Source organism: Carya illinoinensis, chromosome 11 (genome assembly GCF_018687715.1).
Source record: "Carya illinoinensis cultivar Pawnee chromosome 11, C.illinoinensisPawnee_v1, whole genome shotgun sequence".
Lineage (NCBI taxonomy): Eukaryota > Viridiplantae > Streptophyta > Magnoliopsida > Fagales > Juglandaceae > Carya > Carya illinoinensis.
In genome coordinates this window covers 43,350,734-43,452,299 of record NC_056762.1, presented here as the reverse complement: position 1 = coordinate 43,452,299, position 101,566 = coordinate 43,350,734, and the positions used below count along the sequence as shown (strand labels likewise).

Genomic DNA, 101,566 nt, shown 5'->3' with positions numbered 1-101,566 from the left:
GCACTCCTCTTCGTCTTTGTCATCACCATCTCATTCTCTTCATGTTTAGGCAAGGGAATGGGGCCTCGAGGCTTCTTTACGGTGATAGTGTCGTTTATGGTCAAGTCCAATTCAAGCCTCGTCCTACATGCATATAATAAATACATAAACAACTGAATATATGTATTATATCTCTCTATGGCTTTCGTAGAGAAAATTAAAGTAACGGGATTTTATATCTCGAGACATCATATGAGCAATGTTGGTGATGGCCCAAATTGGGGTTATGGGAATCTATATTACCATTTTTTCGCATGGTTAACTATTTAATAGATAATGCGTACATCATGTTGAGAGTATACACCTCATAAAATGGTGTTTGTGGGCTCATTTTATTTTATTTTATTATTTATTTAATGGTACCTGATTGGCTATTTCATGGGAGAATGTGTATATTGTGCAGTGTGGACCTCATAAATGGTGTTTGAGGGCAGTTTAATTTTACGGTTTTTTGAAACTTAATGAACTTATAACTTTAACCGGTTCTCTCTCTCATTGTACACAGTCATCTTTTGTTTTCAATCACACTATCTCTTTAATTTATTGTTCTATCCATACTAAAAACGCTATAGGGATTCTGGTTTGAAGTTTTTGGCTTGTTTCTTTGTTCCAATGTCAGGTTTTAGTGTTGATTTAATAAATATAATCTCTTTGTCAATCATGCAACCATGAACAAATACATGGGCAAGAGCAGAGAATGCCATAAATGAGATCGAGATTTTGTTGGAAGAAATACTGCACAATGATATACTGCTCATAAAGCTCGCTGGTGTGGTTGGTCTCAGAGATCATGAAGTAGAGAGGGTAGTGGTTTCGTTGGTAGTAGAAGGGGCAGATCCAGATCTTGAGGTCGGCAACACACTGTTGTAAGTTTGGGTATAATTTGGGTACTGAATTTCTGAGTTTTAAAAACCTGGACCACTTGGGATACTGGCCTAGGTTCTTACCCGAATTAATCTGAGCCGATACCTGAACTGCATTTGACAATCTGAGTCCAGTCCTAGTAAACACGGGTATGTGGGTCCTCGCCCGAACAAACATTCTTACCCTTAGTTTTCATATTTTTGTGTTTCCAAAAGATATTTTGTTTTAAATATATATATTTTTTAAATTTTTTTAAGAAAAATACTATATGTATAAAGAAATTATATAAAAATAATTTTACAAACTGACGTGATTTCATATAATTTATTAAATTTATTTTATAATAAAAATAATTTATGCTACATTAGTTTATAGGATTACTTTTATCTAATTTTTTTATGACTAAAATATTTTTTTTTTTCAATAAGCCATATAATAATACATTGAAGACAAATAGACTGATATAAATTTATAGTGTAGTGCCACCGCCACGGTAGCATTCCTTTGACAAATCTTCAGCTCACTTGTAAATCCCAACGCATATCAGCATATGTTCAAAGTGTGGCCCCGTGATTTTTATTTTTAAAAAGTAAAGATAGGACACAAAATACACTAAGGCGGTGCTTATGCTGGAGTTGGGGCACTCTAATCTGTTTAGTGAGAGTATATGATTTTGTCATCCAGTTGTTGATAATTCTGTCGTAGAGTTATATTATCTCTCTTAGATTTAAATCTTAAAAGATTTTCCATTTGAACTAGATTATATCAATCACAGAATTGTGCTTTAACATTTGTAACAAGTTTGTTTTTAAATTAATTTTATATATTCTCTTTAATGAATTGGAATTTGATCCGTTATTTTATATATATATATATATATATATATATATAAAAGTGTGGCCCGTGGAAGGCCTATGTAATTGGATCCCTGGCCCAAGTACTCTACTCATTCGGTAACGCTCAAAAGTCGAAACTGTACTTCACAAAGCGTAAAAAAAGGGTCCAAACTGAACTCCCATTCTGAAACACCGAGAGAAGGATTTGAGCGCCAAAGATGGAGGAAATGGACGAAACCGAAGCGGTACCTCAGGTCGAGTTCCGCCACTCTCTCCTCTCATCCATTGCGTTTCTTGCTTTCGGTTTGCTTGCGAAGAAAACTAAGGAAGATAGAATAAAACAAAGTTTCGAGTCGGTTCTGGGATTTTCTGGTGGTTCTAGTTTTAAAATGCGAACGAACAAACTGAACATTTGGACTGAGGAAAACAGCTCTATCAGGTTAAATTTGGAGAAAGAGGCTTTGGTTTTTCTTGTCCTAATTAACGAAATGTATACGATTCAGCAATTAGAACTCTTCTGTTTGGTTGCCGAGAAAATCTTAGAGAAGAGGAGAAAATACAGTTCTCTCTACAATGCATCATGCTGTTCTCGTTTCCGAAATACTGTAAACTGAACCTACTCGACCAAGTCAACTGTCCGTCCGGGCTTAGTTGAGTGAGCTATTTGCATTTTATTTAGTTATTTTTTATTTATCTTCGGTCAACTGGCGCAGATAAAAATTATGGAAAATTATTTGTTTATGTTTATATCTTCTGATGAAATCCATGTAAAGAAACAGGAAGGAGGAGGAGGAGAAGGAGAAACGTGATTCTACAATGCTATATTCTATAACAAGAAGCACATACAATGCTATATTCTTTGTCAATTTATTTTTTCAAGGACGTATTTACATCAGTATCTAAATTTCCTGTATACGTAGACTGAGAGGAAATCGAGTGCTTAACTATATTATAAGTTAAATATTACGTATAACACCGACCTTAAAAAATGTCAGGCGGATGTAAATTTATATTAAACATGATGAGGTTTGGGAATCTCCATATTCTATTACCTGCGCTAATGATTGCAGACAAAATAGTGAGAACTTGAATCAAAATTTAACGCTGGCGTCTTTATTCTCTTGTGGAGTGTATAATGTGAAGATCCTCAGATCTGTCATGTTAGCATGCAATCTTTCCAACTTATCTGGATTTTTTGGAATAAGTGCAGGTTTACATGGCATGCATTCAACACGGCCATCGGTGAGCTTCCTCTTACCATGCTCATCCTCTGTTCCCCGATCACTACATAGATTTGTTGCCACAACAACAGAAAATAAAAACTGGTGTCTAATTAAAGCTCATTTAAATAATTGGTTAATCAGGTTAATGTCAAGACTTGCATAGTATAGTCATATAGAAAAAATGCCAGTAACCATGTTGCATATTTGACTGAAGCAGCCTTGTACTTTCTGGTGTGCGGTTTAGAAAAATGCAGTTTGAGTCTGGTTTTTGCTGTTGATACTTCTCACAAGTGTTTTTCATATGAGGTTTTTGAGATTGCTTAAGCAAGTCTGGATTTGGATAAGTTTTCAAACTGAAAAAAATAAAGAAGGGGGAAATTTTCTAGAAGTATGGGATGTAGCACAGCAAGTATGGAGGAAGAAAGAGAAAGAAGAGAGAAAAGAAGAAGAAATATAGGAGGAGAAAGGGGGGAGAAAAGAAGAACAAAAACAAGCCACGGGAGTGAAGAGAGAGGGAAAAGGAAGTAGATGGAAAACTGCCTCAAAATTTTAAGCCATCAAAAGAAGTCTTTAATGCTGTTTACAGAGCAATTAAATATAATTAACTGGGCACTAGATGTGCTAATACTATTGGAGTTTTTATTTCAAATAAACTCCTAAGCAGATGGACTAATGAGGGGGATTAAGATAGACATGAAGAAAGCTTATGAAAAAATGGAATGACCCTTGATCCTGAGAAAAAATAGAATTCCTAGACTCCTAAGATTAATGGACTACAACGCATAGACAACTAAATACATCAAATTGTTCTGTATCTTTTGGAAGCAGAAACTGTAGAACCGAAAAAAATAGAAAATGAAGAACCAGATTGAACTAACGGTAATGAATGGTAAATGTAGGTCAAAGTCATGATTGTGCTTGATTGATACTTTTATGAGATTCACTAGGATTATAAGTCATAAAAACAGATATTATCTACAAACAATGACTGCAATTCTTTTGTTCCAGAGTTGGAGTTTCTTTTTATGATCCCAGTATTCGCCAACTTCATGTGCTTGAAGTTTGGGAAAGTGGTAGCACGGAATTTCCCTTGATTGATCTAGGTATGAGTTTCATGTTTCTTTGTTATGAATGGATTCTATTTCTTTAGTCCTATTCTTTTGGGACCCACCCGTGGGTAGCCCAAGTGGTAAGGGCGAACTTGTGTGCATGAGCCCCATGTTATAGGTTCGATACCTCCTATGATCAAACTGCAATTTAAGTGGGAGGCCATGGCGGTGGGCTGCTGTGCTAGTCTCCTAGGAGGTTTAGGTTCCATGGGTGAGTCCTAAGGGCTCTGCTATGGGCTGGTTCCTCCGTCATAAAAAAAAAAAAAAAAAAAAAATCTTTTCGTACTATGTTTCTTGATAATTAAATTAAAGAGCTTTGTTTTTGCCTCTTGCCACTCGAATTATTTCTATTCATCCATGTAATCTTTACTTATTTTCTTCGGTTGGAAATATTGTAACAATATACTTCATATGCCTTCTTTTGTTCACCTTGGCTGTATCACTTGTTCAGTAAAATATCAAGCAAAGCCGCTGATCATTTACACAAGCACTAAAAGTGAAGAATTCTTTTTGTGTGCTTTACAACGTAGTGGTATGCTGCTCTTCTCTTTGTTGATTTTATGAACTATGCTTGGGGACTTGTTTACTCTCTGAAGTGATGCAGATGGAACAACCGAGGCTCCCACTGTGAAGCTTGTGAAAAGTTCAATTTTCAGCTATGAGCAAGCATGGCACAGGTATAAAAGCATCAGCGAAATGTTCATTGTTGCTCTTGTTAATCTCAGTTGGAGATATCAAACTTGGGCTCAATTTAAGGAGACAAATAGAACTTCAGAGCATACGCAGACCAGTCTTTGTTAAATATATCTAAAGTAAATGGCTTATTATTTTTTTTAGATTTGGCAGCAGTGCTGTTGCTTTTTCTTTTGTAATGCTTAATGTTTCTGATACTAGTAGTTGAAAACTTCATATTGATGGGTCATATGCAACTCATTTAAACAAAAGAACTGGCTAAACATACTTACCATTTATTTGGATGTGGTGACATTACAGACTTCAACTCTATCAGCAAATCTTTTGATTATTTCAAACTTGTACGCCTGGTCATAAAACTGGATTTCATACCAAAATTCTTTATTGTATGGAGGAAATCAAGTCTATGAGGTTTCTATCTGACTATTTTCTGCCATAAAAACCTTCTATATAGGGTCATGTCTTTTGATAATTATTAGGCAATTTAAACTTCTTCACATCCTTTTCATTTCATTAGTTGGAATTGAATCAAGATGTTGACATTGCTTGTATATATTTGAAGTGCGATTCTGACAATGTTCTATGTGATGCTATTATTATTTTGAGGAATTGGATGCTCTCTCTCTCTCTCTCTCTCTCTCTCTCTCTCTCTCTCTCTCTATATATATATATATATATCCTGCTACTTACTTCCTCTTCTTCTTTCTTCGGATTTTATAGGTTGATATACCTTCGAGTGGCAGGAATGGATGATGGATTAAACATCAAAGAGAGGGTTTGTTATGTATGTCAAAATATACATATACTTTACCACGAGTTCTACTAATTTTTTCTTCTTGATTATATATTCTGATATTCTTAATTTGTATTCTTCATTGTGTGGATTCTATTTTTGATCCTTTGAAGTTGCAATAATATGTTTGGACATAATGAATATTGGGTTCTTTGTGCTTCTTGATTTTCTTTCTTTTGCTTCTTTCTCTTTTTCTCACGGCAGTGCTAGCAACTGCCAAACCCATCTCTGTGAAGCAAACGTTTCACTGGAGCATATAGGTTGTTTTAGTCCTTATTTCCACATTAAACTTCTTTTTTCCTTTCCAACACAGCTGAGTTCCATGATGGACATGGGAAGTGATGTTCAAGTTCGTGCAAGTGGGGGTCTTCTTGCGATATTGGAGAATGAAAGGATTGTGGATACCCTGGAACAAAAGGAATGTGGCAATGCATCAATCACAATTGATTCCGTGATAGAAATTTCGCTGTATCTATTTGTGTATTATTTTTACTAAAAAAAAAAAAAAATCTATTTGTGTATTATCATCAATGTGTAAAACTTTTTCAGCTTTTTCGAACATTATTCTTCTTTCTTCTGAAATGACTTATTCTGGAATGAAACTTGGACCATAATGTACTCCTTTACTAACAAAAATAGAAACAATTTTCTCAAACTCGATGCAGCAGCTCATGAGGCATTACAGATTTTCCAAATAGACAAACATCCTAGCCATATGGGCATTGGTAGAGCAAAAGAAGGGTAATTGATGAAAAACCCAGTATGTATTTCCTGGCAAAAGATCTCTAATATTTCATTTAATTGCAGGTTCTCTGTGTTTGGCGTGATGAATAAGGTTTGCAGAAGTTCTTTGGATTATAATCTTGTGTTATCTTTGCATATTGAACTGATTCGTTGGTCCTCAATGCAGTGCGTAACACCAATGGGTAGACGCCTCTTGAGGTAAATTTGAATAGAGAATCATTTTATGCTACTATGTTAGACAGAATTTATAACTCAATGACTTAGCCAAATGTTTTCTTGTATTAGAAGCTGGTTCCTGAGGCCTATACTAGACATTGAAAATTTAAACAGAAGGCTCAATGCGGTATCCTTTTTTTTTTTTTTTTGGCACCGAGTGTCCAGGAACCGTGTCCCAACTAATCCCGGGGATGCATAGGCTCTCAACAAGTAGTTTCCCACAAGTGCACCTCGGGTAATTCAAGGAGAAAATCTCCCAGTCTGATGGCCCCTAGAGATTGTTTGCACCCAAGGGGATTTCAACCTTAGACCTGGGGGGAGCATACCCCCAAGCCCAAGGCCTTTCATTGTGCAAACGTGTGAGGCCTATCTATGCCTAGTCAACCTGTATGGATTCAGGAAAGAACCAAGGGAAAATTAATTTGATCTGACAGCAAGGAATATTATTATGATCTACTAGCAATATAGCTTGAAGATTGTTTGGCTGCAGGTCTGTACCACCTAAGAACTGAAAACGAGCTCTTAAAACTATTGAAGTGAAGATGATTTTCCTAAAGAGTTCTGAACTTTATGCATCTATTAACCAAAACTAAAGCACACTCTCTTTAACGAGTGAAAGATATCTTTCTTTCTTTTATCTGAAGATCTGATGGCTTCTTTACGTGAAACTCTGAAGTCTGTAAAGGACATTCCCCACATACTCAAGGTACAAATAATGTCTGTCCTCTTTCTTAGTCCTTTGAAATAATTTTGTATTACTTCCCCGCCAAATAAAGATTTACGGTTCTATTATGTATATACAGTTACATCAGGGTCTGTTGATTGTTAAGTGCATAACAATCTATGAAACTTTATGAACCATTTGCTCAATTTTTTCGTTTCATACTTGATTATTAAACTTGATCCAATCTTGGAGGATTATCAAATCATTTATTTTCATTACTTTTCTCTGCCTCAAACTTTGAATACTTAGATGCTCGCTTGGCATATATGTCACTGTAATAAAATCTGTTGTTTAACCAACAATGTTTTAATATATGGTTGGAAATAATTATAATTCTGATTGTTCTATCTTTTTAGACAAATTTTTTTCATATAACTGTGTCTCAGTTGCCCCTGTATTCCCTTGAATTCTGAATATTTTGAAGCTTTTCTTTTTCTTTTCTTTTTTTTTCTTCCCCGAAGAAATTCAACTCTCCAAGCTCTAAATGCACATGCAGCGACTGGATAGCTTTTCTAAAGGTAAGTTTTTGTAATATCATATTCTCTCTTGTTTCAATCCTTTCTTAGTTAACAAAGATGTATAAGTTACTCATCTGGAGCTCTGAGATGTTGCAACTGTATTGTAGTTGCAGGACAGTATCCTTTATTGATGTTAGTATGTGGATAAAATGAAAACACAGAAATTTTCTTATTAAATGTCTTCCAGCACGGAAAAAAATAGCAATATTATTTGAGAAGTCCCCGTCCACTCAACTCAAGATGTGTAGTCATATCTGTTGAGCAGGGAAAAGATTGACATGAGCCACTGAGGCAAGGAATTTCCATGTCATTTTTGCTAAAATACGCAACCTTCTTATGGATGATTAGTCTTCAGAAAAATTTTAATGCTTTTACTTAAAAAAGGTAAAAAATTTTCTTTTTTTACTTCGGAACTCTCAAAGAATCCTGTTAGGCATGCCGTTTATCAAAGGAAAAAAATGAATATATAAACTCATTTCTTCCTTGTATGCGATTGTCTGGAGAGTTTTTTTCATACTTCATTTGCTTTACTGAATTGAAAAAAATGGAGGGATCTTGGAGAAAAATTGAAACTGTATTGTTTCTTAATGAGTTACTTTGTGTCCCTACATGTAACTTTCAGTTGGTGGTTTGATTCTACACAGAACAAGTGTGTTGTTGAGGATGCAAAGAGCTATTTATTCCCATTCACTGATTGAATGCTCCTAATTTTTTACCCTAAAGCAGCACTATATTTATGGATACATTAAATATTCATATGAATTGCTGATAGTTTTTTTTCTTTTTTTTGGTGTTTAAGCGGAATGTTCTTTTAATAGAAATTCTAAATGGAACTCTTTGAATAATTCTGTGATAGAAAATCTTATAATATGTTTGTTGTGTGTGTATATTCTCTTTTAGAGTGTTAGCTCACTATTGCATATGAGCAAGATATTTGAAGTGGGGATTTCTGAAAGTCTTAGAGAGCATGTGAAGCATTTCAACTTGGACATTGTTGAGGAGGTAAATAAACTAGTTCGTTCAACAGAAATTTTTGTTAGTTATATGTTGAGTGAATTTATGCAGTTTAATGATGATTTCTTTTCTTTTTTGTAATTAATTTGTGTATGTACATGTATAACTTTATTACAGGCTGCTTCATACATTCCAACAGAGCTAGCTTACATCTATGAATTGGTTAGTCTATATCACATCCTCAACATTCTGTTAGGTTTGTTATGCTTACCTGCTACATTCAGATACAATTGGTGTTATTGTTTGGCAATGTGTTTTATAGGTAATTGGCGTTCTTGATGTCAATAGAGGTAAAGAAAAGGGTTATGAAACCATCGTGAAAGAGTGTTTTTGTGGTGAGGTTGGACATAAATTTCCCATCCCTATCTTCTCCTAGTATTTGCATCTTCAATATTGAACTATTCAATATTAATTTTAAGAAATGAAAAGTAAAAACTCATTGATCTACTCACCTTGTCAAATTAAAATGAAATGTGAAAATCCAATATAGATCTGAAACATTTAACCAAATTAAGAAAGCAAGCAACCACAATTAACAAAAGCTATAAGTATTGAAAGCAATAAAAATAAAGATTTGAGACACGAGATTTTTGTTGATAAAAGTGGAAACTTTTGACGGGCTCTTCAAAAGAAAAAACCAATGCGAGTTCTTGGGCAGCGCTTTAAAATCCCACTATAGACGAGTTCATTACAACCAATTCAGAAACTCACAAAAACTGTCTAGACACTAAACTTGGCCGTGCAATCCATGAATGACACACTCAATCTCTCCACCTCGATAATTCTGGAACTTTGGACTCCTATATAGCATCAAACCATGAACAAACTCTTCCAACAAAGTAGAAATCCAGCAAGATCTCAATTGAAGGACAAATAATAGAACATATAAGTGATGACTTGTGTATAAGGAGGGGAGATCTTTTTGCTTAATGATTATATCGTTAGAGCTCAAATTTGATTTAAAACAGGACTCAAAATCCTCGTGGATTTCTGAATCAGGCACATTCACTTGAGCTAAAGTTGACCATGTATCACCAAAATTTCCCAATAAAGAAACACCAGTTTTCACTCAAGCATTTGCCATAGTATACAGCAGCAAAACAACTCCATCAATTACATAAAATAGAATGATTTTATAAAAAAATTTTCTTGTATGGCTAATTTGATAAAGATTGCTACCTATATAATTTTGCGACGATGAAGATTATTTATTTATTTTATCTGGTAAAATTTCATGCTTCACATCAAATGGTTTTCATTTATCTTTATCTCACTAACATCTGAAATCAGGTTATGACTGTCATGACAAATCATACAATTTTGTTGTCATATAGTTGGATGAGCTGAGGCAAATATATGAGGAACTACCAGAATTTCTGGAGGAGGTGCCTGTTGGCAATATTCTGTACATCTAATGAGAGTAAGAGGAATCCTAATCCACTGGTAAATTTGTTTTTCTCAATAGCATTGTTTTGCAGTTGTCATCATTGGAACGGGCACAACTTCCTCATCTATGTAAAGACAAGCTTGTTCCTTGTATTGTTTATATACAGCAAATAGGTTAGTCTGCTTTTTGAAGCAACTTCATGCAATATTTCTTCATGAGTGATACACATTCTATGTATGTTTTCCTCTGACAGAATTTTGTTTATCAGACTCAATGATAAATTTTTAAGTTATTTCTAACATTGTTATTTGATATTCTTTTTCTCATGTCTCAAATAGTCAGCAGATGATGAAGCTATAGTTTGTGTTGATTTACTGTCTGTCATCTTAGTTGCAAAACAATGAGACTTTACCTGTGATGTTCATTGTTGCATTACTACATAAAAACTCCTGTTGATACTTCACGGAAATTTAGGGTAATGTAAGAATGATAGGAGAATAAGTTTTTACAAAACATTGAAATCAACATTGATACTACTGTCAACGTACAACAGTCCACATTATATTTGTAATATTTGTAATACTATACAGTTGTAGTATTTTAGATTGTATATAGGTAGGCTAGTCAACGCTGCTAAATAGAGGGAGGCTACACATGGTGCTGCTAAACATCAGGCGTAATTGAGGGGGTATGTTCTATATAAGGAGGGTAAAATCCTTTGAAAGGATCATCGAATCCATTTAACAACTACACTACAGTCCAATGCAGCAGCACAGAACTAGAATTCTAGATGAATATGTCAGCCTCTAAGGTCTACTTATTTTCTTTAGAAATGGTATCTATATTAATACTAAAAAACCAACAATGATCCAAAATATTTCTTTTGTGATAATGTAATTTCAAATGGTGCTACAACTATACATGCATATATATATACACACATGTACCAAAATAGAAATTATTCATTGCCCATAATGTTAAATGTAAATTTCACCTTCTCAAGGTTTTTTGCATTCCAAAGCCTAAAAGAAATATAAGCTATTCTTTTATTTTTTATTTTTTATTTTTTTATAAGCGAAATATGAACTCCTTTTGTTGGAAAAAGGCAACAAGATTTAGAGTCACTAGTAAAATAATATGCAAGTTTGTGCCATGATATTTATCTTGGTTCTGAGCTACTTTTTTTTTTTTATCTTGCATAATGCCAATTTGAATTTGTCAATTTGAAAACAATGTGATTTATCTATTAGCTTTAAGCTAGTTTACTACATCTTAGCCATGCCTGCTGATTTTTATGGGTTAATATTTAGGATACTTGATGTGCTTTTTTGAAGAAAACCTTGATGAAGCCACACTGGTGGAACTTCAAGATTTTGTGTTTGCTGTAAGTAAATGCTTCATTTAAATCAAATGAATACCCTATATTATTAGTGTGGATTTTTCTAAAGAAAATACATAGCTGTCAAACATAGTTCTCTGATGTGGATGGGGAGACAAAAAGATTTTTTTACCGCACCCCAAAGACAAGAGAACTGGATGACCTGCTTGGAGATATCTATCATAAAATCCTAGGTATGCAGTATAAGTTTCTCCCGTTTTGTATTTTCTTTTGGAGATGTTCTTAGTTTTACTTGTTTACTAGCATATATATAGGAAAAGTCTGGTGTTTAATATTTTGAACCCATTTAGTTCCATAAACTGTGTACTCTACCCCACTCTCTGGCTGCTTATTGATATCTAGAATAGACACTAAGGATAACAACAGAGACTCTATCTTATTAGTTCTAAGTGTAATGCTTTGATTATAGACGGCACTAAGAAAGATGAGTGACAGTGGTACAAAATTAAATGGATTCATGATCTGTTACATCTACCCATCCCGTGATTCCGAATCAACAGACCCCACCAAGATATGGCAACTTTTTTTGAAAGAAATAGTCAGCATAATTGTATCGAATACATTTTCTATAAATATTCTCTTACCTAATTCATTGTTGAAGTTAAGAAGAAAGTACAAGTTTCTAATGATCTACAATCAGACCACAAGTGTAGTAATGGAGCTGTTGTTTCTAGCTTTAAGTGCAATGATATGACCTATTTTACATTGGTTTAATCTGAATTCATTATTTGAAGATATGGAGAGGGCAATTACTAGAGATTTGGTGTCACATATTCTTCTATTCTCAACCCATTTGCTCAAGGCCATCAATTTTGCAGCCGAACTTGATTGGTGAGAATTATTTTGGACAATAAGTTCTTCTTTTGCTCTCTCATGAGAATCCCCATTTGTTGATTCTCTCTCTCTCTCTCTCTCTCTCTCTCTCTCTCTAACTTATTATTAGCTGTTTTATTTCAGCCTTTTGTCATTAGCACTTGTTGCTCGTCAAAACAATTATGTAAGGCCTACTTTGACTACAGAAAGCTTGCTCAATATTCAAAATGGAAGGTGAGAGGTGTCTGGCTTATATCCCTGTGTTCTGATGCTTAAGAAATTTGAGATTTATGCACGGGTTAGTAACAAGTACTACATACCATTTTCAGGCATATTTTGCAGGAAATGACAGTAGATACATTTATTCCAAATGACACCAAGATACTTGATGATGGTAAATGGAAGATACACTCAATCATAGTACATCGCATGAATCTCAGCTTAACTAAGTTTCAACAAATCCTAACACCATCTTACCATACTCTTGTTAAATTTTCATGATTGTGTTGTTTCAGGAAGAATTCAAATAATCACTGGTCCTAATTATTCGGGGAAAAGTATCTATGTAAAGCAGGTCAGTTATTCTTTCTTCCTTTCAAGAGACGACCATACCCTTCATTATGTATCATATTTTCACTGATAACTAAATGGATTTTGTTCTATCTACCTGGTTTTCTCAATCCTCCTGATATATGTTACACACACTCCATCCTTTTTGCACATAACACACCAATCAGAAATAAACAGTCCTCTCCTTCTAAGATTATCAGTTGTCAAAACTTTGCCCAAAGAAGCCACCCAACAGAAAAAAGCAACCTTGGGAGGAGCTTTCACTTTCCAAATACTTTTCCATGGGAAAACACAACTACCATGACTTGACATAACTCTATAGTAAGAAGAAACTGAAAACTTAGCATTACCAGCAGAAGACCATGCCATACTATCCTCCCTTTCTGTTACCAGCTTTATACTGTAAAGTTTAACCAACAAAGCCTGAACTTCATCCGCTTCCCAATCATTAATATCCCTTTTGAAAATAACATTCCAAACAACCTTATTATTGCTGCCACAGTAGGAATCAAAAACAGCAGCATTTTGATCCCTTGCAATTCTGAACAGGGCAGGAAAGTCCAGCTTGAGAGCAGCATCCCCACACCTCAAATCATGCCAAAAGAGGACTCTTTTACCATTTCCAACCTTCAATCTAAAATTATTAGAGAAAAAATCCCATCCTTTTCTAATAAATTTCCACAAACTCACCCCATATGCTCCACTAGAGGCTTTTGAACACCAACCTCCCCTCAAACTTCCATACTTTACTTCTATCACATTTTTCCATAGGGCTTCACTTTCCAGATGATATCTCCAAAGCCATTTGCCTAGTAAAGCTTTATTGAAGACCTTCAAATCTTTAATCCCCAAACCACCACCATCCAATGGTTGACAAACTTTCTTCCAACTAACCAAGTGAAACTTCTTTTCCTCACCAACACCACCCCATAAAAAATTCCGAAATAAACTCCCAATTCTCTTTTCAACCCTTGCAGGAAGAGGAAAAAGAGAGAGGAAATATGTAGGCAGGTTAGACAAAGAACTTTTAATAAGAGTTAATCTTCCCCCCTTAGACAAATAAATCCTCTTCCAACCCGCTAACCTCCTTTCAATTTTTTCAATCACCCCATCCCAAATGTCCACAGCTTTAAAAGAAGCCCCCAAAGGAAGCCCAAGATATCTCAAAGGCAAAGAAGAGATCCTACACCCCAATAAATTTGCCAAATCTGATAAATTCTGAACAACACCCACAGGAACAATTTCAGATTTTGATAAATTAACTTTTAACCCCGAAACAGCTTCAAAACACAGTAACAGAGCTCTTAAAGCACGTAAATTATCAGAATCAGGCTCACTAAAAATCAGGGAATCATCAGCAAATAATAAATGAGAAATCTTCAGATTATTCCTATTCTCGTTACCCACCACAAAACTAGACAGAAAGTTACCCTCCACAGCCTTGTCAATCATTCTACTAAAAGCATCCATGATCATAACAAAGAGAAAGGGGGAAATGGGATCGCCTTGCCTCAAACCACGAGAACTACAAAAGAAACCAGCTGGTTCTCCATTCACCAAAACAGAAAATTTAGGAGTCGAAACACAGAACTTAATCCACGAACACCATTTAACTCCAAAACCATATCTCCTCAACAAATATTCAAGAAAATCCCAGCTTACATGATCATAAGCCTTTTCCATATCCAACTTGACGAGAATACCAGCCTTCCCCAATTTAAGTCTGCTTTCCAAACACTCATTAGCAATTAGAACAGAATCTAAAATCTGCCTTCCTCTCACAGAAGCATTTTGAGGTTGTAAAATTATCCTCTCCATCACCCTACTTAACCGATTAGCCAACACCTTAGAAACAATTTTATAAACACCATTCACCAAACTGATAGGCCTAAAATCTCTTATCTCCACAGCCCCAGCCTTTTTCAGAATTAGAGCAATGAAAGTCTCATTCAAACTCTTCTCAAACCTCATAAAGGAGTGAAACTCGGCAAACACCTTCATGACATCATCTCTAACAACATCCCAGCACTCTTGAAAAAAAGCCAAAGAGAACCCATCTGGACCTGGAGCCTTATCTTTTTCCATACCTTTTCCCACATCCAGAACTTCTTCTTCTTCAAACTCTCTTTCCAGCCACACAGCATCAGCCTGCACTATAGAATTAAAAACAAGGCTATCCAATTTTGGTCTCCACGAAAAATTTTCTGAAAACAACTTCTCGTAATAATTCACAATATTGGCCTTAATATCATCCTGATCCGAAAACAATCTGTCACCTTCATGAAGGACCTCAATCGCATTATATCTTCTATGAGAATTTGTCAATTGATGAAAAAACTCGGTACACCTATCGCCTTCCTTCAGCCATTACGCCCTTGATTTTTGCCTCCATGATATCTCATCCATTAAAGCTAAATTTTCCAGATCTGAAACCACCCCTAGTTTTCTGGATCTATCCTCTTCCGAAGACAACCCTTGCACCTCCTTCTCTTCCAAAATTCACAATTCCTCCATTAACCGCTTCTTTTTTGTAGCCAACAACCCAAATTCCTCCTTATTCCACTTCTTTAAATCATTCTTTAAAGATTTTAACTTACTAGCCAAAACAAAACTAGGAGTGCCTGAAAAAATGTAGGAATTCCACCAACATCTAACTTTATCCCCAAAACCTTCAACCTTTAACCACATGTTCTCGAACTTGAAATAACTTCTTCTACTCACAGATCCGCCACAATTCAACATAATACGGAAATGATCTGAACAAAGTCTCTGCAAAACTTTCTGCTTCAAACCAGAAAAATGGGCCTCCCAGGAAGGCGAAACTTATTAAAAAAAAAACATTTATTTTGGTGTACGAACTCTCCTATGCTGCAGAAAATCCAATTTTAGAGTAAATTTTCTTTTGTAATGGTATATATGAAGATTGTGCATGGTTTTGAGGGAATGAATCCATAATGCATCAAAAACATTCCTTCTTTCTTTTAAAGTTTTGACAGTCAAACATGTTGTGATCCCTTTAATTGCTAATCCTAGTCAAGCTAGTGCTATCAATGTAACAATATTTTCAATTACTAGCATCCTTATTCTTGTGTCCCAAACACCTGCATACAAAACTTATCATACACCATTTTGGGTGTTGAAAATTACTGTGCAACTTTGATTTGTTAACTTAGTGTAAGTGGATGTTGAATGTTAGCATCATCTCTCTCTGGGCACTTTATCATGATTGAAAATTTAATGTTGCAGGTAGCTTTAATCGTTTTCCTTTCCCACATTGGAAGTTTTGTTCCTGCAGATGCTGCAACTGTGGGTTTGACTGATAGGTGTGGCCTCAATATTTCCAACATCTTTCTTGGAACAGCCACTACTCAATAATATGCTATTGGCAATACCAACCAAATTGCCATGATAACAGGATATTCTGTGCAATGGGAAGCAAGTTTATGACTGCAGAACTGTCAACTTTCATGATTGATCTACATCAAGTAGGGATGATGCTAAGGTATACTAAATGAGTGTGAATAGATTAGCTTAAAACTACTAAATAAACAAATAGTTCTGGTTTACCGCATCTGTATCTCATGTTCCTTGGTGTTTGGACCCTTTCGAATTGTTTTATAATTGCTGGTAAATCTGGTTCCATAATATGAAGATCTATTCAGACTGAACTGAGTTATAATATTTGCTAAATGGTTCCATTATAGGAGTAGAATTTCACTAAAAGAACTGGAGTTTTATTCCTTTTTTGTTTCCATGTTATTGATGTTGAAAAACCCTACAGGCATGCAACTTCACGATCTTTGTGTCTACTGGATGAGTTTGGTAAAGGTACTCTTACAGAAGGTTAGTCTCTACCAGACAAATGGACTTTTATGTTTGGAAGTGCTATGTCTATAGAACTGGAATATTGCAGATGTTTTATATGAATTTATTATCTCAATATGTTTCAGATGGCATCGGGCTGCTTGGTGGAACCATAACTCACTTTGCCACATGTGATGACCCCCCAAAGGTTGGAGGTTCTGTACTTCCTGCTATAGTAATTAATAGCATGCTATTAATAATTGGTTCTGTTTCTTTTCTTCAAAATAGGAAGCCTTTTGTTGAGATTAATTTCGTCTCAACATTACTGGCTAGACCTTTTTTAAACAGGACAGCCATTTGAGCATGATTTGGTGATTGTTGAGATATTATTTTTCATGCATTCTTGTTCTCTCAAACAATGGAATCAATTTACCCTACAAGAATGGTTAAAGTGGTAAATATTTATCGACAAAATCGAGCAGAAACTAGTACTAGCTTCAATTCAACTGTGCTTTATTATCTTGCAGGTTCTTGTGTGTACTCATTTGACTGAGATATTTGATAAGAGTTGCCTACCAAAGGTTATGACCTGATCGATTCATTCCTTCAGTTATGCACTCTTTCATGGTTGGGCACATTGGAAGTGTTGATATTTATGTATTCTTTTGATGATCTCAGTCTGAGATGATCAACTTTTACACCATGAGTGTGCTGAGGCCTGACAACAATTCTACGAATATCGAAGACATCGTGTTTCTATATCGGTATATTTCTGCTTGCTCTCTACATTACTCTACTGCCAAGAAATACTGTCATGTGACCATTATATAGTGGTAATCGTCATAGAATTGACTTGGTGGGGGTTCGCTATTTGTTTCCTTCAAAGTGATTTCTATAAAATATATGAATGCTTTCCACTTTCTTTGCCCGAAATATCTCTAGAAACCATTATTGTTGTCCCTTGGGATATTTTCATGAAAATAATTGTCATTTGAACAGATGCAGCGAGAAAACATCTTAACATATTCAGTTATTCCAACAAAGTGTTCTATAATGTTGTCTGGCTGCTCAGCATGCATCCATACATAGCGATTTACTCAGGAGTAGTAATGTGCAGTTGTGGATAGCATCATCTAGTTGTTCTAGGTTTAAGGCAGATAGGTCATAATGGTTCCTCAGTCATATGAATTTTAGTTTCAATCCCCATAAGGATGTATGAATCATGGTTTCAGCTGGCAGTCTCTGTGACCTCACCTTCTTTGAACAATGCGCAAGTTATTATTTCTCATTGCATTGCATGTAATGTGCTAGAATTCTGTGATCTCTCTCTCTTTTTTTAATTGCTTGCAGGCTTGTTCCCGGACATGCACTTCTAAGCTATGGTTAGTATATAATTGCATTTCTAAGTTGAGGATTCCAATATGAAATTATTACCAGCAATTGTTCATGCCAATTTGCGTCCTTCAGGGCTGCATTGTGCACAACTTGCAGGTACATCTGAACTAAAATCTAGCTTTACTGAAACTAGAATGCTTGAACACGGGATATAATAGTATTAACAACCTCATTGAGATAAGATCGATTAATCTATATAAGCATAATCCCTCTTGGTGTGAAAAGTGAGGCCCAGGATGAAGCCATAAAACTAAGGTCTTCTAGGGGCTGTTTCTATGACTGCCACCGATTTTCTAATGGAATTGATTGCATTGCTTATGTAGGTGTCCCTGGGGAAGTCATAAAGCGAGCTGCATTTGTATTGGATGCTATCGGGAATAATAAGCATGTTGAGCGATTGTGCAATAAGAATATATCAGCTCAAGATCAGCAATACAAGGTCTTAATTGAGCGATAAATCTCACATATGACTCGTGGGATTCTGATTCTTACATATGTGGTTTTTTTCTTTTGGAGCTAAATGCAGGATGCAGCGGACAAGATTTTGGCGTTTGATGTTTTCAAGGGGGACCTCAGCCTTTTCTTTCAGGATATATTTCCATCTTAATCGTGAAGATAATGAAGGTGTCCTCTCCTTCAATTACATTCTCCGAAGGAACACGATCTGTTTTATCGCAGGTATATTGGCTTGGCTTGACTCTCGTCAGGGATTTTTTCAGGTTTTGTTTACAGAGATACAGTAAATCTGTAACATTTGGGTAACATATTCGGGCCTCATCTGGTTAACTGTCAAGTTTTAACTACATATCATTGCGGTTTGTGTGTTTTTTAAAACTGCTACCAGGCTACCTCATTCTTACCTCTCGTTCTTACAGCTTGATGTGGCCATGCCACGTGGTTGAAGTGATAAAAAACAAAAGCAAAAATGAAAAGCTAGAGAAATGGAAGCCCTCGTCCCCGAGCTACCGAAACAGGACAATCTGTCCAAAATCAATCCACTTTTCCAGCCATTGCTGCTGGTGAACTTGGCATCACTATGAGATCAAGCAAATGGCTTACTGCGGCGAAAAAAGTGTTCGTAGTTTACATGTGGGGTTCTGTTGTTTCGATACTCCCTTATTTCATCTGTTAAATACCCCATTGCACTCCAACAATCAGCTTTCTAGTCTGGTTTTGCTCTCAAGCTTCAGCCTCCTAATCTTGTGTTTGATTTTGGGTTCTTCATTTTACTACGTCAATGCCTCTTAGACTCAAAAACGAGATTGGGCTCTCATTAATTTTGCTACAGCTGAAATTGGAGCTTTGCTAACGGTCCCAATGTGTTTGATGGCTCAACACATTGATGACTCAAATAGATGCTTGATGTTAGATCTACAACTTTGCAGAAAATTTCACGGCTGGCTTGTAATCAAGATCTGGGTTGGGTTTACGCTGGCTGCCTTTTTAATGTTGAGAGGCGTACCTACTTGGAGGTTAAGGTGGTGCTACTGTTGGTGACATATGGAATTTCTGTGTTTGTCCTCTTAACTAATCTCACGTGGTTTGGTTGGTTTGAAATGTCATGTTTAGTTAGTTCCGGGACGAAGGCTTCCATTTCTCGGAACTTTATTTTTTAATTTTAGCTATTCAACCATGTGGCCGCTGTAAGAGGAGCGGTAAAAATGAGGCGGTTCAGTAGCTTTTTCCTATTTTTTGGGTGGGAGGGAGGGAGTGACTGACAGATATTGCAAATAATTGATTAATTAAAAGTTAAGACAAAAAAATAGATGGTTGAAATAAAAATCCTAATCCAAACTTTTATTTGTGAAATTTATTTTTTTCCTTCAACTAGTTAGTCTACTGCCTAATATGGGGTAGGTATCGCCCATCCCACTTTCTAGCAGTTATTGCTACGCACAGAAACAGGGTACAACGACGAATTTTGTGTTGCTGCTGACAGCTGTGATGATTCAGGCCCTGCATTATGAAGGCGTAGCAGTTCACAGGGGCTGTGCAATACCGAGTCTACAAAGCAATTAGCTGCCGCACATTCACGGGAAATGTGTATTTTGAAGCATCGTCAACAATGTAGTCTACAAGGATGCGCTGAGCTTTCTCTGTAGGATGGAATGGGTCCCAGAAGAGGTAGTTGCTTCTGTTGGAACAATAGGGCGAAGTTCGCATGCAAGTAAGTTTACCACGATAGTTCCCTTGTCCACAACATGCAACTTTAGACTCACCAAATCCTGAAATGAAATAGGACAATAATAGGTTCATAACAGTTCCAATAATAAAACTTAACCGGAAAAGGAGCAAAGGTATATATATATTTTTTTTAAAAAGAAAAATTATTAACGTGGACAAAAAACTTCCTTGTTTCGATACTAAAAAGTTTTCAATTTCCATAAAAAAAAAAGTCAAATTCTGATAAGTATTTTAGGATGCTTGATAAATGAGATGATATAAGAATTTTGTGAATAGTAATAAGATAATTTGTGAATAGTAGTGAGATTGTTTGATTTAAATATTTATTAGGTTTTGAAAAAAGAGAGAAAATTTTAAATAAAAAATATTATAAATTTAAAATATTGTTAGAATATAATTTTTAATATTATTTTTTATTTTGAAATTTAAAAAAGTTGAATTATTTTTTATTTGAAAGTTTGGAAAAATTGTAATGATTAGTTTAAAAAAATTGTAATGATTAATTTGAAAGTGTTTGTACTTGAATAATATTTAAGATGGTAAGATATGAGACGAGATTAAATTTTTTTCCAAACATCCCCTTAAATCAGACCTCAAAAAATACTTAAAAAAGAAAAAAAAAATATTGCAGGGTTGAGTAGACTTTTCCATCAGTGAAAATAAATAAAATAACACTGTACCATAAAGTTCTGCGTTCTCGATTAAGTTTTGCAAGATAGCGTACGAATCGCAGTAAGAGTATCTCATATCCTTGGCTTCTGATTTCAATTTCCGCAACCTCAACTGAAGGCCTTCGTTGTACGTTACAATCAGGGAGTTCGAAACTTCGTTGCATCCTCCTGTGAACTCCCAAGCCCTACCAAACGGGCAGCACCCGAGTTTGGAGACCCCCGTAACCACAAACTTACGTGCACCGTAATCGTATAATTGCTGTCCAGATAAAATTCAAAACACAAAACATGGTGATCTAATGATTTAAAAGTACTTTAAACTCATTGTCTCCGTGTACTTGCACACAGTATTGTACGTATTTATTGCCTTTGTTTCTTTCGTATCATATGATCATTTTTGCAATACGAAAGAGAACCCAAGCATTTGCATCTGTGCATGATAATTCGGTTTGGAATGAAATAAACAAATAAAAACAGAAAATTCGACTCTTTTGTTATATTTTCAGATCCGAAAAAGAACTTGAAAATTTAAAAAAAAAAAATTTGGGGCCCTATTATATACATATATATATATATATATTACCCTTAATTGATCTTTTAGTGTATCAAGTGCGAAATCCATGCGCTGCTGTTGGGTGTTGTACTTGCCGTTGGGATCAGGATACGGCACGTAATAGATGATATCGTTGGTTCCAGTCACAATCACGAAGAGAGATTTAGCAAAAAGCTTCGGCGCAGCTGAGGGTCCTAGCTGTTGCTTCAACTCTTCATATACCGTTGCAAAGTAGCCTACTTGTGTCGCCATAGGTATTAACTCTCCCTGGGAAAAACCCCAAACAAACAGCACCAGTCGAGAGCGTTAGCCAGTTGGTGTGTGAGGGTAGATTGAATGTCTGAAGTTCGCGTGAATCAAAGGAAAACGGTGATCAGCTAATGTCCTCTTTCTCCCTTTCTCTTCTTCTTCTTTTTTTTTTGTTTTTTTTTTTGACACAGGTATTTTTCAGTCCCGTAATCTTCAAAACAATCCCTAAGATTTTGTCACGATAAAATATATCACTTCTACGTACCAACATTCAAATTTTACTGATATAGACTTAGGTGCCATTTGGTTAGCCAATCCAATTTAACTCAATTCAACTCATCTAATCATTACAACTTTTCCAACTTCTAACACAAAATATAATAAACAATTCAACTTTTTTAAATCTCAATTCAACATTTTCAAATCTCAAAATGATAAGAATATTAAAAAATAATATTTTAAACTTTTATCTTAACTCATCTTAACTCAACCCACTATCCAAACCGGGCAATGTTTTCTAAAATTTTAATATAGAATAATTAATGTTGATGCAATAATGCAGAATGGGTGCACAAAAGAATTAAAAATGGTGCGCTAGTGCAGTGCATGCACCACGAGAAAAGGGAAAATTGTACTAATTAAATATAATTTGTCGCTTCACTAACATAAAGTGATATTCCTGTAGTGTTAAGGATGCCAGCAGCTGCGGAGGCGAAGTTTGCACCAGTTAGCAACGACGTCGCGTTGTTGATTTTGCCAGGCCTGGATACCAAGGAGAGATATGGTGGTGAAGAAGGCAAGCCCACTCTCTCAGCTGCCCAACAATTCCATCCAATTTCAAATTTTAGGTCGTGAAAACCAGACAATATCAGTGTATACTAATATGCAGTACTTCCTGATCTGCTACTGTATATTAATTATAAAAAATGAAATCTAGCTAACTTCTGAATTCTGCATGATATTCATGTCTGGTCTCCAGATGCATGCAGTAAATTATTAATTCTAGGTTAAAGCTTTTACCACATGGAAAAGCGAAAACAGCTGTAATGATCGAAGTTAGTGCAGATAGAATTAATGAAATCACATAAACAGTAAATCTAATTTTTCCAGATTTCGAAAGGTCAAAGCACTATATATAATGGAGCATGCATGGCTATTGTCTAATATTGATCATGATCAGATGAGCTTTATCAAGTGAAGTGCTACTGTTGCTGAAGGTATATAATTAACTCTGTATATATACCAGTGAAGTCTGCAACATTCTTGCCGTTGCAAAACCTCCCGGTAGGTTTCCTGCCAGGATAGTCGATTCCGTGCGGGAGGAAATTTCCTTTGACAATTGTCTTCTTCAGGTAGTTGTTGTTGCCCACGTCTACTAGAGAATCTCCAAATATAAATACGGCCGGGGCCAACTGAGCCTCCGAGAAATTCAAGCTCGAGAGAACTATTAGGAGGAAATTGAGTAGCAAAACATTGGAATTAGCCATTGTTGGAGTGTCAGACAACTCTGATATTGATCTATACGTATATATCTTTCAAAATCTGGTGGGTGGTTTATATATATGTGTGTATATATAAATATATATATGCAGGGGAAGCCAGCGGTACTTCTGTACGTTGGGTTTTATATATGGAGAGGGTCGCTATATATATATATATATCTTCATGTAGACGCATAATATTCAATATTTATTTTTATTTTTTTTAAATAAACAAGTTTAATTGGCCGCAAATATTTATATAGAGTATATATGCTCTTTGGAATCAATAAATTCTCGCATCTAGCGCTATATATTGATCATGTTTAGGTGTATCGTGTAAATTCTTTGGAATGAAAAAACCAAAAAAATTCACCCTAGTTGCCAGCTACGTACGTTCTCATCAAATATGCCCTTGCTATTTAGCTAATTAGGGCACGCATGCAGCTTTCTTGAACCATATCGCTTGCCTAAGTTCAGATAAAAGTCCTAAAAAAATCATTGAAAAACTCGGTGGTCATATAAGCATAAAGATCTAGTAATGTTATATGTACTTATAATTTTATATACAATATTTATTTTATTAGTTTTCTTTATAATTTTCAGCATATCAATAACTAGCACGTAAATAAATAGATTTTTTATAAGTTTTTTTAAAAAAATAAAAATACAGTTAAGCATTGTTCAAGTACCAAACAAGAGGCAAGCCTGAAGAGTATTAGTAGTTGACTCAACAAAATTAAAATTTAACCAAAGTTTAACTAAATTACATAAAAGAAGGAGCTGTAGTGGTCTCAATAAAACTACAGTATTTTTAACTTTCATCAATTTTACTAATCAAATTTATTAAGCACTAGTTGTTGATCAAAATATTATTTTGGTATAATATATTCCCTCTCCCCATGTGTGTGCATATGAGCAAGAGATGCTCATGCTCGAATGTATTTATTTTTAGTGTTAAATTGTTAGAATAAATTATTTGTCAGTACACCACATTGGTTGGTGAATCTGTTTGTCAAATCACGGCATGACTTGTTATTTACCATTCATGGCTCAGTTGGAAGTTCTAATGGAATGCTCATTGTTGGAAAAAAAATCCATTTTGTATATAACTTTTAAGCATTTTAATTTATTGGGTTACAAAAGAGTGCTAGAAAATTAATGTGTAATTTCATCCGTTAGCATAATAAGACCATTAGAAAATTAATTACATTTTTTAATAATGAATACATATTCAAATTACAATTAAAATTAAAATAAATCTAAATGTTAAAATTAATATATTAATAAAATAGTGATAGATTTGTTTAATCCATTATTTGATGCTATTGAAAAGTAGCTAATTAAATTTATAAAAATAAATTTTTTAATTAAATTTTAATCTAACTTTATCGAGTCCTTTTATCTAAACTTTAAAGTTTAAAGTGAGAAAATATTGAAAAATCTTTTCCATTTAAGAATCTTAAATATTAGCCCAACAAGAAAAGTAGTGTGGCGCTGTAATACAAGATTTGGTATACTTATTACTAGTTATTAGTATTGAATATTAAATCCACTTTCCGCGATGTGCGGGTACACCATAGCTAGCAGCGGTCTATTTTGCCAAGAGACTGCTAGAGCTACCGTTGGCAGGTCTCTTTAGGTTTAGAATATATATATATATATATATATATATATATATATTTTCACATTATTTTTTAATATTTAAAAAAATAAAAAATTTACAATAATATTAAATAATTTTTTCTTAATCATTAAAAAAATAATAATAAAAAAAATGAAGAAGATGTGAGCGGCTCCAGCGGGAGATCTAGCATTATTCATTTTGCTAAACAAGAGCATAGTTTCAATCAAAATAATATCAAGAATAATAACGAAAGGGGATGGAGACTTAAGAAAATTGAAATCTGTTATTTTGTTCAAACTACATTTCCTTCGAACGGAGATCGATGCAAGCATGCCCAATAATCAATAATCTGTTTGGCACTGGCATCTCCACCCCGCGCGCAGACATTCGATTCAAGAACCAACATTTTCGAATCCAATCCAAACAGCAATTCCTGCAAAACTGATTAAGATCCAAAAAGAAAAGGAAGAACAAGAACCACAAACTATTGAGGAATGCAGTTGTCTAATCCAAAAACCTTCAGAAATTGCCACCAAAATTAATAACAAAACCAATATTGAACAAGAAACGAAACGCTCCGTTAGAAATTATGCTTTCTTGCTGGAAGATTTTCTTGGGAGCCAAACAAGCAGGTAATAATAGATTGAGCAGCAGAAAATGAATGAGAATCACCAGCTGAAAAGGAGCGAGCATGAAATTCTAGTATTTGCAGAAAACGAGAAACAAGAGCATTCTCATTGAAATATCTAAACATCAAAAACCATATTCAAATGGTTAATAAGACATAAAAAAGAGTTTTGCTATATACAAGTACAGTTGCGTATTAATCTGTATACTAATACTGATTTATTCATACTTAAAATTTAAATTAATACTGTTTTCAATAAAATCTACTTTTTGACTAATCACATCACATTGGTGCACAGATTAGTACACAATTATACTTACAACTATATTTTTTCCATAAAAAAACCATCCCATTAGATTAATCAAATCTTAGATTCAGTAGTTTTTAGCTACAATAAATCTAAATCTAAAATCAAATTTGATACTGTTCACACATCAACTATTTATTTTATAATTTTTTTATAACTCTATTATCTTCTCTCTATCTATTTCCACAATATTTACATGAGTTTCTTTAAATTAAATAGTAAAATATGATAAAATAAAACAAATTAATAATTAAAATATGATCAAATTAAATAAATTAATAATTAAAAAATTATATATTTTATAAATTATTAATTAATTATTTCTATATAATAAATAAATAGATAATTCAATGTGGAGATTTGATATGAATAGTCAAAATCAAATTTATTTTATATTATTTTATTGTTATATAATGAAAACTATTTATTTTAACGTAGAAATTTAAATAAATGAAATAATTAATATCTAAATTTATTTTATATTCAACAAAATTATTGTTTACATATACATAATTTATTAATAATATTCTAAAAAATCAAAATTTTAGAAAATGAGAGAGGCGGGTCCGGAAGGAAGAGACTTGCCAGATTTCATTTTTTTTTATATATATATATATATGGAAAAATGCCACGTGGCTAGAGCCACGTTAGTCGGATCCAACCTCGGGAGGGAAGGGCGGTGGCTCTAGCATTTTTTAATATCTGTAGTCTATAGAAGATCTCTAGAAAAAGTACGGTACCGATCGAGACGAATGCGGCGTCGTACAATGTAATCTATTATGGTGCATTAAACAATATATTGTAATTACGAGTTTTAATTATGGCAATTTTAATGACTTAGATCCTAATAGAACGGCGAACTCATGCATATGCATGATCATAAAGGCGCACGGCATTCACATTGATAGCCATATTGTGACGAGTGTAGACTGTAGAGTCTAGACTGCAACTAGCTGCCTCACATTCAACGGGAATGTGAATTGCGGAAGACAAATATTAAACATGTTGTCTGCGACAAGGCGATGAGCGCGCAGCCTCCGTTGGATAGTATGGATCCATGAAAGGTGATCTCTTCTGTTGGAGCAATTGGCAACCAACTGGAGAATCCCCATTTGATCTCTCTCTCTCTCTCTCTCTCTCTCTCTCTCTCTCTCTCTCTCTCTCTAACTTGTTATTAGCTGTTTTATTTCAGCCTTTTGTCATTAGCACTTGTTGCTAACAATTATGTAAGGCCTAGTTAGACTATAACTCTCTAAACCTATTTCTATTTTATTAAAATATTGATAGATTTACACCTATCATGGGGGCTCTCACTAGGTAGAACAAAATATTTTTTTTTTAAAATTTTTTTACCATCATTTTTTAACTTTTAAATATTTTTTTTTTTTTAAATTCACAATATTATTAAATAATATTTTCTTAATCACTAAGTAAAAAAAAAAAAAAAAGAAATTTTAGACGAAGCTCCCAGCGAAATCCCTAACTTTTACCTTAAAATATTGATTTTCACCTTTCCATTTATTTTAATTCTAATCATAATTTAGAGCACTTCCAACGGATTTTGTAAAACTTAACTTTTTGTAAAATTTAAAGGTGATAGCTCAAAATACGCATACAATGGATTATGTATTTCAAAGTTATTATTGAGTTTATTACAATAACGCCTCTACATTTAGTGGACGTTGTAGGCAAATGTATAAATTTTTTATTCATTTTTTTTCTCTATGCTTTCTACTTCTTTCTTCCCCACAGAAGATTCTTTCGTTTAAGCCCCAATATATTTCGTGCGCCATCTTCACTTCCTCTCAAGACTGGTTCTGCTCTTCAACTCAAAAGAAGGCAACGATTGCAAAGTGCCAAAAAACAACACAGCTCAAGCATCTAATTCCTAGGGTAAATTCTTGAGCTCAAGGTTCTCCCTTTTCGATTGGTTTTTTCTTGGGCAGATTTGTGGATGGTCTAATTCTTGGTTTTGTCCTCGTTTGTATACATTTGTATATTTGTTATGAGATTCATTGTCAGTATATGTAGTTTGTTTTTCTCCTGCTACCATTTTTCTATTTCGCATGTATATCTACTATTTGTATAATGTAAATCTGCTGTAATTTCATTTTTTAAAAAATAATACCAATTGGTTTTTTTCCTGTATTTCATCATGTTTCATTCTTAAGCAAATGAGTTGAAATCTTGGGCACATGTTTTAATCTGAGCATCTCAACTGGAAACTTGCTGTCAGTTACGGGGAGATATTGTAAATATCAAAAGATATGAAGATATTATTGGTAGTTAGAGAAAATATTTGAAATAAATAAAAAATATTAAAAAATATAATATTTAAATTATATAAAAAATAGATAAGGTGATGTATGACGTATTATAAAAGTCAATATGTAAAATAGAAAAAGTAAGTTTTGATGATGTATTTTAAAGGATAGGATAAAGAAGCCATTGAGAGTGCTCTTACTTTAATTCTAAATGAGTTCAAGTTGGGTGATAAAGAATTAAATTAAATACACAAGTCCATGGAAAAAGATTATGACGAATCAAAAGAAAAACAAGATCTTCCATTATTATTCGTTTCAATTTTCTAGGCAAACAGACTTGATGTAGTCGATGGAGACAACTTTGATGAACAAGACGGAGCTGCGAAACAATTAGAGCTACTTGAATCCAGGGAAGGAGTCATCAAAACAGATCATACTAAAACCACCATTTAAAGCAGAGTCTAGAAAAGAGGTGAGATCGTGAAATTTGGGTGAAATAAGATTGTGCTTTTGAGAATAAGATTAATTTTCTGGAGTTGTGGATAGCACCAAATGAATAGCATGTGGGAACTTGAGTTTTTTTTATGTCAAAATAATATTTGGCCAGCAACTTGGATTGGCCAAATTTGGCTAGTGAAAATGATCAAAGTTAAAAGTATATTGTATATTTGCTAGGTCCATTACAGTGAGTTTTTATACAACCTACTAAAACTTTGGCTAAAATATAGCTAAGTTGATTCCAGTACTGCTAGTGCTATTAGAAACAAGCTGTACTAGATACCAATATTTTCAGGCATATTTTGCAAGAAATGACAATAGATACATTTATTCCAAATGACAAAAAGATACTTGATGATGGTAAATGGAAGATACACTCAATCATAGTACTCACATGAATCTCAGCTTAACTTATAAGTTTCAACAAATGCTACCACCATCTTAGCATACTCTTGTTAAATTTTCATGATTGTATTGTTTCAGGAAGAATTCAAATCATCATTGGTACTAATTATTTGGAAAAAAGTATCTATGTAAGAGCATTGGCAATGGCCGAACTATTGTTAAGTCTAAAATTTAATTAGAATCTCATATTTTGGCCATAACATCAATTTTTAGCTAAATAAGTCCACATTAGACTAGTCATCTTAAATGTAAAATAATAATATAATATTATATATTTTAATAATATTTGATTAATTTTTTTTATATTTTACAAATACACTTAATTCATATATTAATTTATAATTTTATTAAAAAATAAAATGTGGTAATTTATTTCAATGTAGTACTTATATGATTTATTTCAATGTGGTAATTTATTTCAATGTGATAAAGAGAGATGGAGAAGTTGATGAAAAGAATAAAATAATTGGATAGAGTTGAATAGTAACTCTCCAACAATAGAGAGCTCTCTTAATTTACTGTAGTTCAAGTGTTGAGTTTTGGACTTTTGATTAGTCTAATGTGAAAGTTTTTTCTCACATCTAGATAAAATTTAAATTTATATTGGCATTTAGCTAGGCTATTGCCAATCCTCTAAAGCAGGTCAGTCATTCCTACTTCCTTTCAAGAGACGAACATGCCCTTCATTATCTATCATATTTTCATTGCTAATTAAGTACGTAAATGGATTTTGCTCTATCTACCTGATTTTCTCAATCCTCCTGATAATAGTTACATATATGTCACACACATTTATTTTGGTGTATGAAGTACTCTCCTATATATGCTTCAGACAATCCTATTTTAATTTGAAATAAATTTTCTGCTTCAGACAATCCTATTTTAATTTGAAATAAATTTTCTAACTTTTGTAATGGTATATATTATGAAGATTGTGCGCGCATGGCTTCGAGTGAATGAATCCACAACGCTTCAAAAACATTGCTCCTCCTTTCTTTTGAAGTTTTGACAGTCAAGCATGTTGTGATCCCTTTAATCGATAATCCTAGTCAAGCTAGCTAGTGCCGTCGATGTAATAAGATTCAAATACTAGCATCCTTATTAATCTTGTGTCCCAAACACCTCCATACAAAATGTTGGTATCGTTTGAATTTTTCATTTCATTGTAATTTTTTATTTTATTAGTGTATTTCATTAACACAATGATAGAACATAGATTAAAGAGAAGAGTTTTGTAATTCTATTAATTTCCCCACCATACCATTTTACAGTGTGTGAGGTCAGTATATATTGACTTGAGTATAGCTACAAGGAAAGAATAAAAGGAATTAAACTATTACAGTTCAGTTAAACTAGCTGCCAAGGAATAACAGACTATAGAATCATCGGTGATATTCTTGAAGCTTCTGCTGAGATGGATTTTTCCACGTCACTGTCCGGCCAGCTTGGTAATTGAGTCATTTTGCTTGGATGATACACTTGTGTTGACACAAAAAATCTTACACCTGCATTTTGGGTGTTGATAATTAGTATGTAACTTAGATTTGTTAAACTAGGCTCTTGCGTAGGTGGATGTTGAATGTTAGCATTTTCTCTCTCTAGGCACTTTGAAAACTTTGTATGCGGGATAGTTGCATTGGCGCATGATGCGTACAAAATACTGGTGGAGTCTACATGGAAACAAATATGGTGCGTTTAAGAATTTTTTACCATGCATTTCATCCCAATTTTCCAGTTTCTGAAACCCATCTCCTACTCCACTTCCCAGTTTCCTCCCTCTCCTCCTCCATCTTCACCCTCCTTCATCTCCCTCCTCTGTCCCCTCTGTGTCGAGCCCCGTGATGGGTTTTTGAACCCAAACTCCTGCTATCTCCTTCCTCTATCTCCTCCATGTCGTGACTCGATATGCTTTCTGAACCCTAACGAGAGATGTAAGGCTAGCTATGGCTGCCGAAGCATATATGTTCTCATAATATGATTTAGGAGCCTATATTTTAAAAGTTTTGGTGATCTTACTGATTTTAATAGAGATTCTGACAAGAAAATATTCGAGCGTATACAAAAAAGGATTTGAAGTTGTTCGTGCTTCTCAAACTGAAGGGATAGTTGGTCAATAGAACTCCCTAGATTCGAGAAGAAAAAGTAATCCTTGAATGGAATGGACATTTAGCTTCTTTGACTAAGGACAAGGGCTCTGCTTTTTCTTTTTTCCCAATCCTGATTCACGAAGCCTATTTACCAACTTTTGATGCATTGCAACTTGGAACTTAAAACTTGAGCCAACAGAGAGGCATTTTAGGACGAAAGTTAATGGAAAATGCTTAAGAATGATATTAGTTTTATCTTGTCCTTGAAAATGGGAGAAATGAACCCACTTAACACAGATGATGACAAAAAAATAGTGGAGGTGAAGTGTTCAAAGCTGCCAGGGGAGTGGGTCGTGGAGGTGAAGGTGGTCGCGATGGAGAACTGAATGAAAGCTTCGTTTCATTCTCTGTTTTCTTTTCTATCTTTAATTATGATTCATTTCCCTTCTTTCATTTTACTTTTTAATTCTTTAATTCAAGATTTTTACTACATACAAGTAAAGTCGCGTATTAATCTGTATATCTTAAAAGTTGCTAATTCTTTAATTCAAAATTTTTTCATACTTAAAAGTTAAATTAACACTATTTTTAATAAAATTTATTTTTTAATCAATTACAATAAATTAATACACATATTAATGCACAAATGTACTTGCAACTAAATTTTACTTAATTCAATCATGCTGATATGGCAGGTGTGCGCAAGTCACCTGCGCCGAGTCTCCTGCCTGCATGTAGCGGGATTAAAGGGGGGAATAGTTGATAAAGTACATAAGACAAATAAAAAAAAAAAAGAAAAAAAAATTGAGATGGTGAAATGGAAATACAAATCCAAAATTGAAAATAATTTTTTCCTTCAACTAGTCTAGTACTTCCTGATATGAGGGTAGGGTTTCACCAACCCCAAATTCAACCGCCTCAGCCCACAATCTAGCAGTAATTAATATATATGCACAAAAACAACAGTAGAATAACGAAGACGGGCACTTCATGGAGGCTAGTTGTGTAATATTGCGAGTTTACAAAATAGATGTGATAATATGTGATATGATCTGTTAATCTAACACGAACACGATACGATAATAGTAAGTTTGAGTTTAGTTTTAACAGGTTTGGATCAAAACGGGTTGACCTGTTAAGATACAATTATTTAATGGGTTGATAACGCGTCAACTCGTTTTGACACGTTAAAACCCATTATGACCTATTAAGAAAATTAAAGTTACAATTATACATTATACTTAAAAGTAACATTTTTAGAATTTTAATTTCAATATTTTTATTATTTGGGTTGTAATTTTGGACTCGTGGTTATATTAGTTTTATAATTTTTATAAATATTGTGATTTTAACATTTATATAAAATTATACTAAATTTAATCAGGTCAAATTAGTTAATTTCGAGTCTATTCAATCCATTTACATAAACTAGTTGAAACGGATTGATACGACACGACTTATTATGTTAATGGGTTGTGATAGGACTTGATATTTTAACACGACAAGTTTAACGAGTAGAATTCGGATTTACTCATATAGTATAATATACATGTCTTAACATGACATGAACACAATCCTGTTAACATAATTTGACGAAATGGTTTCGCAGGATTCGATCAATTGTCTTGATTGTGGGATATCATTGAGAAATAAGAATCCGTGTTATCAAAAGATTTTCTGCGATTATTTCTAATATGGAATGAGTCAATCATCCACCACTTTGATATTTTATTGAACAAAAATGGCGATATTGTTCCTCCATTGATAAAAAATTTTGATTTCTAGAAAGTATCATGATCATCCAATTGACATCCTACAAAGCAATTAGCTGATGCACACTAAACGGAAATGTGTATTTTGAAGGACCGTCGAAAAAGATGTCTATAAGGATGCGCTGAGCGGCCTCTGTAGGATGGAATGGGTCCCAGAAGAGGTGGTCGCTTCTGTTGGAGCAACGAGGCGAAATTTGGAAGCAAGTAGGTATACCACGATAGTTCCCTTGTCCACAACATGCAGCTTTAAACTCATCAAATCCTGAAATACCACAATCATAGGTAATTCATAAAAAATACGACAATCATAACTTTAAACTCGTCCTTGTCTTTTTCAATAAATTACTACTATACCATAATGTTTTGCGTTCTGGATTAAGTTTTGCAAGACACCGTAAGAATCGTAATAAGTGTAGCTCATATCCTTGATTTCTGATTTCAATTTCCGCAACATCGGCGTAACGCCTTCATTGTACATTATACTCAGGGAGTTCACTACTTCATTGCATTCTCCTCCTTTTTCCCAAGCCCTCAGAAACGGGCAGCACCCGACTGCAGAGGCCCCTATAACCAGAAACTTACGTGCACCGTAATCGTATAGACGCTATCCAAAAAAAATTCAAAACACAAACACATGGTGAGCTAATGATTTAAAACTTAAAACTCAATGTCTCTATGCACATATATAATTTGTATGTAGCGTATTTCTTGCCTTTGTTTCTTTTGTATCATATGATTTATGTAATACAAATTAAAGAGAACCAAATTAAGCATTATTAATTTGCTTCTGTGATAATTCGGTTTGGAATGAAATAAACAAACAAAAACTGAAAATAGCTGTCTTTTGTTATATTTTCAGATCCGAATTAAAAAAACATTGGAAATTTTGTTACATACCCTTAATTGTTCTTCTAGTGTAGCAAGTATCAAATCCATGCGCTGCTGTGGGGTCTTGTTCTTGATGCTGGGATCAGCAAGAAGCGCTAGCGTGGAAAACATGACATCGTTGTTTCCAATCGCCATCATGAAGATAGATTTAGCAAAAAGCTTCTGCGCAGCAGATGGTCCTAGCTGTTGCTTCAACTCTTCAGATACCGTTGCAAAATAGTCTATTTGTGTCCACAAAGGTATTACCTCTCCCTGGGATGAAAAAAAAAAAAGAACGGCACCGACCGATCGCGCGTTAGCCAGTTGGTGGTGGGAGTAGACTAAAAGTCTGCAGTTCGCGTGAGTCAAATTAAGGAAAATGGTGAGCGAACATCCTCTAAAATTCCGGCCGGTTTGGATTGAAAGTGCAGATCAGATGTTTTCATCTGCGTACACTTTATTCCTTTATCCAAATATATTATATTTTATTTCTAAATTTTAAAAATATTAACTTAAATAAGCAGTAATAAAGAGTATGTAAACAATAAAATCTGATAGTGAACAGTTTATAAACAGTACATAGTGTATAAACAGTGTACAACTGAAAATTTAAATAGTGGGACTCATACATTTTTTAAATTTAAAAAATTAAAAACTATCTCATCTCATTTTATTAAGCAAATATATTTTTTTTTACAAACTATTTCATCTCATTTTAACTAAAAAATTTACTACTATTTAAAATATCTCTTTTCATCTAAATTGTGTATTTAAATGAGATTTTAATTTCTTGTCATTTGAATTTTTTTTATCATATAGTAATTTTCATAAAATAAGTTAAATATATTTAAATATTTAAATATATAAAATAAATATTTAAATATATATTTTCATAAATTTTCATATAAAATAAAATAAATAATTTAAATTTTTTGAAAATAAAATAATTTTCAATTCAACTCATATGCAAAAACAATTAAAGCCTTTTTGGTTTCGAAAATTTTACTCTACTCATGTGGCAAACCGACCCGTGTTGATGCAATGATGCAGAATATATTGGTGCATAACAGAATTAAAAATGGTGCCGTACGTAGTGCAGTGCACCACGAACAAAAACAAAGAAGGGAAAAGTAGTACTAAAGTTGTCGTTTTCACTAACAAAAATAAATCCTGTACTGTTAAGGATTCCGGCAGCTGCGGAGGCGAAGTTTGCACCAGTTAGGAACGACGTCGCGTTATTGATCTTTCCGGGCCTGGATACCAAGGAGAGATATGGTGGTGAAGAAGGCAAGCCCACTCTCTCAGCTGCCCAAAAATTCCATCCAATTTCAAATTTTAGGTCGTGAAAACCAGGCAATATCAGTGTATACTAATATGCAGTACTTCCTGATCTGCTACTATATATTAATGATCAAAAATGAAATCTAGCTAACTTCTGAATGCTGCATGATATTCATGTCTGGTCTCCAGATGCATGCAGTAAATTATTGATTCTAGGTTAAAGCTTTTACTGCAGTACTTCCTGATCTGCTACTATATATTAATGATCAAAAATGAAATCTAGCTAACTTCTGAATGCTGCATGATATTCATGTCTGGTCTCCAGATGCATGCAGTAAATTATTGATTCTAGGTTAAAGCTTTTACCTAATGAAAAAGCAAAAACAGTTGTACCTACTGTGTATCATGTCTATTTGTAGAGAGAATTAATGTAATCACATAAACAGTAAATCTAATTTGATCTCTTGCTGTACTATAACAATGGTGCATGCATGCATGGCTATTGCCTAATATTGATCTCTTGAGAGAGGCTTTTATCATGTGAAGTAGTACTGTTGCTGAAGGTATATATATAATTCTATATATAATACCAACGAAGTCTGCAACGTTCTTGCCGTTGCAAAACCTCCCGGTAGGTATCATGCCAGGAAAGTCGATTCCGTTGGGTGTGAAATTTGCTTTGGCAAATGTATTTTTCAGGTAGTTGTTGTTGCCCACGTCTGTTATAGAATCTCCAAATATAAATACGGCCGGGACCAACTGAGCCTCCAAGAAATTCAATCTCGAGAGAAAGATGACGAGGAAACTGAGTAGCAAAATATTCGAATTAGCCATTGTTGGAGTCTCAGACAACTCTGATGATCTATAACGTATCTTTCAAAATATTGTGTGTGGTATATATATATATTTGCAGGGAAGCCATTGGTTGATCTGTTGGGTTCTATATAAGTACCGACGATTTATGTCGTAAACAGTGGATCGAGTAAAAGAACAGCAACAACAACATGCAAGTACTATTTAAGTTTACGTACGTGTAGACGCATATATAATCTTCAACATCGATTCTAAAATAGACGTACGCATACTTTTGACCATCAGCTTGTAGGCGCATACCATTCAACTATTCAGTATACGTAAGAGTCGATCTTAGTACTGTTCAATATTAAACCCACTTTCCGCGATGTGTGGGTACACAACAGTAGCGGTGTCTTTTGCATGCTATGAATTATCATTATTAATATTCATGCGTATAGCTTCCGTCGAAACTGCAGGAAAAAAAAAAAAGTTTAGTTTCCGCCTAAAGAATATATATCAACAATAAAATTAATGAAAGTCGATGCAAAGTAATTAGGGTTTGTTTGGGAAGACAATTGTTCTCAAATACTTTTGTACTACTTTCTTACTATTTACAAACTATATATTCACAAATTATTTATTACTATTTTTATTATTATTCACATATAATTTGAGATACTCTTGATATCCAAAATGAGTCTTAAGATTTGTGTGTAGTTAAGTTTGGCACAATCCCCTAGACAAGATGATATTGTCTAAGAAAAATTATATTATCAAGTTAAAATACACTTACAAAAGTGCTTATACGACGTAACTTGATCGATTTTGAAAATAAATTTTAAAATTTAAATTTTATATATTCAAATCTTACCATTTAAGTAATGTAGATAATCTGTTTTATACACGGACTAGAATAAATCCATTGTCCAATATAAAACCCATTGTCTACTAATTTATTCCATATCCATAATATGTTTGGTTTTCATTTTTTGTGGTGTTAATGTCGTGTTTTGTACGTATTTGGATTAGGTTCCAAGTGACTTGGGTCTTTGATCTTGAACCTGCACACTCAGAGAAAACACATAGAGTCAGGGGTCTTAGTGGAGGCTAGAGAGTCTCTGATGCTTAAGTTATTATCACTTTAATAGTTCGAGTGAGAGAGTAGAAATTAGATCAGAGAGCCCAAAGAGAGTTCTTGCATTCGTCTTCATGTCTTCTCGAGGTCGTTATCGTTTGATTTCCTCTTTTTTCGGAAGGGTCAACCATTTCACTTTCTGGTTCTTCCACTTGTCAGGTCTTTCGACTCCCCTGCTTGGTCTTTTCATCATTTCATTCGACATGCGACGGTTCCCTTCCTTACCTTATGGGCACTTTTTCTGATGGTTGAATTTCGGTGCTTGATTGTGTCCATTCTGTCTTTTCTGCATTGATGGTATCAGGTGGCTCCCCTTCACTCTCCATCTTGCCGCTTGCTTAACAGGATTTGAACCATTCCATATCCCACATGCAGCACATGTGAGCGGAAATCCAATCGTCACTTCCCTTTATAAGTTCGACCCTGCCTTTCTTCCCCCCTTTACCATATTTGCATTCTCATCTCTTTGTGCCCTAACCTTTTTGCTTTCCCTTTCGACTCATTTCTTCTTCCGTACTCATTTTAACCCCACTCTCAATGGCTTCCCAGAAGGTTGTTCAATCCAAGATTCCCAGGAGTTAGATCACCCTGAGGTTCGCACTACGAAACAAACTTTTGCTATTTATCACTGGCGCTTGAAGGCTACCCCAGAATTCTTGTCGTTGGTGATTTCCACCTATCATGTTTTGGAAAAGGTGCATTTTTAGGTCCCTGGACCACGAGAAGGGCCAATCGATGCTGAGGGTTACGTCTCTCATGTTGCACTCTTCCCTAGCATGTTCTCTTGCGGGTTGAGGTTACCATTTCCTCACCCTATCCGTGACGTACTAGATTGTCATGGATTAGCCATCTCTCAGCTTCACCCAAATGTTTGGAGGATTTTGATGTACTATTGCATTCTATGGCAGCGTGCCTTGTTAAAGTCTAATTCGGAGCACGCTGACCTTACTGGTCGTGAATTCTTTTTGACCCACAACCTCATAAAGTGTGAAAGGAACCTTTACAGTTTCAGGGCGATGCACTGGATTCGTGCTATTGCAAGGTCAAAGACTGGACCAACAAATTCTTTTTCGAGGAGCTGGAAATTTTCAATTGGATAGGTAACTCATGGGGAGTTCCATGTCCGAGCTATGTGGGGGGTTATCCCTGATGAAAAAGCAATACAACAATCGGCTTCTCTCGAGGAGCTACGTCGTATCGCCCTCGTTAAGGAGTGGCTAAAGAATCACCGGGATGTTATCCTCTTATAAGCCCTTCTCGGGGAGGAGAATATAGTGGTGCATCTGCATCCTCTAAGCCACACCATCTTTGGTGACCGCACTATCCCCATACGGTTGCAAGCCACCCATGCGACGAAGCATTCCTCTAGCCCTCCTCCAGTAGCCAAAGGAAAGAAACCCTCCAAGGAAAAGGCTAGGGCTGGCCACTTCCCGTGATGCCTACCCCGTAGCCAACTCTCTCTGTCCATCCTTCAAATCCTCTGCAGAGGCCAGAGGGAGTGAAACCCGCCATCCATAATGCGTCAGTTGCTCCTCTTTCCATTGTTGCCTTAGTCACAGAGCCTATGATAATTGAGACTCCAATGGCACTAGCCGCTTTCGCGGGCCTATGTAGGCTGTTCCAGAGGGCCAAAATAATCTCGATGCACTTTTATGGGGGCCTCCTAGAACCAGATCCCAGGCTGTCAACCTTGGTAGAGCCTCTTCCCGAGGTGAACGTATAGATGATCCCTTATTCTCTATCCACTGCGTAATCTGCAATTGGGGATCAAGTCTTTGAGGGCGCTTCTAAAGATCACACAAAATGGCCCAACCCAAATGCATAAAGGGTGCCTTCACCTGAGTGCCCTTGTTCCCACACCTCAAAAGAGGGTCTTGCTCCTGCCCTTGTCGTCGTCGAGCACATGGCGGCTTCTGCTGAAAAGCTAGTTGAGAGAACTCTTGGGGGAGAAGATGAGTTAAACTTGGTCACGATCTCTGACCACGCAGTCGAGGCATCAATTACTCTAATCTCTTTATCGCCCATCATTGACTCGCCAGCTATCGAAATAGAGGTGATTGTGGAAACAAGGGCCGAGAAAGGAGATCTGGGCTCTTCTAGCGAAGGGAGGGAACACTTAAATCTTTAGGAGGAGCATTCTTCAATCACTGAGGTCCCCTCTCATTCCCAGGTTGCCATCGGCCTTGCAGAGGGGGTTATGGGCACAACCGAAGGGGTGGAGTTTGTGATGCGGCCACCACTCAAAAAGTGCTAAATGGAGACTGTTCTCACTTCCACTTGGTCTGAGGCTGGTGGAGCTTGGGCAGAATCATTGAAACGGATGACTAAGTCCCTGATTGACTTCTTTTTAGAGGTCTTTTTCACTCGTCGATCTATCTCTTTTCCTATTTTCTCTCTTTCTTTCTTTTTTCTTTTACCATTTTGACCCTCTTAGTGTTTGCTTTCACTGATGGCAGGGAGCAACTCGATTGGCCGCCTTCATAATGAGCGGCTAGGAGGTAGTCATAGGGGAGAACAAGACCCTCCACTCTTTGGCACAACAAGCTCTTCAATTTCAACACGGGGAGAGAATGTTGAGTTGAGGGGCAGCTGAGGCTCAGCAACTCAAGCTGCTAGAGGAAGAACATTGGTCCCTCTCAGATGTCTACGATCTCCCTTCAGACCCTAATTCCCTTGAGCATGGCTATACCCTGGGTCGAGATATGATCCCTAACGCCTTCCCTCTTGATTTTGATGCTCCCGAGCCTAGTCCTGAGTGCCTGAGGTAGATCCAGACACTCTTGAGCCCTACCCCGATGTTCCTCTGCCTTAGTGTTTATTTATGTTTCCCATGATGTAAACTTCTTTGTAAAAATGTAAATGTTTCCCTTGTAAATAAATGTGCATTTTTCTTCATTGTCCTATTGTGCATATTAACTTATTGCATTTTCCTTGACTTTTTATTTATTTATCAGCCTGATGGGCCCATGATCTCATCCTCAGCCTAGTTCGTTGATACAAGGGTTGAGACAAGTCCATGGAGACATGGTACTTGGCTCCTCAATCTTCCCGTCAACCCTTTTTGAGTTCGTCTTCTTCGCTTTCCTTTGTTTGTACTTTGTATATACATTTTGCAAGCTTTAGGGGAGCGTATTGGGTGGGGGACAACGTCATTTGCCCTACGAAAAATTCTTAAGTGGAGTCGGCTCTTTTTACTTAGTCAAGTAACCTCAATTTGGTGGAACTCTTAAAGAGTTAAACTATGCCATGGAGAGACTGGACCCCCATTTTGTGGGAAGAAGCGTCAAGATGCCTTGGGCTAATTCCTCATCTTTGATATCCCGGAGGGCGAGATGTCATGCAGTCAGGAAATTTAACACATTGCTGGAGTTGTGTAGGATGTGGATTCGAACGCATAAAGCACGTGTGAAGGTGGTCGGGTAGGCAAGTGACTTGCGTACCTATTTGGGCATGTTTGAGGTCGGGCGGTCCCTAACCCCTCACGCTTGTTATAAAAATGGCAACAAGCCTGGCAATTTAAAGACTGGACCCACTTCTTTGGTGTGACGGAGGTCAAGCAGTTCGTTAAGGTTGAACTTACCCTAAGTCTTTAGAAGAGGTTGAGCAGTGCGTTCAGGATAGACTCATCTCGTTGACCCTTGTGCTTGGCAATGGGGGCCAAACAACACGTTAAGGCTGGACTTTCCCTAAGTTTTTAGAGAAGGTCAAGCAGCGCATTCAGGTTGAACTTGCTTCATTGACCCTTGCGCTTGGCATGGGAGGCCAAGCAGCTCGTTAAGGGCTGGACTTATGTTAAGTCTTTAGAAGAGGTTGAGCAACGCGTTTAGGCTAAACTCACGTCATTGACCCTTGTGTTTGGCGTGGGGAGCCGAGCAGCATGTTAAGGCTGGACTCGTTCTAAGCTTTTAAAGGCAATCGAGCATTGCATTCAGGCTGGACTCGCCTTGTGGACCCTTGCACTTGGCAAGGGGGGCTGAGTAGCATGTTAAGATTGGACTCGTCGAAAGTCTTTAGAGGAGGTCAAGAGACTAAACCCGTATTTCACCGTGAGGTAGACCAGGCCTACGGTCAGACTGACCTGTTGGCCCACAATGAAAACGTAAATAGGGGATGTTTGTTCATGCTTCGAAAGTCAAACGAGTCAATGTAAATAATCTCTGAAATTTGCAACCCTGAGCTGTCCTGCTAAAGTGTGGCTAAGGTCTAAGGAGCTACTTGTTTTTCATTCCATTGCAGGAGATGACGTTCCCAAGTAGCGTCGTGTAGTCGAAGGACTATGCCTGCACTATGTCTGCGGAGGGGTAAGGATACCTTAGGCTAATCCCATCCCTTTGGGGGAGGTAATTTGTCAGATGGATGAGAAGCTGGTTCGCACTTTGCAAAGATAGGGGCTGGGGTAAATTATTCGGGCTATCGAAAAGCTAGATCCGCTCTCTTCCGTGGGGAGGTTAGGCCACCGCAGGAGTTGGTCCTACCTATCGACCCTCGCGAAGAAATAGATTGTTCAAATTATTTAAGATTAGACCTGCTCCCGTCCATTGACACCACGTAAAAGGTAAGCCTTGGATCAAGTTATCATCGTGGTGGGGTAGGGATGTATTTTGCTATAAAATAAAGCATAGTTTTGGTCAAAATAACATCGAGAATGATAACGAAAGTGGACGCAGACTTAAGATATGCGTGCAGTCAAGTACGGCACAACTCCTTAGACAATTCGATTGTCCGAATCTAAAACCCAACGTCGAGTACTGATTTCTGCCCATCCATAAAAGGAAAATTTTAGTTGCAAGCACAATTGTGCACTAATATGTGCACCAATCTATTGTGATTGGTCAAAAAATAGATTTTATTGAAAACAGTGCTAATTAAAATTTTAAGTATGAAAGAATCAGTGTTGGTACGCAAATTAGTACGCGACTTTGCTTGTATGTAACAAAACTCTCCATAAAATGGTTGGTTTTTCCTTTTCGGTGGTTTGCTCTTAGAGCATCCATCCTTCACAGTGTAATATCCATTTTGTATTAATATTACTAGGTATAAATTTTAAATAAGTCTTTTTTTCTAGAAATATATGTCTCGTTGAGAAAGAATAGATTTTTGTATTCTTGATAGGAGAATTTATTTTCGACAAAAAGACTGTAAAATTTATCTATTTAACACTCATAAAAATTATTATTCAATATATATATGGGGTTGTACTTACCCTTCCCAAATTACGCGTTATCCACTTTTATTAATAAATCCTTATACTTTTTAAATGTAAAAGTAAAAGTTTGGAGGTCAGATCATAATAAAGGCGCACGACATTCACATTGATAGCTATATTGTGGCGAGTGTAGAGTCTAGACGGCAATTAGTTGTCTCACATTCAATGGGAATGTGAATTGCGAAAGACAAATATCAAACTTCTTGTATGCGATAAGGCGGTGAGCAGCCTTCATTGGATGGTATAGATCTAGATCCCAGGAAAGGTGATCTCTTCTGTTGGAGCAATTGGCAACCAACCTTGGGTTGCAAGAGAATCCCCATTTGTTCTCTCTCTCTCTCTCTCTCTCTCTCTCTCTCTCTCATTAGCTACCTGTTTTATTTCAGCCTTTTGTCATTAGCACTTGTTGCTCGTCAGAACAATTCTGTAAGGCCTACTAATTTTCTCGTCAACAAGTAAATTTTCTAACTTTTGTAATGGTATATTATGAAGCTTGTGCATGGTTTTGAGTGAATAAATTCATAACACTTCAAAAACATTCCTCCTCCCTTATTTTGAAGTTTTGACAGTCATACATGTTGTGATCCCTTACGGAGATTATTTAGGACTCCTCCTGGCATTACGAAGGCGGACACTTCATGAAGGCTAGCTGTGTTATGCCGAGTCAACAACGCAATTAGCTGCTTCACACTCAACGGAAATGTGTATTTTGAAGGACTAAAAAATGATGTCTATAAGGATGCGCTGAGCGGCCTCTGTAGGATGGAATGGGTCCCAGAAGAGATGGTCGCTTCTGTTGGAGCAACGGGGCGAAGTTTGGAAGCAAGTGGGTATACCACGATAGTTCCCTTGTCCACAGCATGCAGCTTTAAACTAAACAAATCCTGAAATATGACAATCATAGGTAATTCATAAAAAAATATATAAAACTTAACAGGAAAAGGAGCAAATTATGCATATTTGAATTAAAAATAATAATAAAATTATAAATATGAACTAAAAACTTCTTTGTTTCATCCAAATTAAACATTTTTCAATTTTCAGAAGAAATAATATTATATCCTTTCTCGTCCTTGTCTTTTTTAACAAATTAATAGTACTGTACCATAAAGTTTTGCATTCTGGATTAAGTTTTGCAAGACACCGTACGCATCGCAGTAAGTGTAGCTCATATCCTTGATTTCTGATTTCAATTTCTGCAACATCGGCTCAACGCCTTCATTGTACGTTATACACAGGGAGTTCACTACTTCGTTGCATTCTCCTCCTAAGTCCCAAGCCCTCAGAAACGGGCAGCAGCCTACTGCAGACGCCCCCATAACCGCAAACTTACGTGCACCGTAATCGTATAGACGCTGTCCAGAAAAAATCCAAAACACAAACATATGGTGAGCTAATGATTTAAAACGTAAAACTCAATATCTCTATGCACATAATTTGTAGGTAGCATATTGCTTGCCTTTGTTTCTTTCGTATCATATGATTTATGTCACAAATCCAAGAGAACCAAATTAAGTATTATTAATTTGCATCTGTAATAATTCGGTTTGGAATGAAATAAACAAACAAAAATTGGAAATCACTCTCTTTTGTTATATTTTCAGGAGAAAACCTGGAGACCAGCCGGACTGGTCTTCCAGTACCATAACTAGCCCTCCAATAGGAGTCCGGCATGTAAGCAGTTTATTTTAATTACCATGCCTCCCTCTTCTTTGTATTCCAACCCTCCAACAACCCACCTGTGCCTCCCCTCTTCTTCGTATTCCAAATTTCCAACCCATCCCCACCCTAGTCCATCCCAACCCAAACTCATCCCCACCCCACTCATCCCTGATGGGAGAGAACACGAAGGATCAGTTTGACAGACAGCAACTGCCTCTTGAAGGAGCTCGTGAGCTCGACGTCAGAGAACACGATGAGCTAGAGAAATGTCGACCCCTGAACTTTGACGGACAGCAACTACCAAAATCTCAACCCCTAAACCTCGATGGACGGCACTCGACGGACAGAGCTCGACCCTCACATCCCTCCCAGACAGAGCGCAGTCCCCTAGAAACATTGCCGTAGGTTCTCAACGAGGGGAAAGCTTTGCGGTAGGTTCTCAAAGAAAGGTCTTTGACATTTTTTATTTTATTTTTGTTGTAACAATGATTTCATAACAAAAGAATTTGAGGGTTTGTGACATTGTGTTAGGTACTATCTCGGACCCGAGTTTTTTTTATACAATTTTTCTTCTTTTGTGGTAAGATAGTGACACTGTCAAATAATGCTTCTTCGAATGATATTTATCAAAATTTATGCTTCTTTCAACGTTGTATTTTGGATTTTGATTGAGAGTTAAATTATTTTTTGATGGGTTTAGTTAGATGTGTTGTTGGGAGCTTTTTTTTTCTTACGTGTACCCACCTGATTGGAGGGTTGTTTTCACCCAAAAACAACTTGACTGTCCCAAAGCGGCCTAGTATTTTTAGATCTCAATTAAAAAAATATTGAAAATTTGATTACATACCCTTAATTGTTCTTCTAGTGTATCAAGTACCAAGTCCACGCGCTTAGAAAAAAATGCTGTCGGGTGTTGTTCTTGCTGCTCGGATCAGAAAGCAGCGCGGAATACATGATATCGTTGTTTCCAATCGCTATCACGAAGATAGATTTAGCAAAAAGCTTATGCGCAGCAGATGATCCTAGCCGCTGCTTCAACTCTTCAGATACGACTGAAAAATAGTCAATTTGTGTCGACAAACATGTTTCCTCTCCCTGGGATTAAAAGGTTAAAAAAAAAAAAAAAAAAGGCACCAATCGCGCATTAACCAGTTGGTGGGTGGGAGTAGACTGAAAGTCTGAAGTTCGCGTGAATCAAATTAAGGAAAATGGTGAGCCAATATCCTCTAAAAATAGTCTTAATTTCTTGTCATCTTAATTTTTTATCATATAATAATTTTCATAAAATAAAATTTAAATATATTTCAAATCATTGTAAAAGTGTCAAATAATCACGTGGAGTACGTATTTCAAACATTTATTATTACTTTCTTCAGAAAGCCTTTTGTGGTTTCGAAAATTTTACTACAGAGTAATTAATTAGTGTTGATGCAATAATGCGGAATAGGTGCATAACAGAATTAAAAATAGTGCCGTACGTAGTGCAGTGCACCACGAACCAAAACAAACAAGGGAAAAGTAGTACTGAGTTGTCATTTTCACTAACAAAAATAAATCCTGTACTGTTAAGGATTCCAGCAGCTGCGGAGGCGAAGTTTGCACCAGTTAGGAACGACGTCGCGTTATTGATCTTTCCAGACCTGGATACCAAGGAGAGATATGGTGGTGAAGAAGGCAAGCCCACTCTCTCAGCTGCCCAACAATTCCATCCAATTTCAAATTTTAGGTCGTGAAAACCAGGCATGCAATGTCAGTGTATATATACTAATTTGCAGTACTTCCTGATCTGCTACTATATATTAATTATAAAAAATGAAATCTAGCTAACTTCTGAATGCTGCATGATATTCATGTCTGGTCTCCAGATGCATGCAGTAAATTATTGATTATAGGTTAAAGCTTTTACCTCATGAAAAAGCAAAAACAGTTGTACGTACTGTGTATCATGTCTATGTGTAGAGAGAATTAATGTAATCACATAAACAGTAAATCTAATTTGATCTCTTGCTGTACTATGACAATGGTGCGTGCATGCATGGCTATTGCCTAATATTGATCTCTTGATCAGAGAGACTTTTATCATGTGAAGCAGTACTGTTGCTGAAGGTATATATATAATTCTATATATAATACCAAAAAAGTCTGCAATATTCTTGCCGTTGCAAAACCTTCCGGTAGGTATCATGCCAGGAAAGTCGATTCCGTTGGGGTGAAATTTGCTTTGGCAAATGTATTTTTCAGGTAGTTGTTGTTGCCCACGTCCGGTATACAATCTCCAAATATAAATACGGCCGGGACCAACTGAGCCTCCGAGAAATTCAATCTCGAGAGAAAGATGAGGAAACTCATGAGTAGCATAACATTGGAATTAGCCATTGTTGGAGCGTCAGACAACTCTGATTATCTATATATAATGTATCTTTCAAAATCTTGTGGGTGGTATATATATAGAGTTTTACTACGTATATACAAGCACAGTTGCGCACTAATCTGCGTACCAACACTGATTTATTCATACTTAAAATTTAAATTAACACTGTTTTCAATAAAATCTACTTTTTAACCAATCACATCACATTGGTACACAGATTAGTGCACAATTATGCTTGCAACTATACTTTTCCATATATATATATATTTGCAGGGAAGCCAATGGTTCCGTTGTATTGAGCTATCTACTGCCTCCACTAAGAGCATTGGCAATGGCCTCGCGATTGCCCAATGCAAGTCTAAAATGGAGCACAAATTTGCATTTGCAACAGCCTAGCTAAAACTCAAAGGTTTGACATAACTGCTACAGTGAAGCTTCAGCCCTCTTCATGTTTGGCGAGACACTGTGTAAAGAGTAAATTATATTTTATTTATTTTTTTACTACCTACCCCCATCCATTTCCCTCGGTTTCTTATTGGGTATCACAAATTCCTTGCCATTCTTTCCTTTCTTTCTGTCTCGAACTCCCATCTTCTTCATCTCGTCGCCGTTCTTCAGCCCGTAGCCCTAAATCTCTCTAGCGGTCGCCTTCTCGAGCGGTTGCCGTCGTCTCCATGTAAGTCTCTCTTCCCCTCTCTTCTCTCTTCTCTTCTTCTTCTCTCTTGCCGTCGTTATGCATTTCTCTTCATTGATTGATTTTATCTCCTTTGCGTTGCAAGGTCAGACTAATTTTTCTGAAATAGGCTTGCTCCACGAACTGAAATGGTTCTTCTTGCTCCACAAACTGAAACAGTTCTTCTTCCTCCACGAATCTGTAGTGTACAGGTAGCATCTGTTTGGGTAAATTATTTGCTTTTTTTTTTTTTTTTGAGGATGAAATGACATTAAAGATGATTCATCGTTTGCAACTTGGTGTATTACATTTTTTTCCCTGAAATGTTATGGTCTCCACATTGATATCTACGTATTGAATCGATTGAAATGGTATTGCATTTTTTGATCTGTTTTGGCATATTGTTTGTCTATTGTGGAATGTTGTTTGTCTATTTTTTTTCTTCAATGTGTTCTTCAATTGTTGGTCTGTAGTTGGGGAAATGAACTCATGGTGGTGTCCAAGCCTAGGGCCTTAAAAGGGTTTCTTCTGTGTCCTCTCTTGTTGGTGTTTGGTAATGGGGTTGGCTTACAGTTACAAAAGTGCAGAACTAGAGGGTGAGGTTGGATCTTCTAGTTGTAGTGTTTTATGGTTTTCTTAAATGAATGGACTTTCTAGTTGTAGTGTTTTGGGGTTCTGACTTACATAGATATATATATTGTTATATTGTATAAAACCTTGCCAAGAAATTTTATTCTACTTTCTCTCATGCGACCTCCAGATTGTATTGTACATTGTGGTATGTTCAATGGTGATTTCTGTGTTAATTCATTCTTAATTAAACTGCGTCACTATGTTAATATACAGTTTTAATAAAACTGCATCATTGTGTTAATTCATTATTAATAAAACTGCATCACTATTTTATTAACACATTGTTAATAAAACTGCATCACTTTGGACTGCATATTTATGTGTGTGTTTAATATTTATGGTTCATTCAAATTGATGAAATCTTCCTTCCTTTATTTTGGATGAATAAATGAAACAGCTTTTTGCCAAGTTGTTGATTTCTGCATCTGTTGAACTGAGGGAACATTTCACTAATCTGAGTAATAAATATCAAAAGAAGCTATTTAGTTTAATTTTTTGTAGAAGGTAAAACCATTTTTTAATACTCTCTTCTTCTCAAATGGGCTTTGTTTACTTTGTCGAATCCAAGGAAGTTTCATTGTTTAGTGGCAGCAAGTTTTGTTGTTTAGCTTTTCGGAACAACTACAGAGACATTTTCTGAAGCCCCAGTTGTAATAAATTACTGTTATGCCGAGGGTCTGTATTTTAATGATTCCTTGTTAATAAAACTGCATCACTATTTTAATAAAACTGCATCAATAAAACTGCATCAAAACCCTTTGCATCACTATTTTAATTCTAAACCCTTTGCATCTCTAGGATCTTCTCATATCTCTCTTAAGTGGAAAAAAGTTTTTGACTTAAAAGTAAGTCCAATCAAAGAAGTCCTTTAAAACTTCAGGATTAGAAAGTAAAAATATTTTTTGAATTAACCCAAGGAATGGATGCAGAGGATCCGATAGAGACACCTTTTATTTGAATGAACCAAGGTTCTTGACCTTATCAAAGTATTTTTTCAATGTTGTAGGGACCCTGTTTTACTGGTTGTAGGGTCTGAAAATGTATTTTTTACTCAGCTATATACAATATATTTTTTTATGATTGCAAACTGGATATAGAATTTGTTGCATTTGGAGAAACTTTTGCCAATGAACTGTTATACAGTATAAACGCTGGCTACATGAACTGTTATTCTTATTCTCTTTCAATGCATGTGCTTTTTCAGTTGGTTTGCAAACTAAATTAGCTGGCACCACTTAGTAATTATTTATTGCTAATTTCTTGGTTGTATCAATTGATTAATTCTCCTTTGGTTTTCGCCTGGGCTGTTCTCTTTCGGTTTCTATCAAATGATGTTGAGATAAATGATATATGAACTGAGATACTGCAATATGATGTTGAGATGTTTTATAATTTTCAACAATATGATGCTGAGGGTTTTATATTGGACTTGACTATTGGGCAACTTGTCTGACTCCTTGAAAATTTAATATTTTTCAAGGATGGACACACATTTTGATGATGACTCATTCTTCACCACTCTATTACAAAGTGGAGGAGGAGGTTATAATAGCACCCCAACGCAACATGATAATGTTGTCCAAGCAACTTCAAATGGCGGTGAAAAGAGGCATCTTTTAAAAAAAGTTCAACAAGGTGCATCTTTCACTGTTGAAGAGGATAACCTCCTCGTCTCAGCTTGGCTCAACATTAGCATCGATGCGATAAGGGGCACTGATCAAAAGTCCACTCAAATGTGAGAAAGAATTACCACTTTTTATCATGAATATAAAAAACCGAACATTGCCAACCGTTCTGAGGGCTCTTTGATGAATCGATGGTCCACGATTCAAAAATTGACAAATAAATTTTGTGCATATATAGCACAAGTAGAGTCATTGCACCCGAGTGGTGCAACGGAGCAAGACAAGATATGTACCCTAAAACCTATTTTCATTTAATTTGTAATGGACTTATGAACTAACAAATATTTCTTTCACTTTTATAGATTGAGAAAGCTAAAGTGTTGTACAAAGAGATAGTAGGGAGTAATTTCATAATGGAGCATTGTTGGTGTCTTTTGAGACACCAACTGAAATGGCAGCAACACATCTCCACCCTTGGTAAGAAGAGAAGGTAACCTGAAAAAGTTCTCGGTGTTATTGATGTTGACCATGCTGAGGAAGACATAGAGGTTCTTGCTGAGAGACCTACAGGCAAAAAAGTTGAGAAAGAAAGGGAGAGGAAGCAGAAGTCCATGGAAGGCAACGATGGTGAGATCAAGACTGCCTTAGCTAAAATAACTGAGGATAGAGCGACGACCATGGAAGAGCGTAGAAATGCGACCCTGAAGGCAGACCTAGAAAGATCGGCAGTGTTTGAACTAAAAAAATAAGAAATTCAAGGCAAAGATGATGTTGCTAGATCTTAGTAGCCTGAATGCCATTCAACAAGAATATTTTGACTATATTCAATGGAAAATTTTAGAGGAATGGAGGAAGGAAATCGGGAGTACATCTACATCTCTTTCGACACCTTATGGAGGTGTCTAATGTTGGTAGCTTTGATTTTTTTTATTTTTTATTTTTTTTGAGATTATTAGTGGCTGCCCAGCCACATGTAGGCTGGATAAACATGTGGCTGGGTAGCAACTAAATTAATCTATTGATTAATGGACTATTTTGTAAATTTCTAGACTGTTTTAGTAGGATTGTGGACTGTTTTGATAATAGTGGACTATTTTAGTAATTTTTGGACTGTTTTAGTGGACTATATTTCTAATTATTTGGACTGTTTTGATAATAGTAGACTGTTTTTGTTATAATAGACTGTTTTGGTAATACTATAAAAAAATATTATTATATTATTTTTTAGACTTAAAGATAATTAGTTTAATATAGATTAATTTAATTAAAAGTCTATATTATAACTAAAATATAATATTCTAACTAAATTTTAGACTTGACAATGGTGCTCTAAGTCCAGCAGAACAACCACAACAACTGAGCTATCCACTGCTTCTACTATTTCCAGCAGAGCACCCACATCAACAGCAGAGAGCACACCATCAGCTTCCAACAGAGCAACCACGCCTAGTGCCTCATTGGATGACTCTCCAAAGGACTGCTCTGGAATCACCTAGAATATAATAATGGACTCTCCAAAGGACTGCCTACCCTCTGGGTATGGCAGATGTACTATTTTATATTGTGGCCGACACGTTCTAACCAACTCTGTACATAATAATGGCCTCTCTATAATGCACGGCTAGTGCTTGAATATATTCCTAGGAGAAAATTGTTAGAATATTTTTTCTCTCTATAAATTTATCACTGTACACAGCAATATTAAACACAGAAAGAATTTACAGATTTCATCTTCTTCCTTGTGTGTTCTCCATTCTAACTCGTTGGGTTAAGTACCGATGATTTATGTTGTAAACAGTGGATCAAGTACAAGAACAGCAACAACAACATTCAAGTACTATTTAAGTGTACGTACGTGTAGACGCATATATAATATTCAACATAGATTCTAAAATAGACGTACGCATATTTTTGATGATCAGCTTGTAGACGCAGACCATTCAACTATTCGGTATACGTAAGAGTCGATCTTAGTACTGATTAATATTAAACCCACTTTCCGCGATGTGTGGGTACACAACAGTAGCGGTGTGATCTTTTGCATGCTATGAACTATCATTATTAATCATGCCTCGAATTCTCAAGGTAAAAAAATGGAGTTTTGTTTCCGCCAAAATAATATCAACAATAAAATTGAAAGTGGATGCAAACTTAGCGCTTACTTGGAAACACAACTGTTATCATGAGATACTCTCATACTATTTTTTTACTATTTATAAATTATTTATTACTATTCATAGATAATTTGAGATATTTAATATCCAAACAACCTCTTCAATTAAAATTTATGTGTAGTTAAGTTTGGCACAGTCCATAGACAAGATGATAGTGTCCAAGAAAAATATATTATAAAGTTAAAATACACTTAAGAAAGTGTTTATACTATATATATAATTTGATTAATTTTAAAAATAAATATTAGAATTTAAATTTTATAATCAAATCTTATTATTTAAGTTATAATGTCGATGTGTGCTCTATGCATAAACTAGATGAACTCCATTGTCCAATATAATTAAATCCATGATTGTCGACTGATTTCTTCCATATCCATAATATGTTTGGTTTCCATTTTAGCTTGTACACTCGTAGAGCATCCATTCAGTGTATAAATATGTCGGAACTTATATAATAAGATAAAAGTGGAATGATAATAATGTAGTGTATGGTTGTACTTGCGCTCTCAAACTACAACGTTTTTTACTTTAAATAATATAATAAAGCCTCATTTTTTTTCGCATGTAAAAGTAAAAGTTTGGAGGTTGAAAAAGATTGTTTTTCAGCAATATCAATATCTATCAACAGATCTCAAGAAAACGGTGCCGAGATGAATGCGGCGTACTGTCAAAAGGTCGTACAGTGTAATGCTATTGAGCAGTAGAATTTTAGGCACAAAACAAGATACTGTAATTTATTTAGTAATTTTAATGATATAGGTCCTAAAAGAACGGCGAACTCATGCATGGTCATAATAAAGGCGCACGGCATATATGATTTACATGGTTAGCCGTCCAAGGGCGATAGTGTAGAGTCTAGACTGCAACTAGATGCCTCACGTTCAATGGGAATGTGAATTGTGAAGGACCATCAAACAAGTTGTCTGCGATAAGGCGATGAGCAGCCTCTGTTGGATGGTATAGATCCCAGAAAAGGTGCTCTTTTCTGTTGGAGCAATACGTAGATATTGGGAGGCAACCAAACTTTGCATTTAGGTTCCCTAACCCACAACATGCAGCTTTAACATCTACGAATCCTGAAATCAAACAGGAAAACGTTAATTAATCATCCATATGAACTGACACTCTAATCTGCTCTGCAAAATCAATTGAACTTGCTCAAGGAACTAGCTTGCAGGTTGATCAGGCTATATGAAATATCTATATGGATGATTAGGAACTATCCATCAAACACTCTTTTCTGCAGGTTGATCAGGAACTATCTATTAGTGATACTATATGAAATATCCTTCTACCTCTGTTTTTTATTTTGGCTAGTTTTACCATATATATTGTTCCAAATTAAATTATCAGAAGGAAAGAAGCACTGTACCATAAGCTTGTGGTTTCTGGACGAAGTTTTGCAAGATACTGTATGTATCTAAGTAAGAGTAGCTAATGCCTTTGAGCTCTGATTTCCATTTTTGCAACATTGAAGTAAGGCCTTCATTGTATTTGACAGACAAGCGGTTTGTTTCCTCGTTGCATTCTTCTGTTTTGTTCTTATTCCTCTCTGATGGGCAGCATCCGATTGCTCCGATCCCCGTAATCACAAATTTACGAGCACCACCATTGTATATACGCTGCCCCCAAAGTTCATATTAAAAAGAAGTTTGTATTTTGTATTTTTTTTTAAAAAAAAAATTAAAGGGAAGAAAGATCAGCATCTGTCGAAAAAGTTGATCCTTTTGTTGCATTTACCTTCAGTTGTTCTTTCAGTTTAAGAGCCATCAAGTCCACGTACTGCTGTGGGGTGTTCTTGCTGCGGAGATCAGAAGAGCCGGAGTAACCAAAGACATCGTTGCTTCCAATCACAACGACAAAGAGAGATTTGGATAAAAGGTTTTGTGCAGATGTGGACCCTCGCTGTTGCTTCAACTTTTCACACACCGTCAACAAGTAATCTACTTGTTTGGTCAGAGGTATTGATTGGCGCTGAAAAAATTAAAACAAAATAAAACAGTAAAGCAAGTCAAAATGAGGGCCAGGGGACATCGATGTCCAATATTATGGGCCTATGTTTTTGTTGCATTTCATCCATTTTATGAGTGGGCCACGCTTGCATTTTTTACAAAGGATGATATCTTCTTGCTTTGGGCATATTGGGCCCATATTCTAACAGCCCGATTCTAGGAGTCCGAGAAAAACAAACTAGTAGATATGTTTTTTTTTTTAATTAATTAATCAATTAATTTCTCATTAATATTATAACAATACGATAAAATCTATATTAAAGAGCAATCTTAAAAAAAAAAGGAGAATTAATTGGTATTTAGTATATTTGTTTCACTTACAAGACGTTCGTCCGTGCCATCAAAGATGCCGGCACCCCCGGAGGCGAAGCTAACACCAGTTAGAAACGAAGCGTTGTTGATCTTGCTGGAGTTGGATACAAGGGAGAGATATGGTGGCGAAGTTGGAAGGCCAACTTTCTCAGCTGTTCAATTATTCCATTCAGTCCAAGTTATCAAAAAGTCGTGAAAAAACCCCTAACAGAATGATACATGCACATCTATTTTTTAAATTATTAATGACAATGACATTTCTGTACTGCCGACGATTGTTTTAGAATAAATTGTCATCATCTGGTTTATAGTCACCTACTCATGTCAATATAGGTAAACATGATATTTTCACATCAAACGAGGCATTAAAGAGCTAACGATAGAAGGGAAGCTGAGTACTAGTCATCATGTGAAGATGGAATCACGCCGACAGTAAACCTTATATGCACCAAAACCATGGAACAAATTAACAATCCTGACAAGAAATTAAATCGGTTTAAACTATAAATGGTAATTCCACACGTTTGCACGTACCAAGAAAGTCGGCAGCATTCTTGCCATTAGTAAACCTCCCGGTTGGCTTATGGGTGGGGAAGTCAACGCCGTTGTGGGGGAAGTCTGCTTTGGCAAGCGAAAGCGGGAGGTAATTGTTGTTGCCCACATCTACAAGAGAGTCTCCCAATACAAACACGGCCGGGACCATCTGAGCCTCCAAGATATAATTAGTTCCCCAGACGAAGAAACAGATGAAGAAGAGGCCGTAACTCGCTAAGAAAGCTTTGGAAGCCATATTTAATGGGTGGAATATATAGAACTGCAGCAGATCGATCTCCGATAGGAAGTAGTACTACTTTCTCTATGAGCTCTGATCTATCTCAAATTCTGTCGGGGCAGCAGATAAATGGTTTATTTGGGTTAATATAGATAAGAGGATGCATGTAAAGTACTGATGATCGTCGTAGATGATGGGCACAGTTTTGAGTGTGAAAAGATCTAAAGATACCACTCATGAGTCATGAGAGACCACTTGCGTGTACTGTTGTGGCTGAGGTAAAGCAGTACTTCCAAAAGCATTCAACCCATCAATGAATTATTCATGAACAATATCTTTGGCATTTTCACAAACAACTTTCCAGCTTTCAACTTTTCCAAATATATAAATTAAGCCCCGTTTTAAGCATATCGATAGATCTAGGTTAAGGTTCTTGCTAAAAGGTGCTACAAATTAGACACACACACACACATATATATATAATCTGCTACGTACTTAGAATATATAAACTATATAATAATATTATTATATATGTCTCTTGTGACGGCACCTGATCAGCTTCCTCCACGTGTATTGATATGATCCATTTATGAGAATAATTAATATTAATTTGGTACTTTTGTTAATTTGCATGTTATATATATGTTTAATCAGTACGAATAGATTATGGGCATCGCGCACATACATGAGCCGTCCCACTTAGCATAAAAGTAAATCATTCTAAAGCAAATTTGGTAAGCACTAGATGATCATGAATTAGTTGAGAAGCTTTAAGAGCAAGTCATGTCTCCATCTGGAATCTTAATGGGTCCTAATTGTCGAATCAAGATCACATGCAAGTGTAGATCAGAGCAAAACAGTGGTCCCAATACGCACTAGAATATAATATTTATGTTCCAATCAAATCCCTCGTTGATGATTAAAACAGGCAGCTTATAACATCAACCGTTATAGCTATTGATCATTAATATAAAGTATTATAACATTCATGAACTTATTTGGGTTGTTGCAATATTCCATGCCTGCCATCATTGATATTGGAAAATATTTAGAAAGCAATATTTATATAAATATATATATATATATTCACATCGATGATATTCATGCATAAAACGTGAATTTACATGCATGCATGATATGCTCTACAAGTTGTGTACGACTACTGGCGCCGTGAGCTAGTGACATTTATCTTTCACGGCTACGAGTGGCTTCTAAAGCTGATAAATGATGACAAATTAATGCTACTTAAAAAAAAACAATGGTTTCGATCGATCCCGCCAGTCAATATATATCCATTAATTACATGATTAAATCCTAAATAGTTTGAAATAAGATCCTATTTTACTTAAAATGAATCGTATTCATGAAATATTTCAATTACAATAATAATATTGAATTAGTATATATACACGTTCTAATTATATGTGAGAACGCAATGCAACGCCGAGCATAAATGCATGCATGCATGCAGCTCAGGTACCGTGTGGAAGGCAAGTAAGGCAACTCAGGCATTTATAATAGGAAAAATTTAGTTGTAATTGATTTTGCGCACCAATACATATATTTATATAATGTGATTGGTCAGAAAATAAATTTTATTAAAAATAATACTAATTTTAAATTTAAATATAAAATTATAATCAATATTAATATATAAATTAATATGCAAGTTCGCTTGTACGTAATAAAACTGATCTTTATAATAATATCCAACTCATGCGATTGGGTGGAGTGGTTCTACTACCAAAACGAGTGGTTCAGGCTAGCTAGTTCCCTTGACCCATAGGAAATTAATTAGTGTGAAACGAAAAACACAGCCCGCACCCTACGTACGTATACGACCCGCCGCCTCCATCATCCACTGCTGACCTGTATGCATGTATTTGTTTCTTTAGCCCGTCTTTTGGGATTTTTGTGCTTCAGAAATTCAACGATGTACCTGGACCCAAAAAAAAAAAATCACAAGACTTCAAACATCGAATGATTTATAGACCAAAATTTTCTAAAATGCATGCCGACCAGAATTATGAACCCAAAACGTGTTGATCATCGAAGCACGCGGAAGTAATTCAACGAGTCCTTGAATTATTATATTGATCAGACTCGAGATTGCATGGACTCCAATAATATTATTCCGATAATATTCAAATAACATCATGAGTTTGATCTCTATTGAGACTTTTTGATTAAATTATAGCGCGATGGCAAATAGGTGACAGATTTTATTTTCTAGGAGATTAAATGCTAGCTTGCAAATTTATATCATGTTATTTAGGCATTTTTGTACCTTCTTTTTTCTAATTAGTTTCTAATTTTATTGTTGGTTTGAATTATTAAAATCATATACATGCATGTCATGATATTAATGGCATTGATAAAAGAATTTAATGGTGTTAGGGACATTACAAGAAAATTGTTTATTTGCGACCAATTAATTCCAGTGAAATGACTATTTTCAGTTAAAATTGGTTGTAAATAGTCTTTTGATTGTAATAAATTGATCACAAAAACCTGATGTTCTTGTAGTAGAGAAAAATTCCCCCCATAAGTTTAGCCCAACCCAAGCAAGCATGGCACCCCGCCCAAGGCCAAACCTAAGCCCGTCCGGCTCCGAGCCACACAATTGCGGGTACCCCCAGTCCAAGAGGACGCAGGTCAAGCCGACGGGTCAGGTGGAACATGATCCAAAGAAAATCAGCACCCCTATCGCCAAGAAAGAAGTAGCATGCTACTTCGATGGAACAGCACGATCCGACACCCTCATCAAGCCAAGCCGCATTAATTGGGCTCTGGCAAGGGCCACTCAGGGAGACAGGGCATGGAGCTCCCTACCCTTGGGACGGGTATAAGTATCCCCCTCGAACACCATAAAAAGGTAATCTAAAAAAACTACCAATCTCTCGAGAGTTTTCCTCTAGACGAGATTGACTTAAGCATTGGAGGCTTCATCTGGCGACTCACTAGGCTGTTGGAACTGAGAGTGATTTTGTGTGTGTAGGTAAAAGAAAACCTGAGCCCTCGAGTAGTCCAGTCCAAAGACACACGAAACACGACGTTAACAAACAGAATACTATGCGCATGAGAAATTCTTTTTGAAATTAAACACAAATAGTACTAGACGTATTGTTCCATAGCTATCTAAAGGTTTTAGAGTTTAAAGTCACAATAAAAAAACACATCGTGTTTGAGGTGTGATTCATCATCAAACGTGACATGAGTGGCGCCATTGGAAGCTTATGATCATAGGAAGTACTGTTTTATAGTATTCACTCTATTCATTTTATAGAAGTGCTATAATTACAAAAAGATCTCATAAATTAAATTAAACTAATAAACTAATTGACATGACTTTATATGATATGTTAGATTTATTTTACAATAAAAATAACTTTATAATCTGACATACCACATCAAGTCACGTTAGTTTGTTGGTTTACTTTTGTGAGATCTTTTTGTGATTAAAACATTTCTCTTCATTTTAAAAAACATGAAATATTATTCTCATCTCATAATTATAATTTAGGATTCTTTTTTGTGTTTTCTCTAATGAATAGTTGTAAATCTATGTAACAATTGAGACAAAGTGTATTATCTTATTCACTAGTTTACCTTAGATAAAGGTTGCAAAAAGATTATTGAATTTTTTCAAGTCAAATAAACTATGCAGAAAATGAGGAAATGCTTATATGTATGTCTTGTTATCGTTCTATACTAATTATAATAATATAATAATAACAATATTTATTTTATTCTAATTAATAATTAGAATAGAATTATAATATTTATTTTATTAGAATTTAAATTCTATATTCTATATATATTCTATAATATTAAAAATAGAATTCTAATTTGAAATGATTAAAATACTAAATGTTTTACTATTTATTTCACTTGAAATGGAGATGATCCTTGCCTCAAATTTATAATGACCGATAAGTAGTCTCACAACTTTTATGTATATGTAAATGTATATAATATATATATATATATAGTTAAGTGTGATCATCTAAAGCAAATGACCAAATGTTTAGACTTCAGTTCCGTAACTAATGTAATAATTATGAAAAGCATGCAACTTTTACCAATAAAGAAAATCACACTACAACATATGGTAGCTTTTGCCACGAGTTTTTTTTCTGCGGCATGATATCATGAGAAAAAGTGACATTTTGCCATCAAAATTATTGGAGAGAATAAATATAGATATTTTTTCATAAGATTATCATGGTCGATAATATTTGATGACAAAAGAATGTTTTACTCTCAATCTTGGAAAAAGCCCCAAAATGTTGTAGGATCATGATTTAATTGGTTGTTCACATGAACTCAAAACTATCAAATTTGTCATAACCCAACAGCTAGCGTCTTAATCACAGCTATATATATATATATATCATATATTTTACGTCCGTTAAATGTTTTTCTAGTTTGAGAGTCATATATAGAACATAAATAATCTTGAGGGATAGTAGACTTCATTTTTTTTCAAAATGATTGCGTAGATTTATACACTTCATAACTGTACGTAGCATTATTCTATATAGAATCCATACATACTAATCCTCAGGGGCGATATTTCTTAATTGCCGAGATTGGGGGAACGGAAGTAGTAGTACGTACTCGGCTATATCATTAACTACTTCCTTTCACAGTGGAGAATTGAGACTTTGATAAAAGCTTCTGAGCGCCGGATAGCTGCAGCGTCAGAACACTCGAGGGTAGTCTATTAGGTATTGATTGATACTGTAATAACAAACGGCGGGGATAGCTCAGTTGGGAGAGCGTCAGACTGAAGATCTGAAGGTCGCGTGTTCGATCCACGCTCACCGCATTTTTGTGTTTTTAAACCCCACCCCGACTGAAGGGCCCAAGTTTTGACATACCAAACATTCATCATTGCCATCGAATATTCCGGCACCCCCAGAAGCGAAAATTATCAACAAATTTAAAAGAACAACCTCCGCATTACCAATGGATGAGGAGACAACTATCAATCTGCTAGTCTTTTCTCTTATGGCTATAACTGGAAGCCAAAGTACACAGAGGAACTTACTAATTAATGTCCCACTCATTTGAATTGTTACAATTGTAAGGTGTTATTGATATATATTCTCTGCTATGAATTAACCACGTTTTCTTAAACCAGAGCCACTTGTTTCTAAACCATTCATCGTTACCAATACTAATCATGTGAATAATTATGGGATTTTGTTTTTTTAAATGTTGGGGCCACCTAAGAATGGCACACATGCTGTTTTTATTGCTGATCTTGGAAGTCTTATGTTGTGTTTGAGTAATGAGGTAAACTCAGATATTCTGGAAATAGTAATGAAAAAGTAATGATAAAATGTTAAATAGTAGTTAAAAGTAATAAAAATTATGTGAAAATTAATAATAAAATAATAAATAATAGTGTAGTATTCTGAAAATACTCTAGTTCTCATACTAGCCCTTAAATGGCTACTAGCTGCCTCATATTCATTGGAAATGTGTATTGTGATGAACCATCAAAAATATGATCCACAAAGATGCGATAAGTTGCCTCTGTAGGATGGACTCGATCAAAAAATACATGGTCGCTTCTGTTGGAGCAATAGTTTGCAATTGGCAGGCAAAATATTTCTGCATCAAGGGTTCCCAGCCCACAACAGGCAGCTTTAACCTCTACAAATCCTGCAAATCGAAAAAAAGAAACGTCTTTGATCGTTATTTTGTTTGTTCTGAAACGAAGAAAAGAAAGTAAAGATAGAGAATGAAGTATAAATTATGAAAAAGGACACTACTTCTGACAAAAGACCATGCAACAGAAGGCGCTCATTTTGGATTGTGAGGTTTATTTTAAAAGGAGGTGATATGACTTGTCTTTACCATAAGCAGCCGGATTCTGGATGAAGTTGAGCAAGACTTTATAACTATCAAAGTATGAGTAGTATAGGTCTTTCAGATCTGATTTCAATTCGTGCAACATTGATACAAGGCCTTCATTGTACTTAACAGACCAGTAATTCATTTCTTCATTGCATTCTTCGTTTTTGGTCTCGCTCCTTCTTGCCGGGCAGCATCCAAGTGTTGCTATCCCAGTAATCACAAATTTACGGGCACCACGATTGTATAAATACTGCAGAATAATGATAAAGAAATTATGAGCAAATTAAGACCTAAGTCAGGAATTGTAGTATACTGGTCACCAAAACTCGATTGTCAGCTTGCTTGTTAAAAGTGACCCTCAAATGTTGACCTCATTTTCAGGTAGTGACTACTGATCCATTACCTTCAATTTTGCCTCTAGTGTGAGAACCATTGAATCCACATACTGCCGTGGGGTAGTCTCGTTGCGGAGATCGGACGACCTGAAGTAGCCAAGGATGTCATTGTTTCCAATCACAATGGCAAATATTGCTTTGGATAGAAGCCTTTCTGCACCAGAGGATCCTAGCTGTATGTACAGGTCTTCATAAACAGTTGAGAAATAGTCTACTTGTTGTGTCAAATGCACGGACTGGAACTGTGCCAATAGATTGAAAGAAAACAATTGGTCAGCTAAAAACCAAAAAACAAATTTATTTCTGAAAAGGCTCAGGTGGGTTTTAATTTTAATTTTTAATCAACTCATTCGTCAATTGTCTGTGGCGTCAAAACACAACAAAAAGTATGTAAGTGGGTTTCAATAGTTTCCAGCTTTGGGTACATGGACCACATTCCAAAAGCCCAACTCTTGGCCACATCTTGCTTTTGGGTTTTCCACAGTTCGGTGGTCTTTTTTCTGAGCCAGTTTCAAAGTGTTCTTTTGAATGAGGGCAAGAGCATCATGGGTATTGCTTATTTGAGCAAGGTTGTTTTTGATGTACACGAAACTGGACAGGAAATTCTCTCTATACCAAGAGAAAAATGTGTGTAACAAATGAGAAGCCACGAGGGGGTGAAAAAAAGTAAAAGGGAAACTGAGCAAAATCAAAAGTAAAATAGCTTTTCTAGGCCCATAAACATAACTAAGAAACGGAAGTTATTGCTTCACCTACCGCATACGGGTCTGTGCGATCCAAGATTCTAGCACCTCCGGAGGCGAAGCTAGCACCGGTCAGGAACGACATTTTATTCTTGCTGAACTCGTTTACCAGAGAAAGATATGGTGGGGAAGTTGGAAGGCCCACTTTCTTAGCTGCGGAATGCAGTACCATTTGTTTTTAAATCAAGAGTTCCATAACGGAAAGGAACATATAGACGTATTGGTCAAAACGTGAAGGTACAGTGTGCATGATTATACACACACACACACACACATATAACAAAAAGGATGATTCGATCCACTTACCCAGAAAATCTGCAGCATTCATGCCATTCGTAAACCTGCCGGCCGGTTTTTTGGTAGGGAGGTCGATGCCATAGTAAGGCAAAGTTGCCTTTGCAACGGAAAGATCTAGGAAATTGTTGTTGCCAACATCTACCAGTGAGTCTCCAAATACGAACATGGCTGGAACCATTTGAGCCTCTGAAAAATTGAATCTGAGGAGGAAGAAACTCGCTACAAAAACAATATTGTATGCCATTGTGGACCGCGGTAAACAAAACACGCGCATAAACCCTCTCTCTCGCTCTCTCTCTCTCTCGTGCGCGGTATACATGTGACGACAAGCGCGGGGGGTCGGCGGGGGTTGCGGTTTTGTGGTGGGGGATGACTTGACGTGATGGACATTTATGTCCATAAACAATGTTATCAAACGTATCTGGACTCTGGATTGGAATAGTTATTTTTTCAGAGCTTTAAGATAAAAATAATTCTACTTACTAATTTCACACACTACATTCCATATTTAAGAGAATTTTATTTTCTTTCTATAGTTAACATTTTCCACTTTAGTATTTCAACTCTAAATCCCCCCCTTAATCAGAATTGATGCAATGGAGTCGTTGATTAGATACATTTGAGGCTAAAATTAATTTTAAAAAATGCAGTTGAACTTAACTGAATCGCTTTAGCTACTAAAAAATGGTCAAATTAATTTGTTCTGATCTCCAAGTACGAACACAGGGTAGAGAGAACTAACTTGAGATCCTGATGCTTTCAAGGAAGCATACAAACTCTTCATGGCCAACAATGCTTTTGACCACTTCTGCCAATTGCCTTGCATGTAAAACTAACCAGTACCCAGAAAAATGGGAATCCAAGATTAAGCTTAAATTGTAATGTTACAAATGAGAGCCATGTTTGCTTTCATTCTGCAAACCCTGAGGAGATTATCAATCTCACCCAATTCCAACTCTACTGACCTAAAGCACGACGGGAAGAATTTCTGAATGAGATCAAGTAAAGAAACATCCCCTTCCCAAGAATAAAAAAAGGAAAAATCCTATGCATACCATGAATATACAATAACTACCGCTGGTGCATTCCATTGCTGGGAATAGATAGGCCAAGGAGGAGCATCCAGGCAAATATTGTGGGAAAGCTCCCTAGCTGCAGCTCTTCCTGTGCATGTGCCTTTCGCTCACCATCAGCCCTGAACTTCACCCCACTACCTGCAAGCTTCTCTGATAATTTAACATATGATCCTTCCATCACCTGCTTAAAACCAAAGAAAATTGTTAAAACAAGGCATAAAGTTCTGAGTTCCAGATGATAATGGTTAGCGCCTCCAATTATATTCACCTGGCAGGAACAGCACCATGGTGCATAAAGCAGAACAAGCCATGGTTCTCTTCGATTCTCCAATCCAGCCAAGTTCTCTACCCTGGCTCTACACAAATTAACCAAATTCTGGTCGTTGAAGATGTCAGGGACTGTAGCCATCCCATTTGTTGGGGCAGCCCCATTTCCATTTCCATTGAGTTGGGACTCCTCTTGTTTGATGTTCCCTTCATGAAAGCCACGCTCCTTAGCCTTGGCAACCTCTCACCACCACCCTCCCTCCCTCTCATGCTGCCTTGGTAGAACTGGCCTTTTGCATGGCTCGCATCCAATTGAGATGCATCCTTGAGAGTGCAAAGAGTTGATGGGCACATTCATGGTTCGGAGGAAGTTCCAAATGTCAAGACCTTCCACATTGGCCACAGGATTCCACTTCACCAAGCTGCTAACAACACCATCCATTCCTTCAAAAGTGGGATCTACTGGACAATTGGAATTTCGCCCCTAGTACCTGGAGATTGGCCCTTTCTTTGCCCAGTGATCCAGGCTTGGAGACCTTTAAGTGCCCACCTAAGAGGCCTAAACTTCCTGACCCTGCAGCACTCTTATCGTGTCCATTTTCATAAAAGGAGAAGAGTCCCTTACTTCTCGCTAGAGCTTGAACTTCAACAGCATCAGGGAACACGCGCTCGATGAGTCGATGTGAATATCGTCGTGCTTCTCACCAGTATCAAAGAAGTGGTAGGTGTCTCGGTTTAGTCTCCAAGTGTCCAGGCTAAACCCCTGAAGGGGCGACCTGTTAGCTCAGCATACTCAATCAAGACCACATCTTCAGCTCCACTGCACAAATCAATAGCAACTAAAATTTAGATTCTGGTGCATAGGATGCAAGAGTTCATAGTTCTAGTTGGTTGGAATCTAGAAAAATGGTTCAAATTCTTCCCATTTTTAAGTGGGAATCAATGCACCATAACTAATCTTTCCTCCATCCAAAATAGATGGGATTTCCCTATGCCACATGTATTAGTGCTTCCAGACTCCAACCAAATAAGGATACTAGTCCACTAAAAATGCCCTTGGGTGGGCCAAGAAATGTGGGTTCAGATTGAAGAAAATAAAATAAAAAATTACAGTTCGAATTTAAGAGCAATATGGGAATGTAATCAAATAAATTCTTTCATTTTCTTCTTGGAAGTTAGCCAGCTATCTATTTAAAATTTAATCCAGCTGCCTCAACGGAGTAATTTCCCCTTCCCAACTATATGTCCTGAAAAGAAAGTAGACCAAAGTAGAGGGTCCCTCTCCAGAATGACATGGACGAGAAATTTTGTTTCTCAGTTAAACTCCAAAATCTCATCAACTTCCCTAATTTCCTAAATTTGTCGACACCATAGTAGTCTCTGCCATTCTACAGTGAATCAAAATGGTACACATTGTTTCGCCTTGTCCAATATTTAACTAATTAAAGGGATGGGAAAGATAAATGTAGAGAAACCTAAATGCAATAGCAATGTCATTGCCAAATTTCTCGAGGGCTTATCAATAATTTCAAGCGGGGAGGCGTGCTCCATCTCCTTCGCCAATTTCTCATAATCCTCGGTCTCTATTCTATCTTCAACTTCTGCAAATGCCCAATAAGCAAGGCGCAAATATTTGAGAGATCAAGCTCTTGGATAACTTAAAAATAGCAAGTATAAAAGAAAACTGTTACAGAAAGGAAACTCGTATTCCTACTGCCTCCGGTGAAAGATGTTACCAAAACCTTTTCATTTCTATCAGCATCAGAACTAATTCTCGATCAAAGAATCATTAATACCCAAATTTCTGTATAAAATTTACCGAATCAATCACCATTAACTGAAAATCTACCACTAAATCACTCCCCAGTTCTGCAAAAACTGGTTTTACAACGAACATCCAGTGGGAAGAATCCCAAGGAACTGAGGGAATTAGGTATTGATCCAAGAGACGAACTGAATGGATCCATGGAAATTGTAGTTAAAAAAAAAAAGGTTAGATTAAATCCTCTAAAAGAAATTATGAGAGGACTATGCGTGTGAAACTCTACAAACCTTAGAAAATAGAATCTTCATTCAGATAGATAGCGAGAGAAAATCATAGAAAGTTTTCATTTTTCCCAAAAAAAAAAAAAAAGAGGTAACTAAGAATCTTAAAAATAAAACTTCATTATCCTTTGATAAAACCATAAGTCAGCGTTCCAAATTAGGAATTCAAGCATCACTGTTAATGGATCCATTGTTGTTCTACGATGTGAGTGAACTTAGGCTCACGAGCAAGACCAAGATCGTGGGTACGACCATTGTTCAAGGCCCATGGTTAATTGTTATCTATTTCTAATATTTATTTTTCTTTTGAATTTCAAGATAGTAAATTTGCAGGTATCTTTTAACCAAGTGAAGATAGCTGAGACCATGTCCATATGAAAGCTCAAAATGTCCCTCTGCAATGGAGTTGAAGAGTCCATCAAATCAAGCACATGTTCCTGGATTACCTATATGAACTCCTATTGGACTCTCAACGTCTAACCCATGGCTGCAAACCACATTTCTGGACTAATCGGTTTTAAAACGTCATTTCTCAAAAAGAACATCACTCTTTTCTTCTATTTGCAACCATAGCAATGAACATGATCTGGGTATTGCGCCGTAAGTGGCACCATGGTCAAACCATTCTCGACTTCATTGAATGGATTGACAAGGAACGATCGAGCACTGGAAGTGCATGATCAGACATCAAGAGTCTAATCCAAATTTACAGAAAGAGAAGAATTTTCATTGTTGAATATCCCGTCCCATCCCATCCCATATCTTTTCTCACCACATATGAACTAAAATCCCAAAAACAAAATCCTATGTTTTTCGGAGTTCTGAAATCCCGTTCACCTATACCCTCCCATTTTACACCGACCCAATAGCGATTGGTTGAGCCTTGAAGAAACTTCGGTCTAACTCCATCGAAAACTGATTTATCATGAATCATGATTTCGGTTCCCTGTCCCGCATTGACACGACAAAATCCAACGGCTGCTATAGTGCTCCGCTCCGGTTGAAAACGCGTAGGGTATAAGTCCGAGATGGATTTTTGTTCATATTTTTTTCCACACTGGAACCATTATTATTGCTAGCATAAACTTGTGGGACCAAGTGGGGCCTATCCTATTACTGAATACCGTGGCCCACGTCGTGTCTGCGTGACCAGGAAATGGAGGAGCTGAAATTCAGGACTTTCCACTTCAGTCGGCTCTCCCTACTACTCGCTATTTATTTTGCCTACGTGCACTTTATTTATTCTCCGAACACGGCTACACAGCAATCCGACACTTAACATAAAATAATAGAAGTTAAAATAATAAATTTATATTTTTTAATAATATAAAAAAGTGTAAAACTACTCTATAGATTTTCTGTTATTCTCCACCCTCCGATCATCTGAGCTCCACTCTGTTGATGTTTTTGATTTGATGGCACCGATAAGCAGCAGCAGCCGCGGCGGAGTTTTTTCAAAGACAGATAGAGAAAAAGTAAACTATTTGAAACCACCATTGAATCTTTTTGAGCATCCATAATCGATTATCTAAATATAAAAATGAAGTCTCTTTTAATTATTAGAGATGAAAAATTACTTGTAATAAATTATGCAAACTGAAATTTATTGATTTTGAGTTACATTATTTATAAAAATAAAATCAAATTTATTTATTACTGTTTAAGAAGTAATTGTTTATTTTATTACTTTATTTGTATTAATTCTGATTATTAATTTAATTAAAATATAATTATTAAATAATACATCATTTAATTTGGGATAATCATTGAGATACTCAGCAGAGGGCGGAAAGCAAATTGTAAGAGGCTGTTATGTCAAAGTACAACGATTGGCTCTGGCCATTAGATCGCCCTCTAGTCTATATCAAACTATCAACCCAGTTGAAATTCTGAAACGCTTTCTCTACGTGTTTTAAGGCGCGTGTAAATATACTTCCACCTTCCCTTCCGTGATTGTATTCGTTTTGACCAAATTAAGAATGGAAAATACTATAGGCCGATGTCCTACCTAACATCTGCACAGATTGATGTGTTTTTTCATTATTATTTTTTAAATATTAAAAAATGTATTGAATTAAATATTTATTTTTTATTTTCTTTTTTTCTAAAATAATATTTTTTTAATGTTTAAAAATAAATAAATTAAAGACATTGATCAACTATCGGTACACTTTTGATCTTCATAGCATGACCTTTAAGAATTGGATTCTATCAAACACTTCTAAGATTTCAATAGCTTAAGAATTTCATGTTGTGTTATCTGAGATATGTGCGAAACACTGAATTTTGACAATTTGATGTTATTGATACATGAACGATCTACTTCAATTTTTGAGTATCAGAATATGCACCATGCACTTGATGTTAAGAATTGACAATTTGATGTTAAGAATATGCACCATGCACTTGAGGAAGAACAACCAACTTTTCTAAATTCTTTTATTATCCTCTTTTTATAAGCTTTTTTTTTTTTTTTTTTTTTTATGTATAAACAATCATTTTTAATTAAATCTTACCTATATATAAAATTATTTAAAATATGTGACATAATTTTATAAAAATTAATATTTTTACATTATAATAAAAATAATTTTACAATCTGATATATTACATCAAGTTATGTAAAATTTTTATGATTAAATATTTTTTAAATAATTTTATATATCAACCAACCATTTAAATGAAAAATTGAAACCACTTGTTGATTATCATTTGATCAAATAATCCTGGTAGGATGCTTAAAAAATATTTACAGGATGCTAAGATGTAACAAGTGATTTTCACATTAACATGAATTTATAATCTAATAACTCGGAAAGTCAGCACTTTGCCCAGCATGGGACATAATATCGTGTGAATTACTCCGGTTGGGGTCTTGGACGGGAAGGGACATGTGGTGAGTAAGTTAAACGCGCGAAATCGTGCGGTCGAAGAATATCATATCGAACGAACAGACAAAGGCGAAAAGACGTAAGCAGGAGCGGGCAGCAGGCGAAGGGACACGCAACACCGCATGGGCAGCGGGCAGCGCCAGACGCCGTATTTTTCAGCCACTTACGCCGTTTTACACGAAGAGAGCAGGAGAAATCAATGATTTGTTTTTGTTACCCAAACTGAGCCCCGAACCTGAGCTTCGTCGATCTCGAACAGCTTCGGACCTCGCAAAGCCTCTCGAAAAGATCCAAGCCACCGTCGAAACTAATGGAAGCATAGAAGAGAGAGAGTAAGAAAGAGAGCTAGAGAGAGAAAGTAGTGAGCCTGTGTCGTAGAGAGAGACATATGGGCCAGATCGTGAAGAGGAAGAAGAAAGGGAGGCCATCAAAGGCAGATCTGGCGCGCCGAGCTGTCGAGTCTGCGGCGGTTGCAGAACCGGATGTCCGGCGGAGCCACCGGCGCCGAAATGTGAGGTACAACATCGACTTCGATGACTTCCTGGATGAGGACGACGAGGACGAGGAGGAGGACCAGAGGAGGAGGGAGAAGAAGCTGAAGCTAGTGGTGAAGCTGAATCAAGGGAGCGAGCCACTGGCTCAGCCGAACCAGTCTCACACGGGTGCACGTGAATTGTACGCGTCGGATGACGACTGCGAGCGGAAGCCGTTGAAGAAGAGGAGTATCGGCAATGGTCGGGATGAAGACGCTGACCGACAGGACGAAGATGATGATCGTGGTGATGGCGGCGATGGGGATGAAGTTGATGGTGAGGTATGTATGGGATCATTGTCAGGATCTTAGTAAAGAGTTGAAGGGGTAGAAGAAGGTGAGGTGCGGGTGTGTGTCTGAGAGAGGGAGAGAGAAGGTGGGGGGAGCGGGGGGTACAGCTCAGCTGAAATAGCTGGGGTTTTCTTTTTTGGTCCAGACTTCAATATTACACTCTCCCACTCTGTGTCGGGGAATGAGAGGTTGTAACGGTTTGTTTAACTGTCAAAAACTAACGCAAAACCCACAAGAATCTGATCACGCTCCCCCACATCTCTCTCTCTCTCTACCCACATCTTTCTCTCTGTCTCTCTCTTTCCATATCTTTATCTCTCTCTAACTGTGCACTGTCTGCCTTATCTGTCTCTGTCCGGTCTGTCTCTATCTCACACTCGTAAACGCAGTCTTAATCCCGCTTTTTTGTATTTTTTTAATATGGGTGCGTGGTACTTATTTGTGTTTTTGTGGTGGGTTACGGGTTTTGATAGGAAAGGGGGAGGAAGGTGGACTTGAAGGGGCTCGATTCTTCTGCAGGTTCGTTTTGGTCTACAGTTCTTAAAATTGATTAATGGCTTTATTTTGATTTTCATTTATCATGTGAGGATTTCGGTTTATAGGATTTGATATTTTGTCGAATGATTTTTGGGATTTGGTACGGGCTTGTTTAATTTGGCTTTTGTTTTGGTTAGGGACGCCATCGGATCTTCCGTCTGGAGTGCCTGATAAGAGGACACTGGAGTTGATCCTTGATAAGCTTCAGAAGTATGGGACTGAATTCCTTTCTTCTCTCTCTCTTTTGTCGATTACCTTCTTAATTTGCAAAGCTTAGAAAGTTTCTGATGTTGATATCCGAATGATGGCAGGAAAGATACGTACGGTGTGTATGCAGAACCGGTTGATCCTGAGGAGGTGTTTGGAATTCTTTTTTCTTCATATGTAAATGGTAATATGGATTTTGTAACTGTTTCTGCCGGGTATTTATTTGCTATTATATTTTGTGACTCCAGCTTCCCGATTATCACGATGTCATTGAGCATCCAATGGACTTTGCCACCGTGAGGAAGAAGTTGGCAGATGGATCGTATTCTACCTTGGAAAAATTTGAGGTCTGTACTAATATTTTAGTTTTGCTGTTTTGTTACTCGAGTCTTTGGGGACATGGGACCTCATAATAATGTGGCCGTGTTGCTTGGGTGGAATGTGGAGGAGAATGAGTGTAGTTGGTTTAGGTGGTCTTAATTTCTTTATGTCTCATCCTTCTGTATGCCTAAATCATGATTCTGAGGACACCCATTATCACGGACTATAGTGGTTGGGGAATGTTAACGGTGACTGGGATATGGGGCTGGCTACGAACTGAAAAAAACTTATTTTTATAAAAAGAAATTAGCCAAATAGACAGTTAACAGAAAAGAATCTTCTTTTTTTCGTTAATTACATAGTGAAAACATTTATAAACAGTTCGCGTGCATTTTATGTTTATTTGTGTTTGTATCAGAGAGAGGAATAGGAGAGGAGGAAAACCATTTCAAAGTTTTGAATCTGGGCCTTAAGCTTGGGAAAGTCTTCTTATAATACAGACGTGGTTCATATCCTCTTATAGAATATAATGGCAAAAATGGGGAAAGGAATTCTCTGTTTTGGTAAAGATATTTTGCCTTGGCCACCCCTTACCTTTGTCTGTATCTTGAACTTCCTTCTCATGATATGTTGGCACTATTCTATGTAAGTTTGTACATATGTAATTATGTAGCAGTCTGCAAAAATACTTCATTTTTGTGTTGGGTGCCCTCACCCTCGCTGCCATTGAGGGTCATGTTGATTCGCATGGCTCCATCCATATTGAGCAGGGTAGGCTGCACTTAATTCTAAGTCTGCTCTGTCATTCATATAGCACACATCAAATGACAGGCTTTTAGGGTTATGCTTTAGTTGAATTAGGATATGTGATCTGAGGGCCATCGCATAGGCCACATCATATGTCAGACTTGTAGGATTTCATTTTTCCTGATGTAGAAAGATATAGTTGAAAATTCTGAGATGTGTATTTTTGGCCCATTTGGTTCTCAAAAAACAGAACCAAATGGGCCCATTTGGTTTTCTGTTTCTGCAGTCATCTTTATTTTGTATGATTTTTTTTCCCTTTTCCTATGGGGATCGCTCTAATGAAATCTGATGAAACTTTAGTATTGCATCCTTTTAGGAGAATAATTTAATTCCTGCGAGTTTTATTCCATTTCGGATTTTTTTAGAATGTATTTCTTGCTATTTGCAACCAAAAGAGAGTCCAATTAGGTGTTTATTTTGTACAAAAGCTGTGTCGTTGAGCTATAGCTTTGAGTTCTTCAATAAAATTCTTGGTTAATTGTTAAAAAGAAAAATGCAACCAAAAGAAAGAGAATGATTTGGTGTTCTCTGCATGGTTGCTTTTGTTAAGTTAAAGTTGTTACTTCATTCATCTGTTATAATTGTAGTTGCCCTTGAATAAACACTTTTAAGTATTGCTAATCTTATTTTCTTCCCTTCTATTTGTAAAAGAATGCTTTATCATAGATTTATGTTTAAAAAGTTACTTATATAAAAATATTTTATGTAAAGTTTGTTTCTTGAATGCAGTGTGACATTTTCTTAATATGTTCAAATTCCATGCAATACAATGCACCAGACACCATCTACTACAGACAGGTATAAAGCATTTGGCCCTTTCTTACTCTTTGACACTGTTGTTTCACCATCTTGTTCTGTTTGTTAGTTTATGACACAACTATATGTTAAAAGGCTCGTTCCATTCAAGAGTTGGCAAGGAAGAAATTCGAGAGGTTAAGGGTTGAATTTGAACGCTCTGAGAAAGAGTTGAAGTCTGAGCAGAAAACAAGGTCCAATTTCTTAATTAAGAAGTCGGGGAAGAAGCCTTTCTGCCTGACCTCGCAGGAGCCCATTGGCTCTGATTTCTCCACTGGTGCCACTCTTGCCACAATTACAAATGGGCAGAATGGTTCTAATATGAACCAAGCTGGTGGTTTTGAGAGGCCTTCTAACACTGATATTGTAGAGGCTAATCCTTCCCTGATTGATACTAATTTTGAGAAGGCAGAAGACTTGTCATCAGGTATCATAAAGAAGGTTATTTCCCCCTTCTTCCCTTATCAACTACAATGATAATGGATGGATATATGTACAGTACACGTAGATTTTTATGAACTTGATGTATCGTCATTTGCCTAGAATTAGATTCAGAAATTGTTTTTAATTATTTCTAGCCAATACAGAGTAGCTCGTTTGCAATCAAACAATTATGTCAGGCCAGTATATGACTGATAGCCTGCTTATTATATTTTTTCTTTCAATATTATTCTTCATTCTCTCATTGCCACTGTTCACACTAATTGCTTTGGTTTCTGTAATATTTTAGGGAAGGGTCTACTCCCTAAATTGGGAAGGAAGCAATTTGTGTATGATGATAACCGGCGCGCAACATATAACATTTCCAATCTACCAGCAGTTCGATCAGACTCAATATTTACCACCTTTGAGGGTGAACTTAAGCAGTTGGTTGCTGTACGTAATGTGGAAATAAATTCTTTTTCTTGAATAGATGGCCTCTGTACTTGTTTTTGTTTATGTTTGTTTTTTTTCAAATTTTGCAATTTGTGAATCAGGTTGGGCTTCATGCAGAATTGTCTTATGCAAGGAGCCTGGCTCGTTTTGCCGCAACTCTTGGACCTGTTGCTTGGAAAGTTGCCTCCCAGAGAATTGAGCAGGCATTGCCTGCTGGGTGTAAATTTGGCCGTGGTTGGGTTGGAGAATATGAGCCACTTCAAACACCTGTACTAATGCTTGAGAACTGCACTCAGAAAGAGCCTGGTTTAATTCCTAAGCTTCAGTCTAATGCTGATTTGACAAAGGATGACAAAACTAGGACTCATGTTTCTGCTATGGAGCTTCCTATAAGCGGGCCTATTTCAGATGGAAAACAATCTTCGTTTTGTCCAGCTGGTGCTCATACTTCAGCAAGGAAATTATCTTTCTCTGGCTCTGCTGGAACAAAATCCACTACTCCTGATAATGCCAATTACCAGAAGCAAAATCCACAATCCAGGGATTGTACCAAGACTAAGAATACGGTAAGCAAGCAATTTGAATTGAACTCTTTGCCTTCTGCCCATCAAACTAATGCTGAGCTTATTGCTGAAAAGCAGTTTTCAAGTAATTCGGAAATGGCTGATACAAGGTCCAAAGAGTCGAGATCAAGAAACATAAATCTTCTGCAGTCTGTACCTTTCAAGCAGCCTGATACAGATAGAGCTTTTACTGGAGTGTTACCTAATGGAAAAATCAGCAACGGGGGCTTGAATAGTAAGATGAGTAGACTGTCTTCTGACACAGCTCCTAATCACACGCCTAGAGGAACCTACTTTCCCCATGGACAAGAGCAGGCTTATAGTGAACCAGCTCAGTTGATGAGAATTTTGGCTGAAAGGGCCAATAAGCAGCAGAAATCTTCAAATCAATCCCCAGTTGAAACCCCAGAAAGTGTGACCTCAGTTCCATCTGTTAGGAGAGATGACTCTTGCAATGCTGCAGCAGCTGCTGCCCGTGCATGGATGTCGATTGGGGCTGGAGGCTTTAAACAAGCAACGGAAGATTTCAGCTTGCCCAAAACTCCTATTTCTGCAAATCCATCATACAACCCAACTCGAGAATTTTGTCAACAAATTTCTCAAGCACGGGGAGAGATTCCACTTTCTAGAGGGATGCAATCTCAGTCTGAGAGGAACAGTTTTCCCGTGGCATTTGTGCCACAACCTGCTCGTGTGGCAAATGAAGCCCAGCTTCAAAACCGACCTATAGTTTTCCCTCAATTAGCACCCGCTGACTTGTCTAGGTTTCAGCTGCAGTACCCTTGGCGAGGTCTCAGTCCTCATACCCAACCAAGGCCTAAATATGAAACACTTCCTCCAGACTTGAATATTGGTTTCCAGTCTCCGGGGTCTCCAGTGAGACCATCTACTGGTGTTCTTGTTGATTCCCAGCAGCCAGACCTGGCTTTGCAACTGTGAGTGAGTATGGGTTTTCTGAGGAACCATGCAAATAGGGGAGAAAGCAGAGGTTACTTTGCTCCTGCCATGACGATATTGATTTTTTTCAATCTCCCATACCTAAATTGTACTTTGTTCGATATGACAGATGATTTGGGTATGATCTCCCATTAACTGGGCTTGCCCGAAGGGGGGAACAATTTAGTCTGGTTGGATGTGTTTGCTTGCGATGGGATGATTCTGGCGGATGTCGGGAAAGAATTCAGCGACTAGTTTCGGGCTTATTTTCTATACGAGGATTACTGGCAGGCAGCGGCAAGAGTTATATATGTGGGAGCTACAACATTTGAAAATTTTGGCAGAAGGATGATTCATTTAATGAACATTAGCAATTGCTTAGAAGTTAAAAGTCTATAGTAAAATGCCTTGTACATTTGTTACCGGTGGATGAGAAATAGTTGTTTAGCTTCTAGTCGTTAATGCTGATGATGCATTGGCAATTCCAGTTGGTACTGCTGATATTATTATGTAAATTAATATTTATATTCTCCGAAATGGGAATTTCTAATTGCTATCTTCTCATAATTTTCTAAATTCCTGGAAATGGGGCTGGTTTTCACCTCTTAAGTTGGTAGTTCCACTGTCCAAGATGAGCGTGTCATTCAAAGGATGTTGCTACCTCCCTGCCCGTCGTAGATTGCTCAATTTTGTGAAGGCGAAGGTCACAGTACGAGCAAGAAGCATTTCTGTTTATGCAGCGGCTCATTTGACATGCAATATGCATTGCCATGGAACTGCAGTATAATTGTTTACTTCTACGATATCTTTACGTGAACTAGCATTTTTAGGAATAAACAAAGAAAAATAGCTCATAAAAATGAGATTTAAAAAGAAAAAAAAAAAAAAGATTCATTCAAGGATCGAGGTGCTGAATAAACAAAGCCAGGTTATTATTTTGCTAATTTACATGCCTAAAATGTAGGAGTCATCGTGAAATTATGGTAGCTCAAACGACCCTTAGGCTGCACCACAGAACAGAAGTTGAAGCATCCTGTTCAGGAATCACAACTAAGAATACACTGAATCAACCAATTTGACAACAGGTACCGAGACATCAAACAAAATTTCAAAAAAGACACCTGCTAAAGTGGATTTACCACACAAATTAATAGACATATATGGTTACAAGAGTCATGCGCCGGCTCATTGATCTGCAACGAAATCTTTAGCAAGTCGCATGAATATTAATACAAACCGGATCATGGACTATCAAATCCATCGCTAAAAGCTTTGCTGCCTGCTTCTGATCATGATCGCGAGAGAGGGGTGAATGAACTCCAAAGGCTTCGCTTTTTCCCATGAAGTTTCTTCTGCTTCCTAATAACACAAACATCCCCGTCACATACGTATCGTTGTTTGGACTGGGACGGCTCTGAGAAACAGCTGAACAAGTTTGAGAACAAAGCCATGTCCATGACGATCTCAAAGCTCCAACTCTTATCTCGCACAACGTGTACACACACACACACATATATATATATATATACACACATATAGAAGCAGGCATTTTGGTTGTGCAAATAACCAATTTTTTCCCACCTTAGGGCGGCCTTGTAAAGTCAGCTGGTCAAGATTAGTTGGCTCTGATTTTTGACAAACAACTAACAACTCTTATTTGCCTTGAGAATAGTAATACTATTATTATTCTAATTCTCATCATTCTTTTATCCTCTTCTCGTCATCATATAATATAATATAATATTAAATAATTAGAGACTAGTTATTATATTTCATGTGTGAACCTATCATATAATATTGCATCATGGGATGATGAGAAAATAGATAATAAATAAATTTTTTCTAAATTCTTACAACCCGTTGCTGAAAGCATCAAAACATGTTGGAACAACGCATCAGATCGTAGGGCCGGCTAGCTTATCATAGCTTATTAGGTGGCTTGGTTCACGTCAAGCCTATATTTAGATAGTGAGATGAGTTAAGTTGTGAACAATAGTATTTTTTGAGTCCCATTGAGATGGGTTTAACATTGTAAGGTTGAGATGAGTTTAACTTTTTAGATTGAAATGTATGAAATAGATTGAGATGACTTTTAACTTTTTATGAAAAATTGAAGAAATAGTAAGTCTCATCAATGATTTATTTGAGATGAGTTGAGATCAATTGAGTTTGACTCAACAACAAAGTATATTGACACGGTCTCTTTCTATCAATTTTCTATGCACAAGTCTATTTTAATTGTTATGTTGCACGAGTCTATTTTAATTAATTTAAATGTTATGTTTCATGTGCAAAATATTTTCAACCATTTTTTATTTTATATTGAGAGGGTTTATAGTTCTATTCCTTGAATGGATGTTGAAAGGTTAATTAATTGGTTTCTAATTTTCTATACCCTTTAGGCCTCGTTTGGATATGGAGATGAGAATATTATATGTTCTGTGAATAATAATGAAATTATTTAGGTTAAGATGCATAAGGGATTTTGGAAAATGAGAGAAAAAATTTTGAATTAAAATATTATAAAATTAAAATATTATTGTTAATATTATTTTTATTTTTGAATTTAAAAAAGTTGAATTATTTTTTTGTTTTGTCTAGAAGTTTGAAAAAGTTGTAATGATTAGATAATGATTAGATGAAAAAATTGAAAAGTGTGTATATTTGTGATGTTTGAATATTGAGATGAGATGAGAGTACCTTGGTATCCAAATTAGGCCTCAGAACTTTTCTGTAACAATAAAATAATTTACCAGCTGCAAAGATCTCTGTTTTTAGGACTAAACTATCTAATGCTAGTTACATAAATGGATCAAAACATGCAACAGCCTAATCAATGATTTTCTTCAATTTTTTTGTCTTAAATAAGTTTACAATTCATTTATCTAAAAAAAAAAAAATCACTTTTAACAATTCAAAAAGAGATGAACACAGCATATATATATAAGATATGCATATCATAAATAGTGTAGATCTTAGTATTAAAAATTGTAATGTATCTCAAGTACTTGGCTTAAAAATAAAAGGAGAGAAAAAAAGAAAAACTTGATCATCGAAACGAGTCTCTATTCAAACCAAACACACACAAATAAAAAAAAAAAAAGAATTACCAAAACTGCATGTAATATTATTATTTATTTATTTATTTATATATTTAGTGTAGAGACAATGAAATGGGATAGTGAGTTCTGACCAAGTCATAGCTAGCAGTCTGCTTATTAGAGTAAACCCCGGATGTATACATAGTTTTTTTTATGTGATCTTGTATTAACAACTTACGCCAATTTGTGGTAATACGTAAAATATAACTAAAATTTGTTTGATATTTGTTATCTTAATTGTAGGGTAGGTCTTCTAAATATAATCATCTTCTCCCTAACTTCATTCAATTCTTTGATTAGTCGTTTCTAACACTAAGGCCTGCATCCATGCAGCACTTCAACTCTCTCTCTCTCTCTACAAATCCGACCAGTCTCCACCATTAACTCGTGATGAAGATAATAACTACTTCCGAGAAATTTAGACAAGCCTACTTTATAGGAAATTGGCTCCTAATTCAATCTACATGATTTCAGAATAAGATTATGGTAAAAATATATGCATTTTGGACCATTTATTATGTTAAGATGATCCATTCTGAGATTGTGGGTCGTTTACAGCCTCGTTAATTTTTGGACCAAAAATGGCCGAAAGAGAAGGCATCCTTAAAAGGGAACAAACATCAGTCTGAAAATCCTCTAGTCTCTGGCATAGTACAAATGCATTTACTACGTACTTACAAAGAGACCAAAAGACCACCACCCTGGCAAAACTAAATGCATTTACCACGTAACTTACAAAGAGACCAAAAGACCACCACCCTGGCAAAACTCCATATGTACCCCAAACCCAATAGTGCTGGATAAGCGCGTGATTAAATATCAATCATTACTTTAAAATTAGAAGTTTTCTTGAGGATAAGGGTATCTTAGAAATTCTAGAACTTGATGATCTATTGTCACTGTTTTCCCAATTGCTAGACGTGTTTTTTTAATTTACCACACTCGTGAAAACTGAAAAAGTGAAAAACCAAGGCTGTAATCCACTCAGCAGCCAACTGCTAATTGTGAGCAAATGAGAGCTAGGAAAACAGCAAAACAGTGCTGTAAAGGATAGAACCTCAATCCAAAATGGGTAAACGAAAGCGCCTAAAATGGAACACCATGAGGTTGGAGAAGTACCCGGAACCGCAATACTAGGTTTCTCTCTCTCTCTCTCTCTCTCTCAACCTCCCTCTAAATTGCTCTCACTCTCCCCACACCACCTTCTCTTTGTGGGTCCCAGTCACAGACAAACCCTCCAATTCCATCTCCATCCTCATCTCGACTCTGCAACCAACACCACCACTCTCTCTCTCTCTCTCTCTCTCTCTCTCTCTCTCTCACAGAACCCAGAAACCCAAGAGCTCACATTCTTACGTCTTCAATCTGAACAGCAATTTCCGTTTCTGTTTGTCCTTCTCGTCTTCTTCTTTTATGGTGCAGACAACCCCCTCAGAAACCCAGAAAGTACTTTTGAAAGGTGCCATATCCATCTAGTTTTTAGTGCCATATCGTACAAAAGTCATTGATAAAAAAATAATAAATAATAAAAAGAGAGAGAGAAGAATTTGTAAAGTAAAATCCAGAGGGCCCACCCGAATCAGAGGCAGTGCAGCTACAAGCAATAATAGAGTAACTAACCGAGTTATAAGAAAGTAGTGTCCTATAAACGAAGCCGTGTTTGGCCGCTGGGAAATCTTAGTTGGTAGGAATGACACCCGGCAGCAACAACAACACCAGCGGAGCACAGAACGAGGGAGTTGGGTCCACGGGGTCGAGCTCGCTGGTAGGTGGGGCTGAGGGTGGTGGAGGTCATGGAGGAGGGGTCACGCTGAAGAAGGGACCCTGGACGGCGGTGGAGGACTCGATTCTCACGGAGTACGTGAGGAAGCACGGGGAAGGGAACTGGAATGCGGTGCAGAGGAACTCCGGGCTCGCCCGCTGCGGCAAGAGCTGCAGGCTCCGCTGGGCCAACCACCTCAGACCTAATCTCAAGAAGGGTGCCTTCTCCCACGAGGAGGAGAGGCTCATTCTTCAGCTCCACGCTAAGTACGGCAACAAATGGGCTCGCATGGCAGCTAGGGTACATTCAAATTTACCTATATGCACTAGCATGTTTTCCGTTTGGTTAATTGGGCTTTGTTTCTCGGTTCTGCTGATTCAATGTTTTTGGTTTGCTGGTTTTGGTTTTCTTTCTCTGTCCATCTGTTAGTTCATCAGTTTTATCTATAACTTGAATTCTGCACTTCCTTGTCCATTTCCATTGAATTTAACCTTCTTTTAAAATATACGTCCGGCTCGTTCTTGTGGTTTGATAACAAATGTTGTGAGTTTATGAATAGATATTTTGTTGGTAATTATGCCTTCAGAACCCCAGTTCAATTAATTTCCTATGCCATATAAAACCAGGCTTTGCCTTTTCCTGTTGCGTTCTCAGAACATATGTTTGGATTTTTTTGATGCGTTACAAAACAAAACGTTGCCTGGTTTGTTTTGCATTGACAATGACTCTCTCTGTCTCTGGCAGTTACCTGGACGAACAGACAACGAAATCAAGAACTACTGGAACACGAGGGTGAAGCGGCGGCAGCGGCAAGGCCTCCCTCTCTACCCACCTGACATCCAGCCATCACCCCAATCCTATTCCCAACCCACCACTCCAGCCACCTCCACCCCTTCAGCCCCATCCACACCCACTAACCCAAACACTCCGACCTTCCATTTCCACTCTCACCACCAATATCCTTCTTTAACTCTCTCCCCCACCCCACCACCCCACTCTCCTTCTCACCAACCCCTTTCTCCACAGCCCTTCACCACCGGCACCTCTTTCCCTCTCTTTGACCCCACCACCACCACCTCCTCCTCCTCGTTCACCTTCCAGCGTCCCCCGCCGATCCTAGGCACCCCTATTCGCTTCAAGCGCCGTGACTCTACCGGGTTCTCACTGCCTATTCCGTCAACAACACAGAGTAATAAAGCTCCTCTGGGTCAGCTTGCATTGACCCAGTTGCCTGATATGGCTTCCTTTCAGTTCCCAGTGACTTTTAGCCACAGTTCGCCGCAGCTTCTGAGGACCCAATTAGAACTAGACCAAATGGTGTCGCCGGTCTTTGCTTATTCTGTGAAACAGGAGCTCCCTTCAAACCAATTATCATCCCATCCTTCTCGGGCCGAGATGTCAGAGATTACCATCGATACCAAGGTTAATGCGGCTGCGAGTCAGGGCAGTGGCAATGGGTTGTTGGAGGACTTGTTGGAGGAGGCTCAGGCATTGGCAGCGTCCAGCCACGGTTTGAAGACCCAGAGTTTTTTGGAAGAAAAGCGTGTGTTCGAGGGGTTCAAGGGTTCCGGTTCTACTCATTGCTCTTCTGGTGACTTCTCTTTCTAATTTGCTTAAACTAGTACTAATAATATATAATAATCTGTCTTAGTGAGTACATTAAATTATTGCATTTTAAGTTATCGTTGAATGCTGTATGATTGTTGTAGGCTATAGGAATTTTGATGCACTGGTTCTGTTTTCTACGTGCTCTGTCTCTGGGCCGTGCCAGTGTGCCCGAGCTCAAGATAAATTTAGACATTAATTCCGGTTTTCATGCTTTCGGTTGCATTTCCTGTATGCTAACAATTCTAAGTTATGAATTTAGATTATAGATTCTTTAACTCTCATTAAGGAAATATATGCTGCAATCCAAACTAATCGCCATTTGTTTGAAATTGCTAAATTATCAAAATTGTCAATTTGCACCCAAAACTACCACCTCGATTGAGATCAAAAGATCAATGAAATATAGGACATGCTAGGATCTTGATGGTCAGATCGTGATATAGGGTGCAAATTGTAAAAACTGGTAATTTGGGGTGCAAATTAAAAGACAAAATATACTAAATTTTGATGGTACAAAATCTAGTTTTCCCATGTATACTGGAAAAATGTTCAGCGCAATTATACCTAGTTTTCGTTTACATTGATAACCTTTATGCCCCAATCTCACCATTTCACCATCATCATTAGGATAGCCTAAAAATCCCATTCTATCATTCTTTTTGAGTTTCTAGGAGTTTTGCAGAGAAGATGAAGGTAGGTTAGATAAGCAAATGTTCATGTGACTTTAGGCGTACCTGAATTATAATTGTTGTAATTACTGCTAGTGTTATTAATAGAAGAACACAAGTATGGTGCTGTTTCATATTTCTGAGCGAGTGATGCCTTGCAGTTTGCAGCATACAGACACCTGGTTCTATTAAATTGATGTGTTCTACAAATGAACAAATCAAATAGATTCTAACCAACTAACTAACTGAGACATGAATATTAATGCCTCTTGCTTAACATGTTCCTTTTTTTATACACAGGAGTGAAACCACAGGAAGAATCAGGGGTTCTGATCAACTCCATGAATGAAGACTTGTCGAAACTGTTCAATGGTATCCCTTCAAACATGCAAGTCCCAGATTGGTACAGCGATAGTGGGGAAATCTCCAATGGCCAATCTTCAGGTGTAACAGATGATAATATTGGGATCGACATGCAACATATAGCTTCATTTTTTCCACTTGGTGCCACAACTGACCACGGTAGAACCCCCGACGCCTGCTCTTGGGACAACTTGCCTGGAATTTGCTAAGATGCAAGTCCATGCATATGAGTTAATTAATGATTATAATACATAAAATAAAAAGGCTTCAAAGTCAGTATGGGGTTTTATCTTTCCTTTTATTTTGTTTTGATGGGATTTGTTTTAATAGGTAGTATTTCCTTCATTATTCTGAACTTGGAAGCAGGGGCAGAATGATCGTTTCTATATATCTAAACAATGAATTATCAGCAGCGTTGCTGGTTCCTCAAATGCAATGCTTCGTCTTATGGACATTAATTTAGAGCCAAAGTTAGTGTGTTAGCCGAAGCATTGTTGCACTGTTAACGGAACTCAATTCTATGTATTTAGTGTCTAAATTTAGCTGGAGATGTAATCTTTGCCAAATTTGGAGGCCACCAGAACATTAAAAAGAAGTTGGATTAAAACCTTTTTAGACAAATCATATACCTTTGTAGTACTATAATTAACAACATTCCCTGCGTGAGTGTACACCTGCCCATCCAGGCTAAACCAAAAAACACTGCTAGCTGCAAATCCAATGGGTTTTTCAGCCTCTCACACTGCTTTTCAGGATTCCTATGTGCTAAAAAAACCATCGAGATTTGAGGCGCCCACTGCAAGCTCTCTGCCATCTGTTTTGCACTGCAAAAAGCTTCATGGTTGTATCGATACTCCTACCAGAGGGAAAAACAATTTGGCAAGTCACTGCGATTGCAACACTAATTTAAATATACAGCTAACAACTCCCTCATTACCTTCTCATAATGCTGAAACACATCTAATTTGACAATATTACCCTGAACGTAAGTCTGGTATTAAAGCATCATGACCTCCTTTAACTACTTAAGATTGTGTTTGGATATTGAGCTAAGTTGTGCTAAGTTGAGTTCTTTATAAATAGTAATGAGTTGAGTTAGTAAAGTGAGTTATACGGAACCCATCTAAATGTGTTTAGATGAGTTAGTACTATTTATGGAAAGTTGAAAAAAGTTGTGAGTCTCACCTATAAAAAGTTGTTAAGTTGAAAAAAGATTGTGTGTCCACGTATAAAGATGTTTTTAATTGATATGGGTTTAGTAATTTGAGAGTTGAATATTTGGATGTTAAAATTAGACTAAACTAAGTTGATCTCAGTTGAGTCTTAGAACCAAACAGGCTCCTAAATTATCAATTATCTTAAAAATTTAAGTGGAAGAACAATTTCAATAGGTGAATTCACATGTTAAGATCTGAATTCAAGATTACTGCTTCGATATTCTGCTCAATTACCTCATTTAAACCCAACTCAACTCATCTTAAACCAATTATTGATGAAATCCATTACCTTTTCAATTTAGCATAAAAAAAGTTAAACCCATCTCAATCTAAAAAAATAAAACTCATCTCAATGGGACTCACAAAATACTACTATTCACAATTCAACTCAACTCATCTCAACATCCATTGAGCTGAGTTGAGTTTTTTATGAATAATAGTGAATTGAGTAGGTGGAATGAGTTATGTGGAACCCATCTAAAATGAGTTTAAATGTACTTGTTCAAAAAAAAAAGTGTAGACGTGTTTTAATGTTAAGATGAGTTTAGTACTAATTTATGAAAAATTGAAAATGATTGTAAGTTCCACATATAAAGATGTGATGAGTTGAAAAAGATTGTGGGTCCCATGTGTAAAGAGATTTTGAGTTGATATGAGTTTAGTAATTTGAGAGTTGAGTGTTTGGATGTTAGACTCAGTTTAAAATTAAACTGAACTGAGTTGATCTCAGCTGAGTTTTGCAACCAAACAGGACTTAAGCTCATAAGAAAGTACTATTATAACCATTTAGGTTATATTCTGTAACATAAACTGCAAAACACCAAAATGCATTACTGTTGTCTTCAATGTTTCAAATGCTAAAAAATGTTTCAAATACTAATAAAAAAAAATGTTTCAAATGCTAAAATCGAACAATTTATGGATAGGTTTGGAAACAGAGTTCAGACAAGCATACGTCCACATCCAAAGGAGACATCAGATGTAATGTGTACTTTTAGAAACTATTAACTGTAGCATTCATCAAAATATTCCAAGGGTTAACTATATAACATTTACCACACAGTATATACAATGATCCATAGAGTCCGAGCGAGTTTTTTAAGAGAAATCCTCAAGTTGGAATGCACCAATTATACATAATCTCGATCTGCTTCTTAAAAAATAATTCACATATAATTCAGCTAGACAACACTCAGAATGTTCCAAAAGTGTTCTCCCCACTGTAAGTCATGTAAAGAAACCCATCCTCATCTTTGTTTTCCTCGTAAATGGCAGACATCATGGCAGCTGCAATAAAAACAAAACATAAATGCATGCAAACTAAGTTAGTACAGAAGCTGTTCTTCAAGCTAATTTTAAAGGATAAATGTCGTTCTTAATACTAGATTAGCAGATTTGCCATCCTCAGTCACACCCCTAGGTATGGCGCATTTTAAGTTACTTTCTATTTAAGTGATTGGCATAGGAAGCCACTTAAAATGCACGATGTCAGCTGATGTGACTGACTGGAGATAGACAAATTTAAAATGAAAAGTACAATTGCTGTATTTCAAGAACACATCTGATACTAGTAGATCTCACTTAAAAAAAACGAAGGATTCTCACCAGTTGGTGGCAAGATATTCTTGACAAAGATAAATATGGCCTTCTCAGCACTAAGCTTAATTCGTTTTCGGACCACATATACAAACTGCCCAACAGTCAGATCAGCAGGAACCAGATATCTGCATTCATCAGAGAAAAGCTAGACTCACCTTCTACAAAATAAAAACTACATGATATTTCTTTAACCTTACATGTAACATTGCATTTTATATAGGATAGACTTATAAAACCACCATAGTTTATGGTCAAATATCAAGTATGGTAACCATCACACAGGGATTTGCTTGAGAGCATAACCTAAATATTTATTTAGACACCCTCAAGTTATATGGCACACCCACTGACAATAGAACAAGACGACAATTGAACTCTATCTACTTCATAGATACGTCTCTCCTCTCAGTGATAAGTGAGCTCTCTTCAACTTATGAGCATTTGCTGGATGACCTTTACCAGTAATAGCACCAAGCATGATAACTAGCTAACAGTCAAATAATTCAGAGACAAGAATATTTCATTTTCCTATAGGCTCATTTCCTACAAATGTAAACGAACCATACGGCCTCAACAGTGCAAGCCCCAGAGTACAATTTCTGATCACGGAAAAAGAAAAGAAAAATAGCATCTCAGATGGAGAGACTTGGCATGGTAATAGACATTAGAAGGTATATTTAACCACCAAACGACATAAAACAGCAAAAAACAGCAAGATATTAAAGTTGGAACTCTAAAAGATGAGTTTTGGGGTTGAGGAGTCCTAGCCTATTAGAAGACATTAATAATCATAATCTAAGCATTACCCAGGCTAGGAATAATTAATGGGAAAAAAATAATAGCCAACTAACTTCTTCTTGTCAATGTTGGGTATCTCACTTCGTTCAGCCTTCTCCACAATAACCTATATAGCACAAGAAAATCCATGAAAATAGTAATTGAAGACAAATATTAGGTGTAAGAGTTTTGCTAGATAGGCACGCACTTAAAAATGAGATACAGACTTCATACCGGTATTCTATCAGGATACTTCTCCCTGATTCGAGCAGATTCTGCCTGCCTCCTTTCTGGAATGCAGACAAAAATGCAACACATTTTAACATGTACACGAGTAAGCTTTGTGGAGAATTTTAGTATTTTACAAAACCGATCTACAGAAAGATGTCAGAAAAATTACACGCTCCTTACTAAATGCATGCTAATATATGTAACAGGCAGAGAGGGTGGCAAAGTATGAAGGATAGCTATGAAAAAGGACATTATTTATTTCCATTTGGCAATTTCACTGATGGTACTTATTATCTGTCTCCTTAGAGGTTCTTTCCCAGGATACCATTATTGTTCATATATATCTTCTCCGGATTCTGCATTTTTTTTTTAAACAATAACTCGAATGGCAACATATTTTTTCAGACAAAACATATTGTTAAGTTGGAAATTTCTTAATGAAGAACTAATTGTGTCCCATAATGCAAAAATGAAAGATTGTCGCAGTTCATCTCATTGGCAAGTGCAAGTAACGTAAATTTCCCAAAACTTTGCCTCACTTCTATTTTTTTGTTTCATTAAAAGCATAGTGTATACTGATATATCTTTTTTCTGATTGTAAAACTTCTCCAGGTTTGTCATTGTTCCACACAACCACAGTTAAGATTGAAAGGCATTCCACTATTGATAATTTCTCAACACATCTACATAGCGGGTATGTCAGCGTTCTCTATTAAAACAATGCCAGATCACCAATCAAACCCACCAATCCCCAACATCGCAATTTATAAAATCAGACGGAGAAAGGACAAGAATTAAAACAACAAACCTTGCTACAAAATTAAATTTTTAGAAAATCGCGGGAGAAAGGCAATCATGGATGATGGAACTAATACCAGATCACGGCAAATATATACTTCAACCTATTCATTCATGTTAGCACAAACCATCTTTTAATCAAACAACACCAATATATGGTCCCACAAGTATAGATAGCCATGATCCACGAGTTCCATTAATTAACGATTCAGATGATAAAACATGCAGGCACTTCTTCTAAATAACAATTTCAAAGTACCAAAAACACAGATCATGTTTAACTAAATGTACACACACAGGAAAGGGGAAAAGAAAACGCATTTCGAATAGACGCAAAAACAATGAGCAAATTGGGAATTATTATAGATATTACAATATAGTACGTATTTCCACCCATAAGCAATATGACCTTAATCAAATTAAAAACCGAGATCGTAAAACTCGGAGTTTCAAAACATCAACTACAATTGTATTAAAAAGCAGCAACAAAACACAAACACACGAACAGAGAGAGAGAGAGGGGGGGGGGAGCGGGAGAGAACCGAGGGGATGTTCGAGCTTGAAGGAGCTTTTAGCCATGACTTGGAACTCTCTGTCTGTCTCTCTCTCTCTCTCTCTATGCTACTGCTTTGATGACACTAGTTTTAATCACAAAAATGAAGACTGTAGTGGAGAAATGAGTTAGGGTTTTGGCAACGTATGCAAAAAGAAAGGAATGTAGCGTGTGATGTACGGCGACGATGAATCGAAATTTTCTTTCCGTTTTCACCGGTAGACGACCTCCTGTTAATTACTATTTCGGTAACCGATATTCAACAATAATGCGCGCGTTACGGCCTTCTCACTTTACCTTTCGTCCTCAAGTGGTACAGCCAAATACATGGAAAATAAAATAGGTTTATTATTATTATTATTATTATTATTTTGTAAATCTTTTCAACACCAACTGAATAAAGAGTAGAAAGAATTATATTGATAACTCCTACTTTAATTAGAAAAAATTCTAAATTCTCATTAGTTTTCCACGAGTCGCGTGCCATAAATATAGTAAATGATATATATTAGTCCTAAGAAATATAAAACCTGAAAATTAAATTATAATCTTTAATGCATATAGGTCTTTTTATGATGATAAGTAAGCATTATATTGATAATTCTAGATACAAGTTCTGAATGTGCAAGTTTTGTGTAAATTTTTTATAAAAAATAAATAAATTTCCCAAAGATAAAATTACTATTGGGTCTATTTTTAAAAAGTCCTATACAACACTTTCTTTTCTTCAAAAAATGAGGTGGGACCCCCGACCCTGTAGCAATCCTCCTTAGGCGTGATTATGGGAGTCTCTCAGAGCCATAGCTACTATTTCAAGGGTGAGCCCATTACTACAGCACCCTTAAAGTATCCAGCTGATCCAAAACTCATCTCATAATTCAATATTTTACTACCACAAATTGTTTCGACTTATGTTCTAATTCAAACTCTTAACCTCGAAATCATAAAATTTCAGCTCGTATCAACTGAACTCCTATACAACACTTATTTCTATAAATCATTACTCGATTTAAATAAAATTATCAGCTTGTACAATAATACAAAAACTATAATAAAGCTGAATAATTATATTTATCATCCTTATACATTTTATCTATTTTAATTTTTTTCTATAATAAGTATATGGTATATAAATGATAAGTAGAATAATTTAATTATTTTTATAAAAATAAAATAAAATAATAAATAATAATTTTAAAATATATAAAATTTGTAACGTAGAATAATAATTAACATCACTCAATAAAGCTCGGTTCTCTCAACGTAACCAACAAGCATGCGATTCATTAAAGAAAGGCACGAAGCACGTATACACGCTGTCGCTTCGAGAGGAGAGAGAGAAAAATGGAAAAGAAAAGGAGGAGGCCCTGTTTGCTTTCATTCATGCAAAGCCCACGTGAGTAGAAGGCTTGAGCTTAGATGGGCTAACTTTTTGGGCCATTCTTAGAAGATCAGAAGTTAATACTGAAGCCCATTATGGTCATGGACTGTGGCCCAAACGTTTTACCGTCTCATTAGAATTTTTCATCTTTGAAAAGGGTTGAAGGCAGCTTATGTTGCTGAGCCGGAAAAGGGTTTAAGCTGTTGCTTTATGTTCGTCGAATCCATACTTTAATCATTATTTTTTTTTTAATTTCTAATTTTATCATCCTCAATTATATCAATTAATTTGACCATTAATCCGTCCAATTAGAATTTATTTATACCATCTCCAAATTGTATCATATTGTCATATTAATGATATTAAGAGATAATCACTTCATAAGTCCTAATGTCAATAATAAAATTATGGAGAGAGAGAGAGAGAGAGAGGTTGCAAAGTGCTGTCTTTTGGTTTGGTAGGTGAGATGGACAATGGAAGATTTCTGAAGCAAACCCATTCCCACCTTTTTCTTCCTTTTTGAAAAGGTGGGTTGTGTTAGGTTGAAAGCATCTACTTCTTGCCACGAATCAAGCTATGAACACGAAACTTATTGAGATTTGAGAGCACTTTCTGAAACTTAAAAGCATTAAGTTTACCTTATACAGATTTTCTAACACGCTTGTGTGTGTGTATACACACTCACGATAACACAGAACTCTGCCCGTGATAAATTGACTGCTGAGTGACTGTAGTACTTCTCTTTATTATTATTAATTTTTTGTACTAGTTGGATGTTTTAGGTGGCAGACTTTCACATCAATGTGTTTTTGTTGTGTTAACAAGCATAAATAGAACTTTATCTGTTTCAATTCCAGCTCTAGTATGTTTAATTAGGCTGCTCTTTCTTGTTCCACCGGCTCTTGAGAAGGGAGGGAAGGAGGCTCAAACATGCTGAAAGTCCTGAAAGCAGAGATGAGAGCTAGAACAATGAAGCAGCAAAGAGCCAAAACATGGAGAAGTAAGGCTATCTTCATTCTACTGCAAAACCTTCCGTAGGAACTACAGGCTTCACTCCATGTGACTTCCCTGTCACCATTGTATGCCAAGTAGAGTATCTCCAACACTGCAGCCCCGGACGTGACCATTAAGTAAGCTACAATCTGCACCAAAAGAAGAACAATCAATAAATTAAAATAAAACATTAAAAATATGTATCAACTATGACTATGTGGTTACTGGGTTGCACATCATTGTTGTCTTTAAACTAGAAAATAAGAACCAACATCTTAAGGTAATACTTGGCGAGCGAACCAAAAAATCAAAAAAGCAGAAGAAAAAGGAAAGGCCCACTGCTAAAGGATTTTATTTACAAGAAAGATTTCAATACTCCTTTTTGATTTCTTCAATCTGCTAAAGGAGATGCTTTGAAAGAAAAGAGTTTTGCTAAAATGAAGGAATTCAGAGCTTTAAGGACTAAAGTCAAAGAAATTTGAGGGCTAAAGTAAAAGAATAAAATTATTCTCGAGATCAAATCCTTTTTCAAATTTCACCCATCATTCTTCAAGTGAATGCATTAAAATACATCAAGTCATGTATGAATATCGGATTGGAGGAAATTAGACCTGGTCGGAGACAAAGAAGAGCCAGGGTTTTGCTACCAAGCATCTGCACCATAGGGAAATAGCAGCAACAAAAGCGTAACAAGCACAAATAGCACTGATGCAAACCATGTACCTGCATAAAGTAACTCCATCAATAGAAGAAAGTTGGAACGAAGACGATGAATAAACACTGTTTCTGTGTAGAAAATATATGTGAAGCGTATTCCTTACTTGAGGCCCATAAGATTGCTGAACTCCAGTCTCCCATAGCTGCTGTTATCCTGCTGGTTTGTCACAGTTAGCCACATGGTTGCAGCACTAAGAGGAATCGCGCAGACCCTAAGAGAACAGTCGAGGAACTTGAGCTTTGGGATGTCGTCAATGGAGCTTGTTGTATTGGCATCAAGATCTGTTCTCATTCTCGAATAAAAAAAACCCCACCACCTTTTAAGTTTTTAACACTACAAAGAACTGAGGCAAGGAGAGATCCTGGGATATTATACCTAAACTGATATGGATTGTGGGGATAAATATAATCCTCTCTCTGGTGTGAACGAGGAACGCTAGAATAAACGGGGAGTGACAGATTCATGGCCTTTGTAGTGGGAACAGTGAGAAATAGCGAGTGCTGTTTACTTTTTCAGTCTAATTAGAATGATGGGTCATTGGTGGTTTGGAATGATCTGGCTGACCCGTATGATTGATTCCACATGGTCTCGAGACTCGCTTTTTAGCAATTTTAGAATCAAAAGAAGCCTCTACTTATGCTTACTGCTTGCTGTCGCTTTCAGCCATTTATTTGTTGGGACAGCAGAACCTCTCAGAAATTTGGGTATTGTTCTTCTCCTACCAACTCAGATTTTTGGTTTTGGAAGGTGACCATTTTTTCAATCCGATCCATTCATTTTGTGGATTTGCCTATTCAGTTGATCCCGAAAATACTTCTGCAACTCTCACCACGAATATGATGGAAGTTCCTAAATTTCATATAAGAGTTCTGCTACTCAACTCCATTATTTTGCCCCCTCAAAATTACCACTAGTTCAAACTGGATTTTTGTGTGTTTTTTATTTTTATTTTTTTAAATATTAGCAAAATATACATGAATGTACTAGTGGTGACATTTTTAACCATTTTTTTTTTTAAAAATTCAAATACACTAGTGATGACTTTGAGGGGGGCAACAAGATGGAGCTAACTGGCATTATTCTTCATATAATACACAAACTTGATTAGATTTATCTGATCGAGTCGTGGGAATCAATTTACCGGAAGGGCAAATCAAAGACGGGTTTGGTGAAACTTCAGCATCAAGGAAAGAGAGACTCGTTAGATAGGGTATCCATCATCACTTCACTTGCAATCATGAAATGGGTACAAAAGATATCAAAATTTCAACAGACAATTCACTAATATATATATATAGAAATAGGCAAGCAGATACTAGCCGAAATTATTATGGAGCTACATTAGCCACGGCAAGCTTACAAATTGGCCCTCCAAGCAATTAAAGAATGAATAACTACAAGATCTTTCTCTTGTAGGTTTGCTATTGGATCTCTCCTAATCTAAAATGGAGTAGAATCCAGGGAAAGAAACCAACCTCTTTCCACCACCACTCCCCTTTCCTTTCTCCACCTTCGTCCATCGCATTCATATCTTTGAGTTACCAACATTTTCTGAAACAGACTCATGCCACGCAATTGCCTCCTCCTGAGTTTCGAAGAACTGTTTATCTGTCAGAACTCTGCAGCCCACAAAACATTCTCCCCTTCTCCACACCGCCTGTGAACCTCCTTAATCCTCTCGGCAGATTTGCAAATTCCACTGCAGCTCCAATCAAATGAAGCAATGCAGATGTTGCCTGCCTGAGCCTTCCACTCGCAATCTGCGGTAAAAATTGGCAGTAAGATACTTATTTAAGTACGACATTCTGTCTGCAAAAGAAATGTTTCTTCTTTCCCTCCTGTTTTGTTGTAACTTGCACCATGCATACACAAGCAAGAATGTCATTCACATCCCTACAAATGACTACAAAGTGGAGGCAGGACTAATGCCCCAATCCCATAAATATTTTTGTTTGTTTTGTAACAAATCACTGTAGAGCTTGGTACAGGCGTATAACACAGATATTACTTTACAAACAGCCAATCCAAACCTGGAAGATCTTAAAACAAAATTTGTATGACAGAGAATCCTAACATCGAGCAAGAAGAGGAATTTGATCATAACAAATTAAATTTCAAATTCAAGGACCCAAAAACTAGGATACCATGATAAGACCCTACACAGGCCACTAGTTTAGTCATATATATGATACGGTTATGCATGATTTATAAACAACACGTGGTGCTGAAACATGCTGGGGTGCCTCAGGAACAGAACCTAACCTGAAGAAACACGGTAATCAGTTCTATTGATTAAGTACTGCCCTATATGCTCTAATACAGCAGGTTAGCAACACTCATTGCTCCTAAGAATGGAAATTATAGCAGGTCATAGTGGTTTTTTTCCTCACAATCACATAAGGAGCTGCCTGGATGGTAAAGTTGTCTTATTTTCCAATACAGTAGATCTCTTTTGAGTGTGCGACACCAAGTGTTGGCCGTGGCAGGCTGCATCAATAACTGTGCAGCACTCCTTTGAGGTATCTCATTATTTTCCAATTGTTCTTATTCAGTAGCAATTATAATAAAGCTCTGTGAACATTACAGTAAAATATGTTGGTAACTGATTAGCAATTCCAAAAGCATGAGACATAATGGCAGAGCTGCAACGTAAATGATACACTGTGCCAAGAAACCATATCAGTCTTCGTAAGTCAGATGCTTGATTATCTCAATTTGTTCATGAAAACTTACAAACCAATTGGCACAGAAATGCAAGCACACACTTGCACGCAAGCAAGGACAAACACACACATGCTTAGAAAATGAAAAGATGCAGGTATTTATAAAATTAACTTTTACTCATGAAATTACCAGGTGGTGTACCGCAACATAATCTACGGTCATCAATATGATCTACATCCAATCCAATGAACCATGAACCCAAGGAAACATCCTCATTAGCATACCTGTGTAACACATGCCTAGATGATAGCCATTCCAAGAGAAAAGAGTTAGTTAGATGAACTTTGGGCAAAAGAATTAGCTACTTCCCTTCACAAGAAGACATGATCACTTACTGGTTGATTGATATATAAGTAGCCAAATCTTTTGAAATAGCATATAGCTGCCCCGTAGCATGACGGAAATACTTGTTTCCCTCTTCACCAAATTTCCAATACTCAGGCTCATGATATCTCACTCCCCTGTTGATAAAATGAGAAGTGTTATAAGCCCAAAATGTCTAACTACTCAAACAAACAGAAAGACTCACTTACTTTTGAGCAAGGACTGGACCGGATTTCATGCATCCAATATACACCCTAGGCTTTGACCGGTGTCTAGCCAAAGTTGCTCCAAGTGTTGCTGTAAAAACATTATTCAATGTAAGACAATATGGACAGAGAAAAAAAAGCCATTATTTTTTCATGGTGAATGAAACATAATTAAGACCATAAGGACAGCAACATCTAGCAGCCTCTTGAACAAACGTAATATTTTAATCACATGCCAAAAAGGGGAAAAAAAAAAAAAAAACTACAGGTCATTTTATACTAATCAAATTCTGAACTTTGATGAGTCATTTCGATTTCTATTCCGGCAAATCAACAATACCATTTTGTTGTAGTTTATGGTCTTGTAAAGACACTGCTTTACATCACAATAACACTATTCTAAAAAAACCGAAGGGTTTAAAGTGCAGACAAAAGTCTTTAGGCTCTACATGAACATGTTTCTTTTACTCAAACAATTAGTGAGGAAAAAAAATAAAACTAAGCGCCTCTCTGCATTAACATAAAATAAATATCCACATGTACACAGTAAAAGGGGTGGCTGTTAATACGTTGCATTTTTACCTATATTTACATGTACATCATCATCAACTTTGACATAGAAATCTGCATCCCACAATGCAACAGCAGTGGCAAAATATATCTTTGTCTTGGCCGACAGTTCAAGGTAACCCTCAACATGGTCCTGCTCCCATGAAATTTAGATAGAAAAAATAATGCAGTTAGCTGTTTCTTAAGTTCAACACAAACAGAGATTCTTAGTGTCAAAAGAAGATCAACAGGGATGTTTGAGAAGAACAAAGAGAAAAGCATTACCAGCCTCAAAATATCCCCATGCTTTTTTTCCTCTGCTTCGATAGCTCTATCAAGGATACCACCTGATGTGGCACTAGCAATAGAATGGGCAAAGAGAGAGAGAGAGAATAAATCAAACTCCAACCATTAAAATAGCAAGAGTTTCAAAATTGGAAGTACTATATCTGAGTCATTATTGATCTATACAGTAGGAGCTAGATAGATCATGCATGGACACACCTTACCATAATAGGAGATAGAGCATAGGATTTATGAATGCTGATAGAAAAGTCAAAAAAATAAATTATTTCTTGTTCAAGTACATTTTCTTCACAAACAAACCTCTTAGTTTTCTATCATATCATTCTACAGAGAAAGTTTTCTTCAGCTAGATTCCATTGCATCTATTTCAAGATTCAGACAGTGATGTGACAAAGAATCAAGTTCCATAATTTCTTGATAGAAACGCCATAAAGTTTACAAGACTTAATAAGGAAAAAAATTGATGAAAAAATAGAGTTCATTTTCAAAATCATCATTACGATCATAAAAAGTACCCACCTGTGACCTATTACAAATCGTACTACAATTCCCTTCTCTTCCTCCAGCTTCTTTCTTTTATCACCTGATTTCATCCTAAAAGTCAGGCTTGATCAATTTCAATAAAAAAAACCAAGGAAATGATAAAATGTGGGTAAACGATCCAAATACCTTGTGGCATCCAAGTAACACGAACTGAATCTCTTCGCTTGCGGCTGCTAAAAGCAGTATTGACGCCTATAACCATCAAGTATTTTCTTTTCACTCTTGATTCAGAAATTTTGAGATCTTCTGATATGGGAGAACCGTTGAGAATAGATTCCTGTGCAGCCCTTGCAGAAGCTAATTCCATCTCCAAATTTGAAATTGTTTTATCTAATGCTCTGCATTCCATACACAGCCACAAGATTAAATTTTCTGCATTCAATCGAAAACTCTATACAGGAAGCTCCAAAATTACTCACTGGATGGCATTATGAGTCTTTGAAACTTCCCCTAGAATGTTCTTGGGTTCATGCTTTTCGTCTTTCTAATGAAAATCAAAGATAACAAACATGTTAATAAGACAGAAAACCTTTTCTAGAAGGTGCTGGAAAAAGCCAAAAAAGCAAAAGCAATAAAACAAAACAGAAAAGCATTGTTATAGTTGTCTAGTTGTTAGGATAAAAGTAGATAGTAACAACAAAGTTTCAAACTATTTGGACAAATGTACTCACAATTCTTGATTCACAACCCTCCGAAACAAAATCTTGCTTTTCGTCCTCAACCCTTGTTGTCCTTGATATGCCTTTAACTTCAGGAACCGTCCACATTCTGTAGCCATAATATCTTCATCAGTGCTAGGAATACAGATGAAAATAAAAATAGAACCCAATATAGAAGCTATGCATTTTATTAAAAAGAAACTGTAAATTAATAATTATATAGATATGAGAAGAAATTCTAGTACATGGGTGAGTACCAAGAGAATCCCCCAAAGTACTTGACTCTACTACTAACGTAATCTACAAAATAGCATTGAACCCTGGAAGCAATAAAAATAAAGGACCCTAATCTCTCACATAAGAAAAACGGAGTGATAGGTGATCCACAGTTTCAATGGTACTTTTACACATGCAACACCAATCGAAAGTAGCCTTTTTGGCTACCAAAATAACTTTTCACTTCTCTAACTGTGTATTCAGTGGGTAAAAAAGATTTATAAAGTATTATGGGAGGTCAAGGTCTGCCAAAAAACAACGAAAACACCAATACGGGCATTGACCATGTAGTACGGGTGTTTCGCATAAAGATGATACTGAGATTCTAAGAGATCAATTCAATGTATTCCACCAGCCCTTATGTTTCATAATATCAATGAGGTCTCTTTTAGCATTAGGTTCCTTTTGGCTTATGAATAAATGCACTATTTCTGCGGGGCCTAAAGCACAAATAAGTGGGGGAGTGAAAAAGTGAAAAGAAGAGAGGGAAGGAGGGAGGGGAGCGGGGCTGATTCAGAAATTGATCACCCATGCGCACCAGCATAACGCTCATAAAAAGCTGACTGTAATATTTGAATTCGAGCACCATCAATGGAAATAAACAACTAAAACATATATGACTTGGATTTGGACAAAAGGTTCAGATCTACCCATTCCTAAAAGAAGAATGGACAAAACAGACCTTCAATAATTAGGAAAACAAATCAACAGATGCGGAACGACCTTCGTGTTCCAACTGAACTTTCCTTTACAGCCCAAAACCAAAACCAAAAGCATAATTACCACATCAAGATAAACTAAATTACTAAGAAAATAAACAAAATTCAAATTCAAAAAATTCTCATCAGCACGTCGATTTTCTTAACAAATCATTGCCAAACCCATCATCGAGGGACGCTATCCATCACCAAAAACCCTTCAAAGTCACAAAATTTGAAAATTTGGACATAAACAAAGATACCCACTTCAGCAAATTGCACTTCGAAGCTACTAATCCAGAACAATCCTACATGTTTAATTGGAAAGTCAAATCAGAAGGTAAATTTGAGAAAGGATACCTGTCGGAGAAGAACATCCCGGTACAGAAGCATCCAATACAAAGAAGCAGAGCCCATTTCCGAGACACCACATTCTTTGAAGTTGGCTCCACTCCTTTGCTCTTCCAAGACATTATGCTTTCCTCCTCCTCCTCCCACTCCTACTCTTTTTATTCAATCAAAAAACAGGCTAAATTAAACCAAAACTACCATGTCAAATCCCAAGTCAACTTTCCCAGTTGACCCGGATTCAGACCAAAGTAATCCCCTTCCTTCACAAACTCACAGCTCTGGGCATAGATTATGGCTCCCTCAGTCCCGATTCTTCTGGATTTTCATATCTGTCAAGCTGTCTGTCCGAATGTCTCTCTCGATTGTAGTTGCAGAGAGGGTAGAGCCTTAAGAGGTGCGTGGAATTGAGAGGTGTAGAAGACCCAACGGCAGTGGCGTTTAATTATAAAATCATATAATGCATTAAATTACTAAACGACCTTAACAAGCCCGGTCTCCTGTTCTGTACATGCATTCGATTTTCGTACGTACCCACGCTGTATGTTTGTTTGATTTATACTGTTAAATAATTAAAAAATACTTTAATCACAAGATAATTATATAAAAATATATATAAATTAATATAATTTGATGTGATATGTTAAATTATAAAGTAAATTTTATCATAAAATAAATCTAATAAATTTTATAAAATCACATCAATTTATAAATTTATCTTATATAATTTTTTATATATAAAAAACAGGACTCTAAATAATTTCTCTTTTAATTTTTTACGAGAAAACTGACATTCCGTTAAAAATAAAAAGGTAATTTTACAATAAAAAGGTACTGCATGTTACACAAAGTATACATGTCGGTTGTTATTTATGGGTACGTTAAACGTCGATCTTTGTCCGTGCATGATGCGAGGGAGATTTTATTTAATTTACTCTAAGTCTCTTAATTGGAAAACTTTCAAAATAATTTGTCATTTTTTTTTAATAGCAGGGTAGAATCCATTATTTTCATTTTGGAAATATGGATCATTTGCTATCATGCCACATACTTTTGAAAAATTGAATCATATGATATGCTATCATGCCATTAATCCTTTGTCACATCCCCATTTTAAGATGTTTGTAGGCTAGCTAGACAGAAAAATAGAACCTCCAATATTGATGTGTCTTATAATGTTGGCACGTGTTAGGGAGTACCATGATTTTCTCTGTTCTTTGTTCTGTTCACAAAATTATCTCATTTGGTCGTCAACTAATTTATGAGTAATATTAATTATTATTATTAAAATTTTGAAATTCCTACGTCGTTGATATGTGTTTGATAACTACTAGATGACAACTGACTGACGTTAGAGATGCATGCATGATCTCATACTAATTCAAAGCAAAATAAATATTGAAAATTCTTAATATATACTTCTTGATCGAAGCTCATTGAGAATTGATCGGAGTGAAAAACTAATTATATCTATGTAATTTTTCTTCATCTTGGCATGCAGCTTGTAATATTAAGGAAGAGATCAAAGGAACATGCATGCATGCGTGGTTTAATGATCAGATCAGGAAATTCAAATGAAATTGAAAACAAGATTTGAAAATTTAAATGCTTGGTATCATGGCATGATTGGAAGCTACCTAGTCATGATCATATCAATTAAACCCCTCGTGGGATGTTTAATTCGCCATTATTTAATTTATATATTGCAGCTTAACGCTAACATTAACGAAATGGACAGACCATTATCGACATTTTCCATCTTGTCGTTTCCATCGATTACTCAAACAAATTGTGATGTGAAAGGAGATCAGCAAAACATGGGAAAAATATAATATTCATACGCGCGCGCGCCAACCCGATTCGTTTCTTTTGTGAGCTAGCTGGCTATTACGTACTTGATTTATATGGGTAAATATTCTCCAGTTACATCACAATTTTCTGAACGCCTTTATTCGATCCTTTATAAAAAAGAAAGTCAAACTTTTCGGCCTACTACTTTTCCTCCTCTCATCGTCTTCTGATCTCTTTATTCGTGTCATTGTACAGTCATGTCCCATCTAAAATTAAGTGCGCCTTGGCCAAGCTTTTTCTCGCAGTGACTAATTAACACCAACTTTCTTATCTGAGAATGGATATCATTGCATGCATGCATATCATTAAAACTCATGATCAGGATTTATGGTTCGTTGTACCAACTCATGTGCTATATAATATATATATATATATATAAGCTAGCTAGCTCTGATATTGTTGGTTTAAACTTACGTACGGGACCCAATTTCAGAAACTTCTAGCTAGCCTCAATGCATCGAGTTGGGTGCACTTGATGATCTACACATTATACATGACGCCCTCGTAATTAATATTTGGCATTATATATAGGCCCCTAATTAAATAGTAAACCGCATTTTTATATATAATCATGCCAATTATGACAGGCAAGGACGTTTCAAATTTGAAAAAGTACCCACAGAATGCACCACTCGAAGTGGTCCGATCGATCCACGGTATACATGCATGCGCGGCCCTTTTTTTTGGTAATAAACAGTACTTAACCATGCATATCATTATCCGCCACTGCTGGCCCAAAGAACGTCATTGCATTTACGACGAGTTCCCCATGACCAAGCTGGCCACAAGCCAGCCTTTTCGTCTCAAGACATGACATGCAGCACAAAAGCTAGCTAGCAACAACAGCCGAGTAATTCGATCATCATGATGATGATCTAGGCCATCCGGCCCAGGAAAGATTTCTATATATTTATCAACGTTAATATATATTAGTAATTTACATGAGATGACGATTAACTCGTAAATTCTCTGTAATATTAACAGATAACCCTTAAAATAACACCTGCATGTGAAATATTCTTACGTATGTTATCGTATAAGTAAGAAGTTTTATTATATACAATCACGTATTAATCTGTATCAATACTGATTATTTTATATTTAAAATTTAAATTAATATTATTTTTAATAAAATTTATATTAAATTAATATAAATATTAATACACAAATATACTTATAATTAAATTTTTTCATAAGTAAATTAATTGGTTTCGCGTAATATATGCCATCAGTACTATTGCATGTGATTCGGCTTCTTGGCCGGCCTTCGTACAGAGATATATCTCATTAACGAATGAAGTGCAAGGGTGGGGAAACTGCATAAGTATTGTAATTAATTGCACAAATCATAATTGGTCAAAGGATGAATTAAACAGGAATATTTGTCCTAAGAAGTAAGAACCACGTACGTACATGCAGCTTGAATTAAATCTGTCTGCAAGTACGTCTGCCAACAACAATTAGGCCTAATTGAAATATAAATGATAAGATAAGGTTAGATAAAATAAAAAATAAAAATTAAATAAAATATTATTTGAATTTAATTTTTTAATTTTTATTTTATTTTATTTAAAAAGTTAAATTATTTATTATATTTTGTAAAGAAATTTAAAAAAATTGTAATAATTAGATTATATGAGGTGATTTGTATAATCAACTTAATGAGACCATATCTGACATTTGGAATATTTTCAAAATTTTTGAATGGTAGTAATAATTTGAACAAATATATTTTATTAGATTTGAAGAGAAGAATAAAAAAATTATAAAATTAAAATAGTTATTGAATATTATTTTTGTTTTAAAGTTTATAAAAATTATATTGAGGTGTTTGAATAATGAGAAGATGAAAATTAAAAATTAAAAAATATTTTATATTTAAATGAAATTTGATTATAATAATGAAATTTTGAAAATTTTGAGATTCCAGACAGAGAAATACTTATAACTGGTCTATCATCACAGTAAAACCGCACCACATACCATAACAGAAATCTCTCTCTCTCTCTCTCTTGTTCTGCTCCACCCTCATAACGACATCGATCTCCCCCCACCACCTTGCACCGGCATTCCCTACCCCCTGATGCGAACCCCCGCGCGCGATCCCCCTAGTGATTCGAACCACCCTCCCAACGAACCCCCTCACCCATAGCCCTCCCCTCTCTTCCTTCGAACTCTCCCTCCCTTCCCCCAGTCTCGTTTGCCCTCCCTCTGCGTTTCTTCCCACTGAAGCCTCATTTCTCCCTCGAAGCCTCATGCCTCCCTTAGTTTTCGTTGAGACATTTATGGAATTAGAACCCCAGAACCTGGCAAGCTACATCTAATTGTTGGCAAATATTAATGTTGCACTAGGGAAATGGAAGGATGTAGCCCAATTAAGAAGAGGAATGAGAAAGAAACCTGGATGTAGTTGGATCAAATATAAGAAAAGAGTGCATATTTTCTTATCTGATGACCAGATTTTGGTAATTTATTTCTGTATTTTTGTATGTAAAAGGGTTTTTTTTTTTTTTTTGGTATGGAAAAACTGAGATTGCAGGGTGCTATTTGGATTCGCCAGGAAGGTGTTTTGTTTCATATTTTCTTCATCTGGTTTCTAAAAATCTTCAGACTTTGCTTACTTCGATTTTTCTTTATATTTTCTGTGTTCGGTGACTGGAGGTAGGCAACGTCTTCGTCTTGGGCGACGGTGCAAAGAGACGGACCTGGCGGTGCAACGTCTTGCCTATTGTGATTCTGTTTAGTGAAGACTAGGGAGCTTCTTGTGTTTTTTCCTAGTGTCAATGTCTGAATGGAGGTTTGCTCTTCCCCTATTAGAAGCCCGACCTTTCTGAAGCGTTTCTCTTCCAAATAAGTTAGGGTGTGCATGCACGTAGTTAAGACAGAGTCCACATATAGAAACCAGTACTAGGAAGGACAATATTTAGACACGTATAATTAATTATGGACACACTACAAAAATATTTCTTAGCTGTGGTAAGTTATTTTATGTCATATTGATTATGTTTTATTAACAAATACTCATTCTCGTTGCATATAATTCATCATAAATGTTCATTTTTTTTTATAGTTACGACCTACTACATGGATATATAATATTGACATCTTTTATGTTTTTTTTTTTTTGGTGTATTTTATGATCTTTTGCTTAGTAGTACCAACACTCTTCCCGTTATATACTATATATATATATATATATATATAAATTAGTTGCGTGGTTGATATTGCTCCATGCATGCTTTCAATAAAAGGAGACCACTTTGCATCTAAATTAACCCAAAACTAATAATCATACGATGAGAATTATCTAATATTTATCTAATTATAATAAGTGGTTATTTAACTGTAAATAGTAATTTTTGTTATTTTTTCATTAAATTTTATTGTTTTTATGTTTAGTCCTATTTTACCAAAAGGCTATTAAAACCCTTGTCCATTTGGCATGTAGCTCTATTATAGAATTTAATGAAAGATCATGTT

General features: G+C 36.1%; 10 protein-coding genes, 1 long non-coding RNA gene, 1 other non-coding gene and 2 pseudogenes across 20 annotated transcripts; 5 read left to right on the top strand and 9 right to left on the bottom strand.

Moving 5' to 3' along the window:
- The first annotated feature begins 1,838 nt into the window (after positions 1 to 1,838).
- Positions 1,839 to 19,717, top strand: LOC122281596 (DNA mismatch repair protein MSH5). Of its 9 annotated transcripts, XM_043093227.1 has the most exons (35): positions 1,840 to 1,993; positions 2,950 to 2,981; positions 3,971 to 4,065; positions 4,523 to 4,603; positions 4,676 to 4,748; positions 5,485 to 5,548; positions 5,871 to 6,025; positions 6,197 to 6,298; positions 6,365 to 6,392; positions 6,468 to 6,499; positions 6,587 to 6,644; positions 7,137 to 7,223; positions 7,703 to 7,759; positions 8,660 to 8,761; positions 8,891 to 8,935; positions 9,036 to 9,113; positions 10,108 to 10,158; positions 10,252 to 10,333; positions 11,471 to 11,544; positions 11,633 to 11,732; positions 12,294 to 12,390; positions 12,517 to 12,606; positions 12,702 to 12,766; positions 12,888 to 12,946; positions 16,189 to 16,265; positions 16,358 to 16,444; positions 16,724 to 16,785; positions 16,893 to 16,954; positions 17,274 to 17,327; positions 17,425 to 17,510; positions 18,097 to 18,128; positions 18,214 to 18,237; positions 18,465 to 18,580; positions 18,668 to 18,819; positions 19,017 to 19,717. In XM_043093227.1, exons 1-34 carry the CDS (start codon positions 1,958 to 1,960, stop codon positions 18,746 to 18,748), a joined length of 2,424 nt encoding a protein of 807 aa, XP_042949161.1. In that variant the 5' UTR covers positions 1,840 to 1,957; the 3' UTR covers positions 18,749 to 18,819; positions 19,017 to 19,717. The 9 variants fall into 9 exon arrangements, with proteins under 9 accessions (XP_042949166.1, XP_042949161.1, XP_042949157.1 ...); XM_043093223.1 differs by having other exon boundaries at positions 6,365 to 6,499; XM_043093225.1 differs by lacking the exon at positions 1,840 to 1,993 and adding an exon at positions 2,001 to 2,389 and having other exon boundaries at positions 6,365 to 6,499.
- A 194-nt stretch (positions 19,718 to 19,911) lies between these two features.
- LOC122281597 (GDSL esterase/lipase At5g55050-like) lies at positions 19,912 to 23,420 on the bottom strand. Its single transcript, XM_043093233.1, has 5 exons — positions 23,042 to 23,420; positions 22,464 to 22,612; positions 21,580 to 21,816; positions 21,006 to 21,255; positions 19,912 to 20,366 (listed from the first exon to the last, which is right to left on the bottom strand). The coding sequence occupies exons 1-5, from the start codon at positions 23,283 to 23,285 to the stop codon at positions 20,146 to 20,148; spliced, it is 1,101 nt and encodes a 366-aa protein (XP_042949167.1). The 5' UTR covers positions 23,286 to 23,420; the 3' UTR covers positions 19,912 to 20,145.
- A 3,461-nt stretch (positions 23,421 to 26,881) lies between these two features.
- LOC122282638 lies at positions 26,882 to 30,303 on the top strand. Its single transcript, XR_006230433.1, has 3 exons — positions 26,882 to 27,731; positions 28,430 to 28,574; positions 29,937 to 30,303. It is a non-coding gene; the product is annotated as an uncharacterized LOC122282638 (long non-coding RNA).
- A 2,449-nt stretch (positions 30,304 to 32,752) lies between these two features.
- On the bottom strand, positions 32,753 to 35,906 carry LOC122281998 (GDSL esterase/lipase At5g55050-like). The gene is made up of 5 exons (XM_043093905.1): positions 35,603 to 35,906; positions 34,891 to 35,036; positions 33,762 to 34,004; positions 33,219 to 33,468; positions 32,753 to 33,126 (listed from the first exon to the last, which is right to left on the bottom strand). The coding sequence occupies exons 1-5, from the start codon at positions 35,844 to 35,846 to the stop codon at positions 32,906 to 32,908; spliced, it is 1,104 nt and encodes a 367-aa protein (XP_042949839.1). The 5' UTR covers positions 35,847 to 35,906; the 3' UTR covers positions 32,753 to 32,905.
- Positions 35,907 to 44,671: 8,765 nt separating this feature from the next.
- LOC122282535 lies at positions 44,672 to 46,186 on the bottom strand (annotated as a pseudogene).
- A 5,765-nt stretch (positions 46,187 to 51,951) lies between these two features.
- LOC122280658 (GDSL esterase/lipase At5g55050-like) lies at positions 51,952 to 54,652 on the bottom strand. Its single transcript, XM_043091637.1, has 5 exons — positions 54,148 to 54,652; positions 53,623 to 53,765; positions 53,030 to 53,263; positions 52,662 to 52,911; positions 51,952 to 52,365 (listed from the first exon to the last, which is right to left on the bottom strand). The coding sequence occupies exons 1-5, from the start codon at positions 54,401 to 54,403 to the stop codon at positions 52,145 to 52,147; spliced, it is 1,104 nt and encodes a 367-aa protein (XP_042947571.1). The 5' UTR covers positions 54,404 to 54,652; the 3' UTR covers positions 51,952 to 52,144.
- A 4,491-nt stretch (positions 54,653 to 59,143) lies between these two features.
- TRNAF-GAA lies at positions 59,144 to 59,216 on the top strand. The gene has a single exon. It is a non-coding gene; the product is annotated as a tRNA-Phe (tRNA).
- Positions 59,217 to 59,699: 483 nt separating this feature from the next.
- On the bottom strand, positions 59,700 to 62,063 carry LOC122280912 (GDSL esterase/lipase At5g55050-like). Its single transcript, XM_043092033.1, has 5 exons — positions 61,698 to 62,063; positions 61,405 to 61,544; positions 60,657 to 60,890; positions 60,254 to 60,503; positions 59,700 to 60,058 (listed from the first exon to the last, which is right to left on the bottom strand). Exons 1-5 carry the CDS (start codon positions 62,005 to 62,007, stop codon positions 59,838 to 59,840), a joined length of 1,155 nt encoding a protein of 384 aa, XP_042947967.1. The 5' UTR covers positions 62,008 to 62,063; the 3' UTR covers positions 59,700 to 59,837.
- A 275-nt stretch (positions 62,064 to 62,338) lies between these two features.
- Positions 62,339 to 66,011, bottom strand: LOC122282534 (annotated as a pseudogene).
- A 1,977-nt stretch (positions 66,012 to 67,988) lies between these two features.
- Positions 67,989 to 74,383, top strand: LOC122280911. Its single transcript, XM_043092032.1, has 10 exons — positions 67,989 to 68,782; positions 69,265 to 69,310; positions 69,466 to 69,538; positions 69,640 to 69,685; positions 69,784 to 69,882; positions 71,393 to 71,461; positions 71,555 to 71,885; positions 72,189 to 72,334; positions 72,436 to 72,900; positions 72,976 to 74,383. Exons 1-10 carry the CDS (start codon positions 68,357 to 68,359, stop codon positions 73,834 to 73,836), a joined length of 2,562 nt encoding a protein of 853 aa, XP_042947966.1. The 5' UTR covers positions 67,989 to 68,356; the 3' UTR covers positions 73,837 to 74,383.
- Positions 74,384 to 78,019: 3,636 nt separating this feature from the next.
- LOC122280770 (transcription factor MYB120) lies at positions 78,020 to 81,883 on the top strand. The gene is made up of 3 exons (XM_043091789.1): positions 78,020 to 78,996; positions 79,441 to 80,287; positions 81,273 to 81,883. The coding sequence occupies exons 1-3, from the start codon at positions 78,625 to 78,627 to the stop codon at positions 81,542 to 81,544; spliced, it is 1,491 nt and encodes a 496-aa protein (XP_042947723.1). The 5' UTR covers positions 78,020 to 78,624; the 3' UTR covers positions 81,545 to 81,883.
- Positions 81,884 to 83,578: 1,695 nt separating this feature from the next.
- Positions 83,579 to 86,729, bottom strand: LOC122282661 (autophagy-related protein 8C-like). The gene is made up of 5 exons (XM_043094624.1): positions 86,500 to 86,729; positions 85,163 to 85,218; positions 85,003 to 85,055; positions 84,158 to 84,276; positions 83,579 to 83,839 (listed from the first exon to the last, which is right to left on the bottom strand). Exons 1-5 carry the CDS (start codon positions 86,534 to 86,536, stop codon positions 83,745 to 83,747), a joined length of 360 nt encoding a protein of 119 aa, XP_042950558.1. The 5' UTR covers positions 86,537 to 86,729; the 3' UTR covers positions 83,579 to 83,744.
- Positions 86,730 to 88,468: 1,739 nt separating this feature from the next.
- On the bottom strand, positions 88,469 to 90,190 carry LOC122281577 (CASP-like protein 2D1). Its single transcript, XM_043093189.1, has 3 exons — positions 89,706 to 90,190; positions 89,496 to 89,607; positions 88,469 to 89,033 (listed from the first exon to the last, which is right to left on the bottom strand). Exons 1-3 carry the CDS (start codon positions 89,891 to 89,893, stop codon positions 88,764 to 88,766), a joined length of 570 nt encoding a protein of 189 aa, XP_042949123.1. The 5' UTR covers positions 89,894 to 90,190; the 3' UTR covers positions 88,469 to 88,763.
- Positions 90,191 to 90,803: 613 nt separating this feature from the next.
- On the bottom strand, positions 90,804 to 96,682 carry LOC122281576 (probable beta-1,3-galactosyltransferase 2). Its single transcript, XM_043093188.1, has 11 exons — positions 96,248 to 96,682; positions 94,926 to 95,022; positions 94,674 to 94,738; positions 94,381 to 94,592; positions 94,231 to 94,294; positions 93,691 to 93,763; positions 93,439 to 93,559; positions 92,860 to 92,947; positions 92,662 to 92,787; positions 92,456 to 92,565; positions 90,804 to 91,362 (listed from the first exon to the last, which is right to left on the bottom strand). Exons 1-11 carry the CDS (start codon positions 96,358 to 96,360, stop codon positions 91,214 to 91,216), a joined length of 1,218 nt encoding a protein of 405 aa, XP_042949122.1. The 5' UTR covers positions 96,361 to 96,682; the 3' UTR covers positions 90,804 to 91,213.
- Between the last annotated feature and the right edge of the window lie 4,884 nt (positions 96,683 to 101,566).

Coding starts and splice junctions, on each gene's coding strand:
- LOC122281596 (XM_043093223.1), top strand. CDS start 1,958: ATGGAGGAAATGGACGAAACCGAAGCGGTACCTCAG. Junction 12,767..12,887: donor CACCAAGATACTTGATGATG/GTAAATGGAAGA, acceptor GTGTTGTTTCAG/GAAGAATTCAAATAATCACT. Junction 17,511..18,096: donor GACATCGTGTTTCTATATCG/GTATATTTCTGC, acceptor AATTGCTTGCAG/GCTTGTTCCCGGACATGCAC.
- LOC122281597 (XM_043093233.1), bottom strand. CDS start 23,285: ATGGCTAATTCCAATGTTTTGCTACTCAATTTCCTCCTAATAGTTCTC. Junction 21,256..21,579: donor CACTAAAAGATCAATTAAGG/GTAATATATATA, acceptor TTATCTGGACAG/CAATTATACGATTACGGTGC. Junction 20,367..21,005: donor CGAGAACGCAGAACTTTATG/GTACAGTGTTAT, acceptor ATTTCATTTCAG/GATTTGGTGAGTCTAAAGTT.
- LOC122281998 (XM_043093905.1), bottom strand. CDS start 35,846: ATGGCTAATTCGAATATTTTGCTACTCAGTTTCCTCGTCATCTTTCTC. Junction 34,005..34,890: donor ACAGTACAGGATTTATTTTT/GTTAGTGAAAAC, acceptor TTTTCATCCCAG/GGAGAGGTAATACCTTTGTG. Junction 33,127..33,218: donor CCAGAACGCAAAACATTATG/GTATAGTAGTAA, acceptor GTGGTATTTCAG/GATTTGATGAGTTTAAAGCT.
- LOC122280658 (XM_043091637.1), bottom strand. CDS start 54,403: ATGGCTTCCAAAGCTTTCTTAGCGAGTTACGGCCTCTTCTTCATCTGT. Junction 53,766..54,147: donor GAATGCTGCCGACTTTCTTG/GTACGTGCAAAC, acceptor ATAATTGAACAG/CTGAGAAAGTTGGCCTTCCA. Junction 53,264..53,622: donor ATGGCACGGACGAACGTCTT/GTAAGTGAAACA, acceptor TAATTTTTTCAG/CGCCAATCAATACCTCTGAC.
- LOC122280912 (XM_043092033.1), bottom strand. CDS start 62,007: ATGTATACCGCGCACGAGAGAGAGAGAGAGCGAGAGAGAGGGTTTATG. Junction 61,545..61,697: donor GAATGCTGCAGATTTTCTGG/GTAAGTGGATCG, acceptor TGCATTCCGCAG/CTAAGAAAGTGGGCCTTCCA. Junction 60,059..60,253: donor CCAGAATCCGGCTGCTTATG/GTAAAGACAAGT, acceptor TTCGATTTGCAG/GATTTGTAGAGGTTAAAGCT.
- LOC122280911 (XM_043092032.1), top strand. CDS start 68,357: ATGGGCCAGATCGTGAAGAGGAAGAAGAAAGGGAGGCCATCAAAGGCA. Junction 71,886..72,188: donor GGCAGAAGACTTGTCATCAG/GTATCATAAAGA, acceptor GTAATATTTTAG/GGAAGGGTCTACTCCCTAAA. Junction 72,335..72,435: donor AACTTAAGCAGTTGGTTGCT/GTACGTAATGTG, acceptor TTTGTGAATCAG/GTTGGGCTTCATGCAGAATT.
- LOC122280770 (XM_043091789.1), top strand. CDS start 78,625: ATGACACCCGGCAGCAACAACAACACCAGCGGAGCACAGAACGAGGGA. Junction 78,997..79,440: donor GGGCTCGCATGGCAGCTAGG/GTACATTCAAAT, acceptor TGTCTCTGGCAG/TTACCTGGACGAACAGACAA. Junction 80,288..81,272: donor TTCTACTCATTGCTCTTCTG/GTGACTTCTCTT, acceptor TTTTATACACAG/GAGTGAAACCACAGGAAGAA.
- LOC122282661 (XM_043094624.1), bottom strand. CDS start 86,536: ATGGCTAAAAGCTCCTTCAAGCTCGAACATCCCCTCG. Junction 85,056..85,162: donor AGTATCCTGATAGAATACCG/GTATGAAGTCTG, acceptor TGTGCTATATAG/GTTATTGTGGAGAAGGCTGA. Junction 84,277..85,002: donor CCCAACATTGACAAGAAGAA/GTTAGTTGGCTA, acceptor TGATGAATGCAG/ATATCTGGTTCCTGCTGATC.
- LOC122281577 (XM_043093189.1), bottom strand. CDS start 89,893: ATGAGAACAGATCTTGATGCCAATACAACAAGCTCCATTGACGACATC. Junction 89,608..89,705: donor AGCAATCTTATGGGCCTCAA/GTAAGGAATACG, acceptor TACTTTATGCAG/GTACATGGTTTGCATCAGTG. Junction 89,034..89,495: donor TCTTCTTTGTCTCCGACCAG/GTCTAATTTCCT, acceptor CTTTTGGTGCAG/ATTGTAGCTTACTTAATGGT.
- LOC122281576 (XM_043093188.1), bottom strand. CDS start 96,360: ATGTCTTGGAAGAGCAAAGGAGTGGAGCCAACTTCAAAGAATGTGGTG. Junction 94,295..94,380: donor TGTTACTTGGATGCCACAAG/GTATTTGGATCG, acceptor GGATGAAATCAG/GTGATAAAAGAAAGAAGCTG. Junction 93,764..94,230: donor CGATTTGTAATAGGTCACAG/GTGGGTACTTTT, acceptor TTCTATTGCTAG/TGCCACATCAGGTGGTATCC.